General features: G+C 40.3%; 7 protein-coding genes and 3 non-coding genes across 16 annotated transcripts in view; 7 read left to right on the top strand and 3 right to left on the bottom strand.

The window, feature by feature from the left end:
* LOC111594178 (protein unzipped) overlaps positions 1–2557 on the top strand; it is a 21197-nt gene extending 18640 nt beyond the window's left edge. Inside the window, exons 2-4 of the mRNA XM_023307364.2 lie at positions 624–1412; positions 1474–1820; positions 1883–2557. Coding sequence (XP_023163132.1) covers positions 665–1412; positions 1474–1820; positions 1883–2287 — 1500 coding nt within the window. The 5' untranslated portion in view covers positions 624–664 and the 3' untranslated portion in view covers positions 2288–2557. The remainder of the gene's footprint in view (positions 1–623; positions 1413–1473; positions 1821–1882) is intronic.
* Positions 2558–9203: 6646 nt separating this feature from the next.
* On the top strand, positions 9204–24322 carry LOC111592814 (neuropeptide-like 1). 3 transcript variants are annotated; one of them, XM_023305254.2, is made up of 5 exons: positions 9204–9511; positions 19983–20102; positions 20499–21168; positions 21783–22045; positions 23915–24322. In XM_023305254.2, exons 1-5 carry the CDS (start codon positions 9440–9442, stop codon positions 24245–24247), a joined length of 1458 nt encoding a protein of 485 aa, XP_023161022.2. In that variant the 5' UTR covers positions 9204–9439; the 3' UTR covers positions 24248–24322. The 3 variants fall into 3 exon arrangements, with proteins under 3 accessions (XP_023161022.2, XP_023160997.2, XP_023161007.2); XM_023305229.2 differs by lacking the exon at positions 21783–22045 and having other exon boundaries at positions 23915–24032; XM_023305239.2 differs by lacking the exons at positions 9204–9511; positions 21783–22045 and adding an exon at positions 19626–19858 and having other exon boundaries at positions 23915–24032.
* Positions 24323–26205: 1883 nt separating this feature from the next.
* On the bottom strand, positions 26206–41719 carry LOC111594161 (protein gooseberry-neuro). Its single transcript, XM_023307348.2, has 5 exons — positions 41333–41719; positions 40580–40893; positions 35988–36099; positions 27892–28494; positions 26206–26723 (listed from the first exon to the last, which is right to left on the bottom strand). Exons 1-5 carry the CDS (start codon positions 41388–41390, stop codon positions 26416–26418), a joined length of 1395 nt encoding a protein of 464 aa, XP_023163116.1. The 5' UTR covers positions 41391–41719; the 3' UTR covers positions 26206–26415.
* A 15189-nt stretch (positions 41720–56908) lies between these two features.
* Positions 56909–59683, top strand: LOC111594133 (protein gooseberry). The gene is made up of 2 exons (XM_023307300.2): positions 56909–57178; positions 58263–59683. The coding sequence occupies exons 1-2, from the start codon at positions 57124–57126 to the stop codon at positions 59519–59521; spliced, it is 1314 nt and encodes a 437-aa protein (XP_023163068.2). The 5' UTR covers positions 56909–57123; the 3' UTR covers positions 59522–59683.
* A 3126-nt stretch (positions 59684–62809) lies between these two features.
* LOC111594141 (serine protease inhibitor 42Dd-like) lies at positions 62810–63974 on the top strand. The gene is made up of 2 exons (XM_023307311.2): positions 62810–63739; positions 63799–63974. The coding sequence occupies exons 1-2, from the start codon at positions 62956–62958 to the stop codon at positions 63906–63908; spliced, it is 894 nt and encodes a 297-aa protein (XP_023163079.1). The 5' UTR covers positions 62810–62955; the 3' UTR covers positions 63909–63974.
* A 10096-nt stretch (positions 63975–74070) lies between these two features.
* LOC111593751 (protein goliath) lies at positions 74071–107661 on the bottom strand. 5 transcript variants are annotated; one of them, XM_023306767.2, is made up of 9 exons: positions 107467–107661; positions 91172–91203; positions 78543–79240; positions 78351–78483; positions 77302–77419; positions 77089–77240; positions 76929–77025; positions 74706–75095; positions 74071–74654 (listed from the first exon to the last, which is right to left on the bottom strand). In XM_023306767.2, the coding sequence occupies exons 3-9, from the start codon at positions 79105–79107 to the stop codon at positions 74226–74228; spliced, it is 1884 nt and encodes a 627-aa protein (XP_023162535.1). In that variant the 5' UTR covers positions 79108–79240; positions 91172–91203; positions 107467–107661; the 3' UTR covers positions 74071–74225. The 5 variants fall into 5 exon arrangements, 4 of the variants coding, with proteins under 4 accessions (XP_023162535.1, XP_023162552.1, XP_023162544.1 ...); XM_023306784.2 differs by having other exon boundaries at positions 78543–79237; XM_023306776.2 differs by lacking the exons at positions 91172–91203; positions 107467–107661 and adding exons at positions 83955–84482; positions 84538–84840.
* On the top strand, positions 77546–77617 carry Trnaa-cgc. The gene has a single exon. It is a non-coding gene; the product is annotated as a tRNA-Ala (tRNA).
* Positions 77915–77986, top strand: Trnaa-cgc. The gene has a single exon. It is a non-coding gene; the product is annotated as a tRNA-Ala (tRNA).
* Positions 78229–78300, top strand: Trnaa-cgc. Its single transcript has one exon. It is a non-coding gene; the product is annotated as a tRNA-Ala (tRNA).
* A 6339-nt stretch (positions 107662–114000) lies between the features above and the next one.
* On the bottom strand, positions 114001–125420 carry LOC111593814 (protein jim lovell). Its single transcript, XM_030226137.1, is given in 4 exon segments — positions 114001–115145; positions 119012–119143; positions 122966–124091; positions 124176–125420. Coding segments are annotated over 4 exon segments (3645 nt in total). The 3' UTR covers positions 114001–114003.
* Between the last annotated feature and the right edge of the window lie 18759 nt (positions 125421–144179).

The following is a 144179-nucleotide window of genomic DNA, read 5'->3' as shown; positions in this document are numbered from 1 at the left end:
TTAACCCAACCAAGTTTACTACATGCTCTGTCAGCGACAGCGCTGTCTATTAAGGATGCTTAGTTAAGATATTTTTGTAGTCAGGTTCAATAGTATTTGCTTTGATGGAGTTCGGCAGCTGATAAAATGAAACTTTGTGCCACAAAACTTCTACTACAAGTTGAATGACAAAGTTTTCACATGCGCCCATGCGGCATAGTGACTTCGAAAAGTTTTTCTACACTTGCACTTGACAAAAGTCTAATGGAACATATTGTACTCAAACTTGGGCGTATTCTATGGGAAATCAAAGGTAGAAATTTCTAATAAAAGATATATTTATATAACAGTTGACGTGAATTATTATTTTTGTTTACAAGATGTATATTTGATAATTACTCAAGCTAAAATTCAATGGCAATTCTAATATTTCGTATATCTTTATTGCTCAGCTGATGATATTTCTTGATTGTGGAAGCCAATTTAAAGGGATTTATTATCAAAATATAATGAATCAATTATATATAAATATGTTATCAGAGATAATGATATACCTAGCCAAGAATTTGTTTCACAGTACTATTCTATTTAGCAACAATAAAATAGATTTCTAATCTCCACCAACTTTTTCCGATCTTTTCTAGAATTTTCCTCAACAATTTGGGCACAACATATAGAAAACAGTATGAGCAGACGACGAAGTACAATCATGGACAGCATAAGCTGTCGGAGCAGTTGTCAGTTGACAGGCATTGCCTGCATTTTGGCCCTGCTGCAGCTGCTGACACCCAGCCAGGCGCACACACATCCTGTGCTCACATATAAGAATGCCTCGACGCAGCTGGGCCAGCTGGTCACGTCCAGCACGCTGGTCTGGGAGACCTACGATCCAAAGGATGCCAAGCAAATGCAGTCGGCTGTCGAGGGCGGAAAATACATTACGGAGGAGGAGCACTATCCCATCTATGTGTGCCGTGTGACTATCGATGGAGTGCGCACCTCGGGTCACACTGAGAAGAAGCAGCAGAAGCACGTTTGTGTTGCAGCGCTCTTCAAGCACGCCATCAACGAGAACTTTGATGTGCTGATGAATCGCGGACATCTGGGCAAGATTGCTTGGAAGCATTGGACGAAATTCAATGCAGGTATCCCTGTGGGCGCCATACTCATTGGCGATGAATCCTTTATAGCGCGTCATCGTGCAGTGCACCCAACGAATGCAGAGGGTGTTGAATCGCATCGCGGTGCAGACTACAATTTGGGTCGATTGGAACCCCTGGGCTTGGGCAAGATCAAGGTAGCGGAGAACGAACGGGAGAAGTACTATGACGATGGCGAAGTACTCGTGGAAACGGAGCCCTTCAGCTATGAGCTGCGAGACATTAAGCTGGATCGCCTGCGCACCAGTCTGCGCGAGAATATGACAGAACTGGGTGAGTAGAGATTAACAGCTGCCAAAGCTTCACATAACTAAAAGAGACTTTCGTTTTTTAGCTAGCAGCATTCTGGAGAACCGTGGCGACACTTACGCCACAATGGAGAAGATAATTAGCTATAGCTTTGACTATCTGCAGTATTGGGGCTCGCATGAAGGCGTGGCCAAGGGTCTGCCCACCAAGATCTATGAGAAGAATTTGGCCACGCCAGCCGAAATCAATTGGGCACTGAAACGTGGTGAGAAACGGCATGAGAATAAGGCTGTCTTCAGTAAACTCTGGCCAGGCACGGCCATCAATGTGACGCTGCTCGGCAACTATGTAACCCTGGAGGCGCCCTACACCGCAAAGCTGTCCGCCTTCTACTATGACAGTGAAAGCGTTTCACGCAAAATCAGCGCCGAGGTGAGTGCCAATATGCATATACGAATTCCGTTATTCACTCAAATCCTATACTCCCTCTGCAGGTGCGCAAGAGCTATTTGAAGGATGTGAAGATGGAATTCAGTCCAGTGTATTGGATTGAGAATGGCACGTTGGTGCCAACGACCACCACCACATCAACCACATCGACGACGACACATGCAACTACAACTAGCACCAACGAGCCCACGCCCATACATGAGCCGCCAATGGTGCGGGTAGAGCATGTGGGCGACAAGCATTCCGGTCCAGATTCGTTGGAGAAAACCTTAAACGATTCAACCTCAACAAATGAGGTCAATTCCCATGAAGCACCCGAGAATATGTCATCCAAGGATGCAGCGCTCGCTGGCTTTGGAGTCGGCGGCAGCAACAGCGCGATAGCCACAATACAGGCGACAGGATATGCAGTGGTGGCGCTTATCTCGACAATGCTGTTAAATCTGTAGATGGGTTTTGGGAGGGTCTCCCTCAATTAGCATAGCGTTTAATTGTTGTTGTTGTACCTGTTGTACCCGTCTTTGAGGGCGTGTCGTGCCTCGTGAGCATATATAGAAGACACAGACCCAAAAATGGAAAGATAGGCAGACATAATTAATAATTGATATATAGAACGCCACGAACGAAAAAACGAGACGATAACCGGTTAGCTTTCTGTGTGGGTGTTCATTGGATATTAGAGGCGAACAAAAGTTGATATTTTTTATACTGTCCCCCAATGCCTGCTTTTTCTTCTATATATATATTTATATATATATATATATATATATATATATATATATATATATGAATATATATATATATATGAATATATATACCGTAGCAAAAACAAATTTTAAGAGAGAAACACAAAACATTCCTAAACTAGCCCCTCACAAAAGGAAATGAATCAAAAGTAAATTTACATATATATAGTATATATATCTTGTATACCGATAAACAATATTTAACATTTTTTAAGCTGCTTTGCATAGTTTTTTTTGTCTAATTTTGTGGCTTTTTTAGATCTTAGTTTGTTAAGCGCAAAAGCATTCACATTAAGCTGTAGTAAAAGTAAATGAATTATTTGATCTGGGCGCCTGATATAGAATTGATAAAAAATATATACGTTCTATGATATGATGTATATGTCTAAAATGTAAAATCTATGTAAAACATAAGTAATATATATATATATTAATATATATATATATATATATATATATATATATATATATATATATATATATATACATTTAAGTAAAACACTCCAAATATGTAAATTAATGACTTATTTTATTTTGTTTGTCTGTGTCCTGCGTCTATCCCAACCAGATTCTCCCAGCTATATTTTGCTCGAATTCTTTATCTTAGTTTAACATACTCATATTTCGTGTATTTTGTTTTTGCATAAGCAAAGAATCTCCCAAAATAATTTTACAATTTCGTTTAAAGTAAAATAAATAAAAACAAATAAAGCTTGTAAATTGAAATTGTTTGAAAACCAGTGTTGATTAATATACTTTTATTGATTGGCAGTTCTTAATTAGTTTTGTATTTCCACCACCTGGAAAAACTTATGTTTAGCAGTAAATTAAATCACATCATTGTTTATATATTTAATTTGAACTTAAAGACTTTTTGAAACCCGAGTTGCTTGTAAAACTATTTGTTGGCGCAATGACAAAATGTATTTTCCCAACACAATATTTCAAGTCGGCTTGAATATGATTTATATGATATTCTACTGGCATTCACTTTTACCTATTCAACACTTATTTAATTTTTTCTCGAGCTCTACACGTAATCAGCTGTCCAAACTTGTTAAATGAATTGGAATTGAAATTAATTTTAAAATATTCTGTAAACAAGTTTATCTCAAGTCAGCTGATCAAATTGCTGTCTATGCGATATAATATGATATGCTAAGATATGATATAATATGATATGATATGTTTGTATGCTGTGTAAACATTTGCTTGCCTTGTACTTCAAAATGTTTACAGAACTTGACATTCATTAGTTAAATGTAGCTGATGGATGTGTTTTGTTTTTGTTTTGGTTATGAAAATCGCCTTTAACACGATAGAGGCTGTCGGCTACATGTGACGCAAATGCTTAACCCAGGGCTGACTAATAAACTTTTAGTCTGTGGGAAAGGAAATAGCTTAAAATACAAACAAATGTTTTGGGATAGGAATGGGCTGCAGTTGAATACCTTTTGCGTCTGTTGGTAATAAACTTATTTCATTTAAATTATTTATTTTGTTGTCTTTAGGTGAGGCATTCTTAAAGCAAGTCTTTAACGAAACCTCAACACACACTTTAAATGGCTTCTTTAGACACCATATAAATCTTTCTAATTATCGCTATGATGTATGCTTGACACAACGCGCCATTAGGCACACATTTATTACCCCATTACAACACCTGCAATTCTAGATTTATTTTTCAATATACTCTGTTTGGAACTTGAATGGGGTATATGCTGGAAATTTAAAAAAGATACATAAATATTGTTTCATGTCAGAGCTTGTAAATCAAAGTAATGAAGCCTAACACCTAAGCTGCTTCTGACCTCTTGACTTTTCTTCTGCTTTTGGGAAGGGAAGTTATTCTTTATGAGGCTTCTGACCGAGCATTGCTTAATTGACCTTAACATATATTATAATAAATAATAAATATTTTCATTTATTTTTTATTAATTTCCTTCGCCAACCGTTAGAAACAGAGCATTCTGCACTCGGTTACACCCGGCCATAGATTTTTTCACTTATATTTTTCTATTGTTTATAGCTTCTGTTGGCCAATTACAGCAAACGGTTTGACAGTTAGACAACATAACAATGGGATAAAGCACGTTGATATGCTGTAGATAAACAACCAGATGTCGGCTATTAGTCATCGGCTTCTTGGCCAAGTTCGGAGACCGGGCTTTGAAAGATACTGCGAAGCGGCTTTCAAAAGCCGCTAATTAACTGCTTTTGTGAATTTAAATAACAAATTAGCGAATGGAACTGCCATGCAGTCTGGTTAGGGTCTCTCGATTATAATGCAAAGCGCGTTCCGATAATGATATATATGCTATATGTGTGTCTGCGTGTGTGCGTGCTCCTATACTTATTGTGTCTATTACCACGACTTTTTATTACACATCTGTTCAGGTGTCGGGGCTCTGCGTCGTTCTGAACACTTAACAACAAAAGGTCTACCGAAAAAGCGGTTTTATGTTTTATTCTTTTTTTTTAATTTTGTTTTAAATTGGAATTTTGCGTTAGTTATTTTTATTGTTGTTGTTGATACATATATATTTTGTTGGTGTTGTGCGATATATATTTTTAAAGCGTGACCACATGAAGTTGTCTTGCTCTAAACGGGTTCCCAGCTGATGCCAATTGAATGGCTGGCATTGTTAGCAGCAGGGCGTGGCTGCCACCCAATCTTTTGGCTATAATGGTTTGAGCCCCGGGGCACGTTTTAAGTGCGTGTTGCGCCAAATTTTTATACTTTTTTTTGTTTTTGGGGCCGCGGTTGAGTTGATTAACCCCTGAACTCGTGCTGCGAATCGAGCAGTTGCTTTTAGCTCATTATGTGGTCGATGTATGTGGCAAATTGCAATTGGAATTTGATATATTCGCAATTTGAGTTGGATCATTGATGTGCTAAATGATGATAGTAATATCAGTGGAATAGTGTGGCTCACGGATTGTTTAGAGTGGCTCCAGCTGTTAGCTAATGCTTCTGACTGGTCAATTAAATAAAATGACACGATAAGTCTTTAAGGCTAGAAGTGTTTATTGTTCAGTATTATTTGGTAAGCTTTTGTCATGGGTAATATACAGCAAGAAGGATTTTCTTAAATATTTATTTCGAGATAAATCCAGATTTGAATAATAAAATGTCTAATACATAAATACGAGAAATTTTAACTTGACTTATCTTAACTCTATCGGAATATTAAAATATTTAAATTATCTCTTACTATATTTGTCTCTCTATATACTTGATTCACATTCAAATGAATGACTCAACTTCTTTAACTTAATTCTTCTTTATTACGACATTCTACTGAAGAAATATGGTGAATCATGTTTGTATATCTTTCTTTACATTTAACTGTTTATTCCGTTCTTACATTTCCCCTAAAAATTTATTTTCTATTAAAGCCTACCCACTACATTTTATGACAATCTTAATTTGTACTCATTATCCTTGGCAAAATTCCAATCAAATTATTTTGAAATTGTTTTTATAATTTCGTTTTCCTAAACATTATTTTAATAACCCTATTAATTACTGCATATTCATATCAATTTATTTATTTTATTTTTCACGAATAGCAATATTTGAAAGCACGTCCGCTAATTAGCTGGCAAAATAAATTAAAATATGCGTTTGTTGTGGTTAAAGTTGTTCTCCCATATGTATATATTATTTGTTGTTTTTGATTATTCGCATAAATTGAAAAACATTTTCCGCGCATTTATCGCCGCGAATCAATCTGCATATATTTAGCCTGAATGAGGATGAGGTGCATCTATCCTGAATTGTTTGCCGCGCTGCTTGGCTGGTCTTGGCTCTGGTCTAACCAAATTTTATGCATCGCTACACTGAAACAAAACACCAAACTGCAACCCTTTGTTTTTTCACGGCTTTGGCTTTGGCTCTGGATATGGCTTTGACGTGTGTTAACTGAATATTTAACCGGCCGGCTTTGCAGGCCGCCAACCTGTGTCGAGGCTATCGGTGTGCAATCTGTTAACTGCATTCAGCCGTGACAATTGCCTGAGGTGAACCACTCTCCCTCTCTTTCTATCTGTGTGTGTGCACAATTGTGTGTGTGTGTGGGTGTGTATGTGTGTGCACATGAATATCAATGCGAACTGCACTTTGCACAATTTACGTGCAGCTCCGCTGACGCTGTTTACGCTTCATAATTTGTTTGATATGCCCTGGACTTGAAGCATAAAAAAGAGGTATACCACGCAGACTGTGGCATTTTCATGAAGTGAATGAAATTATGAATTTTCTGAAGTTTTCAGACTTTCATGAAATCAAAGTGTATTAATAAGAATAACTAAGAGAATCTTATTTAATTACTAATCTCACACCAGCTCGTAACTGACTACAGGGTATATGCTAGTCAATCACTCTTCTTTCCAGCAGCCTCATTATATTCGTCATTTGCATTAGCTGAAATGTTGTAGCCCTTTCGCTTACCGTAGGGGTGGCATGTGAATGGGGTATGACTTTTATTGCTGGGGATAATTAATTCGTGATATTTATTGCTTGCGGGATTACTTTGACAGTAATTGTGAGGTATGTGATACGCTCAGTGGTATTTTTTCAAAGGGTATTGTGAATGAATGCAATAATATAATACAGAATACTTGTAGACATATTTTTATTTACAAATAATTGAAGTTTTGTACTTGTTCTCAAAGACTTTACTTGGTCTCTGCTCAATTTTCGGAATTGTCGCCGGTTGTGCCGCTCGTTGTGGTGCGGATAGGTGATCTGTTGGAGTTACGTGAACCACGACCTCCTCTGTTGTAGATCAACGGACCACCGCGTTGGCCCGAATTGTAAGTGTTCTGACTGCTCGAGCTTATTTTTCCTTGGGCAGCGGCTAAGGCCAAAAAGCCAATTAGTACGACAAATATTATTGCAAAACGCATATTCCTTGCTTTGACACGTAGATGGAAACTGATTGTTACTGTACAGATTCACTGCTACTTATATGAGAGAAAGGTGGGAAATATAAAAAAAAAAGTACTCAACAGCTGCAAACGTCAAGTTCTTTTATTGACTTTGTCTGTCGCAATTTATTATTTCTATTTATATTCTGTTAATAATAAAAAAAACCCAAGTCCAACTGGTGTGCTTTTATTTACAGTTTGATGTGAAAAAGTACCCGAAGACACAAATGAGATTTAATCAAAAATTAACTAAATAAATATTTTTTATTGAAATTTGTGAATAAATGTGAAAAAATAAAGAAAATTCAAATATAATCAAAAACTTGATAATTGAATGTGATGCTAAGAATCCATTGCGAGCCCATAATTTAAACATAACAGATCTTGACAACACATAAATAAATATATAACTATGTCAAAGTAATATGATTCATATTGTATTTTATGGTAGCTGATAAATCAACTAACATTTCTAATTATACTACTTGAAAAGCTCACAAATAAATTCTATTTCAAATGTCATCATGTATTTTTATTCTTTCTTTGACGCGTTCACATTTTCGAAACTGAACCTGAAATCTAAGTCCGAACAATTTAATAAAATAATTTTAATTGCGCCTGTGTTACATTAATAAGGAATAAGTTTTCCATTGCGTTGCAGTGGCTCTGCTGCCCTTCGTGTGATTTTTTTGGCGTACCACGGTGCGTATGAGCGATTCGAATTTCGTTTATAATTGAGTGCCGAGCGTTGCGCAAGTGCTCTGACTGGATTGCCCAACTAACGGGACCTCAGAGAGTCCTATGCATATGGATAAATAAGCACGCCAGAGAATTGTAACCGCACGCTCTTCGTATGGCCGCAAAGAGTAGACCGCACAGTGGGCCGAAACGGAATGTTGTACATTGAAGTTCAATTTGAATTGTCTGGTGACGATGGTCTCATGTGAACCCAAATACATGATTTCCCTTATTTGCCTATGTAGTTTTAAAAAATAAACTCATTTAGTTGTTAACTTAAAACTAACTCAATATTTAATATTTTTATAAGTAGTCAAAGGTCTAAAAAGCCTAAAAAAATTTAAAAAGAAAATAAATTGGCTAAAGTTCTTTAAATTAAATAAATCAAAATATTTTAGGCAAGTTCTATGATCAGCTAAGACTTCATTATCGTTTATATTCTCTTGACTATGGAGTTTTCAACTGGTTATTGTTTAGCCATACAGAAGGCATGATACTTCTGAATACATTGCAAATAAATTTGTATAGATTATAAATATATTATATTTATTTATATTTTTGTTGTTTAATTATTTGCAGCGCCCCATTTTATGCTCACTTAATTTCATTGGTTCCACTGTGCTGCACGTTTGCCCTCAATATGACAACAAGTTACATTTGGCTAGCATTCTGCGATGACGTCATTCCCCACATAAGCAGCCCACAAGCAGGCCAACCACACACACACACACAGCTTTTTTAAGGAACACTCGACTGGAGGGCCTGAAAGTATGCCGCATGCAACTAGCAACAGTTGCTGCTGGAACTTTTATCCGCTGGCGCTCGGCTCACGTTACCAGACCCGAGAGAGCAATAGCGAGGCGTATGCCGAGCAATCCTAACCGAGCGTACCGTTATCCGGGCCGTATAAAAAGCCAAGTGTCCTGACTGCAGGGCACAGTCAAACGAAAGACTTGCCTGCGAACGTGTCTGGAAAAGATTTGAGGCAGAGACCAAAAAGCGGGCACAGCAGAGACTAACTTGGCCGTTAGATTTTGAAACAGTTTGAGAGTGACTGCGCACAGTGGTGCAAAGTGCTAATCCAGTTCGATTTGTGACCACGTAAAGTTCGCGTTGTGTGTGAAAGTCCAAAATCCAATTAAAAAGTTTCGATCTCAGACACAAGCTACCTTTCCATCGAGCACAATGCAGGCCGTGCACACAAATGCACAGAGGAGCAAATGGCTACTGCTGCTCTTCGCCATGATGCTGAATGCGGTAAGTACAAGGGGCGTGGCTAGGGGTGAGGGGATTTCTAAACGGCGGCGGGGATTATATTTTTTTTTAATTTTCGTTATTTTTCAACGCCTGCACCAAGCAGGCGAGTTATCAAAGCGAGCAGCTATTTACTTGTGGTTTCGCCTTTTGCCATTTTCCCGGAGTGTCCGGCCGGATAGGAGGACGTGCGTGCAGCGAGCCGTGAATTTCTGCGAAATAGCTTTCCGTATTTGGCCCTCGTCTTATTACACGTTTTATTTTCTGCGTGGCGCATTAAAATTTTTATTCAAACGGATTTGCGTCGAAACAAAACAGATTTCAATTATATCCGATTGTGCGACCGTTGGACGAAAATGAAACGTATTTTATTTCTGTTATTTCAATTGCCATTTTATTACGTGGTAAAGAGCACGGCTTTGAAATTTAATTATCCTCAGCATTGTTATATTCCTTTTTCCATTTCGTTTGTCGATAGAACAATTGTAAGAGTACAGTGCGATTTAAATTAAAAAATAGATATGCCGTTGTCCAGCAAAATATTTTTCACGTTTAAATTTTGGAAATAGATTTTAATTATAACTTTATAAATAATCTTATCTTTATAATTATCTTTCACGTAAGAAAACTTTTTAAAAATATATTTTAAGTTGGCCACGCAATATACTCTTCCATGGTCCAGTAATACTTAATTAATTTTTGAAAAACCTCAGAAGGGATTCTGCAGTAACTGAAATATCAAATTTGGATTTCTTAAATCGTTACATTTAGTATTTTTGCTATAAAACTATATATTTTCCTGGTACTTTATAAATCTGTAGTGTTCATGCGGCTAGACTTCGTGAACATCAAAATGTGTTACAAAAATTAAAATACATTAAATATTTATACCATTTTTAAATACATCAAAAATGTCTTAAAAATTTTTAATATTAATATTAATTAATATCAAAATATTAATAAAATATCAGTGTCTTCAATTTTAAATTAAATTTTATGTTTTTATACTTTTATTTTTACTATATATTATAGTATTTATAGATCACTTATGATATATATTTTAACTGTGAAATAGGGCTAATTGACTTTATTTAGTTGATGAACCGTTTTAACTTACATTAAAACTGTAAGCCAAATTTAGTGGCTGTCAAGCAGATACAGTGAAAGCTAATCAATAAGAAAATGCACACATTCGTAAAGGAGATCGTAATTAACAGAATAAAAGCTCTCAAAATAGACGTCATAAAATCATAACTTATTTAAGAATTTCCAATTGCATTTGAATTATATATATCCCCAACAAATTACCGACTGTCTCCTTCTTTAATTTGCATGCAATGTAATCTCTGTATATTTTGATAATTGATTCAAATTAGTTTAGTTTGTGCCTAAACCTTTTACGCCGACATCTTATATAATAATATAATTTATGTTAAACATGTTCGTCTCTTGTTCCACCCACACAATCAGCAAATGAGAAAGACATTAGCTCTGCTAGCTGGCTCTTGGGTGTTGCGACAATATGCAGTGGTATAGAAAGGACTTGTTCAGGCTAAATTGTCTGCAATATTTCAATTGCACTGTGCAAACGCCTTTGCTCTGCTGTAATTTATGTTGCAACCACGCCTGCCCATGGGGCAGCTGCAACAGTTGCCGTCGTGACTGCCACTGCGGGATACAGAAGGCATTTCCTGCCATGCCCTGCCTCGCCCCACTCTGCGCACATTCTTTCAGTCCAACCATTTGGCGACACGTGCGACCAGCCCAAAGTGCAATATTTTTCTCATCTTCATTATCTGTTTCCGTTTTTTTTGCTCAGCGAGAGATAGCTGAACATTGAACAAGTTATATGGAATGTGGAGCATTTTCTATTGTTGCCTGTTGACATTTGTTGACATTTGTCAACGTTTTGCCTGTGGTCGTGACCTGTCACCCCTTGCCTTTCGTTCACGAGCCGTGTCGTGACAGCTGTCCGTCATAAATGCGTGACTGAGGACGAAATTGTTGTGGCAAATTATTTTCTATATCATAAACCACGCGAGCACCCTTGGACTCTGCCTCTTTATATATCTTTTCTGGAATTTCGCATTAAAATCTTGTCAGTTTATCACGCATACGCCATGTGGTGCCTGCACTAATAAAGAGCTCTAAGAAAAGGATTAGATTACGGAAAACTCTTTTGCCTTGCTTGGCAGCACACAAAAAGGAATGTTGCAAGTGTTGTTAGCAACAGGCTCAAGTGACAGTTTGTCCTTGGCAGCAGAATGGGCAGCCAAAAGGCGTGGCCAAAGCAGCTTAATTGCGGTTTGCGCTTGAGCGTAATTAAAATCGTTGCAGAGCTTAAAACAAAGTGGTTTATAATCTGCACAAGACTGTTGTCGTCTTAGCTAGGAGTAAATCGCTTAGAAGTGTGGTAAAGCTTTGTACAATAGAACTTGATACTGACCGAGCAGATCTTTAAATACTAAAGGACTGACCGACTGATGGATGAGCTTATTTGTTAGAGCAATGATGGCAGAACATGAAAGGGTAGTAAGAATAAGCTCTAAAAAATGTGACTAGAGTCTTAGGTTCTTGTTCTGAGGGGAATTACTTATTGAAATGAATAAAAAATATATATGCGAATGTGAAAAGTCTCTATATCTGTTCGTTCGTCTGTATGCATGAATGTAAAAATCTTTACACCTTATCAGCTCAGGATAAATGCTGATAAGGTGTAAAGATTTTTCCGGTTTCTAGACTTTCGGAATATATAATCTTGTAGACTAGAAATATATAGTAAATATATCTATGCCGATTGAAAGCATAATAATTGGTGTTAAACTAAAAATTATCCCTTTTTAAAGCTGGAAACCAAACATTTTATGATTCTATAACAATTAACTTACCCGAAAAAAATGCAGTTGTTGGTCAGCGACTGTAGCATTAAATAAGAAAAATTTATTTGTCTTCATTTCACTTTCCATTCAAATCAACATCTGGTTTTAAGTTGCCTTAATACTAGTTTAAAGTTTGCTTCCTTAGCACTAATTTCTCTACATCTTCAATTCAATTTAAATTTTTTTTCAACTAAAAGCATCAACATAGTTTAACATTTGAAATTAAAACTGTTTGTTCAGTGCTTGAATCTCAGCTCTTTGACATAAATCATTGTGATTTCTATTATCCTGTTGAGTGTGTCAGTTGTAATCACTGTTGAAGACAGCTGCAACGACGTCAAATTATTTGAAATATATATATCTATATATAAACAGATTGATATATATGTTGTATAGACATGCCATGCAGCTGGGCTGACAGTTATTAGAATTGCAGCTAAGACAACAGTGAAAGCAGGCCCCATACTTAGCCCAGTCCCAAACGTATTCGCAATTGGAATCGCATACAAAACGTCAGCGTTTTATTGACATGGGCGTCATTTCGCCTGCCTTCGAGTGAGCGCGGGGGCGTGCACGTGGGTATACAGATGCACTACGTAACGTTAGCATCGCGCTATGCATGTAGGATTTATGATTCAGCGCTGACTGGCATTCACATTTCTGCTCAGCATGCGGAATGCCAATCTAATTAGACAGCAGATCGATAGATGGGTGTGTGAGTGTGGGCGTACGTTTCGTAGCTGCACTCAGATAGCAACCTCTTTTATCTCTCACAGTGCACATATTATTTAGCGCGCCTCATGAAACTCTCAAGTTGCACATACGCAACGTTGGCCACAACAAATTTATTCACCTAAAATAATCAAAGCTCAGGGAATTGTAAATTACGAGCGCTTACATAAATTCATTATCTGGCGTAAGCAACAAGCAGGCACAACCACAGACACATGAAAACTTGACTTTTACTGCTCTTATCTGGCCCCATAAATAACGAACCGAGCCGCGCTCTCTGAGTCACGCGTAATTGGGGATTCGCACCTGAAGCGAATGGCATGTGTTTTCACTCTGTCCTTCTTGCAGCTACAATTCAGATCGAGTCCTTAGCCAGACATTGCCCAAACAATTGCGGCTCGAACTTGGGCACTTTTGTCTGCAAAGTTTTTGTCCAAGTTTTTGGGTCACATTTTGTGTAAATATCTTTGATAAATATTGACACTGATTAGGCAAAGATTGAGAAACTGTTTAAGTACAATCAATTTGATTGTTTCTGCTTAATTAACTCATGAAGGAGAAGTTGAGTAAAATGAATAGAAGTTTTGGGGTTAATTTATTTCGAGTACTTTGTTGTATTTTTATTTATAATTTGTTTGATTAGAAACTTTTAATATCAAGAATATAAGTTCATATATATTAAAATCTAATGTAGAATAAAGATGTTATCGAGCTCAGCAAACGAGAATGATAAACGAATTAAAAGGATGCCCTACAGCTTCAACTAAAGAACTCAAAATGATTTTATAGTTTATTATTTTACTGTCGCGTTAATACTTTAATCCAATTTAAGCTTGGTTTTGCACGACATGAAAAGTATAAACAATGTGAATGCATTTGGCCTGCGGGGTGGTAGAAAAGCTTTTCCCATTTAAGCGACGCGAAAATGAAAATAAAAGTGCGCAAAGTTTTCCCATTCTAATGCGCTCTTATGTTTAGCTTAATCAGCTGCAGTTCGTTGGAGTTTTTCTGCTTGTCACAGTTTTTCTTTAAGCTTTAAATTAATACCAAACACGAGCGAACAACAGCTTCAGATGAAAAAGTCGAAACACAAAGTCAGCAGTTGGCAAAAGTAAATTAAAATTGCATAAGATCATGTTCGTGCAAGCTCTGCGTGGGCGGCTGTGTCTAGTGTCTAGAGAGGGAGCGTAGCTAACTGATATAATACAAGCGTTGTCAGCCGTGCGATGACATCAATAATGTGTCCACATCTCGTCATGTTTGTGTGGGTGTGAGATGCTTGCATGTTTTACATTTTTATTAAAAAGCCAGGAAATATTATTTTCGTACAGCACAACCACGCGCATTGCATAGAAAAGGCGAAGACCGGTGGCCGGGGGGCGTGGTTGAATACATCAAACAGTTGTTGCCTACATTTGAGCGCTGTAAGAATAGAAAAACCACAACAATTGCAAAAGCTACCTTGAAAGTCAGCTATATATAAATGAAAACACACGTTAAAGCTTATTCTTAAATTTATTTTCATAAAATGTATGCTTCAGGTGCCCAGTTTTGAGAAAAACATTGACTGCAGCTCCTGGCAAAAAATCCAATCGCAATAAAGAACGAAACGAAAAGGCGAAATGCTCGAGAAAACATAAAAATGATTTATTGTTGCCTTAGCAGCTCACTTTTAGCTATTACTCTGGGGATGCTTTTGGAAAAGGTCACCAGGGTTATGCAAACGCAGTTTAATTGAAACCTCTTGAGTTCATCACCTGAGCGGCACATCCTTAAGGCATGAGCATGTGTTATCGTGTGGCCAGACGTCTTGATGACTTTGTTACGAAAACAAAATCAATTTGGGCTCAAATTTTATTGATTGTTGTGCTTTGATTTAGCAGAAAGCCGAAACGTGAAAAGCCAACACAACAGCTTTGACGCACTTGGAAAAACATGTCTGGATGATAAATTCGATTTAATCGTTTCAATAGAAGTTGCATCTTAGAAAAAAAAATAAAATTCCATTTAATTTCGTCTGCAGTCCAAAGTTTCTGATTATATGTATAACCCAAGCATATTGTAATTCTTTAATTCGTGGCTTGAAACGTATTATTAAAACTTTAACAAATCGACTTAAGTTTTTTACAAATATAGCTTATATCAGCCTGCATAAGAATTTTTCTCTCAGTGTATTATTGTCAATCAATCACTTATGCGGTGCGTAGGCCTTTCGCCATATGAAGACACTCACTTAGTGACGCTAAGAAATTGCTGTCTTTTTCCACTTTGGCATTTCGAATAGTTTGTGTAATTGTCGGTACGCCCACACACAACACCTCCACAACTATAGCGTTACATATAAAGTCCGGCTACCTTAAATGGTGCTGGCCATGTAGGTATTGTGTATTCCATTATGAATTGTTGGGTTTTATGAAAGGCGCATCACAAAGCGACAGAGAGTGGCAAATAAAGCGAGAGAGAGGTAATTACAATTAAAGCTGTGTGTGTGAGCGTGTGGGCAACGGACATAGATAATGTCCTCTGGCATGTCACAAATTGTTTAATGGACGCTTTTGCTTTTTATTGTCAAGCGGACATAATGGTAAAATATTATTCTGAGGACTGCACGAAGTACATCGCCCACATTACTGTGTACTCTTTCTGAAAAATTCAAAGTGGTCTTCAAGAAGAAGACCCTTTCAGAGTCCGATGCTAATATTCTATTAGCATACGCCCAACAAGACAATCAACAAATAAAAACTTCAAAGCAAATAAGCGTAATTTAATCATTGTCATAATCAGTGGACCTTTTCATAAGACTCTTGTCCAAAACAAAAGTTCCATTAGATATATGTGGCCAACCTCAAGAACAATCCCGTGAAGGTCAAAGCACTTAAGTTTTAATGCTACGCACAATATTTACTTAAGTAAAAGAAATGCCAAGCGAAAATAGCAACAAAATGCTTCATTACATTGCGCCCAAAAAAGTGCGCAAGAACAGACAGAGGAAGTTGAGCATTTTTCTATGCCTTGCCGAGAACTAAATACCCTTACAAGAATGTTTTCCAAAACTAAAAGCTCTTTTGTCTTCTCGCCTTGCTTTTTTCCTGAATAAATCTTATTTCTTATAATACTACAAATTGGTTGTCTCCATTATTGCGTTACAAACTCTGTTACAAGGCTATCATACTCTATGCTAGAGTATAACCACAATGGCAACAGTAACAGGCACACAAAAAATAATGCTCAAGGCATGTCCCGGCTTGGGCGATAATAAAATTTGCGTGTGGCAGGACATAAGCGGCTCAACAGGCGAGGACAGAGGCTGTTGCCTACAACAGCCGAGCACCCAGGCTGTCTGTAAAGTGGGCGAACAGTTAAGCTGGGCGTGGCCAATGAATCCTTGGCCACAAAGCTGATTAAACGCTTGGATATCGCGTACCTCAGAACTGGAATAATACAATATTACGTTCAATTAGCTAAGGATACAAATCGAATTGAGACGTATCGAAGTAGTTAAAGAGCTCAATTGTTATGGGTTGTCCTGTGCGTTGGCAGGTCCTGTCAGCCATTCAGTTAACGGTTATTTTAATTGACGTTTTTCATTTTGCTGTTGTTTTATTTTGCATTTTAATTGAATTTTCATTGCGCCACCGGACGCGGTCTGCATTTGACACTTTCAATTGTGAAGGGGTTCAGCTGTTAATTACGCTCCTGCAAATTAAATAATAAAATTTGTCGCACAATCAGCATAAAACTTAAACCATAAAGTGGATAAGCGAAAATTTAATTATAGCTGCATAAAGGCTTTAGCATCAACAGCTGAAAATGTGTTGAAAATAGTTGAAATAAATTTGAAAAGCTTTGCATAAAATCATAATTCAATTTCATTATGAATTTCAGAATTGCAATATTCAATATTTGATTGAGACTTTACTAAATATATTTAACTTTTTTAATTTTTGAGAGCTATTAAATTTTAAGAATCAATTTTTCTATTTTTTTAAATTTAAGAATATAATATTTTAAATTTTGATAACTATTCATTTTAAAAATTGATTTTTCTTTTCTTTTTTAATTTAATTAAAAATATTTTTCAATTTTTAACTATATATACATATTTTCATGCTTCCAAGAATAAGTTTCGCTTTAAAGCAAATATCAGACAAAAATACTTTTATTATCTTTATCTTCACTCATAAATTTAAAATATTCCAAGCAGCAATGTCTTTACCTGCCAAATTTTCCCTTTGAGCCATCTTCGTCCGTTCTCTATGTGATATAGCTCTCGTTATGCACAAAAACTCGACAAAGTAGAGAGGCGAACAATTTTGTCAGCGCACATTTTTGGGGTCTGGAAAAGCTGCGCGCTTCATTTGCTGCGACAAGCACATGTTTGCGATAGTCGAGGAAAATAAGTAAAATATGCGACACTTGCCACGCCTCAGCGCCCTTGTTTATTTTGGGCTTGAGACTAGCTGTGACGCGCTACTATTTCTTGGCAGACAAAAAACTGAAGTGTTTTGTGGAATTTGGTTGCTTGAATTTTGAAATTAAATTTTTGTTGCATGCTTTGGGGCGCTCGTGAGTTGCTGCCATGAATTGGCAGTTTTATGTGAAAAGACAGAGACAGCGAGAGACAGGGAGAAAGGCAGCCAGTGAGAGGAAGACTGAACACGCAGTTGTTGTTATTGTTGTTGTTGTCGTTGCCGTTGTTTGTTTGCTATCGCAATCTGCGCAGCTCACATGAATAAGTACACACAAAGGGCATCCCGCTCGAAAGTATGCAACAGAGTTTTGCCCACTTTTCGCTTTGTCATGCAACGATTTATGGTATTCGCATGCATATTTAAGATTAAATACAATCGCTTAACAACATTTTCATGCATTCGCAAATGACAAAAAATCCCCAATTTCCATTGAGTGCAAAATCAACAAAAAAAAATCTCGATTGGTTTTACATTTATTTTTGTTTTGGGCTGCGTGAATATTAATTTTCAGTTAAATGAGCTTTACAAATACAATGAAAATTTATATTTGTGGCGTGCTTGGTAAATGTTTGTGAAATTACAGATAAAAATGAGTTCTTTGCCATAAATTCTTATTGAAATGAAATCGTATAGTATTCAAATTTATAGATTTATTTTAAGTCGACTCACTTTGTAATTGAATATTACTCTTACTGCTGATTAGTTGAGTAAATTTGGCTAGAGAGTAGAGAGTAGCTTGATGAGAAAAAATAAATACGAAAATTAATAATTGTTTGAGATAAATCTGATCTTATCTTTGCCGCGCTGTTTATGCTTAAATGTCAATAGTTGTTCATCTCGAGCTCTAACTAGTTGCTCTTAACTTCTCATTAGGCACAACTATATATAGCAAAACCTTGAAGCTTATCAAATAAACGAAACACCCGCAGGATATCATTCAGTTGATGTAGCAAACACCTGCAAGGCGTTATTTCTTGTGCTAATATGGGATAAGATTTGACTTCTAAGCAGGCAGCCCAATAATACAATGCAAACACATACACACACACACACACACACACACACACACACACACACACACACACACACACACACACACACACACACACAAACACACATGAGTGCCCATAAGTAGTTGTCAATTTCTGTTTGAGATTTACGGCGTTTGCACTACGGACGTTTGCGCCGTTGGCAAACACATTCTACGGCACATCCTGTTGCCGTAGAGCAGCCGCTGCTTTTGCCCCTCCACCCAGCCGTTGGTTTATTAAAAGCCAAGTGTATTGTCTCGTAGAGACAGGAAACAACACGCACACTAACCGACAGACAGCCATGCAGGAGGCGCTCTCTGTCATTTTGTTTAGCTGCTTGGTGTTATCCTTTCGCTTGAAGCACCATTCACCATTTGGTCTTGTGTCTACTGCCTTCTACCTGCTGCTGTGCTGTGTATATTAAAAGCTAAATATTATGAGTTCAGCTTAAGTTTTCCAGCATATGCGTAAAGTGTACTTTTTTGCTGTTGATGTGAGTAGACAAAAAAAAAATATGACACGTCGAGAGCGCTTATGGTATTTGCTGTCCGGTTACTAAGTCGGATTAGCTGTGAACTGAAGTTGACAATAAACACTAGTATCATATATGTATGCATGTATTCTATATAAAATTCCTATATAAAGTGAACACTTAATGTCTAAAAATGTTTTTCTTTTACACAATTTATAGCCGTGAGGCAAGGTAAGCTATAGAGTAAGCTGTGTTAAATACAAACTTCTATTTAATAAAATATTTTTCTTACTAAGGCCGTTAATAAAGTTTTTCCAAGAAAATTTCTTGACAGTAAGCGAAACTACTTCATAAGCTATATGAAATATTAAAAGCTGGTTTCAAATATAAAGTTATAAAACGGCTGTGCTGTGTTCTGGAAACTAGTTTAAAGAAATGCCGGATTGAGAAACTTGAAGTGAAAGGATTTTCTCGACATACTTCCGCATCGAAGTATGCTCTGAGCAGCTTTGCGCAACAGTTTGACAGTTATGTAAGTGGCTGGCATTAAATAAATATGCGCAAATTTGCGTTAATGTGTTGCGCCTGAGATGCTGATAAATGACGCTCGAAAGTATGCAACAAATAAAGCAATAAATTTGCCAGAGCTGCTAACTGCCAACTGGAGCCACAGGCTTTCGCAATGCTGTCGGCAGTCTGTCAGGAAGGAAGTAGAGGCGCTTGCAAAGGCGGCAAACATCGACACATTTCAAAATTAATTTACTGTAAATAATTGCGGCAATTAAGCGAGTTCGGGGCGAGCCCTGCACCGTCAGCTAATTGAAACGTCTCTCGACTTGATGCAAGCAAATTTTTCACTCGGCTCAAAAATTCTTTTCCATTTTGCAGGCCGTTCAGCCGCGTGCTTTTCCTGTGAATGCTACCGAGGATATTGGCAACGTGTCACCCTGTGAAATGGAGACCATAATAAATCAACTCATGAATCCCAGTCCGGAGTATCAGCTACACGTAAGCTACCTAAAGGATTACCTCCCCCAACTCAGTCAATGCAGGCAACCGCTGTGCGGGCTTTAAGCTGAAATTGGCATTTAAGACTCAATCTCTTTATCATCTCTTTATTCCCTTTCTGTTCTCTCATCAATCTGCCTAATGCTCTCCCTCCTCTAATAAATTCATTGTCTTCTCTTAAATCTTCTACACGTATTCACTCATTCCTTGCCTCTCCTCAAACCACTTTTCTAACCATTTTCTCCACCCTCTGTCTACTATTGCCTTATTCCATCATTTTAAATCTATTTTTACTTCGTTTTATTTTCGTTTTTCACTGTCCCCTCTACTATCTTTCTTTCTAACTCTCTGTCTCTCTCTCTCTCTCTTGACTCACTTCATGCCCTACTCGAACAGGCTTCCGCCTTGCGCAATCAGCTTAAGAATCTGTTGCGCGAACGCGAGGAGCAGCAGCAGCAGGGCGACTATGCTGACTACTTGGACGAGGACAAGCGTTCCGTAGCTGCTCTGGCAGCACAGGGACTGCTGAATGCACCCAAGCGCAGTCTGGCCACATTGGCCAAGAACGGACAACTGCCCACGGCCGAGCCCGGCGACGATTATGCTGATGCTGAGTCTGGGGAGCCCAGCGAGCAGAAGCGTTACATTGGCTCCCTTGCTCGTGCTGGTGGACTTATGAGCTTTGGCAAGCGAAATGTGGGCACCCTGGCGCGTGATTTCCAGTTGCCCAATGGCAAGCGCAACATCGCCACCATGGCCCGGCTACAGAGCGCGCCCAGCACCCATCGGGAGCAGCCTAAGCGGAATGTTGCCGCCGTGGCGCGCTACAACTCGCAGCAGCATCAGAATCAGCGCAACAGCGGCGAGAAGCGTAATCTGGGCGCTTTGAAGTCGTCTCCAGTTCATGGCGTGCAGCAGAAGCGTGAGGACGAGGAGATGCTTCTGCCCGCCGTCGCTGCTCCGGACTATGCCGACTCCATGCAAAACTATTGGTGGTATCCCAGCTATGCTGGCTATGCCGATCTCGATTGGAATGACTATCGACGTGCCGAGAAGCGTTTCCTTGGTAAGTAGTGGTCGCTTAACACTGGGATTGCTCTATCCATAGAAGTTGCTGATAAACTTGCAGAAGATGCATTTTAGTATGCAATTTGAAATGTCCGCTAAGAATGAAGAGAAACAAAGTCCAGTTCATTTTGGTTTATTGGCCGGATTCGGTTTAAAGCTGTATTACATATTTACTTATGTATCCAAAGGACTTGAATTAAATCCTTTTTGCTTTATGCTTATCAGCTCTTAATTTGTATATGCTTCCAGTATGAGCTAGAAGCATTGCAGTAAATATTTTTTTAAGATCATTCCTCTTTTCAAATATCCATTTGAGTTGAAACTGAAACGTTTTTATTTAGCTCACAAGACACAAAAGTTTAAGTATTTTGAAGCAATATCAATCATATGAAATTGATATTATTATCCCATGGCTTCTTCCTTTAGACTGATCAGTATATATTTACTTAAGTCTCATCTGCAAGATTATGAACTCGACTCTGCGGCTTGTCGCAGATAGCTTCCCCAGTCCTGTTCATTCACTAGCACAACTGCACCTAGTTAGTGGCTATGCAGTACCTTCTCAAGCACTATTTGTAAATATATATATATACCAACCTATCACTACCAAAGACACTTCCAAGGATCCCGAATTGTTTGGCATTGAGCATGGCAATGAGGCAACTGATGGCGATGCCGCTGTCTTTGCTGAGGAGCTGGAGGAGGATCAACAGCAGCAACTGCAGGCAATGCCGCAGAAGCGTCACATTGGCGCCGTCTATCGTTCCGGCTTTCTGCCCAGTTACCGTTATTTGCGCAGCCCCACCGGCAGCACCGCCAGCGGCTTTGGCGGTGCGGGCGGTCGCTTTAGTCGCTCGGGACGTGCCAGGCAACTTGTATGAGTAAATGGAGATGGTTCGATGTGTATAGCTTTTTAATTTCCATTTCTGATCGTTTTCTCAATTTTTTTTGTTTTTGATCTTCTCTTTCTCTCTCTCATATGCCTGTCTCTGTATTTATCTACAGATTAGATATTGCAGTAGAGTCGATCGTTTTAGCTATTTCTTTTGATCGAGCCGGTTATCTGTGTGATATCTTTAGTTGTAACTCTAGTGCTAGTAAATGCCTGATTCTACTATTGCTATGTTAGCAGAAGGGCTTATAATTTGTTGGTCTGCTAAAGCATCGAGACTTTTTATAATCTTTCTGTAACTTCTTTTTTAACGTTAGTAACTGTATGAAGCATGAAGAGCTTATGTTGATGCAGATTGGGTGCCTGGAAATACTTGCCTCGTTAGAAAGTTTTTCAAAGTAAGGCCTAGATAGTACTTCATGAAAAGAGGATAATAATGAGTTTTGTGTGTCTTGAACTGAGTTGAATTAAGGTTACATGGCACATAATATAACTAGACAAGGAGCTAACACAACATGGAACTACCTCACCTAACATAACCAGAACTAACTCGACAACACAATCTAATGCAATCGAAGGATACCTAAGTTAACCCCCCATAGCCTCACATGGCCTCTAATGTCTATCAATGTAAATCTAACGTAATTCTATTTGACTTATGCAAGCTAAACATAGACTAACACGACTTGCCTAAAGAAAGCTTTAGCTTGCCTCCAGTTTCTAGGTGTCAAAAGTTCTTAAAATAGTCGTTCTGCCCTTTTCTTTAGGAATGATTTGAGGAACTGAGCAGCGGCTATTCGCGCCATTGCATTAGGAATTTCCCTTCTATTGTGAATTTATATTGTATTGTCGATATTCAATTCATGTTCATGTTTCCCTTAACACATTCGTGTTCGAAATACGATTTCTGTTCATTTTCAAACGGTTTGTCCAATTGACTGCCAACCGGAAATTCAATTTTCCGTATGCTTGGCAAATCTGCGCACATATTATTGCCCAGCTCTGCACTCTGCCTATACCCTCCAACATTGCGTGTTACGGATAATCGTCTAATTTCCGGCATTTTGTTTGCCTACCACCAAGGCCATGTGCCTGCCCCTCCTTCTCCCCTCGGCAGTTGATTTTACTGCACTTTATTTGCTGTGGCAGAACTTTTCCGCTTGCTTTATTTCAATTGCCACGCATTTGGCATTTAAATGTGATAATTCAAAAAGTTTTTTAGGAGTTTTTGTTTTTATTTTGACACTTGTGAAAATGTAAGTAGCCAAACTGTTCTCAGGAACACTATGTAGCATTAAATTTGTAGCATACTTTTGAGCGGAAGGCGAAATATAAAAATAGAATTTGGGTAGCAAAACTATTGCCGACTTTTGAGCTGCTGAGAAAGGAAATTTCGTATGGAAAATTAAATAAAAATTATATATATATTTTTGAAAATTCTATGTAATCTGCTACTTATAAAAATTTAATACTTTCTATATGTTTTAATTTAATTTTTAAAAAAATTATAAGTGTTTCTTTTCTTGATTGTACTTAAGTGTGTAAAGCTTGTTTTTGGCTCATTGGCATGTTTCTAAAAGGTCAACCCATTGGCATGTTTTGACTTGGTCTATGTTTACACTGTCTTGTTTTATTTGCTTTAGTTGAATTTAGTGCTCTTGCAGTATTCTACGTGTAGGATGGTTGAAGTATCTCATATAGTTGCATGTGTTCCGGTACAACACAGCGATCCAGAGTTTTCTAATACATACATAGTTATTGTACAGCTGTTGAATTGTTTAGTGAGTGTGAAAACTAGAGAACTAATGTATGGGTGCGTGTGTGTTTTGTTTTCTTCTTTTGGTAACTGCAGGTCGAGTACTACCCCCAACACGAGCGACTGCGTCAACCAATCGCAGCCGTTTGTAAACGTTGTTTCCTACCCAATCGACCGATGATGAACTGGAGTGGTGCTGGCATACGCGGTAGTCTGTCCAAATTCTATGTGGATCCCATCGAAACAGCCAGATCTTCGGCAGCAAACGCTGCACGCATACGCAGCATTTCCACCAACTCGCTGCCGAGTGGTCCTATCAAAAGCCGGGTCTATCCCTTCCATTCGTGGGGCACACCTCCGCGTATTACAGCATTGCAACGGGGCGTCTATCGACGCAACGGTGAGTCCATGGACAATTACGAATACTAAACTCTATATAGATATCGCGACAATATAATCCTAAAAATAACAATAACAATAACAATAACAATATCGTATACATACATATATATATAAATATTTCTATATATATATATATAAATGTGTTATGCAGTATTTTCGATGTAGTAGTTCTTTAACACCGTCACACACACACCTGCAGCACACGTAGCTACGCAGCGCAAATGTATCTGTATCTCAAAGTTTGCCGTAGTTCGGTGCCACTCGAATACGTATCTGTATCAATATATATATATATATCGAATTATTTATTTATCTATGTATAATTGAGGTAACTGATGCCAGTGCAAAGCATAGAAACGTTTAATATCACAACTAAACCATATCGTCTTGAAACTTTCGATTATCTCTGAAAAGAAAAGAAAAAAAAAACAAACAAAAAACAATAACAAATTTAGTGCCAATGCCGTACCTTAGCAGAAAGTGTTGAATTTTAATGAAACCCCCGAAACAAGAAGGCCCAGCTAATCTTATTTTTTGCTAGTTCCCAAAACTCCCTACAGATTGTATTACTTCCTATACGTTTGTTATGCGTGTCGATATATAAATATATGACAATAATTATTGATAATAAAGTAAAGGAAATTCCTACCCAGTTAGTGCAATGTTCTAGCCTAAGTTGTGGCATAAATTATATATACATATATATACACATACCTATATAAATCAAGATATAAGTAATCGTATACACCGATGGAATGTTTACTGCGTCAAGGACAATAATTAAGGATACAGCAAACCCGACAATAAATGAAAGGACAATAACATGCGAACAAAATAAATATTGAAATATATTAAATATTGTATTCAATCATTTTTAAATGTTTATTTGAATACTACCCCAAGAGAAATTGATTATAAAACCCCAAATAAAAAAACATATTCAATGTGCGTAATTATAAGTCTGATGTTGTCAATAATTAACTTACATATTTATTTCCAACTTAAAGTATTCGAAATGCAAGAAAATATATTTAAATATACTAAAATATATACTTATACGATGATTATATATGTATACATACTTACTTCGATTATCTATGTATGTATTTATCTCGACGAATTGCTCAAGGCGAACAAAGGCGCTGTAAAAATAACAATACTTAACAATATGTTATATCTATATACAGAACTATTTAATTAAATATACGAAAAACTTACTTCAAACGAATAACTAGAAGAATCAAATAATACTTTCCAAAATATATATACATACAATACATACTTATTAACGGTTTGCTCCTAACCCAATGAAAGAAAATTGTTTTATTTCATAGGTCGGCCAGGTGCTTAAATGTGGGCTTATAATATTACATTTTCAGAAACTATTTTCTATACTTTATTAAAATAAATTGATTAAGTTTTTTATATTATTTAAGAGGCAAACATCATATAATATATTTTTTTTATTTATGGGGACACTGTGTAGGTGTTGGTAAGCTTAAAAGCCTGTTTTGGAGAAAGTCTGGCTACTAACAGCATTTCTAGTCATCATATTTTCGTATCATTCATCATTTATCTTTTAAATTTTGTTTGGATAAATAATAATAGTGAGTGCTCTAGTCAAGATAGCTCGACTAGGAGATAGCTGGTTCAGCCATGCCTTTTTTCTTACTTATTTTCACAAACCATTATATTAGCATTATTTTTAATGAGCCCAATTTATACGATTTTGGTACTGGAGTAAGTAAGTATTACCCTTAATCTTTTAAAGGGAATTTAAAATATTTTACAAGCTCTTATATAATAATCTTTAAAGTTTCATAAGCCTTCCTACATGTCTCTCTTTTGCCCACATAAGCCCAAATAAAACCACATTTGATATTCTTTATATTTTATAACTATATTTTTTATATATAATATCGCTTTTTCGTATCTTAGGTTAAAAAATAAATACGTACTTAATCAAAGTAGAAACACGTCGCGTCTAATAGCCGTGTAATTTATATGCAATTTAATATATTATTAAATTCTAATGCTATAGCTAAGATGTTGATTTGCATATCGCTGGAATAAATAGGTAAGTGTCTAAGATTTACATGTGCCTCTGCTGATAATTGTAATCAAGTTTTAATATTCTACAACTAACTGAAGCTCCAAACGGTTTAAGGTGTGCGAGGGGCGCTTAGTTTATTAATTCATGACCAGTACTTGGCCGTCTGGCCCTGGGCGGGCAGTGGATGGTTGTAGGCGGCAGCCACATTGCCGTGAACCGCTGCAGCCGCATAGTCAGTCAACTGATGCTGGGCGACCGCATGGTGGGCAGCCGCCGCGTTGTAATTGGCCGCCGCCACCGCCGACTGGTTGAGGTGGTAGGCAGCCTGTGACCAGTTGGAGGGCGACTCCAGCTTCGCATAATTATCGCTCAGATGCAAGGATGGCGAGATCTTTGACACACTATCCGCGGTTAGCTTCGAGAAGTCGTCAATGGTCAGCTTGGAGTAGTCTAAAATTGAAGAGAATTGGCGTAAGTTTAGAGAATTAGAACAAGATGTGAGGAAGGGAGAGATGAGATGAGGGGAAGTGAGAAATCAAATAGAGCTAAAAGAAAGCGGAGTGATAGAAATATTGAAGGACTAGATGAGGGAGTTGTATGAAAATGAAAAAGAACATCTGGCTGGGAGAAGTAGAAGGATTTTAGTTATAGTTATGAAGAATGAGATATACATAAAATAGGATATGGAAAAAAATAAAAAAAGAAAGAGTTGAATGATAAGGGACAAGGCAGAAACTAATAAAACAAGATATGATATGATGCAAGGTATTGAGTTTTATAATAATAAAAGGATGCTCAAGATGTTGAGCACGAAATAGGCAGACAAAATAGAAGAGAGTAAGAATCAGAAAGAAAGAGGGACAGAGTCAAATAATAATTGACTGAGGTTAAGGATCTATAGAGATCTACGTTTAAACGTATAAATGCTGACAAATGGATAAAGAGCTAAGAGAAAACAGATAAACAGACGGTGGAATGGAATCAAGGGAAATTAAATGTATTAAAAAAATATATATATTTTTTAATTGCCAAGTCGTTTATAGGTCTATCTGCAGAGAAGATGATTTACCTTTAAACTTAGGTAATTTCGGCTTAAAAATGCTGGAATATATAGTTTATTTCTATTTGTCTTGTATAATATTATTAAAATTTTAACTGTCAACTATGTAACTCTACCCAAAAAACTGTCGAAGATATAGTTTTTTCGATTTAATATGCCCGAAGAGGCATTCATATTTGTTAGATTAATAAATGTCAAGCTGTAGAGCGTAGTTTTTTCCATTTGCTATACTCCAAGTGGGTGTCGATATATAGTTTTTGAGTATAAGAAACAAACAAATTAACATTGACAGATGAAATAAAATGGAGGATGATCGACGAAATTCGAGAGAAATTGAATAGGTGGAGATGGGAAGCAGATGTAAAAACATGGAAAGAAAGTGACGGATCTTTGAGGTAGTAGAGCTATGATTTGAGCCAATGAAATCATTAAATAAAAACAATAATAAAAGAGAATTAAATATTGTAAATCAGTTGTTAAAGAGATTACTAAATAAAGGGAATTAGGTAGTTTCTTGAAGTTCGAATAAGGATTGCCTCTTAATTATCGTGTACCCACCTTGATGATAATAGTTCTGCCCGCCGAAGTGCCCGTGCTGTGCAAAGCTGCCCGGGAAGCCGTGCTGCGCCGCGCTCTGTACCAGATCGTATCCGCCCATTTGTGTGTGATGATGAGCCGCCGCTGCAGCTGCTGCTGCGCTGTGGGAGCTGGGAGCATGGGCGGTGCTGTGGTGGTGGTGAGAGCTGTCGGTCATGCCCGGTGCTCCGCTGGCCGTGGTGCCTGCGGCGGGACTGTAGCCAGCCATAGAGCCTACGCCCAGTGGACCAAAGCCGAGTGGTGCAGCTGCACCGCTGGGAGCGACACCCACGCCAACGCCTGCACCGCTGCCATTCATGGGCGACAGCCCAGACCCCGAGCCGCCTGAATGTTTGCGCAGACGCGCACGACGATTGGAGAACCAGACCTGGATGCGCGCCTCCGTCAAGCTGGTGGTCTGAGCGAGCTCCTCACGGGTGTACACATCCGGGTATTGGGTGCGTGAGAAGGCGCGCTCGAGAGCTTCCAGCTGCTCGGCGGTGAATGTGGTGCGGGAGCGTCGCTGTTTGCGTTTGAGAGGAATACCCGGCTCCGATTCGGTGTCACTGATGTCCGAGTCCCGGCCTGCGCAAAGAGAGACAGAGTTTATTAAAAGGCTACCAAAAATTATAAACGCCTTGTAAGAAGTCATAAAATTTTGTACGCTCAGCGCTGCTGAATGGGATATTTGGAAGAAAAGTTACTAAATCATATTCGATGGGGCCACCGACGTGGTGGTGGATCGCAGAATTGTGTGAGATCCCCTCAGCTACCGATCGCATGAGAATGGGAATTTGAATGGAAAATGGTAATGGGAAAGGAGAAAGGGGAACGGGAGTGGGAATGGGAATTCGAATGGGAGTGGGAGTGTCGACGTTCACTGCGCGCCATTGCATATTAATTGAAACGTCAGGGAGCGCAACAAATCTGTCAAAAGCAGCCGCCGACGATCGCACCACAGATGAATCGACGAAGCCGTTCGCTGAAGCTGGCGAGGAGAAGGCGTTGCCGCAGGCAGCTCGTAAAAGTCACCACAGTTGACAAGTGACACAATATATCAAATTACACAAGAAGATGACGATCGGCAAGTTGTCAGCGAGCAAGGGTGAGCCGATGTCGCGCCATGGAGGAGTGCGCCAATTAACTTCGGCATCTGTTTACGAAAGTAAATGCCGCCTTGCTCTCAAATCGGGCATGAAGCGCGGCGTGTGGCAGCGATCGCCGCGCTCGGTGGTTGGGAGTCGGTTACAGTTGGAGGGCATGCCAAATTATTTGGAGAGCTCATTACACAATAAACTGACATTAGGCTTGGCTAGGGTTCACTTCAAAGAACTTCGGAATTATTCAACAAGATCACAAGATCATTTTTCATAACGAGTTGCCTGCAGTCTCTGTTTCTTTTAAGCACACACATACAATCAATTGTTGGCTTGAGCCTGGCTTCGTCCTGGCAGCGGAAATACTTTGCCGGGTTTCCGCACCGCCTTCAATTAAATCGATCGTCCTTGATCAACCGCGAGCGATCTCATGTATGTGTGTGCGTGTGTGTGTGGCACAGGAAGAGCTCGTAGATAGAGGTGCATATTGTGGTTGCGGTCAACGTTGTAATCTTTTCCGGTCTGTTCAGTGAGAAATTATTAATTGATTTAGTGGATTAGGCCACTTTGATATAAGTTGCTTGATAAATGAGACCATTGCCTAAGGATCTAAGACAGGAAGTGAGAGTGCTTTGTAGAGCTGTTCATTGACTACAGCTGATTATGGACAGCAAAAGAAAGCTGTGGAAACAAGGATAGTTCTGGCTCGGATATCATGGGAAACAAGGAACTGGCAAGAGCTCTACTAAGTAAGATGGTATCTGTCTCTGATCAGATTAAGCTTTAAAAAATGAATATAAATATGCGTAATATACTAAAGGAAGTATTTTTCGTTCACCCCCAATATATATTTTATATTTAATAAGATCTCACACTAAATGTTAAAAAATAAAAAGAAATATTTACTGATCATTCATCATCATTTTCTTATTATTATTAAATACTTTGTCAAGTTCCAAAATATTAGATTCCTGATTTTACTGCTTTTTCTTTTGTTATAAACTATTTTAAAATGATGTCAACTTCCATTAAATATACTTTTCAATTTGCATACAATTTCATAAACCTATTATAAGATGGCTCAAGCCACACCCATGCACCTGTACAACTAATCAATGCAAATCTTTAAAATAGGATTTGCCAAAAAGGCTTAAAGTTTCAAGCACGCTTATAAAAGCCACAAAGCTCATAAGAAACACACCTAAAAATAATTATAAATGAAAAAGAAGAAAAGAAAGAAAAACAAAACCCTGCGAAAGCAAAGAAATCTTCAAGTGTGGAACGCCCACTGTTTAGTGGTTCGGGTTTCCAAAATTCACATGCGTATTAAGCAAGTGGAAACAAAAAATAATAAAAACAGAAGTCGACTATTAATCTTTCAACACACGCAACAATAAAACTTAATTATAAGAAACGGGTTCCCTTAAAAAAAACTGCAGAAGCTGTTCAATAAAAGCCGAGTGAGAAAAGCAAAAGACAGAAAGAGAGAGACAGAGACAGAGGGAAGGAGAGGGAGCTAGGGAAAAATCAATTAGTTTTGAAATGTTAAACAATTTATTAATTTGTTGCTACTACCAGTGAAACAGAGTCAGAGCTCGAACTTAAAACAATCCAGCAATGCAACAATTCAACAATTTAACAATTTAACAATCCCCAAAACGAAAAAAAAAACAAAGATCAAAGATTTGGCACCACCGTGGCTACCGGTGGTGCTGTGGTGCTATGGCTTTCTTTCTTTTCGATTGGCCCTGCGATGATAAATCGCTGTGGTTTTGTAATCCGTGCGGGGTATCGATCATTTTCAACGACGTTTCGAACTGCATTTTCCAAAAATATAAACAGCAGGTAGTAAATGGTGGAGCAATGGAGCAGGAGGCAGAGGCAGCTGCTGTGTGGCCAAGGCAGCCACTCTTGATGGACAGTCACAGGGCACACTTTTGTGTCCAAAGGGTCAAAAGATCGAGCGCAAGCAAGGCCCAGCCCCATAGACGAGATGCTATAGTCATCAATCAACACGAATCTGACACGATTTAAATTGCCTGCATCTAATATCAAATTTTGGGCTGCAATTGAAATGCCCCAGCAAGAGATCTGTATAAATATATGTATACAGATATATATATATATATACATATATATGTATCTATATTTATATATATATATATATATATTTATATAGGAGTAAACCTAAGTAAATGAAATTTGTTGTATCCAACTCATTGCCCTGGGCTTTGACACTTTTTATTAGTGGACACCACTGAGCTGAAGGCCACTGTCAGCTGTCAGCCGTAAGAGACGAGGAGAACTGTGGCGACACGCGAGGGCTCTGTCAGCAGCCAGATTTGGGATTTGGGCACTTTCGGGGTCTTCTGTCGGCGTGCGCTGTTTCGGTTATGTTTTAAGGCTTAAGATTCTTGTCAGCAAAAGGATTACAGGAGCATTAAAAATGTATATATATAAACCTTATAAATACATATATATATATATATATATATATATATATGATTTTATTTAGTTGAAACTTTTAATTGTAACTTTATGCAGGGAGCTTGAAAATCGTGTGAATGATCGAGAAAATATTTTTAACATTGAGCCAGACAAATGTATTTAATCAATAATTTACACAGCTCAAGAACAAAATTGAGAACTTTAGCTCAAAACTTCATTAACCAAAGCCTCAGTTAAATTCTATTTTTTTTTAATTCTTCAGGCTAAATTACAAGTTCTAAAAACTGACCGCCCAGCTAATCAGACAGCGGATAATTATATAACAAATATTTATTTAAATGCTTCTACCGAATATATTAAGCATAAAGTAACCAAAATTTATGCTCTATCAACGCCCTCGCAGTCTTCAGTCCGCTTATCAAATACAAATGGGAGGATGCACATTTAAACTAATTTACAAAATTGTTAACAGACAGCGGCAAAAAGATGGAGCAGAGACCAAAAATTAGTTATAATCATAATCCGGCGGCAAAAGAGACGCACCGAGCCAAGTCGAGCCGAGCCAAGCCGATTGTGCGGAGCCAGCACCCCCCGAAGATCCAGATCCAAATGCAGATGCAGTTGATCTTTCAGAATGAAATGAAACTAATTTAAATAACAATGCGAACAAGCACTTGATCAAAACAAATCCCCCAAAGATGAGCAGACAACACAGACAGCGACAGATACAGATACAAATGCAGAGAAAGATACACAGATAGCTATAGAAAGAGAGGAACAGCTACTCGGGCTCGCTTGGCTAAAGTGTGATAATACGTTAATAAAATATTTTGTAACTCATCAACACGAACGAGCCGCGCAGCGGTGCATCGAGCAAGAAAACAGAATACCGTCCCAACAATGAGATCAAACGGATCGACCCAGGACACCCTGGTGGGCATTAAAGACGCCGACGAAGATCGGTGCATTTGAAGTCGAGGCGCTGCTTTTGTTACGTTGACACTTTTTTCGGGCATGAACGATTTTAATGGGTGCCCGAACTGCTCGAACAAATGAGCCACAAGAGCCGCAGACCATATGCATGATCGAGGGCACGATCACAGCTCTCTGAGGGACCGCACACATATGCGCTCTGGAAAAGGAGCAGGATATTTTTGCGCAATCATCTCTCTTACACCCATTTGTCATGTGACACTGCAAGAATGCAGCAATCTCGCTCTCTCTCTCTTTAGCTCCCTGCACTCTCTCTCCCTCTCTCTCTCTTGTCAGTATTAGAGTAGGTGTGAACTACTCTTTGAGTCTTTGCGATCGGCGACCGTTTGTCTTCTGCGGCCATCGCCAGTTTGAGCTCTCTCTCTTTGTCTGGCTTTTATCTTCGATCTACCTTTCTCTCTTTGATTTTTTTGCAAATAATTGAACCTGTTTGTATTTGTTTCGGTGTTCTAGCTCGGCCCGAGCCTCTGCGGCACAATTGTTGCCGCATTGTCTGGCCGTCTCAAATATTTGGTAAATAGCCTTTGGCCATTCCCACGCGTGGTCCTGTCGGCCTCCTTGCTCTAGGCAATGCTCCTTTATCCTTAACACTAATTACCACAAGTGTTTTTTGTGTTCGTTTCTTGTTTTCTATTTTTTCTTTTTTGACTTTTTGAATTTTGTCGGTGTTTTGGCATTTGATTTTGTGTTTCTGTTTGTGTTTGTGTTGCTTTCCTTTGAGTGGGCCTTGATCTGACATGGGTTGGTCCATTATCACGCCAAATAATACAAATCGCACGCGTATTTTTCAGACAGAAGGTCGGCATCGTTTAGACTCCGATCTATTGTTGACCGCGTTTAGCGTGGGCGTTGCAACATTTAGCGGCAACTTTGTTGCAACTACCACACGAGGGCGTGGCAATTGGATATTTATCAAGCGGCTTAGTTCGTGGAACAGATGCCTTTGATCAAGGCAGCTACTACGAATGCCTGCAAATAGTATATATTAAATTTAATTCTATTTGATTTCCCTAGCTGTCGTGCCAAGTTCAAAACTCCAAGTCTGAAAATCGATATTTATCGATCTCACGAATATTACGGAAGATCTCGAAGAAAATAAATGCATTCTATGAAGAATTGTAAGACTCTACGCAGAGCAATACGGATTCTGATCAAGAATATATATATCTTATAGCTGCGACAATGTGTTCAGTTTTCTTTATTATTATCTACATTTGTACGCAGTTTCATTGGCTTACAAATGACGTGATTCCAATTATATATACCAAGAAACATCTTACATATATCGTAATACTTCTTCTATAAACTATTAAATAATATTGCGTCTAGTTTAATGCAATTTTAATTGGTTATCTTCAGCTGCAATGCGTGTCGGCATATACAAATGGAAACTGCTCAATAATATCTTTTGATACATTTACGGACTTCCCCCTGCCCCAAGTTTTATATATATTTTTGTTGTCACCAAGAGCTCCAGTAGCTGGCCCTTCGCCGCGGTCAGCTGCAGGCCCCACACAAATGTCTTCTGAAATGTTGTGTGTATGTGTGTGTGAGTGTTTTTATTCAGTTATTATTTGATTTTCCACATCTTTTGGCCGCTTTGGCTGTGTGTACGAAAGATCAAAGCGAACCGCCGCTAAACACAGTCAGCGACAATGTAGCATCTGGTCAACGGTTGGGGCTCTGGGACCCCGCATTGTATAAATTGTACAAAATCAAAATCAAACGAAATTATAAGTGAAATACGAGACGAAGAAATATATATTTAATAATGCATAATTTTTTGTTTGAGAGCCCCGCTTAGCCCCTGCTGCAGCCGTACCAAAGAAGGCGTTGATTACAGGCAAAGGCACCGACTCGGACTCCCGATCAGGTCGGATGCTTGGCCACAGGCTCACCACCGTGAATGGTGAATGTGTCTTTGTGAATGTTGTTCCGATTGCATTCTGATTGTGAGTCCCAGGATGAGGTCGAGCTGACCAGGTGAACATAATGACGGATGCATCATTACGAACTAAAGGGAATTGGTATGGGACTTGAAGCCTGAGCTCTGTTCGCTTGGAGTTCGGGAATGGCAATGATGATGGGAAGGCGTGTGCTTATTATACGCTTCGACAGTATAATGATAGCTCTTGCCTTGAATTTATATAGATTATGTTTAGTAATTGGCATTTGTACGATTGGAGCCACCATTTGGAGGCTGGCTAAATGGGTTAGGCATACAGGTGCTGAGAGGGCACGGATAAACGATTAAAGTGCGAGATTGTTCTGCATATAAAAATGTCGTAGGAATGAGATAAATAATTGAGCATAGAGATGCCAAAAGTTAAGAAACTGCTCCAGGTTTCAAGCTTATATCGTGATAAATCCTATTTGTAATATTTTGATATTATTTTTAACTTACATTTTAAAAAACTTGATATATCTTAGTGACATTTTTTATATGCATACATTTCATACATGACTTGTCGCACAGCATGCCAGAGGCACAAGCAGAGTAAATGTCTATTTGTTCAATGTCGACAGAGCGGAAAATAAAAACAGTTGCTTTCTTTTTGCTCAAGGTTGGGAAACTCCCAAAAGATCATAAACATTCATTCAGCAAATGCAAGCCGCAAGCATTGAAGCCATCTAATGGCATCCAAAGTCAAGGTGACAGCCCTGGCAACGTGTTCTACTGTCACCCACTGAGCCTTTGTAAGAGGTGTTTGTGTTGTGACAGAAATGGCTCGGCAAATATCAGAGAGGCCGTCGGCAAACTGGACAATTGGCAAAGAGGGAAAACATTCAAATGTCGGCTAAAGTACAGTGAAAACCTGCCTCTAATGATGCAACGGCAACAGCAACAGCAACAGTAATAGCAACAGCAACAATACAGGCAGACGAAACAGACAATTTTCTAGTCAATTTGAAGTCAGAAAGTCGTAAACCTAGAAAGGGGAACGCTTTGACCCCCGCCGATCGTTTATCGAATGACTTTGCATATTTAGCATGATTATTGGCCCCGTCCAGAGAGCGGAGTAGGAGTCAGTGTCAGAGTCAGAGTCAGAGTCGAAGTCGAAGTCGAAGTCGGTGTCGGAGTCAGAGTCGAGGTCTCACGCAAGGCAATTGGAAAACCGGGTTATTAGCTGTGCAATAGGTAGAGAGATGGAATCTGGAATCTCGTGTACTTTTGATTCTCAGGTGTCATCATCTACACCTATTTTGGGCCGTTTGTATTGCCAACACAACGAAACGAACAACCGACCGAACAAGCGATCGAACCAACGATCGTTATCGTATAGGCCAGAGATCTATTGTAATATTTTGAGCGGCTTTGATTTAAGTTTAAGTCGCTCGTTCTAAGACGATCAAAGAGCCATTGCCGACATCAACTTTGTTGATTTGAGCAACAAATGATTTGGGAATGATTTTACGAAATTACATCAAACATATCAAATAAATGATCACTAATTTTCGTAGCACGGAATGTGGCATACAACAGTATGTATATATATGAAATGGATATGCTATTCGTGTCCATTATAGCTGAACACTTACCGCCCAGTATGCCATGGATCGTATAGTCCTTGCGTCCATCTTCGCTGCTGCGATCGTTGCCCCTCAGCAGTCGACTGATCGATGAAGTCGACGGCGCATCAGCAAAGCCTTCCTGAAATAGAGAAAAGCAGACTTTATCAATGTGAAAGATCGTGTAAATGGATCGTTGATGTATTTGTATTTGATATCTGGTATCTGGTATCTAAATGAGCACTCGAAATCGTGGCAAATCAAGCACACAAATCCAATTAAGATAAGCCCAAGCCGCATAAATATTTGTGGGCTACCGGTTGGGGCCCATTAATTATACGAGCGTTAGGCACTCAGCTCGTCGAAATGGGCCGAGGATTTACGAATGCACTTGGCGCAGTGACATTAATTCCCCAGTTGCTGGGCAGCTGCCCACTTGCTGCTGTTTGGACACATTTTTTATCTCTAGTCTACTCTCTCTCTTTATCCCTCTCTTTCACTCCATCTCTTTCTCTTGGTAGCTCTCTGTGTTGTAATCCAATTAGAAGAAATGTCAAGCCGAGCAGGGCTTCAGAATTTGTCTGCGAATGTCACGTGTTTTGTTGACAATTCTGAGCTGTAAATCATAATGCACTTAGCTTTGCAGTTGATGCAACAAAATATATAGAAATATTATTTAATATTCCTATTTATTTAAGACTGTCTTGATAAGGCATAGATATTTTAAAGATTTATTTTAACAAAAGATTTATTTAAACAAAAGAAACTTTTTGTATATAAACAAACTCTAGCTAAATAAATTTATTTATTTAAAAGTTGATTTCCTTTACGTTAGAGTAATATAGAACATATGTTGTCCTATATCTTTACCGTCTTTACTATATTACTAGACTATATTATATTACTATCTTTACTATATTATTCTGCAAAGTCACAGCGTATCTATATCTCTCTCTAATCTTCGTAGCTTAAAACATAAAACTAGAAACTGTCGTAATTACATATATCTTAATGTTCAGAGCTTTTTTCAAATTGATTTGAATTTGAAACCTAATGGCGCTTAGGCAACGACAACACTTTTTCACGTAATTCCCGCGAAACTTGAAATCGAAATCAAATCATAACAGAAAACGTATAAAATCCAAACCAATTTCTCATGCAATGCAAAACGAAAACTGTCAGTTTTCATTAGAGCAACACGTCGAGAGTGCAGCTCCCAGCTAATCGCTGTCTGATCTCTGGAGCTGCAGCTGGAGTTGAAGTTGCAGTTGTAGTTGTAGTTGGAGTTGGAGTTGGAGCTGCTTAAAAAACTGACCCAGCGTCAGCGTCTCAAATGGAGTGGCATGTGCCGCAAACACTTTTTTCTCCCCCTCTCTGTCTCTCTCACTCTCTGCTTGTGATTAATAATAAGCAGTAACATGAAAATTATGAGCAGGTAATAGCTGAGGTGCCACAACTGGCACCTCATAGACATGGCCCAGACGCCGCTTAGAGCCAACTCAAAGTTGGAAACTGACATTTTGTCCAGCTGTAGGAAGGGGGAGAGCTGAGCTACACACTGCCTGCTGTCTGGTTAGCTGCTCCACTGGCTCTGGCTACTGGCTCTTATTTCTATTGAAAGTGTCATGAATATGACAACAACAACAGCAGCAGCAACACCAGCAACAGCAGCAACTGTTGCAGCAACAACAGCAACAGCAACAACGATTGAAATATGTTTTGATTTTCAACTAGACTTTTGTTGCGTTTTTTATGCCTCAAGGCACTTGGTTGGCTCCGGTCTACCCGACAGCTTCTACCAGTTGCCAGCTGGAATGTGTGACAGCTTATCTTGTAGCAACTGACAACTGGCTGCCGCGCCCCCAGCTCCAGACTCCAGCCCCCCGACTGTGCGACACCTTTTTCCTCTTCTTATATTCATATTTTATTTTGTTACCTCTTTGATTTCTGGCTACACAAATTCAATTGAAATTTAATTAATTAGTTGACAGTCGGATTGACACTTGAGTGCGCTTTAAATATATATATACATTGATATGTATATATATATATATATATATATATACATATGCGTTATTTTTCTACCTCGAAACTTCTCCTTTTATTTGAGTGACAGGTGTGATGCCCAAAGTTCCAATTGGGTATGAGTTAAGAGGCTTTATAGCTGAATTTCTCGGAAATCTTGGGTGCATATTGATAAACATGGCTTAAATATTTTGCATAGCTTGTTTTTCAGACTTAGAACTTAGTATATATTCATTTCTATGCATACTTTCTATCTGGCATCTGCTTAGAATGCATGTGGGAACACTGTTAGTTGAGTTTGCAGCATAAAAAACTTAATTGCACTGCTCAAGTGATCTTTGCGATCAGGCATTCGTTACTGGCGATTAATCAATTGATTTATGCAATAAATACCACCTGAATCAATCACGAACAGGCGGCAACCACAATTGCCTCTAACCACAAAGCAAGCGACTTAAGATCAGGCTGCGATCTTACCGACGATCATGAGGGACAGCATGAGATGCCGATGGCGTATTCTAATTAAGCGTGAAGCGCACCTGGAGGCACTTTTTACGCCTACTGCCAGCCATAGATGGAGAGAGCGATAGAGAGAGAGAGAGAGAGAGTGAGAGCTACAGATACAGATGCACAGCTAACAGATACATTCGACGAATGATGCAACTGATCGTGTGCCTTTTGCTGTTTGGCGGTTTGCAATATCTTCGACCGATCGCATCGATGGCCGCTCGAATCGGTATCCCCACATAAACTGTAACTAATTGCGGCTTCAAATAAAGAGCAAAGAGCAGCAAAGAGGGGCAATGGAAGAGTGAGGCAAGCGCAAGGGAGTCGCATCTGATCAGTAGGCAGCACGAGACACTCGGTCTGCCAGTCCCTGAGCAAACAACATTGGCGTAGGTTCAGAAATCTGTTTCGAAAACCCGCTTCAAGGCTTTTTCCACGCTTTGTTTTTATTCTGTTTCTCTTTTACTTTTTTATGTGCCAAAATTTATATTTATATTTTTCACGCTAATTTGTGCTAAAAATAATGACAACGTCTCTTTGCTTCGAATTGGACGTGTGTCTGTGAGAGAGGGAGTAAACTGACATATGGGAAAATGTCTGTTTTTGTCGCAATTTCAACTGAAATGACTTGAATTAAAGTAAGATAATACACACTGAAAGAAAATTAAGTGTGACAAGGCAAGGTGGTAAATTAACTAAATCATTAGGCAGAGGGCCTAAATATCATACTATGGTGGCCTTTGAATATTTTTTTCATTATTGAAATTCATCTGCCATGTCAGCTGGGATAAAGTAAATAATTGAATACCACATAGAAACATCAAATTCTAAATTTCAAATCAAGAGTAGAATATGGTAATAGGAATATATTCCTATTGCTCTTTTAGATATTTTTGACTTACGCTCAATTTAAGATATTGAAATCTTCACTTCAAATGTGCTTAAAATTGAAGAGAATTTACTTAGACAAAGACAGGCTGAATAGGACAGTACGCCTTGTATATAAGCTCGGAGTTGAATACAGTACGTAATCCAAGAGTACTATGACGGTCCCCTGCTCCTTTCAATGTAAACTAGATCCTTCGGCATTGAAAGTTTTAATACAGATTGAACTCTCTTTTTGAAGATATTTTATGTAGAATATCCAAGATTTTGGCTATATAATCTATATAACCCACGTATATTTAATTTTATTTGAGCTTATTAATGTTTACATATGAGAGAAGATTATAATATTAAATAATTGTATAGCTATCAATCGTACTTCCTATTTGAACTCGATACACCTACACATATCCTTTCAGCTCCAAGTTCGATCATAATATATTAACTTTCAAGTGATCTCTATTTCGCTCAGTGTTCCCTGTGCCGTTAGGTGCAACACGAACTGCTGCATTGGCCCACGCTATAACCTGGCCGTTTGCCCCATGCTAAGATGCTTGTCAAACCGGAAGTTAGAAGCGCTTGCCACAGGGCTGCATACAAAACATAAAAACAATGAAAAAAACTAAACAAACACACAAAAAAATAAACATATTGCGCTGTGTTGCAGCTTGCTGGCCTCAAGGATAAGACAGAGTCGCAGTCGCCGCACAACAACAAAAAGGCGGCCAAGATGAAGCCCGTTGGCGTTTTGCCGACTTTTATGCTTTAATCGATTTCTTAACGCTTTGGGTGGCATCTTGCTAAAATTTGTCGTCGCCGTTGTACAACAAATTTGTCAACTGGCCATCGTGTCAACTGTGCCAAATGGCCAAATGGCACACAGATAGACCGAAAGGCGGAAGGACAGGGCATATGCAAAGGGCCGAAAGAGATGGTAACGTGCCATAAACAAAGCCAGCGGGCGGGCGTGTAGGCCGGACCTGCACCCGATTCTATGATCGTCGACCCGAGTGTGCCACGTGACTTTTCGGAAAACGGAAGTAAGCCGCGTTTGTGTTAGCCGAACTGAATGGACATAATGCTATGCGGTTAGAGAGCTACTGCAAATCCGTATGCCATTTGTGTCCTCACATTTTATTGCTTCCTGCGCAGGTGCAGCAAGCCGTAGAGACAGAGCGAGCGAGGAGCACCCACTGCGCACTCACCTTCATCAGTTTCTCGCGTATCTCCCAGCTAAATATGCCGGGATTTTCCTTGCGCAGCTCATCGATTCGTCCCTCGATCTCCGGCGAAGTCACCTTCGGCTTGGAGCCGCCAATCACGCCCGGCCGAATAGAGCCCGTCTCCTGGTAGCGATTCAGTATCTTGGACACACAGCCATGCGAAACTCGTAGCTGTCGCGATATCACACAGGGCCTTACTCCGCTGGCCGCCATTTCAACTATCTTCAGGCGTATGTGGTTGGGCAGTGGGCGACCGTTGATGAAGACGCCGCCCAGCTGATTGACGCGTCCCTGGCCTGAAATGGGATGTCTTATAGTTCATTTGCACACCTCAAGCGATCAAATATTACAAAGTCAATATCAAATGTATATCGTTTTACAATGTTATTAAGGAAGTATTGAGTTTTTGATTTCTAATTCTAAAGTATGAGGGATCTTAATCAAGAATCCAGGAGTAAAATTTTATTAAATATAGATATTTTAATTATAATAATGTGCATATTGCAATATTTGATTTTATTACTCAATTTTTTAGTAGAGATTCGATTATATATAGAGGATATATATATAAAGGATTTCTTATACATTCTGAAACTAGGAAATTCTATATTAAGATCCAACTTCTTTGAAATATCCTATCAAATGTAAATTAACATCTTCAAAAAATTAGAATAGAAATTTAATATTTGAAGAGCTATATCCTTTCGACTGATGACCTTTGCGCCCCAGACTTACCCTGAAAAGGATAACCAGTAAAGAGCGGCCGCAAGGAGTTGGCGCTGGACATATCCATTTTGATTTTTACTGTGTTTTACTTATGAATTAACTTAGGAACTACGTTTGGCAGATGGCGCACAGACCAGGCGCGGAACTGGGCAGAAGCAATTGCACGCACAACACGTTGAATAAGTAGAAGAAGAAGTGGGAGCACAAGGAACAATGCACAATTCACATGACTCTATTGGTCGAAAAGCCAATCACTGCAGCTTGGCCCGCTGATAACAGTAAATAAGAGTTGCGCGCACGCGATGTCCGACGGAAGGAAGCGCGAGTTGTTTTTTTGTTTTTCGCAAAGCGAACTTCGTGACGTTTCTTGGAATTGCGCGCGCTTGGAACGATCAAACAGCACGAGACTTGCAAAGCAACTAAAGGCATAAATTAACGAAGGCGACGCCGGGCGGCGAATGCGGCCGACAATGAGATCGCGGCCATAAACTGGTTTCCCAATAGCAATACAAGCACACGAATCACACACTCACACACAAATACGCAGAGAGGGAGAGAGTGAGAGAGAGCTGCGCGCAGCTTTCGCGTCCGCCCTTTTGTTGCCTGGCGCCACAATATGGCAACGATCAAAAACGGTTGCCCGGTCTCAGCACACAACGTGAGCGAGACAGCGCGATGAGAGAGAGCGCGCGTGTGCGCGTTCTCGCTTGCTCTGCGCTTTAATCGAGGCAGGGGCGTAGGCCTGCGAGCCGGCTGCGCACGCTGATTGGCTACTCGCTGTGGGGCGGTTCGCGCTCTGCGCTTTGATATCAACAACAATCGCACAATCAAAGAAACATCCCCCCGACGCGTCCGCCCGTCTTTGCCACGCGGCGACATCATCAGCGATCTGTGCAGCTGTCACTAGTCCTGTCATGGCTGCTGCTCGCAGTGTGTGTGCGTGTGTACGTGTGTGTTGTTGTTGTTGTTGTCCTTGTGTGTGACACTTTTGTGCACAATATATGACTTTTGTCGCCGGCAGCCAATTAAAGCGTGAAGGCTGCCGACGGCACAGGACAGAGCAGAAGAGAACAGAACGGGACAGGACTCATGGCCACCGTTTTTACCTCTTGCGCATTATATTATCAATCGTTCCGGTTGGCATTTCAGCACCCACGGTCCTGGCTATGTGTGTATGTGTGTTTATTTATGCCATTTTTATACTCTTGCTAAAGGTAACATAAATTTGTCAATCTGTATGTAACGCTTAATAGAATTCGAGCTCTTGATATCTTCAATTCTAGATCAATAATTGATAAATTATTGAACTATAATTATATTAGATCCGTCTAATGCTTAAAGTTGCTTCAGAGAATTATCTGATAATTATTAATATGCTAATTAACATTCAAGCATTGAGTTATGCTATGAAAACTTGCAATTAAGTCAGCTTTACTCTTCAGATATTTTTATCATATAAATGCTCAGATATTTAGTGTAAATTATTAAAAATCATAATTGCTAGGGTATTTAATTTTCGACTTGGTCATGTAGTCTTCACTCTTCTTGGCAGTTCCTGTTGCTGTTCATTTGCGATTTTTCTGGGCTGTTAGTTGGGCAAGGTCCAAGTAGTATCATAGACGCGAGGCCTCATAGCCCGTTTTGTTGTTTGTCATCGTCAAGTTTTATGGGGGTTCCTTTGGGCTTGGCTTGACTTATCCTGCTGCACAATGGCCGTTCATGCCTATTTACGACCACCCTCCTGTGTGTGTTTGCACAGACATCATTCGGTGGAGATGCTGTTTATCTAACAAGCCAAGATAGTTTTCTGTTTGTTGTTTCGTTAGCATGTTAACTTGCCATATGAATTATGAGTGTTGAACAATTTAATGGCGTTTCAACTGAGGTCAAAATTCATTTTTACTCTCCAATTTATATGAAACTAGCTTGTAAAGCAAGATGCATAAATATTTTAAATTTGATTGTGAACAGACGTAGTAGGTGTATCTTTACAGATATAGTGGCAGTTGGGCTTAGTCTGTTATTTCTGAAGTTAATTATAGAAATCGCGCTCACTTTTAAGCACTTTCCTAAGCTAGACAACCTCCTAACGAGTTTTGCTGTACATATGTCGAGAGGGGGTTTCCATTTCAACCCTCAGCTGCAAAGTCATTTACCGATATACAAACATAAAAATCTATCAACAGACATTAATTGCAGTCGATTTCGATAAAGGATACAAAGAGGAAAGGAGAGAGAGATAGAGAGAGAGGGAGATATGCAGGCACATAGAGCTAGACACACCTGGTCTACAAAACTGCCAAATGGAGTTTTTGAAAAATTGTAAAACCAAAAACCGAAAACCGAAAATTGAAAACAAAAGCCAAAAAGCAGCGAAAGGACATCATCATAATATAAAGAATTAAGCGTGAAGTTTACGCATATTAAGGAGACGCATATGCGAACACACGCCGCCTGCATCTGGCCAAAGCAAAAACCAATACAACCAGCACACAAAAATGGCCGTTGCACGAATGTGTGTGTGTGTGTGTGTATGTGAGTAAACGTAAGTGTACGTGTGTGGCAGCAGGCCAAATGCAAATGTGCTCTATATACAAATTGAAATTCAAATTGAAATTGAAATGAAAATGGAATTGAGCGGAATGAGCCCGTCAGGCTGTAAAAATAGCCGATGCCTGGACTTACAAGCTGCAGCTGAAGTGAGTTCAGCTGAGGTCCTGCATCCTCGAAACACTCTCAGCGCTAATCAGCATAAAATTCGATGCTAATGAAGCGTTGTGCAATGCCAGGAAGAGTCGCTCGGGCACTTGAATGCAGTCGCATGCCTCATCTGCGCTCCGACTGCCAATGCAAATGAGCCACAGGACATGCCGAGCTGACTATTAATTGTGCCTGCCAGAAGCAGAAAAATATACTTGTAAAGTAGACCACAAACTTGGTCACGATAAACATGACAAATTTTCTAATTTGCCCATTGACAGTTTTCAATTATTGGAACTCCTCAAGCGTGGACGCAGGTCCCAAGGCAAGCGAAGTAGGCGATAAGTATTCTTTGAACGGAAGTTCCATTTGGGAAGGTGGGCCTTGTGGCACTCTAAACTGACGTCCTGTCGCAGTTACGTAAATTATTTGTAGCCTGGAAGTTGACTTCGGCGAGCGTTGTTTGCTTTGTCGAACTCAAATTAAAGTTGAGCACGTGCAGACGCTACATAAAAGCATAGTTATGAATCAGTCATAATCGAAGCATATTGTTCAGTGAGCTTGCGGTTATACGCCAGATGCTTAATGTTCAGCCTTATGCTATTTGGTATCCAAAATACTTCAAGTCATCCTGCAGATCAACCTAGTAGTTCGAGACCCAATATAGGTTCCCAATATAAGTATGATAGATTTTTAATATAGCTAAAAATTTCTAATAATAATCTTAACAAATATTTATTATTTGTAAATGAAACTTGAAACTTTTTGTGTTCAATTTGTTACATTAGAAACATTTAGCTTACAAATTCCACATTCGTTTAGGATCAATAAAATGTAAGCTGTTAGCTCAGATTTTTTTTTTTTTTGGCCACACGCTAAAATTAATACGATAGAAATACACAATATTTTTCGCTTGAATCTTGAATAATGTCTAGACAATCTCTTTCGACTATGTCAAAAGAAAAGCAACCGTTAGTCGTTTCTATCGGCAAATTCTATATTATAATGAAGTTCCGCTTAATGATCAATCAAAATCTGTTGGACAACTGTCAACAAAAGCCGCACTCATGTGAATATTCACAAGTATTCAAATCTCAATCGTAGCCGCAGTAGCTGCAACTGGTAAGCAAAACAAACAGATTGGGCAGACAAGTTCAATATTGAACAATCCCTAGGTGAGGCACATGACTGATTGACTGCTTCTACTGCAGCAGGTCAAGTGAAAATTAGGAAGCTAACACACACAGTCACACACACACATAGCAAGAGTATACTAGCAGGACAATTGGGAAACTGTTTTCACTCCTTCATGCTAAATTTGCGTGGCAAGCAAACAGAGTTGAGGTCCCGCAGGACGTCTTGGCATGAGGCAAATGTCCCATACAGATGCACAGCTAGCACAGTTGGTGCTCAGCAAGTGGCAAGGACATCTTGGCTACTCGTTCAACATTCGGTAGTCATAAACACTAGCAGAAGGACAATGCTTGACTGTGCAGTCCGGCTTCCTAGTATTCCAGTTAACCGAAACTTCCAGGCACGTCCTGCACCCACTCTGTTCTAGTTACAGGATTTGTTTTCATTTTACGATTTTTATGATTCTCTGTGAATGAATTCGACTGCATGCATGCACTTAAAGTTTTACAGCCTCCGATGATGATCTATACACAGATTTTATGTTCGAATCTTGACTTTCAAATGCCCGCCGAACAAATTTACAGCCCCCTAGTAAATCATTGGCTTCGATGTCCTGTCGATGTCCTGTTCGAGCACAACATGTGCTCCAGTTCACTTGAAAGGATTTGCTACCATTCAAGCATTGAGTCTTTGATTCGACTTTTAATATTCGATATTTTGTTGATGGATTTCTGAATTCCATTTATGAGACACTAATTGGGGGGCTTTGTACTTCCCATATTAACTGGAAACTGGAAACTGGAACTGGAAATTGTTCAAAAAGTGTGAAGATTCGTTTTCACACATTTTCGCCTATCTTAATTTTTGCTTTTTGGGACTTCGAGTGAATCACTTTGTTTGACTTAAAGGTCTGAGTTAGATTTTTATTGAATTTTTTATGGGATCTTTAACAGAGATTTCTTAAGCTTTGTTTGGGAGTTAGCTGTTACTACGACTATTATTATAGGTAATATATATGTAGCATGGTAGCTAATGAATAAAAAGATTTGAAATTCGAGCTCATACAGCAATTCAATTGACTTCAGAATCATTGACACTTAGAATTTTAGATTTAAAAGATTTTTTACTTTTGTTAAAGTTGGATTATGAAAAGGATAATCTTAAAAGGATTTTTTTACGTTTTTGTGTCATAAAATAAATATTTCATGATTGTACAAAGTTTGCTTTTTTATTGAGTAAAATGAATGAAAAAGCCATGGATATTTGTCTGATAAAATGTTCACGAATATTCAAAGACGATATTCGACAACTATATATAAAATTTAGTAGAGCTCATGAAAACCTTAAGATACAAATTGGCTAAAAATTTAACAGCCCAAAAGATTTTTTTTAATTAAAAAACGAAATAGCCAACAAAATCCTTTAGTCTAGGCTAGTACTTTGTCTGTAGCTGAGATCAGTTGGAGCATCGTCTAGAAGACCTAAAAAATATATTTTCAATTTCATTTGTCATTTCGTTACGTTTGCTTTTAGCAGCGACTTCGACTGAGACAACATAAAAATCGCGCAACTTTCAACTGGGCAAAAAGACGTTCCCCTGACTTTGATGGATCCGCTGGCTGGAAAGGTGTGTGTGTGTGTGTGGCTAAGTGTGTGTTAAGCGTCTCGCTTAAATGAAGTACCAAAAACTCAATTTATTTGCAATTAAATTGTGAGACTAAAGGAAAAAAACAAAAACATAATCTGCATCGGATTTAAGCGCTGGCCTTTCGCCTGCTTTGCATTGTCCGGCCAAAAACTTTGAACCCGTCGACAGCAGCAGCAGCAGCAGCGCGCACTTGGTGCCAATTCCCAGTTACCCAAAGTTGGCCCCTTTCCCAGTTACCAACTTGCTGAGCCGCATCTTAGCCCACTTACTGGCAAGTGCGTTTGCGGCTCGAGCCTTTTGATGTTACGTCCCACAGCCCCTCGAAATGCCCCTGGTCGCTCTGTGAGTGTCTCCTGGCGTGATCTTTTGGCTGAACGTATTGCATCTCATTCGAAAGTCGGGGCGCTCGACCTGGTCGGTTGGCCGGCAGCTTGGCTGGTTGGCTGGTTGGCTATATGTCATTGTAACATAAAAGTTCAATTTTAATTGCCGCGCTTGACGTGCTCAAGGTATTTGGCCTGGCATTTTTACGATCACTTTGGCAAATGTGCGCTTCAAAGCCATTTCAGTCAGCTCCAGCTGTGATCTTCAGCTACAGCAACAGCTACAGCTACAACGACAGCTACAGCTACAGCTATAGATGCAGATACATTTGCAGCTATAGCTACAGCACTACAGCAACAGATATATTTGGTGTTCTGCTCAGGTCTTTTTGGTTTTTGGCTGCGAGTGACTTTTGTCGGCCACTTTGTCCAGTCACTATTGCTTGTAGGCTTCGCTCTCACCCCGTTGCCTTTCTCCACTCTTTAGCTACTACTCCCCGTACCCCCGCCTGCAGCTCTGTGTCAAGTCGTTAAAACCGTCAGCGTTCCCGTCAGACTCTTGTCTTTTGCGGCGTTTCGAGCATGGATTTTACATATGTTCATTTGTTTATATGACTGCAGCAGCACCAACAGGAGGGGGGTACCGGATTGAGTGCCAGCGGGTCTCGTGGAGCAGATTGGCACTCAACTTAAGCGATTGCAAATCCGTAACTCATTTGCCTTCTTTTTAAATACGCGCAAAACAAATTTTTACTTCGTTTTTGTTTTCATTTTGACTTTACGTTTGCATTGGATTGTGTTGGGTCTGGGTCTGGGTCTGGAACTGGGGATTTGTTGAGCAACCTTCACCGAAATTGCCGAATTGCATCGTCTGATGTGTTGCATGCCCCGCATTTTCCCACACGCGCGCCCAGCGATCACCGCTGAGATATTGACGTTGAGGGGGCTGCAGCTTTTGAGATGTTGCCAAACTACACTTTCAAAAAGAAAAGAGTTGAAAGCTTAAGAAGATATTATTGACGTGATATAATATTAATCTCTTCAAAAAAAAAGAAATAAGAAGAGGCAGCGAAAATTAAATGACTGGAAAAATATTGAAAAATATTCAAAATTGCAAATTATGAATCTAGAGATATGTTTGAATTAAAGTAGTATAACAAAGTGAAAATAATTAACTTTTTTTAATATATACTTATAGTACAATATCTCAAACAACCTTAGAAATGATTTAACAAGTTTCCGTAAGATTATTATTTAAAAATTATTTATATAATTATATTTATTCTGAAAAAATAAGTTAAAATAAAAATTACAATTAAAATAAAATTTAAAAATATTTTGAAGTATATTTCAAACAAAGATTTTCATATTAAGAAGAAACGTAAAGATATATGGAGACAGTATTGGGAAATGATGTAGTTAATTATAATGATTTATTAGTCTAACAAAATTTTTAGATTATATAGATTATGTTCCACTTTTATGGGTTCATTATTATTCATTGTTATATTTGTGATCAATGAGTTGTTCAGTAAGCCAAATTCTTACTTTTACTTATCCAGACACGAACTTGCACACTTGACTATTCAAACGACTTTCGGAAGCTCCCAATAAACTTTATTACTTCACAAAAAGGCAACCAAATTATACTTAAGTAGCAATTCGGCTCAAAAGCTGTGCAGTCAGGGCTTTTCGCACAGTGTCTGTCATATATCTTCGCATCAATAACATAAATTAAAAACTCACTAAAGGGGCAACTCCCAGCGGCATCGCTTTGTGCAGCCTGCTGACACATGCAACACCCTTCGCCAACCACTAACCTCCCATCCATTGCTTAACCGGCCGATGCAGACTGTATGTCGTCTCCCACATGTGGAGGAGCTGCTGAGCAATTTGTTAGCCAACATATCAAAGAGTTTCCCTCAGTCACTCTCACTCTTTCTTTCTCTCTCTCTCTCTTTCTCTCTGCCTCCTTGTTGGGCGTTCTTTATAATTTATTTGATGGCAACAAAACGCGCCAAGGACTTGCAGACTGGAGGCACTGCATCATCAATGTCTGAGTTGTTGAGTAATTTGCTAAACATGGTGCCTTAGCCTCTCTTTCCATTCCTGCGCCTCGCTATTGATGAGGGGGCAGTCGGACTGCCGATCGCAAGTTTTCGCAGATTTATGATGACGGTCGGCGTTTTTGTGTTTATCACTGGCATTGGCTATAAACATGTTTAAATGCAGTCGAATGCGTTTTTAAAGAGTGCATCCTAAATCAAAGATCTGTGGGCACCGACCCCAGGCTCAAGCCCAGCCAACTGTCAATTTCCGGCGAAAATTGCGTGAGGCTTTGGTAGATAACTAAATTAACACAAAAGCGAGGCTAATAGAGAGAGAGAGAGAGTGAGAGAATTGCAGAGACAGAGGAAGTTGCAGAGGCGTCATAATTGCGGCGTATCGAGCTGCTGGCGAGGGCGTTGCAGATCGCGGACAACAGGTGATAGCTATGAGACAGACAGGCGACAAGCAGACCAGGACATGCCTAACAAACCATTAACACCCGAACCGCAGAAATGAAGAATGCAGCTAAGAATGCAAGGGAGAGGGAGAGCGTGCTACCTGTTGGGTAACTGCGCGGTAGGTCCTTGCATGCATTTCTGTCGCCTGATTAGAGGCCATTACAAATCGTGAGTGTTACGCTTCTTCGAGCCGGAACACAGGTGGTAGTCGTTTGTTTGTGTGTGTTTTGTCTCTGCAAATAGACTTGTCAAACTGTGCCAATGATCGATTTGATACGCCAACTTAGTCAAATGCTGGCCAGGATACAACTGTCCTGGCTGCGCTGCCGTTGCCAATCGCTTTAGCAGCGCTTTTTAGCCTAAGCAAATACAAAACACACAGCACATCACAGACGCATTTAGAGCTACAGATACAGCTTCGGCAGCGACTTTTAGGCATCTTTGGCTAGGCAGCTGCGGCTCGACACTGGTGGGCGTCGCCCAAAAAGGTGTTGCCAAATTATGCTAATTAAATTATACACTTCGACGCCATGCGAATGCGACTGCGCATCTTTAAGATACAAATTTCACAAATTATGTTGTTTGTCGAATGTGTTAATTGACCAAATCGCATTTGGCCGCAGATTATTGCGAATTGATTTTGAACGCCCACTAAAGAGCACATTATATAGCCATGAATTAAATATTTAAATGGAAAAGTAGCTTATAATTGATTGGGAGAGCTGGCGAAAAATATTAATATGCGAATTGATTTAGCCGATGTAACAAGTAAGACTGTCCGACTACAGGTTACCCTGTACGACACAAGGAGCTACCCTCCCCTTCCCTTCTTAGATACGCCAACAATGCATATTTCTCTCAAATCTCACATCCTCAGCTATTGGTATAAATTTGTTCCCTATTATATTTCCGATCTCTGTCAAAACTGAAATATTTTTCGAGCTGGATACTTTTTTATTGTTTGTGCCTCAGATTGATTCTTCCCTTTGAATATGTGAATATATTATTTATTATTTTTGGATTCTTCTTCTGCTTGAGTCTTTGTTGACAGTTGTATCAGAAGAATTGCTTTACATTTTATGGCTCAGTGCATTCTGTACAACTAGAAAGCTAATCTGAAGTATTACATGAGATATCAATTGACAATATTTGTAAGATTTCTCTTCAATCTTCAGAGCTATCGGCTAGATGAAAGCAGTAAATGTAGCTATAGTAATTACAGATTCTGAGAAAAGTAACAACAATTAAATGCAAAAATGGCGCAACTAATCAAAATCGAATTAAATCAACTGAAGATAACATGCAGCTTAATTATTCACAGTCGAAGAAGAGGAAACGTCGGCGGCACGAGTCTTTTTTTTTGGGCTTAACGGCAAGTTGGCTTGATGCCACATAATTGTGGCTGAAAATGTGGCAGCAATTGTTTATTAAAGTCCAAGTCGGACTTTGACATGTGCCGCCCGATACGCGCTGCACAGTGGGCTCATAATTGAAAATCACGCTGGCCAATTGCCACTTCGGAAAAGTCAACAGAAATGGAAATTGTGGCCAATCGATTTTCGGCAGAGCTGCCGACGTTGCTGGAAATGCGTCTTTAATTAGAAGAGGCAGCAGAAGTAGAAGAAGAAGTTCAGTTGCCGACTCCGCATGGCAGCCATGTAACCTTTCGATAATTATTTATTTTCCCATTTTCACATGGCACTTTCTGGCGATAATTTCATGTTCGGTGGCTGCGGTGGCGGTGGCGGTGAAAATGCCTCTCAATGCAGAACTAAAATGCATTACGAAAATCCATTTACTATGGAAAATAAATCAAAACGGGAAAAGCAACAGAGATACAGTTGCAAGGCAAGAAAAGGCTTTGAGCGCATTTAATTTTATTATTTATGTATACTTCTCTATCGGAATATGTATCTGTGTCTGTATCTGTGCAGGGAGCTCTTCTATAGGTTATAGCTGCCTGCTTTGCATCATCATCGTGAGCATCAAAGGATTGATTGCCTTTCGTGATTATTTGGTTTATGGTTGTAGTTTGGGGGTTTTTCCTCTGGACATGCTAATATTTCAATGTCAAATTAGTTGTAATCAAAATGTGATAAATATGTGAAACATGCCAGATATGTGGGGAATTTATGTGTGCGGCCATGCATAATTGAGCACGTTATCGAAATGATTCAGTGAGATCCTCGCTGCACTGAACGAATACATGATTCGTGTGCATAATGTGATTACAAGACTTGAAAATGCTACCTTAAAAATGGACTGCGACTAGGCTTGAGTGTGATGGTAGCTAACTTAAATTAAAAACATGTTCTAGTAATAATATTATATATATCTGAGGGAATCTTAATATTATTTAATTAAAAATCTTACAAAAGGCACATAATAAAAGATTTAAAAGTTGATTATATATTCTTTATATTATCTTCTGTACGACATTGTTTGCTTTAACATGTTGATGTGTGGATAATTGATCGAGGTTGAGAAACTTGAAACACTTAAGATTCTTTTGTGAAAGATGGAAATATCTAATTTCTTTCTCTGCTCCAATACTGTAACTAATGCAATGAAACCCTTTATATAACACTTTACGCATATTATCATAATATTAATTTAGCATCGACTACAGGGCTTCGCTCTGCTCTGCTCTGCTCTGCTCTTCTATCTAACCATATGCAGCGCTTTGTCCATTGGCGTAACTTGGTAGCATCTCTATTAGAGCGCACTCGACAATCAATCTGAAGCAGATTGATTTGGTCTGGTGTTGGGCGGGAACCCTTTCATTAGCTAATACTAGGTGCAGGCGTTATAATTATAATCATTGACATCACACCTCACGCTCGCCTCGGATGCAGGTGCTAAACGAATTTTATGGCTTGACGCCAGAGAGGGAAAGATGGAAACCTAAAGCAATTGGCGCAGAAAGGAGTTGCCACGCCCATGGCCATCAAGGAGTGCTAATCAAGGATCAGCGATGTCTATCATGGCCAGGAATTAGCAGGAACGCGTTAAACGTGGGCGCTACACACACTCAAGAAGGAACAAAAAGAAGAGCCCAAAGGCAATTAATGTTGAGCATAATTTTTTCAAAGAATCCGCCACATTTCAGCGCGTGAATCTTTAGAGCAGAGCTCAAATGTTTCTTTATTTACGATCGGGCAGAAGAGACCAGAGTCGAGAGGAGAGCGTTGAGAGTCGTTGCGGACTGTTAGAATTCACACTTCAACGCCGACGCCGCGACCACCGCCACCGCCGCCGGCGTTGGCAAACGGCGTGTGTGTCCTGCCAGCCCCGACTTCTCGACTTTGCCGGCTTTGTCGACTTGCCGACAAAGCGCCGCAGCAAGGCGGCAAGGCAGCAAGGCATAAAAAACCACAGATCATGCACATAATGGGCATCCTTTGTTGTGCCTCGCTGAAAGTCAGGCGCTCATATCCTTTGGCCGCTGTTATCCTTTGCCGCGTCATGCGCGTGTCCGCCCAGATCGACTCGATTGGTCAGTTTGAATTTCGACCTGGTCAATATCTCCCTTTTTGGCCAACTGTCCGGCTTGTGGGCGTTTTCGGCTCACACGTTATTAATTCATTTTTAAGCGCTGCTTCATGGAGGAGTGATATATTTGTACATATTACTCTTCTCACCTCGATCGGAGATCGCGGCTCCCAGCTGACCGGCAACTGTCTCGAGCAGAAGCCGCCCCAATTAATCATCTTCCTCTGGGATTTCATCTGGGAGACCGGCAGCAGCGGTGGCGGCGGCGGCGGCGGCGGCTTTAACGTGCCGCCCTTTTGTGGTAACATTTGCTGTGTAAACAGTTGCGGTTGAGTTTTAATTTAGTTTTCTTGTTTTTAGGCCCAACAGCTGTTGCTGCTCGCTGCTAGCTGCTTGCTTGAATTCCGGCCTAAAGGGGCTTTCATTTAAGCTGACATATGGGCGTTAGTGGTAATTTTTCAGTGGAGTTTATTGGAAACATTTTGGGTATCATTAGTGTTGCATTTAGGGCACATCTATATGCTTTTAATGAGCCGTTTTATATACTGAGCATCTTGAATAACAGATGACGACTGCCGATTTGTATTATCTTAAGCGTTTTCCCATGTGTCCCAGAAATCGCTTTTCATTATTATATTTATCTTATAAGCGTTTGTATCATTTTTAAGATAGAACGAGTCTGAGAGTTCTAGAAGTATTATTATTTATAATTTAGTTGAAAATAATCATTTACTTTTCATATTTAGATACTTTTATAATAATATATTTTCTTATTCTACCAGTCAAATTTACTCATCTATTTCTTTTATATTTATTTGTAGTCAAGCTATTGGTTCAGATACCATTTTTTCACGAGTTACTCCGAATAAGTCGTGAGATATTATAATTTTTAAAGTAACTTTTATAGGCTTAACTTTTTCGTCATAATTTAGATTATCTTTGCTTTACTTTACTTCGTTTTTTACTATTTTTTATATTATTTACCTATACTATATTATTATTCTGTAATAGTTTTACTTATTATATGTACTAAAGATTTAGTTTCAAAGCTATTTTAAAGCTGCATATTACTTTTTATGAGGTTATTACGTCACATATTTTTAAATTTTTTTATGTTTCCTTTAAGTCGAACCTTTCAAGAGTAATTAAATTAGTATCTCTTACAGCTGTTTACTTTAAAGTATGTCGAAATAAAAAAAAAATGAAATTCCTGAGTTTCTTGCGGGCCATCACTCAAGTCAATTCCTCTCCTTCTCGTTCTGTTGCCGCATGCTTCGCTTGCCAATGAATTTCCAAATTGAACTAGATACTCGACAGCTAGGCAAATTTGTTTGCCTGCTCTGCCGCCTCCCACTCAAAAGAAAAACATTAAAATTACCCAAAAAAATGCCAATGAAGGCAAAAAAAATATTGCTTATATGAGCAGAACGTTCGCAAAATATGTAACAAGTTAGAGCAGTGGCAAATGCTTCGATTTATTTATTTCAACAAATAATGTGAATTGAAAAGCGCGCACATGAGCCACAATCAATTTGATAAGGGGTAGGGAGGCAAAGTGGGGCAGCGCAATGAAAGTGTAAATATTAATAAGCGGCTGCCGACAAAGGCCGCAGACTTGAAGCTTCAGACAAAAGAGCGACCGCACACTTGCCATTCGAAAGTTCAATAGCGAGATACAGATACAGATACAGATACAGATACAGATAGCGATACGTTTGCAGATACAGATACAGATACATCAATGCCGCAGCTACAGAAACGAACAGTAGCTGTTTGGGTTGTCATAAGTTTTGAGCGATTGCCCCGCAGCGAAGCCACACACACAGCGTGGCGGCCGCCTGAACAATAGCATCACAATTATTGCCAAATGGCACACAGAGAGACTGAGAGACGTGCACCCACATCCAGGCAAATGTTTCTTACAGATACAAACACGTACGCAAGCAGAATTAACAACTTCTGCGCTCGAACAGTGGCAGCAACAACAACTTGAACAACAACTACTATTTATTGTTATTGTTGTTGTTGTCGTGTGTTAGTCAAGGCCAACTGCGCTTTTTGGATAGCCGACAAACAGTGCGGCCGCATAATTTCCATGTGCGCACACGCGGCGTATGCGCAACATGGACAAAGTTCTTTGATTTCGGCCGCCCAGCGACTGGGCCACAAATTAACCAAAAGTCATGCACTAGGAAATTAACTAGACTCTTTTTTGCTCGTGCGAAAATAGTTTGGCCAGCTTCCCATCCGACTCGAACTACGCTCTATTTGAGGCCATCTTTTTCTCATGAATATTCGTTTCATTTGGTTGGGTTTTACTTAATTAACAGAGCAGCAACTCCTTCGGGCAATTGTTGTCTAACCAAGTTTTGGGAGAGTCGAGAAGCAGCTGGCGTTCGCACTGAGAATAGACTGACTTTTGTCTTTAAGAAATTTGGTATTATTTATAATATAATGAAAGGCAAAAATGATTCTGTAGAATTTTCCTTGAATTCCGTAAATTTGTTTCAAAGAAAAACCCATTAGTGTTTTATCAGTATTTTCATCAATAATTTCAATTTTCCTATCTATTTTGTGTCTCTTATATATTCTCAAACAAAAATGTTAGTTGATGCATGCCATTGCATAGGGCTTATAGCAAAGTGGCAGCTGAAGCAGGACTCAATGAAAGTGTTTATTAAGTTCTATGCGATTGAACACACAAGGATGCAAACTATTCAAAAGCACTACCCACGTCACAGACCGGTTGGCCATATAGAATAGCAAAAGATACACTGAGTTTATTTGTTGGCATTGGCATTGAGTTTGCTTTGCAAGCGTTTCTATTGCTGCCATTGCATAATGTTCACCCATTTCCGTAGTAAAGCGTTGAAGGAGCAGAAAATGAAAACCTTTAATGGTACTGAGTGCGGCTTATTGCTATGCAACGCGATAAGATTTTCTTTTTTCTTTTCAACAACTCTCACTATTTTATGAACATTTCATATAAATTGTGCTGTGTACGAATATATTTAAAGTGTATGCAAGTTGTATGATATTTTCTTCTCAGAAATATAAGCTTTACAGAAATATTTGAATAAGTATATTTAATGCATAATGAAACTTTATATCACGCTTATCAATGTTAGTTAAGCGCTGTTATTCAAACTGACCTACGATTCAAGCAGGAAACATAAAACGCCAACAAAAGACAATCCAGCAAAATAAGTGCCTGGGAATGATAAAAGTAACAAACAACTAGCCATGTCGTGAATTTCGCATAACTTCAAATCAAGCGCAAATACGTATCATATAAATAACTGTAATGGAGTCCAAGATCCACTTAGATCCACTTAGAAGTCAGCTCTCTAATCCAGGGATCAAACGGGGCGGCGCTACGACCAATTGCAGCCATGCTATGCGCACCCATTGGTTCTCTTTGCCGCAGCTGCTCTAACAAACACACACACACACACCGATACATGTGCTCAGCGCGAGAGCAGAGAGCAGCGGATAGAAAGAGTGCTGTACTGTTCACACCCGCAGCGGCTAACGATCGCAGCACAGTGAGAGCGCTGTGCAACTGTGTCTGTCTCTTTCACGCTAGCCACCCTCGATGCGTGGGTTATGCTGTTTGTTGTTTTTGTTCTTGGTGGAAAACAAAAAAAACTTGTTTTTGTTTGTTGGTGTTCTGCATGCATGAGGCAGCGCTGCCGTCGCCGTCGCATCGTCTGAGAATCTCACAAATTCGTTTTAGTCTCGGATGCTGACCGTTTCAAAATCAGTTTCGAGCTGTCAAGCAAACGAGCAGCATCAACAAACAGCAGCGTGCGCATGCGCCTTACACAAACAACAAATAGAAAAGAAATCTGAAAATTGAAAAGAAACAAGAGAGGAAGTAACTGAACTAGAAAAAAAGATACTTGTGCTGTTTTCAGTGTTGGTGAACGTGCATAGTAACACATAAAAACATATCAAATTAATCGAAGTATTAAAACGGATTATAACAACACAGACATGGCTGTATCGGCACTTAATATGACACCCTATTATGCTGGATATCCCTTTCAAGGTAAGCATGCGACAGCGATCATCATCATCATCATCGTCAGCAAAAGCATCAACGCTCTATTACCAATTACCACAATTACGAGTACAAAACGTCGTAGAAAATAGTGCTCGATCACCATGATGATCATCATGATCAAATGGGGCAGCGCTTTCGCCGGCTACAAACGAGAGATCATTACCCGCTCGTCCGCTTGTCCGTTGTCCGCTTGTCCGCTCGTCTGCTGGTCCGCTCGTACAACAATCATGATCAGCTTTTTGACTTATTGATTGTGATCACAACTTGCAGCCACAACCTTTTCCAGCCAGTCAGCCAGGCGACGACGACTCACTGTCCAGACTTTGCAGACTTTTTGGCGCGCTCTTCTCGTCTTTTCAACAGTCTGGAGTCGGCTCCGCTGCTTTGATCTTGGCTCAGCGTCTGTTGTTTGGGTCTCTCGTGTAGCACGTAGCAGCAACGTCAGCGCCCCAAAACAACAACAACAATACCAACAGCAACTGAGCTGGAATCTTTGAGCTTTTTGGGGCTGGCCTTTTATACTCTCACACCGTACTGATATTACCTGGCACAGCTGGACGCTTGTCCGTCTCTCCGTCTGTCCGTCTCTCCATCTCTCCGTCTGGCTTATGGATTATTAGTTTGATTTGATTGCATGGGCTGCACAGCTGCACAGTGATCGGCATTTTCCATGCCTACTGCTTACTTTTTTTTGGCCCACGCAAATTGGCAATTTGCGCTTTGTTATGTTTACATGCGAATTGGCAAACGCAAAGACAAATGGCCAACGAATAGCCTTAGCCTTAGACAATAGATCGTGCGAACTGATCCGCGCTGCTTATCCTGCGAGCCAACAATGCTAACTGCATAATTGGATTACTTATTGCCGCTCAATCGAGCAGCGAAGAAAAGTTAATTGCAGATCACTTGAGGATCGCCCGAAGATCGCTTGAGCAATAGTTCAAATGGCCACACGCAGCAGAGTATTTAGAAAGGAAAACATACATTTTGAGGGATAATTTTAAGTCTCTGTGTACTGGAAGATCAGTTAACCTAATCTCGTTATTTCCATTTTTTTGTTATTCTTCAGGACAAGGACGCGTCAATCAGCTTGGCGGCGTCTTCATCAACGGTCGTCCTTTGCCCAATCACATTCGCCGCCAAATTGTAGAAATGGCCGCCGCTGGAGTGCGTCCTTGCGTCATCTCCAGGCAGTTACGCGTCTCGCATGGCTGTGTATCGAAGATCCTCAATCGTTTCCAGGAGACGGGGTCCATTCGTCCGGGCGTCATCGGCGGCAGCAAGCCACGTGTTGCCACGCCCGATATCGAGGCACGGATCGAGGAGCTGAAGCAATCACAGCCAGGCATCTTTAGCTGGGAAATCCGCGCTAAGCTCATCGAGGCTGGCGTCTGTGACAAACAGAATGCGCCTTCAGTCAGCTCCATTTCACGCTTGCTGCGCACCACCTCGGGCTCCGGCTCTGGCAACGGTACTGGCTCTCACAGCATCGATGGAATCTTGGGCGGCGGCAGTGCTTGTTCCGCTGGCAGCGAAGATGAGAGCGAGGATGACACCGAGCCCAGCGTTCAGTTGAAGCGCAAACAGCGTCGCTCCCGCACTACCTTCTCGAATGATCAAATTGATGCACTGGAACGCATCTTTGCGCGCACTCAATACCCCGACGTATACACCCGCGAGGAGCTGGCCCAGGGCACAGGTCTTACCGAGGCTCGTGTCCAGGTGTGGTTCTCTAATCGTCGTGCTCGCCTGCGCAAGCAGCTCAACACTCAGCAAGTGCCCAGCTTTGGCAGCAACTCCACAGCTGCTTCGTATGGCTCAAGTGCTGCTGCTGCCACCAACATGGGCATGGGTCTGTACAGCACCCAATCGTGGTCGGCTAGTGGAGCTAGCTATGAGACAAATGCCGGTTATGGCGGCTCGGTTGCTTCTATGTCGCCCGCCAGCAGCAGTAGCAGCTCTGCCGCCCACAGCCCAGTCCAGAGCCAGTCCCTGCCACAAACACAGACCAGCAGCGGCAACAGCTTCATGAACTCCGCCTACAACATGAGCACAGCTAGTGCGGGCTACGCAGCCACTGCTGGCGCCTCCACTTATTCTATGCCCACAACAGCCGCCAGCTCGGCTGAGCAGCTGCGCTCACAGTTTGCCTCTGCCGCTGCGTCTGGATCGCATCATCCTTCGTCCTGGGACAGTTACAACTTTGCCGGATCCTTCTTCCCCAGTGCTAATGCAAATCATATGGGAGGCTATCATCAGTCGGTCGCTCCCGAGCCCAAGAGCTCCATGATGGCAGCTGGAGCAGCCTATCCCTACTTTGGCTTTTAAGGGATCTCCCTTACCTCCAGCACTTGCTCCAGTTTCCCAGTCGAAAGCTTCACTGCTCTACTAGCTGGGTCCACTCTCTAATCAGTGCCTGTTTCTATGCTGATCCTTAACTATTTAAAGGGTTTTAGTTCAGAGCTTAAGACTGTTTATATTAAGTTTAACTGTAACCACAAGATTTTTTACATTTATTTAAGAAACTTTTAAATTTAGTGGAAATCAAAATAAATATATTTAATAATTATATAATAATAATAATTATACCACGTTTGTTTTTTATGGGGTTTGCTTTCAGCGTGTGTGCTTTGAGTGCATTTATAACCGATTAAAAAAATTTGCATAAGGCATCCGACCCTTTGTCGACATGTGATAAATATTCAAAAACAAGTCTGTCCTCGATCTGTTGATTAAAAAATAACTTAAATTGATTTACAGAGCAAGTTGCAGATCTTATGATAAATATTTTAATCATTGCTAAATACATTTGCTTACATTGATGTCCAAACTAAATTTGGATGGTTAAGATAAATCTTGATAAACAATTAATTAAATAATAAATTAATTAATAAATAAATAAAAATGCAATTTGAGATTAGCTGATGGTTTAAGGTCATAAATTTGAAATAAAATATGTGTTTAGACACATTGCAATTATACCCTGTATATATTTTATATCATATTTGAGTATTGCTCCTCAAAGTGTTTATATCCTATAGTTTTATCTAGTTTAAATACATTATATAGCTACATTTTCATAATCTTCGTATATAATATTCCTTCATCTTATTTTCTGACTATACAATTCTAAGCGCCGGTCCTGCTGCTAAGAAAACTACAAAAGATTCATACTCCATTAAACTAAGGACATTGCAAATGTCACACAAGAGCAGAAAGAAAGACAAACGTGGACCACACAGAAATGTGGACATGTCCAAGCAGCCACAACAGGTTCAAGCCCAGCCCAGCTAATCCCTCAAAATCGTACTGAAATTGTCCCCTAAATTGACAGGACAACAATAGTTCAGCTAGCGATGATTCAAGCCAGAGCTAGAGCTCTTTCTATGTGTTCCCATTGCCCGACTGGATAAGGGCACGGAGACGACAGGGCAACCGTATGACTTGACAATTAAACAATTAGAGACAACACATTTTGCGTCTCGATAATACGAAAATAATTTACAAAATTCTGTCGTCTAAAGGGAGCCGACGTCTAGCGACAAAATAGAGCAATTGACAATGGGAGATGAGCAAAATATGAGAGACCACCAACGAGAGTGCAGGCTCCTTTCAAGATGCCGCCTTGTGGGCTAGTCAAAGATGAGAGGCCCAAGCCGAGGGCCAGGCGAAGCGGGAGTGGACAAAGCCATTGACAAAATGCCACAGGATAAGGACGGAGAGAGGGAGGGAGGGGGTGTAGACCAGCTCGAATGTTGCAACTAGTTATAGTAGGTCCTGATTGTCCTAGTTACGACTTTCTTGGGTGGTTTAGGTAGCTCTACCGCTGCAAGGGTCCTCAATTATGTGTGCACAGCAGGCGTCGCACTTACCACCTAGAATGAATACATATATCTCCAAGGGAAGATGCCTGCCGGCCTGCCAGCCTGCCAGCCTGCCTGCCTGAACATCAGCGAGCGTCTAAATGAAAACATCAATTAGTTCATATCGCTTGGGTCCTCAGTGTCTGGTTGTCTGTCGCTCTGCTTGTCTAACTGCCTGGCTAGTGGTATGGCAGGTCCTGCACATACCAAGACGACGACAGGTTAGCTCTGTCTCTTTCCTTTTACAAGGGTGATAATGTGTGTCAACTGTGACAATCATAATGGATCGCTTCCTAGGGGTTTGGTATGCTCACTGGACCTGCTCTCAGTGCTACGAGCGTCACTTTGTCATACAGTAGCCCAGCGGCTTCTTCTTTAGCTTCTCTCTTATGCTAGGGCCACCAACTTGGATATTTTTATACAAATTTAATTTGTGTGGCAAGTCGAGTGCAGGAGCTGACAACAACGCTGTGCCTCTTCCTTTCTGTGGCTCTTTGAACAGACCTGTTGAAAGCCACTCCCGACCTTTGAGCGTTTCTGATTTATGCGTTTTTGATAGCTGAGTGCAAGATCGAATGCCAACCCGGACGACCCGGTAGCATGCGAAATTTATCTTTCTTCTTTTTTTTTGGATGTGAGCCTACTTCCTGTGTGGCCCAGCCCGTATGCTGAATAGCAAGCACTCGGTGTGTCCGGTAGCTGGCGGCAAAATGTAGACGCTTTGTCTCCCACTGCCGCATTTTGATTGATGATCAGCATTGCCCAAGCGCAAAGGCGTTCATAATGCGAATTGTGATCGGATTGAAATGGTAGCCAGAACCGCAATGTGGGAACTTTTTGTGTGGTTGAACTTTGGCAAAAAGTATGACAAATGCTTTAGTCGGTCTAAAAAGGACGGCTTTAAAATTGAGTAGATATATTTTATATTTATTTTTATTGGGAACAGACTATGGCAATGGGAATTGAAATATTGTTTGTGGACTGGTTAAGCCAATATTTTAATGGGAACTAAAGCTTGTGTCAATTCTGGGTTGTAAATAATATTTCTGAGTCTGAGTCCTCCAAGCCGAATCGCCTTTTGCCAGTTTTGAGAAAACAAGAGAGCACACTTACTTGTTAAATCCTTTCAAGAAGTTTCTATATGTCTGCAGTTTTTATTTGCTAGAAGTCTTGAAGAGTTGAAAAGTCGAACTAGCTTCTGCATAAGTTAATTTGTAAGTTGACTTTGAACCACTAACTTGTTGCCGATTCGTTCTAAAAGAGTATCACATATTGCATTTGTTAACTGACATTAGTAACGTGGCTATTTGTATACAGCAGATGTTAATTCTATTAGCAGCCGCAACGCTTAGCCAGTATTATATGAAGTCAAAAATTGCAAGACTAAGAAGCCAACATTTTACTCAGTAGCCAGAGGCCAAGGCCCCAACAGAATGGCTAAGCTACCGACTTATCCAGTGTGTCAGCTCCTGCACTTGAGTGTTATCAAATTAGCATTTGGATTTTGTCGATCCAAAAACTAAAATTGTATCTCTTCTTTTAACTTGACTTCTCAACTTACCTTTCCTAAAGAAGTTTCACTTAACCTATATTCGTAACGGACATATTCCAAATATGGGTCTATTTTTATATAATTGCTACTAATCATACACGCTAATCGCCGCAACTAACAGCCATTGCAGGACTAATGAATTATAATTTTATTCTCTATATAAGAGTCATGCATGTAAAGGCGAGGCAGGTCTTACCAGAATGGCTAAATTCTCTAGTTGTACAGTGTTTGTGCTCCTGTTATTCAGTATTAAATGGACTTCTGGGGTCAATGTAGTCCCGCGCCTCATTGGGCAGGTGTTCCAGCAGAGTGATAGTTCTAATATTGTTTGGTCGCCTAAATTGTTAATGGAAAACCTCTTTCTACTCTACTTGGGGTCAGATGGCGAAACAGCAGCTCAGATTGCTAACTTTCTACAACTTAAAACTGATCTAAGTAAAGGAACTCTTCAATTGTCCTTGCTTGAAGAGTCTTATAAATCGCCAATCAGTACGGCCAATCAATTCCTCCTGCCACAAGACGTCAAAATATTGGATAGCTACAGAAGCCTGGTCGATAAAGCCAACGGCATTTCTTTCGCCTCGCTTAAATCTTTGACAAGCAAAAAGATCTTTCTACTCAGCTCCACCTACTACAAGGGATTGTGGCAAAAAAAATTTAAAAATGAATTAACGAAACTCAACACATTTTATATGCCCCAAGCCGATGGAAAGTTGAAAAAAAGTACGGTTCGCCAGATGAGCGATGTGGGCTTCTATAAATACCAATATTTATCAGAAGTGGACGCACATATAGTAGAGATACCTTACAACACTAATGTATCAATGTTTGTTCTGCTGCCGGTTAATATAGCTGGTATAAATTTAATTGAAAATAACTTACATAAGCTAGCTCTGAAGGACATCTTCCCATCAAAAACTGCCTACATACAAATTAAACTGCCGATGTTTAAGTTGGAATCTCAAACGAAGCTCAAAGAAGTTATTGAAACTCTGGGCGTCACCCAACTATTCAACAATGCTAATCTAAAATCAATGACTGACTACAAAAAGACGTTGTCTCTGTCGAAAATCATACAGACAGCTACAATTGATGTGGATGAGAGCGGCTCTCAAACATTCTTATCGGATGGTTAGTTGATTTTTCCGTTAATTAGTGGTTAGGCCTCTACTAATCATTGACTTTTTCAGGTGCTGCTTTTCGAACCACTTCAGAACTTTTTAATGTCAATCATCCATTCGTATTTTTAATCAGTGACAAAAATTACGTTTATCTAGCCGGACGCGTTGCCAGTCTGTAAAATAAATAAATATGTATCTAATCTAAGTCGATGTTGCATAAGATATCAGTTTCTACACTCAATATTCATCTAATATTATAGATAGTTCTCTCAGGATCTGTCATCAGGTGCAATTTGACTTGTCTTTTCAATGCCCACTCTGAATTATCTACACCTTCAGGTTATTTGGCACCTGTGCCACAATTTCGAGCCCAAATCGTATGTGTCCAATGCGAATTGCAACCGTTAATTGCCAAACTGGAAGCTGAGCGCCAGTTAATAAACATGTATGGGCAATATGACAGGCACAGACAATTTACAAGTGCTCATGATGAACTGATGAAATTTTCCGCTAATTTTTCACGTACTCAGCCGCTCGAATCAACCACACGCCAAAAACAAAGCAGCAACGCATATATATAAATTTATCATATATTCATTATAAATTATTTACGTTTATTAACCAAAGAGAAAAGACCACAACAACAACAGCAACTCAGGTGCGACTCATGATAAAAGATATTAGCTCATGAGTATTTTTTTTGTTTTTTTTGGGAGCGTTGATAAAGCATCAAAACCAATCTGATAAGGAACGCTTTAAATTCCGTTACGTAACGCAAATTTAGAGCGTTACAATTTGCGTGACAGAGACAGCAACAAAGACCCGGTTCACACCATGTTCGCATGACTGACTGTTCTCATTTTCTGTTTTCGGGGTTGTCTCTGCTCCTCTTCCTCTTGTTCTGCCTCTTCCTCTTTGCCCAAAGGCAATTTGCGCATGAATTTTGATCGATTCATGTTGAAAATTTGATAAACTCAATGTTTGAGTTTGCCAGGCGAGCTTATATGGTAATGACCTGAGGACTCAACGCCTTCATGGGCAACATATTGCAGAGCCTTTTGCAACAGGTGGCGCAGGCTGCAAGAATTGTCGAGATAATAGGGAAGAGTTTTGATTGAGTTGTATATCACATCGCTGTTTTTTTGTGTACAGCAAAAACTAGCTTTTTTAATTTAATTATGGTATTTATATTAATTATGGTTTTAGTAAAAAATTTTTATAAAAAAATCAAATCTTATTTATTTAAATAACTCAAAAACATTTCGTATCTCTGGTAATTGCGTGCATACAAGGCCGACTCATGCAAAGTCGAATTAGCCCGTCGTCCTGGCCAAGAATATGAACAAAGTATACTTTCTAGGGTTTGTCATTCATTCTTCTGCCCAATATATGTTTTGTAATCAAATTATGATTTATATGATATGAGAATTAATATATATTTTGATGTAAGTCTGAAAGTTTTTCCCACCGCAAAACTAAACCACAAATCTTATATTATTTTGCTGATTAATTTGCATAATATTGTAATATTTATATTATTAGATTCTGCTAAACTGTCAGCAGTTCTAGCTGTTATGATTTTTAGGATTCTACAATGTCTTCATATTTTCAGCAACGGACAGGATCGGCCTTAACGAGTGGTTGAGCGCAACGCCTGGGGCAATCTGTGGTACCACAACTAGTCGAGGCTGTGACGTAGCTGCAACTTGCAACCAAATACTTGCAACGTTATAATTCAATAAGCGAACCCTAAGCCAAGAGTCGACTCTAGAAACTTGCAGCTGGCTTGACTAGAAAGCGGCAGCCAGTTTGTCTGCCACAGCAGATTGTTGCTGTTGTTGTTGTTGTTGCTGCTGTTGTTGTTGTTGTGGCCAATTGCAGAAATCATCAAAGTGGCAACATGTAATTTGTTCACCGATGGTGGCACAGCCGTCGGCGAACGGCTTTGAGCTGATATCGAGGATCACTGATCAGTGACCAGAGTGATCAGTGATCAGCGATCAGATCGGCAGTTTAAGCGAGCGTAAAATATGCCTGAGTGGAAGGGCTACGAAAAGAATGCGATTACATTATTCTTTTATTGCAACAATGATCGTACTTTGATTATTTATCAAAGCCTGCTTTTTTTGGTAGATCATTGGACGCGATCGGTTGATGCAATTGCTTGATCAGGTTGCACAAATTGAATGTTATTTTGCAAAATGCGCACACGTACCTAGCCGTGCAATATGCGATCATTCAGCAGAGACAGAGAGAGAGGCAGATGACGGCCGAGGATCCCCAGTGGGGCAGACTGTAGACTGGATGGCTGGACGGCTGGATGAGTGGTAACTGCTCTGTGGATTGGCATAGCGCGCGAAGATTCTTTGATCATTTTACGCTCATTTGCTGGCACACAGACAAGCACACACAGTCGCTGTGGCACTGACACTCGCTGATCTTTAGCATATTTTACGCTCAACTTGTGATCAAACCGTAACTTTGGTGTCGTACCTGCTCCACGTTCATATTTTGTGTTGCAGCTCGACTCAAAACTCGGCTCCGACTATGACTCATGGCCCATTCGGCTGTACCATCCATCAGGGTAACTAGCCGCTATGATATATTTGCATATGGCTTGGGAAAGTCTCAGTTGGTCTTGTTGTTGTCGTTGTTGTTGCTCAGGTTTGTTTTTGCTGTTGCTCGAGCTGCTGCTCTCTGCTTTTGCCATTTTCTGTACATTATGATTTTTTCTTTGGCTTATATTTTATTATTTTTATTTTTATTGTTATTGTTGCCAGTTAAATTTGTGTGATTTTCTTTTCACTCGCTGCTCGGCGCAGCTTTTGTGCCTCTGCTTTGATCTTTTGCCGCCTCAGCCATCTGACATTGTAATTGTAAGCATTGTGCACCCAGTACGGGCCACCTAATACCGAATACCAAATACAGAGCTACGAAGTCTGAGCCGGAGACGGGTGTTCGGGGTGTGTAGCATCTGTGCTTAAAGTTTTCTTTTGCCTTTTGATCGGAACAGACGGCGCAAAGCGCGTTTCTTATTATGTCAATTGTTTGTAATTTCTACCATCTGAAATAAAGGTAGATGCTTGCATTGTTGTTGCTGCGCCATTCAAAACTTATTTTTAACAGCGATTGCAAAAATATTTATTTGGCTATAAGTTTGGCCGATATTCTCAAAATAACTTTTGAGCCAAATTTGGTTCACATTTTCGTGAGAATTGTGGGTAAAGTTTCTCATAGGTAAATGAAAACTTATATTCATTTACTGATTTGTTTTAAGCTTGATAGAAAGTACTATTTTCATTATGAAATAAATCGCTGTCGAAAATGTATTTAAGAGAAAAATGGCATTCATCATTCGCACTTTCTCATTGACTGCGTGCCGCTCCCTCGCCATTTCATTTCACAATAGGAAAAACGCTGTGAACATTGGGAAAAACGAGTTTCCACGGCGCTCGGTCCATTCACATACAGTTCTAGTACAAACAACCCAATCATTTGAATGAATTATGCTGCGCTTCCCATAGGGAAGCGGAAGGATGCAGCGAGGGGCAACCAGCCAATTGCCAACTGAAATCTGGGCGAGCATTTGGGCAGCATGCATTGCCAAGGCAGGAGCGAGCAGGACCACCACCAACAATAACAGCACCGAGCATGAGGGCAGGGCTGAGCTGTGCTGAGGATATAGTCGATGTCGACGTTGATAGGCGCGAAAATTAGCGTGAAGCGTGCAGAAATCGTGGCTGCAAAAAGGTCCACAATGCGAGGACTAAGAGACGGGGCCACAATACAGTTCCGTGCCCGTTGGTTGCTTGGCTCTCGGTGCTCTTCCATTATTTTTCAACATATCCAAAGTGAAACATTTTTGACACTTTTTTTGACTTGCTGCAGCTGCCGCTGACCTCACTGGAAGCTGCCCTGGCCCGGGCAGGGGGAGGGGATTGAGGTAGCGTTTGCAGCTTGCTTAGTGCGAAGATGGATTATTTTTACGCTTATTTTGATCTGCTCGGTGGATGTTTGCTTTGGGCACTTATAAACGCTTGGTGTGACAGAGGTTGCAGAGGGTTGCATTGCGGCAGCCATCATGAATTGCCAGCGCCCAGACCTTCAAGTTATCCTATATATATATATAAATTCGTGGCAGCCATTGCGACATTGATGAGACATGGCTAATGAGATTTATTTAATGAAATTAAATTTTGTAATTGCAAAAATTCAATTTGATATTTCCTAAAAGCAATTCAAAGTTGGTACACAAAGGAATAAATGTAGACTCTACGTATGAGCTCAGATCTCTAAGATCTGATGCGTGGATCTTGCCATCGCACTCTTTGAAAACCAGTTGACATTAGCTTGTCAGAAGCTGATTGCAAAGTTAATCCACAAATTGTCAGAAATTCAAAAAGCAACCAAAATATTATTTCGACCAGCGACAACAGCTCGAAATTCGGCTGAAATCAATATCCGATTATGTAGATCAACCAGATCAGAGCCGGGCCAGCAAACGGCGTGTTGTCAAACGTTGTCTTAGCTGAGCCGCAGGCCAAGCTTAGCTCTGGGTGGGCGTGGCTGCATTTTGATTCAAATCAAACAGCAAAGCAGATTACAATTTATTTATTTGCATTGCCAACGAGGACGCGCTCGTGAGTTGCGCGTGCTGCGGATTATCCTTGCGTGCACTTGTTACCGTTACTCTTATACACACGAGCAGGTACTCAACAGTGCGACAGGAGCTGGTCGGGTCTTTGTGGCCGAATATATTTAAAAACGCTCAAGTTCAAGAGCAGCAGCAGCAAGATGAACTCATCAGGAGCTGCACAGCCGAGTGCGGAGCAGACGTTGATCCGATTGCGACTTCGTCTTTGTGTTATAAACCGATTCAATTTGGCTTACACTGTGAAGCCGCTGCTAAGTCGAGTAAACGCCTACGTGGCCCAAAAGTCATGTCATGTTGTGCCAGAGCCAGAAAGGGACACTGACACAATTTCTGGCACCTTTTTGTGTCAGGCATCAACCTGCTGCTCATCTCTTTCAGTTCGCCAGCTCGACTCTGATCCTGTCATCCTTGCACGCACAAAGCGCTGAGCACGCTACAGTTTTGGCAATATTTATTGGATTTACAGCTTACCCAAACCCAAAGTCCAACTCGACTTCCAATCCCCGTCTGGCTGGGTACGCAATCTTAGATACGCATCTAGCTGTTGGCTCAGCAGACACCCAGCGTCTAAATATCCTGCCAACCGGCCATCCTGTCGCCTGCGAAGGCGTAGCGAATCTCTGCTTGGTCATGGTGCATCAGACTTAGTCTCGATCTTTTAACAACTACGCACTAGCATTCGCCTCAATGTGATATTATCTATTATTATCAGCTTCATATTGCATTAGCCGGAAGAGCTGTGCGAAAATAGTGTTACGAATCGAAATGACTTGTTTCCTTGCTCTAGGTACAGCAATCGGCTTAGAGAAGAAGGTTTCAGCTAACTGACTAATTATTATCATCTAGGTAAGCAATTTCTATTTTTATAATTATTCACGACATGCATTTCAGGACAAACTTTAGAGGCTATCACTCGAAACGCAGACCTTGACTTCCAGTTCGATTTATTTCCAGATCGTATAAAATATATTCCTTTTATCAATTGTAACTATTATAAACATAATAAGCAGTAAGTTTAGCTGCCCTTTAATGTAACTTTATTGAGTTAAGCTTTAATAAAAATAATATAAAAACAGGCAGACAGTGGGACAGCTGAAAAAAGAGCCATTTGCAAGATCAAGATCGCACTCGGCTTCGATCGTGGATCAGAGATCTGCAGTGCAAGCAGCTGAAAGTTTTAGTATATTGCCGTTAGACTTTGCTTTGTTGTGGAGCCGACAAATGAGCCCGATACTCGCCCATTTTATGATATTCATATCAGCGGGCAATCGACATGATCAGCATCGACAGACAACGAACCACAACAGAAAATGGCCCTAGGAGATCATCGGCGACCAACTATGGCCTATGAATCACTTACATCAACGAGCCAGCCAAACAGATCACAAGCTAGCCGTATCCGCCAACCTACTTCTACACTTAAAGAAACCACACTGAAAAATCTAAGAATTTAGACCTCAATTTCAATTTCTTATGCCTGACCAAATTTTCCAAATGTCCCTAAAGGATTTCCGATCGAAATTGTATCTAAGACTTGAAGCTTAATATATATTGCAGTTCGATAGGATTTTCTCTGAGTGTACTCTGCACAGATGAAGTCTTTCGGCTTTTGCATCGATGCAGCTTGCCACCTCGGGCAGAAACAGGCTACCACAGCTACCCATGCACAAATTGGGGCGTTGAGCTGTCTGTCCGCAGCTCGTGCGACTGTAAACTATGCAGATGTCGGATTAGCGACGTTGATGCCCATTCCAAATAGAAGCTATGCAAGCTCTCGAATGCACCACATGCACATCAGCGGATGCACTAACTGAATTTAAAGGGCTTTAAAGCGCAAGTTCCTATCGATTTTATGTCCTGCCCAAAAATAAACAGCGAATGCTGCTGATAAGTGGAAAGAGGAAAGTGAAAAGTGAAAAAGTAGCAAAATTGAGCTCGAAATGCCAATTGCATTTTCAACTTTGTCCTGCAAAAGAGAAGTCCACATACATACGTACACGCAGAGATACAGATACAAGCTTTATTGTTGTGGGCGGAATGCTGTGGACGTGGTACATGGACTCGGAAATGTAGATGTCAGAGCTCCTAATTGATGATATATGGCTCATGCTTTTGGAACTTTCCATTACCCTCTTAATGAATGGAGGCTGTCCTGCACAGGGATGCAAGGATGCACGGATATCAAAAGCTACACGATGTGTAGGAAGCTCAGCGTAGGCGAGTTTCCATTTCGTTTATACGTGGAAGCCGCAGCTGGGGTGCCACGATGTCAGCTTGTAATTTGAGACATGCACTTGCGCCGAGTATAGTTCAGCTAAAGTTAATAAGTACAAATCAGATTGCTTTGCCATTCGCTACAGCATAAAAAGTAAAGTAAAGTTGTGACTCTCGTTCGACATATTTCAAGAGCTTGACATTGAGAAAAGCTACAAATTTAAATACACTGACTTTATAGAGGGAAAACACCATTTGTTATTCTAGTATAGCTAAATGCCTGAGACTCAAGTATACCTTATTTTCTTAGCTGGATATATTATATACTTTTAGTCTATGTATGCGATATATATAAGGATATATACGGGAATTTAGAAACACATATGAATGCATATACTTGACAAACGCTGTCAGGATCTAGTTTTCTGTTTGAAGATAGTACGCGCCAAGTCCACGTGCTCTGAGAGTATATCGGTTCGGTTCGTGCAAGTGAGAGAGCAGTTGCGCTGCCCTCGGGAAAGGGACAGCTAGCACGCATTGGCCGACACGTTGACAATGGTGACAGGAACACACCCAGGCCGCATTCAGAGCTCGGCAAACATGACAAGCCGGCGCAACGAATCGCCATTTTGCGCTGTCCTATGGTTGGTCCCTTGGCTGATCATCCTGTCACGCGTTCGACGTTTTCGTTTATGTTTGTATCTTGTGTTTGCTAAAACGTTAAAATAAATTAAATAAAATAAAATAAAAGGCGAAAATCTCTCGAAAATGACACTAAAATCTACGGCTCGCTGCCTCTCGCTCTTTCTTTCTCTCTCTGCCTCTGTCTTCCTCTTTTTCAGCTTATTGATTGGATTTAACTTCACACATCGTGTGGATCGCCTGGCTTACGAGCTGGCACTGAGCACAATTTTATTGTTGGCTTGCGATTAGTTCCGATTGGCACTGGCAGGATCGAAGATCCTTGCGATCCTCGCATGTGTTCGCTCATCAATAGCTGAGCGGCAATGAATCCGGCCTCTTGTCCATTTACTGCAGATTAGCGACGGCTCGCAGTTGCAGATGCAGTTGCTGTTGGAGTCATAGTCGAATTCGCAGCTGCCGATCGTGCAATTTGTTGCGCCTCACCATGAATGCCTCCTACTTGCCACATTGCCACATCGTGCATTGTTTTTGTCGTGCGACTAATTATTTATGGGCTTATTTATGGGTTCCAGCGTTAACCAGACACAATTTGGGGGTTACAAATCGATAAGGATCGGCTCGATCGCCGTGGCATGCAGTCAAACTTGACGACAGCTCAAAGGGTACCGGGTTACTTTAATTATGAGTAGCCAGAGGCTCACTCCTCCAGCGAGCAGTTGCAGGATTCCAAAATATTAAGAAGAAGAAAATAAGCACTCCATTGATCATCAGCATTGACTCTGCAATGCAACTCAAGGAGTTGAATACATATCTTAAGAATGTATCAATTAAACAAGGCCTTCAAACAAGGCCTTCAATCAACTTAGAACAAAATGAGGCTCAATAGCTATTTAACTTAATTGGGCTTTATGTTTAGTATCTAGGAATCAGTGGGTTGTCTTCTTAGAGCACTCACTCTCCACAGCTGGAAAGCTGTCCAATTTGTGCAATGATATATTTATGCGGCTCAATAGACATCAACACGTCGCGTCTGAGTTATATGTAGATTTGTGATACTCCTTTGCTTTATTACCCACGAGGCACTCTACGAACGACTGCGACTGCGACTGCGACGGCGACGGCGACCTGCACTTCCTACAATATAATCATTTTATCTTGAATGTGCCCTGCAACGCCCACAGCGGACACGCCCATAGCTGAACCGCAAAAGGCGAGCGGCGGCTGAGACAGAGGCTGAGGCTGAGGCTGAGGCTGCAATCGAAAAAAAATTGTACGTGCTGTCATCGATCGCGATCGTGGGATACGCGGACAGAGGAGACTCGAGCAACAGTCAGGTGATAAAGCTGCAACAGTTGGCCCCAATGTCCAGCCAGGCGGACTCTCCACTCTCTGGCTACATGGCTAATGTGATTACAGACTTTAAGTTTATAAACATGGGCCAGGCCGCTGCCTACCGAGAGTTGGCTCAGCAGCCGCCGGTCCACATCCACATCCATATCCACAGACACAGACACAGATACAGACGCAAGCTCAGCTTCAGCTTCAGCTTCAGATCCGAACGGCCCTCCTGTTGCGTTGCAATTACGGCGCGTGCAGGCGACCCTCGATCCCAGTACCTCGATGCCTCGTTGCACTCCCTTCTCGTATGCCGGTCGGCCTCTGCCTGATGAATTCTTATTAGCTGCCTTTGGTGTCGGCTGCGCAGTTATGAGCGGCAAACTTCAACCGACGCGTCGGTCGCTTCCTCATAACTTTTGCTCTATTTTTCTTGCTGCTTCGTTCTGGCCCGACTCGCGGGATCTCCCTGGAGCTGTCGATGTGTCTGGGGCCCCAGCATTGCGGATTTGTCGGATAACGCTGCTGCCTCGCTGTCTGCCGCCACAGCAACCAGCCGTCTTCGTTGTCAGCGCGAGGCACGCGCAAATCCCTAATGGAATTCAGCTCAACGTCGAGGCGTGGGCCAGAGAGGAGAGCTAAGCGGCCAGTGGAGGCCATTGGCTCGACTTGCTCAAAGCTCATATTGTGCGGTGAGTGAATCATTGGGATTAAAAACCAGAAAGATTGAATGATGAAATTAAAAATCAAAATATTCCAAAATTGTAACAACAAAAAGGCATTTCATATTGAATATACAGACAAGTATTATATATTTAATTGAATGCTTAATGTTTATCTCACTGCTTCACATGCTATTTTTATGCTACCTCATAAAAGTATGCTACGATAATTAAGCAACCACACGGCTTCATCTTTTATTTGCTGCCTAAAAGTATGCAATAGAAATTTTGCGTCAGCCAAGTTCACTTGAACGACTCCGCCATATCCTTGCACTTACAGAAAGGATATAATCTACAAGATCAGGGCCTCAAAGACTTCAATTAGAAGGCCTGCAAGAAGACGGTTTCTAAATCTTTTACACAGCTGATGGCTCGAATTAATTGCAAAATTTGAGAAATTCCTCTCAGGAGATTCAAAAATATAAGAATAAAAATATATAATCGTGGAAGTTATTGCTGCTTAGATTATCCAATAGTTTTTAATGAAAATCAAATAAGTTGGCTATTGCGATTCTTTATTAATTATTTGGCGTGTTTTGTGGGATTTCCTTGATCTCCAGCTCTTTGAGCTAAGCTCAAAATTGTACAAATTGTGGATTCAAAGTGTAGGAGTTTTTCAGTGACATTCCAACGCTCTATGTTAGGTTATTTCCAGTTGCACTTTGACAACAATTGCGATTAACAAAATACATTACCCACCCACAGATACCGTCCAGATGCTTAAGCTTATCAAATCGACAGAAGTCGCTGGAAAGTATTCAGAGGGTTGTGGCAAAGCAAAAGTATTATATTTAATTCTCGCAGGAGCGAATAATATTACAGGGTATTTTAAGCGATATAGAGATAACAGCAGTATAATTTACACTTTAAACAGAATACTTTTTACAAATCTACAGAGACGTTGCGAGCGTTGGCAGTCAACTCGACTACTCATTGAGATCGACGCCCTCTCCATTCACCTGGATGGTGATGTAATCGCTGGCCTCAGTCTCGCCACGCTCACGCTGTGGATGGGCGGGAGCGGGGGCGGGAGGTAGAGGTGCGACACGTCTAGGCAGCGATTGCAAGGATATCTCGTCGTCCTGCCGTCCCATGAAGCGGCGACGAGTGCGTGCAAAGTCGAAGGTTTCCCGCTGCTTCTGGCGCGACTGGGCATACGAGGCATCCGTCAGCTGCTGCAGCGTTTGAGTGGAGCTGGTACGTCGCAATTGCCCCACCTCAGGCTGTGGCAACGTGCTGGTTGCTGCTGCCTGCCCCACCGACTGCCGCTGACGACCAAAGCACCCGGTCGCATAGCGTCCATCAGCGGAGCGCGAGCGACGTTGCCGAGCTGAGTCCCTGGTACTTAGCAGTTGCTGAGGGAACCAATAGTTAGATGACATCTATATCCAATAACTGTAATTTACCTGCTGCATTTCATCCTTGCGCAGACGTCGCAGGCCCTGCTGCTCCTCCAGCTTGTTGCTCATCTGAGCCATCCAGTCGCGTGCCTGTCGCAACGACAACGAGCTCTGCGATCGTTCTGGCAAGCGGGTTGGGAAGAGCATCTCGCGGGCACCTACCACGCTGCCGCTGTTCAGGACAAAGACGCGCGGGAAATCTATCACAAAGTCGCGGCTGCGTATCAGATCGGCCAAGGCGCTCGACTGGATTGGAGCCTGTGTCGCTGGCGCCGCTGCCATCGCCATCGACGTCGCTGTTTCCTGAGTCACACCAATCGCAGGATTCGGGGAATTGACGTTGCGGGCGATCCGCTCCGGCTCATACTCCAAGATGCTCTCCTCACTGCCCAGAAACTGAAACGAGAGAGCTTGAAAGATAGCGCCGATCCAAGGGAACGATCGAGCAGTTCCTTTCGAGTCGGTCCATGACATCTATCTACGGATGATAGGCCAAGCGTTGGGAGCACAGCGCGGCAACTACATTGCAAACAAGCGAAAGCGTTTTTCAAGTTCAATCAATTTATTTGGTCTTAAATATGCTTGAGTCGCACGTTTGGTTTTGGTTTAAGGTCTTAGCAAAAACTATATATGTTCTATATAATATAATTCATATGTATATATGTATGCAGTACATATCTGGCAATTGTAGCCGACAACTAATTAAGGCCCTAAGTCGTCTTCATGGCTCTAACTTGCCTTAAGCTCAGCGGGCAGTTTGCGGGTTCTTGTGGAAATGAAACTGAATGGAAATATATTCGTTCTTTGTCTTTCTTAGCAATGGATCGCAGATATGTTTTGTCTTAGGTATAAAACAAGTGTCCGAAACCCTGGAACTCGTCTCTAAGTGCATACATATTTATTTATATTTTATTTATACATATGCTCGTATGGTTATTTATGCTAAGATCCGTTTGAAGAGGATCACTCGAGAAAGCGTTAACGCAGCTGTGCTTGATTCTGATTAATGTAGCCTGCCTAGAGGCCAGCTTACCGAATTATCGACTATGAATCCATTGAATGGACTTGCGAAATCAAAGAGAGAAATTAAAATAAATAATATAACTAGCGGTACATTTATTCAATTTGAACAACTAAAGCTAAAAGCAAATACTTTGGCACCTTCGACATTATCTTTAAGTGTGTGTGTGGTTGTGAGGGTGTGTGTGGGTGCGCGTAGTATTATTGACTAGCAAAACAGGCGCTGATTTTGCTACAAATGATGTTGCATTAAATATTACAGCTACTAGGGCTACACGCTTTATGATTCATAATAATACATATACATAGTTAGAAATAATTATTAGTTATAGTAGTTATTGTAGTACTCGTAAATATTTCTGTATGCGCTTCTCACGTGTAATTTGTTTTCCGTTTTTCTTTTTGTTTTTGTTTTTGTTTCTCTATCGACAATTGGTACGCTTAAATTTAGAACTTAAATATAGAACTTATAGAACTCTGCATATTTTCGTTAATCTTTTCTCTTTTTGTTTCTTTTTTTTCTTGAATGTGCGTGGGTCTTCAGTTCCGTGTCTACAGACTTGGCCGAGTAGAGCAATTTCATTGTCTAATTAGGTTCTTTGCACGCTCCAATTGGAGTTGTCACCATAGCTTAGAAGCTCCGTTCCTGCTCAGCGTTAAGTACACTGTGTGCACTGCTTCGTACTGCTTTCCACTGCTTATTCGGCAAGCAGCTACAGCACGCATATTTACATGGTAAGTACGCAGCACGTAGAATGTAGGATTTAAATATATGCATGTATATATAGGTTTATACGTAACTATATGGATACGAGGATTACTTATAGATCAGTTTGGTCAGGCGACTTAGACGTCAGTCACCTGGCGACTGGCAGTGCAAATGATTTGCGGCATTGTCGCCGGTGCAGAGTTCCGTCTGCCGCGTTCAACTGACCCACCCAGTGACTGTTGCTGCTGCTGTTGCAACTGTTGTTGCGGCTGGTAACTACTGCTAGGACTACGCTGATGATAGCTGATAGCACTAGGATTAAAGCTATTGATGTTGTGCGGTGGCAGGGCTACCACAATGACAGGCAACACCTCCTCGGCGGCACCTGGGCCAGCAGCAGCAGCAACACCTGCAGCGCCAGCTGCTGCTGCTGCGGCTGCTGCTGCTGCTGATGGCGCATTGTGCTGTGGACTGGGCGTTTGATAGATTTGATCACCCACCACATAGCCGTAGAACTTGAGCACATCCAGCTTGCACATGGGGCAGGTGCGATGCTCAATCAGCCATGGATCGATGCAGTTCTTGTGGAACTCGTGTCTGAAATAGGCGCACAGCTCAGTCAACTTACTCTACGAAGAGTGGCTCATGTCATGCACTTACTTGCAGGGCAGTATGCGTATTATATCAGCGGGCTTGTAGGACTCAATGCATATGGCACAGCAGTCACTGTCCAAGTCCTTCTCATCGGTCATCTTGCCCGTCTTAGTTGGAATTTTCATAATGGCCTTCTTTGTTACTGAGCAAAGATTGCGCTGCAACACACATAATTAATTATAACTGTTTAAGTTATTTACAAGGTCAGGTATATCTCACCGACTGCTGATCCTTTGCTTGCATATAACGGAATCTCTGTATGTAGTAAAAGATAAGCCACACCAACGAAATAATCATTAGCACAATGAACGATATCGACACAAATAGAACAGAAGTGCTGAAAAGGTAAAAACTAACTTTAGTAAAATGTTTTTACATTAAATATTATTAAATATATCTTTGGAGTTGGCTCGGATTGGAAAGCTCCTGCTGAACAGCAACATTTGTCACCATATATTAACATGGGGACGTAGCTCAGTGGTAGAGCGCTCGCTTCGCATGTGAGAAGTCCCGGGTTCAAACCCCGGCGTCTCCAGTTTGAGTTATTCTTCTATTCAATTTTATTTTAAAATTATTAACTTTTCTAAGTCAAGCTCAATATAAGGATCACATTACATTTGTAACAAATATCCTTTCATCATTAGTTTTAAACTACCGTGGAAATTATTTTTTTTCAAGTAATAAACTCTTGGTATGTTGAAAGCAGTTTTTGCTGCAGTCCAAATTAAGGAAAGCAGTGCAATCCATCCCTCAATGCGAAGTACTTTAGTATATTGTTAAGTACTATCACACAGTTGTTGTAAGTAAATCATATTGCATATACCTTCCAATCGGGGACGTAGCTCAGTGGTAGAGCGCTCGCTTCGCATGTGAGAAGTCCCGGGTTCAAACCCCGGCGTCTCCATTAAGATGTAATCTAATTTTTATTTTTTTTTAATTTTTACACATCCTTCAGTCTAACTGGCCTACTACTTTCTGGTCCTAATTTTTAAATTTCCTAATCACTCACAAGAACGTTTCATATACATTTCACAATGAGTAAATTAATGCAAAAAGAAAGCAGTGTACATTGCTTACAAAGCAGTGCAGATGCACAACTTTCTTCCACTTGGCTTAAGTACAGTATTTTTCAGAACCCGTTTTCATGGGGACGTAGCTCAGTGGTAGAGCGCTCGCTTCGCATGTGAGAAGTCCCGGGTTCAAACCCCGGCGTCTCCAATCGAGTAAAGGTTCTAACTTTTTAAAATATTTTATTTTATTTTGCTTACCGATTTAAACTACTGACAGATCTCACACCCCGTCGTCCCTCGATAATGGAAATGGTTACATTAATTCCTTTGTCAACGGTGCTGGCCAGATCGAGTCCAATCGCTTGATACGTAATCACAGCAGCAATATTGCCTGGATAATGCGAAATTAGTTAGGCTGAATACTTTTTGAATGCACAGAATGCAGCTTACGATTCTTATTCTTGATCTGCATCTTCTCCAGCTGCATAACCTGCTTATCATTGTAGATTATGACCCCGGCGGCGTTGTACTGATGCACATGCTTCACCTTATCCTCGAACGTGCAACGTCCGCGTCGCACTAACGCAATCCATGTCACGCCTTTGTCGGGCAGCGGCATGCCGAGGGTGCCGCGTATATAGGGTGTGCATGCAAAATCGTCGCTAATATCATCAGCGGTGCTAATGTGAATCAGACGTCCAGTCACATTAAGCACACGGCCCTCGCCGTAGCGGGCTTTCTCTTCGGAAAAGTCGACTTCCCTGCCAATGTTCTGGCTATCCACATAGGACCAATTGAGAAAGGCGAAGTTGTAAAAGTCCATAGTGAGGCGCTCCTCGCCTATGCTGGTATACGAGTGCGTCGCATTCGCTGGTCGAAAATATCGCTCCAGATCCTGATTCGCAATCGTCATGGCCGCCACCAAAGTGGTCGTCGTTGTGGTTGAGGTCAAGTGGGGCTGACCACCCAACAGCAGCACAAGGCATGCCAGCAGCAGCATTTCCTGGCAGTACATAGCCCGGCTGGAGATCTCTTACTCTTTTTTTATTTGCCTTACAGCTCTATCCGGTTTACAAGCGTTTCGTATGTCTAAATACTGCGCAACATTTGCTCCTACAACTGCGAGGTTTACCAGAGTCGTTTAACTACTGAAACGATTAAAAACAAAACCAATAAAGTATTTAAAAATCAAGTCGTTAAAAGCAATTTTAGGCATAGTCGAAGTCAGTGAAAACTGTGGGGCCGCTCGCTCAGCTCGCGATAAGCGGCCATATTTATAGATTCGTATTTATTGGAGCCCTTGTTAAATACTAACAGCAGTGATAAGCGCCTTATCACTTGACAAGTTCCTATTGAAAAGTCTAAACTTTCGAATGAATAAGCCTTTCACTCTTGCGACAATAAATAATATATTGAATGAATATATATTAAAGTATAATCACAGATTGTAAAAAAGGAAGTTAAAGCAGATCTAAAATTGATAAGGCCGCGAAGAAAATTGTTTTATTCTCTGCTAAAATATCTTAATTGAAAATGTTTTAAAAAAGAAATGTAGAACACGAAATTTTGAAGACAGACGTGATAAGTCTTATGGATTAATAACTTCTACCACTACAAACTATTTACATAGCCCGACAGTAATCTTATTGAGATGATATCATGCCTATTATATTTAATGATTATTTATTGTCTTTAAGTGCTATTGAGAAATGAATAAGCGATTCAATATCAAGACAATATGGATATATATATTCATTCAATTCCATAATAATGACATTTTATTTGGGAACGCGTTAGATCTTACAGCTTGCAGAAATAGATATAGCAATCTATATAGATAAACTAGAGATATTGCAGCTTATATATCATCGGATAATATTCTGACAGTTATTCATTGTATAGCCAGTAAGTAGCCATTGAAATCATGGTTGAGCTTTCGAAAAATCGTTAATACCTTATGAATTTATGAACAACAACAGTTTTGTGGGTCAGACACAAATCATATTTTGGGCTCAGCTATACATGGAACCGAACTGTTGTGCAGTTTTAAGCAGACGGCGAATTCCTTAGTTTCCTGCATTTTGGCCATTTCGTTGCGCTGAAGGCCAATGCCACTGGCAAAGGCGTTGCCATTAATAATTTGGCCGGTGCTCCACTTGCCTCGCCCCGTTGGCGGCCTTCTCTTCTCCAGCTGTGTCAGGGAAATGCAATGCATTTAAATATTTTATTTCGTGTTGCCAGGGCTAGAGCCAAATGGCAAACGGGTGGCTCGAAAGACTCGTGGGTGTGCGGCTGACACTGAAAAGTGGTTCAGCAAGCCACCAGCCACCAGCCACCAGCCACCAAGACCACCGATCCAACGACCACTGCATAAAGCCCAGAGCAGGCAACCAGTTCCAGTTTTCCTTTCTTACAAAAAGAGACACGCGGCATCTGCTTGGACACCTACTTGTTATACATAAAATTCGCTCTCCTCGCCCACCCTCTTCCTCTCCTTTCGACGCGACTTCTGGTTATAATAAATTTAATTTCTATATGCACTCAGTTTTTAGCAGTCAGCTCGGCCAGCCAAACAAGAGAGCCAGCGATTCCGCCAATTGAATACAAAACTTTATTATGACGCCTATTTATGCTCGTTTTATTCATTGTGTGGGTATGTGTGTGTGTGTGTGTGTGAGGGCGTAGGGCACTTATTTAGCCTTCTATAGCTACTGGTTATGCCTATAAGCCAACTTAGGATGCGCTGTCTGCTTGATTCGTATTGGTTAAGCAAACTTTTAACAAATTTGTGTAAACAAACTTCAAGTGGCAAGCTCAAAGAGTAGCAGTGCGAGAAGTTACTTAACAATTTATAGCTACAAGAGCAAACTTAGTACGCATTGCCTTAGGAACGTTAAATAGCGCAACTTAGAATCACGAACTAGCAGTGGCAGGTTCTGTTATCCAGTAGCAACATGAGTAAATATTATCGATACATTAACTTATTTTTTAATATTATGTCAGAAAGTTTGCTCAGCTGCACAGCTGCAGCTTTATTTGTAGTTGTAGCGCCCTTTTACGTCGCTTAGGTCTGGCCAAAATGTCTCTTCAATTGGCCCAATGCACGTTTTGCATGCATCGTTGCATTTTATTTTATTTGTTGTTGTTTGTGTTGTTGCAGTTGCTCTTGGCATGTGGATAAGCGGCCAGGACAAGGGCAGCGATCGATGGAGTGGGGCGAGAGTGGGGCAAGTGCTTAGCCTTAATGGGGACAGAGTTGGTGGGCAGCCACCGACTTGGCCAACAGTTGCGGAACGAGCTGTGCCAAAAAAAAGCGCAAACGATAACAACAACAACAACTGCAGTGAGTGAACACGCGGCCTGTTTAGGATAATGACCCTGAAAGCTTGTTGTTGTCGCTAGCAAGCAAATAAAAAAATGCAGTAAATATTTGTCCCACTGTGCGAGCTGAAAATAAGAGTGAAAAATGGCCAAAAATTGAATTTGGTATTCAATTTTTGTATCGTTTATTTATTGCTTTATTTGTTGTGCGTGCGTGTGTGAGTCTGTGTGTGTATGCACGTTAAAATTATGCAAGGAGTGGCCATAAACCGAACTGCTCTTAAAATATATTTAAAGAGTTGCTGAGTGCGATGTAGGAAAAGGTTGAAATTCCAAATATTCGATTTATAATGGAAAATATTTGCATGCTAAGAGCCGAGGTAAGCTCAGCGGTACAACTGAATTCCCACGTTAATTAATAATTGTAGTTAACACTATTTGAATTCGTCTCTTCACAGCTTGTTGTTGTTGCTATGATTGCACTTGTTATTGTTTATTTATATAAACCGATTTCACTGTTACTAAATTACGTTTCGCGCATTATTTGGCCAACTGCCAGCTGAACGAAGTGTTTCCCCTCACACATATAAATAAAGCGCTTTAATTGTTTCTTTTTCCCACTCTCTTTGCCTCTCTCTGTCTTTTATTTATTTCTTTTTATATAGAATTGTGCACTATTTTTAGTATATTTATATTGCGTATTTATGCATTTTTGATCATATCTTTGTTTACTGTTTTTTTTTCTTAACTATCAAAGTTAAGCTCTCCACAGGTGCAGCTATTTTTATTCAATTTCCCAGTTATTGTTTTACATTAAGCTTCCTTAAATAAAATAAAATGAAAGTTCAGCTCTTTTCAGCAAATACAATTTATAAAATTGCCATAAATCAACAAATATCGAGAAGTAAAAATAAAATGATTTAAGAGCAAATAAACGCAGCCTTTCATAGATTCCGTTAAATAAATAAACAAAGAGATATCTTATTTTTGAGCACAAACTCATACTCACAAGTGCACTCACATAGATACTCGTCCGTTTGTGTATCGAAACGTGATTTGCAAAAACAGAAAACGTGATACGCATGGATAATGGATTTTGCAATACGAGTCTTTTATCTAGCGGCCAGTGCTTGTCGCTTCATATCGAAAATAAATCAAATAAATAAATATTTAATTGATGTGCTTTTCGTATACCTAATGAACAGACGCTTTATTAAATTCGAATCTTCACAAGTTCATAAAAGCCAAAGGATGCTCAACTAAAGAGCTCAGCTGAGGAGGAAGTCAAACAAAGTTGGCGGCAATTAAAATGTGATTAACAATAATTCGGCATTTAAATTCAAGACATGTGCTGCACACTTAGCTCATGTGATGGCATGAGCAGCACATTCTATAAGGAAGAAGATACGTAGAGGAAGCCTTGAGTAGGTTTTCTGCTTGAAATATGTTGAACAGGTAAACGCAAGCAGCGAGCCATCGACTGACTAGAAGATACCTGCGCACGCACATACCTTAAAGCAAGCTCGATCTCTGACACACATATCTGTCTAGAATCGTATGTGTATGTAATATTGTCCTATAAACTAACTTCATAATATATAAAAAACTTACAAAATTTATTTAGATTTCTAATTCGTTAGTTTCGCAACTTTCCTCAACAAATTGCGAACACTTAAATTTATACAAATTAAATTGCTATTAACGATTTTGCAGAAAGCGCGCAGAGTTGGGCTTTTGTTAGCCGCAATTCCACTTTTCGCTGCCATTATTAAACCACAAAAGGGATGAGGGGAGTCGAGGTTTATGGAAAAGTTTTCATTTAACATTTGAGTGATTTTGATGCGTTTTATTGCGCTCCGTTGGCTTTAATGCATTTCGTTGAACTCTACACTAAACACGACCAACAACAACAACAACAACAAAAGTAACAATGAAATTTAGCGCGAAATGACAGAAAAAATTACAGGTGTAACAGGTAGCACGGAAACGTGCACTGATTACGGCTTTAATTTATGCAGTTGTTTAAGATTTCAGAGCACTAGATGTAATAGTTCATATAGTAAATAGATGTGTAAGGAATCATTTGTGTTGCTTTAGCGCTGATTACGTAAATCAGCAGCAGCAACAGCAATGATTACAAAAGCCAATGGCAGCAATTAGCGTGTTGCAAGCGCTAAAGAACTTCAACTGAACTGGCTCGCCCTTCAATTAGACTTGCGCCATTTGGTTGCCAATGGAGCCAGTTACCCCTCACCCGCTGCCCCCTGCCAGAGCACGCCTTTGGTGACCCTCTCTATGCTTGCCCCACTGCAATAGACGCATTTCAATTTGCTAAACGACGCTCGTGCCCAAAGTGTTGCCAAGTGCAGAAGGCGAATGAATGTTTGTGCGTGTGCGTGTGTGTGTGGGTGGCTGTATGACTGTGCACTTGTAAATGTCTCTAAGCTGTGCTGTCAGCTGCTCGATTGGGAAAGCAACCATCTTAAAACAGAGTCGAAAGAGTAGAGTTTCTGAATTTACGAATGATACATCATAGTATACCTTGTTAAGGCGTAGCTCTTCGTAGTATTTATCTGCATCTAAAATTTAACAATGATATTTAATCATACTGAAACAATGGACTTGAGGCCGAAAGTGAACTTAAATAGCTTAGAATAACTAGAGTTTTTTGCTTGGCGTTGTAATTTTAACCTTTTATTAATTGACAATTTTGACAAATATTTTTGTGTAACTTCTTCACATTTCGATTTCTGAATGTTTCAACTCGTTTATTTTTCGATATTAAGAAATTTGCTTTCAATTCAGTTAGTTTTTGATTCTTCCTGAACGCTGACTGAATAAGCCTGCTCTAAGTGTCCAGGGTGCTTGACCTCCCGCTGCTTGGCAATTGGGGCTCCATTAGCACATTTCGACTTGGATCATGGCTCTTGACTTGACTCAACTGTCGACTGTTGGCTGTCGACTGTCAGCTGCAGGCTGCAGAGAGCCAGCTCAAGTCGATTCATTTCGTCGAGCGGAATTGGCAAAGGAGCAAAACTTTCAAGGCTGTCATGTCGATTGCACTCGTGTCTAAGGGATTATATTGGTAATTAAATGCGAAAACAGGAAAATGGGAAATGCGAACCGCACAACACGACAGCAAAGTCGCATAAAACTTTGCCCAGTTAGCATACTATTTGTGGTGTGAAATCTGGAGCTGGCCAACTTTTTGATGGAGAGTTTTTCGTACGACGATTGGTTCTCACGCGCTTAAGTATTTCCATGCTTCCTTTCGATATAGTCTTTGGCAGAATTAGAGACTGTTGCACCTAATATATTTGTATATAAATTTCATATTTGTTCTCTTCAACACATCGCCAACCACTTTGTGGTTGGTTCGCTGGCGATATATTATCTTTCACTCAGTTGTCGTTGACGGCTGCTTCTGGCTTACTATCGACCAGTGACAATTACAAAAGCCACAAGGCAACTGAAATTAAGTAATCATAGGCCGTAAGTTATAAATCGAATTTCATATTTCGTTTCACTCTTATTGCACTTATCAGAGAACACTCTCGGCGTATTTGTTTGTTTTTCTCTATATATTTTTTTAGTATTTGCGCAGCAAGAAATGTTTTCTCTGTCGTTGCTTGGCTTATGATAGTGGCATAGTAGAGTACATATATATTGCCATCTCTCTCGCTCTCGCTCTTTCGCTCTCTTTGGTTGTCTCAGTGTGTGATGTCTCATAAGTTAACTGGCAGAATGCTTGGCACCTTGTTTCTTGTTGCTGTTTGGCGACTGCTGTTCCGCTTGTTTGCATATTGCAACATCTGTGCAAGCGAAACCAATTTAAAACATACGCCACCACATGCTCACACTCGCACACACACATGCAGCCACACCCACACTTGGCTGTTAGAGACCTTTTTCAGCATGCACATAGTGCCTGCTAAAAATAACCAACCGCAGCCACATTTGTTGTTCGCCTGTTTCGTCTCATTTCTCATCGCTCGCTTCACTTCCTTTGGAACTGCACTTCGCTCTCCGTTCTTGTAGCAATCCTTGACTTTATTTATGGGCTTTGCCTTTGAGTTCTTAATTTACAGATGAATGTCTGGTTCACTTGTAATTCCTAATTGGTCACATATTTTGCACATTAACACTTTGATCTTCGACAGTTAATTAGTTTGGCTTAGGTCACTTTCAACTTGAGCTCAGTAAACAAACTTCAGCTTCAGGATTCAAGTCACTCAGACAGCTCGCTAAGCACTATCGAGTATATTCCACTCTATGCAATTGATTTGAAGACTTAGCTGATTTTCTATTCCCAAACGCTTATCATTGGTCTTAGCGAACATAGACGAGTATTTCCGTGACCCACATAAGTTGAACAAAAAAAAAAAATCATAAGAGAAAAATGCAGTTGTAAAGTTGATCTAAATAATGCAGAGACCGACAGGAAATGTGGACTCGGCTCTTGCTGGGAGGAAGCTCTTCAAGTTGTTTGTTTTATTTTGACACAAATTGAAAAAACGCTTCGCGCTTGAGCAAAGACCAACTGAAAAGTTTAAATGAAGTTGTTGAAACTTCCGCTTGACTTTCTGCAATGCCACACTGAAAACTGTGCAGCAAGTGCTCTAGTATCTGTGGCACATAAATCATTTTACGAAATTATACACAAAATCCGATTTATTGCGAAACTTTCAGTTCAAAGCGAATAAAATACCGTATCGATAAGAAGCAGCATTGGTAAGATTTACATTCGCCAAAAACAATTCTCCACTCGCCAATGAGATGGAAACATAAAGCAGCTGGCCCTACCAGGGGTGCCAAAAAGGGGCGAGGGGAGGAGGGGCGTTGGCTGTTGGTCTTCTAAGTGAGTCTCTAATTACCGCCGGCTGCTGCAAAGATTCAAATTGCGTGCTCAGTTCTTTTTTGCTGAGTACTTTTGCTTTCGTCAGAGCTCCAATTGTTCAACTGTGAATTGGGGCTTCCAGTTGTAGATGGGCGCTAGGGTCTGGCAGACAGCCAACGCGTTTTCTTTTTATATTTGGCAAATGCATTTTAATGTCACTTTACTGCAAATTGTCAGTGCAGCGCATTCATCACGAGGATTTCCCCCACACACACACACACACACACTCATACACAATTCTGTGTCATCATTGTCATTGTTTAAGTAGCTGCAGCGGTGGCTGTGAGTGGGTATGGCGAGTTGCTGCCAGGCAGCTGACTTATTGACAATGACAAGGACATTCAATTTGACTGAGCGAATGCTAGGCAGAGCTTCAAGGACACTCACAGATGCCAGAGAGCCGACTGAGCACAATATCTGACTAAGAGTAGGCCAAAAACTAAGAAATTAAATACATCAAAATATTTCAGATGAGTTAGATCTGCCAGCTAAAGGAGAGCCTTAAGCATATGTGACAATCAACCTCTATGAAAAGTTTCTTTTATCATGCAGTAGTACCCACTTCAATCAAATTACGCAGAGTGGGACCTGTCCAGCTGGGGGACACGTCTGGGAATCATAACGGTTGTAGTTGCATATATATATAAACATTTTAGCTGATTGTTAGACGTCTGCCACATAAAAAAGAGCTCTATTGTCGGCTGGCTAATAAATGTCAGTCTGTGGCCGCTGGGCCACACCTCCAGCTCCAGCTCCAACTACAGCTCCTACCAGCAGTCGAATGCACTTGAACTGCGCCGTTAGAGAAGTTTTTGGATGGCGACTGCAGCGACGAAAACTTGTGGAAATTGTCGCCATAATGCGGTACATAAATATTTATTGTACGTGTTTGGCTGGCGGTTCTGCTTCTAGCCTTGAGTTTATGAGCCCGAACCGGACTACTGTTGGCTGTTGTCTCTTTTTGTTGCCGTTGGGTTCTGGTCGGTCTCTTAAGCTTTAAACTAATAAAACCGTCGCAATCCCATAAAATGCGCACAGAGCGCGCTCAACTTTTAAGGAAATTTTTTATGAAATAAACTGAGAACAAATAAATATGCGTATTGATTAAAATATATTTGATATGGCCAACACAGCTGGGCACTCGGGCCTATGAAAATATTAACACTCTGGCCACATGACAGCCGGCTAACGAAAATCACGTTCACACTAGTCACGTTTATTATTTAACAGCAACCAGCAATTGGTGACTTTCGAATGCCCTGCACAACTGGCAAGCTAAGACTTATACAAAACTCTAGAAAGCCTTAAAGGAGAATATTTCAGTTAATGAGTTATCTTAACTGCATATTAAAAGAAATTTGTGGTGATAATTATATTATAATATAATTATATTTATAATTCTATTTTCAGTTGAATTCTCTCTCTTCTATGATTTCTATATCTCTAATTTCTATGCTCAAATTTGCCAAAAAGCAAAAATAATAATTATTTGTAAGTACTTAAAGATATATACATAAATTCATACAAATTTCTAATCAGAAACGAATAAGTTTTACCTATGTAAATTTCTTTTACAACTTACAGGGTATACCTTAGTCTTGTCTCAGTATTACATGGTTTCTTTAGCTTATTTCTGTAGCGATCGTAAAAGATACAAGTAGACAGAGGATTGGTGAGGGGTCAGTGTAAATGGTAGAACATGTGTTAGCCAGCGCCAACAACGTCATAAATCTTGCACACCTTCTGTGCGCGCGTGTGTGTGTTGTCCACCCACAGCTGCGCGCAACCCGTTGCCAGTCGGAAGCGTAACGTCCGCGCTCCACGCTCCACACTTCAGTTCATTGCGTAGCCCCAACCCTCAGAGCCAATCCCGTCAATAGTTTTAACCTGAGCCCCCAAAGCCATTTCCCTTTTGCCCGTTCCCATATGCATGGCTCTGCAGTCACCTTTATTGGCCACTCGAACGTCGGCATTGTGAAAAACGTGATTTCCGCTATTGGCCTGCTGTAATTGTTTACATCGGGAGAGGGGGCCAGGTTAAGTCCCGCTGTCTGCTTATTCCGCTTAGTTTGGCTTCTGGCAAAAATAGACGCCAGCTGCAAACACTCAAAAATGCACAGAAATGCTTTCACTGACGTCAAATGTCATCTATACTTGAACCCAAAACATGACAGTGCTTCGGGCAGTACGTCCACGTATCTCCAGGACCAAGAAGAAGACAGGCGACAGGCAGGCAGGCAGACAGTATGGAGTATGAGCAATAAGCAGGGCTGACAGTTGCATTACCTGCGCGAATTCTGACACCTGAATGCAGCTGTTTTGAAAGGCTTTCACAAGATTGCAGCTGTAGGTGAAAGACTTTGAAAAAGTGCGTCCACTGAGCAAATGGGGCCGAATGGAGGAGACGCGAGTAACGGCATGTCATATGTTGAAGCTGATGCGCGGGAAACTTTCAACTTGGGTGTCAGTTCAAAGAGAAGTTTCAAGGGAGCATACCTATATGATTTCTAGAAGTCATGAATGCATTTAAAGGCCACATATATAAAGATAAAAGTGAAGAGCATGAGAAAGATCTGCATGAACTCCAAGTTTGTAACTGACTGACGCAAATAATGACTAAGTTTACCTTCCCAGAGATAGGGACAACACGTTCCAGTATATTGATATTTATCTTAATACTACAGGTTATCTAACTATAAGTCCCTAGCAAACTACCAAACGATACTCAAACGATACAGAGCCTTAACAAATAAAATTCATTTATTTCTTGTTTTGTAACATTTGGCCATTTTGAGACAGTTTTTCCTGGTAGTTGGTGCCGAAAATTACCTTTACAATTGGTTTTGTGCCACTGTGCTTAACGAACCGTGGCTGGCACTAGGATTGCGAGTGGCGTTGAGAGAGCGGGGTACATGGAACATGGCACATGCCATAAGGCTTCCGCCCTTTTGGCGGTCCGCTATGTCAGCTATTGATTTTTGAGAAGCAACAACAATGACAATCATTTCCTAGAATATGTAGATACTCTGTATCTCTTGGGTAGGTCTAAGCTGTGCTATCTAGCAAAAAATCAACTTGACTTTTTTGTAGAGTGCAAACTGTTATTGGTTTGGCATTTCCCAGCAGTTAATAGACAACTGACCTCAATATGATTATGAACCGAAACTAAAGCTCAGTCGCGTCCGAAGTGTGTCTAAGTTTTAGTTTTAGTTTCAGTTTCATTTGCCTTATACAGTTTGGGTTAAGGTTACCGACCCACAGAGACCCCAGCAACAGTCACAGTCGCAACTACAGTCACAGCCACAGCTTCAGCCACAGCTACAACCTCAGCTTTGGTTAGATACAGATACAATTGTATCTGTATCTTGCAAATTGTAATAGTTGCTGCTGATGTGGGCCACACAATGATGCTGGCAACAATGATGTTTCTCTCTCTCTCTCTCTCTCTATCTCTCTCTGTCTGTCTCTCTTCATCTGCAATTGCATTTTGATGATTTGTATTGTTTATTTTTTTGTTGTGCAATGAAATTGTGGCTGTTGTTGCTGTGAAATTGTGTAATGCCTGCCTGGGTAGACCCGAGCTGAGCTGAGCAGTAATTGTAAATGTAGTTTTGCCATAATTGCAACTAACACAAAAAGAAGGCAACCACAAGGCTTTAAGTTTTTTTTTTTGGGTTAGATAAATGGTAAGTTGAACCTCAAGCTGCATAGCAGATCAACAATAGTTTAAATACTTCCGAGAATTATTAACTTTCACGTTTAGTTTACTTTTATTGATATACAATGTTATCAATGGCATGGGCATTATTTTCTGTAGTTATTCGTTTTTAATTTATTATTTATTTGCTGTGATTATTACCCGGCTCCTCATGAATACCCCAGCGGATGTGTCACAAGAGACAATACACGTGGATTGCCACGCGCTCTGCTAGGTGCCCGCTCCGCCCACGACACACACGTCGCTCAATGTCAAATAACAAAATGGAAATAACACCCAAACTCTGCACGGAAGCTAAGTCTTCTGTTTTTATTGGTTGCTGGCATACACCAAGTTTGGCTATAGGACTATAAAATTGTTGGCGATGTCTTTATCTATAACTGTAAATGAAGGCCAGGAAGTCAGGCCTAGAGGTACCAAATATCTTTTTACATTTCTTCAAGTTTTACTTTAGACATGACACATAAGTATTTTCGTCTTAAGTAAGTAGCTTTTGTTTTAAGTCAGGAAGTCAGGCCTAGAGATACCAAATATCTTTTTAAATTTTCTTCAACTTTTGCTGTACACGTAGAACACAAGTATATTCTTCTTAAGTCTGTAGCTTTTGCTTTAAGTATAGACCAATGAGCCATAGATAAATAGTTAAATATTTTTATTTATTATTATTTTTATATTTTTGGCAGGAAAGCATACTCATAGATACTACTTATCTCTAACATTTATCTTATTTAATTTCTCATTGCTCTTTCCTGATAACCAAACCATTTTTATTAATTTATTTATTTAGCAATTTTTGGCTTATTGCTTATCTATCTGCATAGATAATAGAGCCGTCGACTAGTTTAATCTTTTCTTTTGCTTTAGCATGACTGTGTTCAGATTTGTCGCCTATCGTTTTCGCAATTTCTAATATGTCAGCTTTCTAATGGTCGCGACTAGAAATAATTTAATTAGGCGCCATCATTTATCATCAGATTTGACCTCAATTTTCCACAGCTGTCTGTCGAGCTTTAAATTGGCTGCCCGTCACAAGTTTTTGACATAATTAATGTGATACATGAACAGGGCTAGCATGCAGCAAACTTTTCCACTTTTCCACTTTTTCACAATGCTACACCAATGAGAGGCAGCTCCCACACTTACCACAGTTCTTTTATGTTCCTCCGCTCGTTAAACTGAAAAAAAAAGAATAGATATAATGCGAGTTCAATTACGGAAAATCAATTTAAGCAAATAAATTATTTAAATTGTTTTGTGAATATGAAAAAATAAACACAAATTACAGTCGAATTGTTAAACGAGTGCAATAAATACGTAATTATGGCCCACACGTAGGGCAAATTACGCATACGTAACGTTGGACCCAAGTGACCTTGACTTGGGCTTGGCCAATAATTTAATTGCCAGTTACACGTATTCATATGCATATATATATAAATGCATAGTTGTGTATGTATGTACCTATATATTAGTGTGTGCTTTTCTATAGAGCTTCGTTAGCCCTTAAATTTCGGCAGCTGTAATTAAGTAATTATTTATATTTGTTTGATTTGTTTGCTCAGTTAAGAGACAATTTGGAATTCGCAGCTTGCCTGAAATGAACTTCTAATTGGCTACCAAACAGTTTTTAAGCAGCTCTTAATTAGAGCCCATCAAGGCTGGCCAGAAATAGATATTCAAGCGTTTAAAATGCTCAGCGTGCAAATTGTTTGAGTATTTATGTTGTATTTACGTAGGTCAATTAACACTTGACTGATTAATCGCATAGATTTGTTAGCATCCGCCACGCTGTTGCGATTGCAAACACCCACACACACACATTAACACACACACGCATACGCACGCACACTCACGTTTCCCGCGTGATTTGTGGTCATGTGCAGCAAAAACGTGCCACGGACAACAACCCGCTAATATAGATAGACATTCATATAGACGTAACGCGTGGCAAAGTCAGCGAAATGTGCGTCAAAATATTTAGCACTTGGTAATTAGCGAAGAGGCCGCCCCTCCCTGTCCCTTCTTCAATTCTCATACATACCTCTCTCTGTCTCTCTCTCTTTCTCCCTCTTTCATTCATTTTTTTGTTAGCCATGGCAACATTTCGTCTTGCCATTCGCATTGCTGCTTTTGATTTGCGTTAAACAATATTGATTTTTCTGGTATGCAAAGGTATTTAATCATGCCTCCCATACCCACCCCAAGCGTGCCCAGCTCTGCCCCGCCGTCACATTACATTACGTATTTGGTATCCAATTAAGGAGCGCAGCTTTGTTTTCATTTGTCAACATATTTCTTACTTTTCATCAATATATCAAATATGAAATTCCACGCACAGTGCGTCGCATGCAAAGTTGATTCCTGATTCCTGATTCCGTGATTTTTGCAATTAACAACATCAATTATTTACAATCATTTTTTTCTTTACTTAGACTTTCCAATGCGGAAAATGTCTGCCTGCCTATCAAACTATAAACAAATCAGCATACGCTTTTGCTCAGTCTCTGTGCATATGTATCTGTGCACATGTATGTGTATTGGCTGTATATTAATGAATATATCTTGTGAGCAAGGTTAAACAGTCTTTAGATTGTGTCTATAGCTACAATCTGCTCACAGTTTCAGTCTTTCGTCTTTGGTATAGACAGTTTTAGACAAGTCGAACTGGTTCCACTTTAGATGCTTCCTAGTTCTCTTCAGTATTGTATCTGCATCTGTATCTATGTTTTTTTGGATTGTCATATAACTTAATTGCCTTAAGAAAAGCGTGTCATATTGCTTATTATTTTTAATACCAACCAATAATATTTCTTAATGATAGTCAGTTTTTGTTATTTACTAAACATTCCCATATTTAATTAGTTTACAATTTATCGCCATATTAGTGACATCTGCGTATATTTAGCAATTTTGTAATTTGTCTCATTAACTTCTAATAAAATATGAATTACACAGCCAACAAGCAGCCCAGCCAACTAACACTAGCTGTCACATTATCCAATCTGATGCTCATTATCTATTATATTATAATCTGTCTGTGACTGTCATAACCCGAAAGCAATTGGGGTAGTTTATGGAATTATATTTTCATGAGACTTTCACTTTTGCAGTCGAATCGATAACAAAACAAAAACACAGCCAGCGACAATCTGTCGTATCGAGGGCAATTGTCGTAAATTACGAATAGTTTAGACAGTCTATATATTTATAAATAATAATGACATTTATTCGATGTCATTAGTTAGTTGCTTTGATTTCGACTAACCAGCTGGACAAGCCAGTCACATGACGCATGCCTTACTCTCCATTATTCTCAACTCGTGGGTATCTATACCATTTATAGATCGGCTATATGTATAGATATATATAGATATATATGTATGGCTATGTTTTCGCGTGCCATCCAATTGCGTAAATTGTTTTAATTTAGACTCAAGTCTCGGTGATAATGCGATATATGACGTACCCAAGCAACAGCCAAGCGTGTTGAGAATAACAGATTGAATTTGATTTCAGATTGTTTTCAATTCAATTTATAGAGATTCTATCTACTTATAATATATTGTTTGTCTATGAACTTAGAATAATACTTTTGATATTTATTTAAGCTATAGAATGGGTGTTCATTGTTAGGCTCTAAGTACGATAGAGTATATTGTTATATTGAATAAATAAATAAGTAAGAATTATACATATAACTATAAAGATGATGAAGATAAACCTAAAAACCTTTCTAACTCCTGAGCTGCTCTAGAAGTAAACGTCAGCACGCATTAATCTGCAGGTGGAGCACTTTTGTCCCCGCGTTGCTCAATCTTTGAGCATAAGGGCTCTACTTTGACTACATCGATAGTGTCTGCCAGGTCGGTGTTCATCATAGTGAAAAAGATTATTGGTTTGGGCATTGATATTTATAGATATTTATTTTCTTTCTTTAACTTCTATTTGTTCTAGCTCGGGTATGCATATCAGACGACGCCTGCAATTAGAAATACATGCTAAGTAGTTCTCCAGTCTATATTTATTTATTTAAATGCATTATGCTTTTAGGCATACACACACCATGAGGTGTAACAGAAGTTCGAAATACATTTATGTCTGAGTGCTCAATTGAATTGAGTGCCAGGTTTAAGGAAATGATCTTAAAATGTTTGAATTTCGATTCGGATTTGGCTTGGGATCTATGCAGCTGAAGTGGCCGCATTTAGATGCGCTCGTGGGAACCTTCTATTGGGGAGGATGCGCGCACTTGCCAGCCACTTAAAAGTCGTGTGGAATGGGCTGGTACGTTGGAATAGTTTGTTGGAGGCGCAACATTGTCCACAATAAATTTGTTCACACAATCAATACCAATTAACCTCCTTGGCGCGCACTTAATTATCACGCGCATCGAGCCAAAGAGCAAATAAAATAAATATTTTCTTAAGCTTGGCGAGCCGGGAGCCAAAAGACAAAATAAAACGCGCCTGGATGTGAAAGCAGCCCCTTCTCTCCCTCCCCCTCTCCCTCTCCCCTCTCTCTCTCCCTCTCTCTCTGTGTCTTCATCTACCCGCCACGGCGACGCGCCTACGTATGCTGCTCATTTTCCACTTCAGCACGCAGCTGGCTTTGGAAAAGCAATGTGAAAAATTTAAGAAAACACAGCACAGTGAGGAGCCTCAACTATATAAGAACTGCATTCAGTTGGGGAGGTCCCTAGCCAAAAGAGCCCCATCCCCATCCCAGCATCAGTCTCTACCCCTCCGTTCCGGCATTTGTCGCTTTAATTAACGCGGCGTCGCGGAGTTAATCCGATTGCTATCGGTAGCTGACAACAACGATGAGTCACAATCTGCTAGTTGTTGTTCTTGTTCTTGTTCTTGTTCTTGTTGTTGTTGCTGCTGTTTTACATGCAAATGCGTCTCCTGCAGCGCCAGGAGCCGAAAATCCGATTCGAAGTCCGTTGGTGGTTGCTTCGCCGTCTCCCCTGCTCTCCTGTCACTAGCTCTGTGGGCGTTTTATTTATATTTTATATCTTTTCTTTTCGTCTTTTTTCGGAACGTGACTCATTTGTCTAGGCGCCCGGGTTGACCATGTAATTATAATGCAATTTGCCTTTAACACCAAGCGTTCCAGACGCTTAATTCAGTCAACAGACTTGTTAACTTAAATTAACTTGTATTCTTACATGTTTACAAATCGAGCTATATGCTTTATTGATTTTCTTTCGTCGGCTGGTATCTTTAGTTTCTACTATGGATATTTATGGAAGTCTCTGTCCTGTTTGTGGCTGCACAATCAAGTTTTCAATTCAGTTAGTTTCGCTTTAATTAAATAATTTATGAAGCTCTAAAGAAATCAACTTTGATGCAATCTAATCAAATATTTGTGTGTCTCTACCCAAGAGCTGTTCAAATATTAAATATTTGCATAGTTTCTTGGGTCTTTTTTGGGTTTGCGGCATATCACCTTGCAATAAATAATACAATTGACTTATACAAATGATTGAGTTTATTTCCGAACTGTCTGACAGGCAGTCCCAAGGCAGGGTCTCATTCTGTGGTTCTCTGGCTCTGGTTACACTGGTGTCACTGGCCAATTCCCAATGCCGAGCTCTTGGCCAAACAATATTTGCTTTACCTTTATCAGACGTTGTGCGTTTGTGTCTGTGCGTGTGTTTGTTCGTGTGTGAAAAAGCAAATAGGATGCTTATCAGAGGCTACACAGTCAACTGTTTGACTAGCTAAATAATCTGACTGAATGACAACAACAACACAAACATCAACAAGAACAGCAACAAATATAAACATTAATCATTAATATGCGAAAATGCATTTAACAATTTATTTGTTTTGCGGCACACGCTTCATGCTGTTTGCATTTAATTAAAGAACTCAAATCGCTATTTAATTGCATGCATAAACATTTAAAAACTGATTAAAAGCTTAAGGTCTGACAATCAGCATGCAGAAGTTTCATTTACTATACCTAACTTATTTGCCCAATTGATCAAAGTGTGAGCATAGCATACCAAATATCAAATAATTCGTAATTGCAAAATAATATAATCAAATTCAATTATTAGTTCTAATTGGTTTCAAATTCTTTACATATTTGGGCTTGTCATGAAGTGATACGATAGACTAAGCTAAGCTAACATGTCAGTAGCAAATAAAAATTGTAAAAACTTAATTAAATGAAGTGCATCACGAGCGAGATATAATAATTAACAACTTAACGCAATGATTCAATAAAATTAAGTTAAGTTTAGTTCCTTAAATTAAGTTGTGGCTGTACTTAGCGGGCGTCTTGAATAGCATTTAACATCTATTCTATTCGATACCAAAAAGTTGACAAGAAGCCACAGTTAGCAGACGCTATAGGCAGGCGAATATCAGTCCAAATCTATTACACAGAGTTACTTTGATATATTTATTATTTATTTAATATCAAGTCGCTGTCAGCTCACATGATGCGAAGTAGTCGGGCGCTTTCGTCACTTCTCAACCAAAACCAAAAACGTCTCACATCAAAGTCGTTTCTTATGGCACTCAACTGACATCAAAACAAACGCCAAGCAATTAAATCAGCCCACAAAATCCCAGACGTACGGCAAAAACATTGGAAATTTTACGATTATTTTGCTGAGCAGCGTTTCAATGCCCTAACTGAGAGTCTGGCTGGAGCCCGAGTAGGGGACTGCACAAAAGTAACAGTAAAAATGTTATGAGAATTATGAGACTTTATATAGACATAATCGGAATGTCTCTGTTGCAATATAGATATATATAGTTGGTAAAGCAAAGTAAGATCTAAGTATTAAAATTTCCACTATTTGAGAGGCTCTTTATAAAGGGGAGCAAGTGGGGCGACGTAAGAACTAATTAAATTAAAATGAATTAATTAAAACCTCAAGTGGCAAGTGATAGCACTCTAACAGATACATATAGGATACACTAAGAGAACAACTGAAGAGCGATGCATTAAAAAATTATGATACTAAGCTTAAACTAAACTAACTTAAAGAAATCATATAAATATAGTTGGCAAAAGAAACTAAAGCCTTTACCATATAAAAATCTAAGCCAATTCGATATTTTAAACAATCAGAACTCAATTTTAGAAAATGCAAATAATATAGTAAGCAATCAACAAACAATTTTATATTCATTTATTTGAAGTATTTTTGTGCTTAATACTAGAATAAATCTTAGTTTTTTCTAGGCAAACTCGAAGATCGAAAATGAGAATAATTATTGAATTTCTAATAATTATTATACATAATTAATAATAGAAGTTTTTTCGCCAAGTGTATTTCACTTTTATTTATTTACTGATGCAAACCAGAGAAAACTTCCAAACAGCTGCGTGCAGGCAATGCCAACTGGTTTCAGCCACATCTTACTTATGTTCTAAGTGCTCAGCGCAGGGGGCAACGGACAAAATGAAGCTAGCCAAAATGATTGCGGGCGAACACATGGTAGCGCCTGCTTCATTGTCATGGTCATGGGCACACGCACTTGTAGATACTTTTTAAGCATAGATACAAGTCCGCTCGCTGACGAATTGCCTGACGTGCGTTGCTAATTTGTCTGGCGCGGATGTCTCGCCGTTTATATTCACTATGAGTAATAGGGGGGTATACACATTTCTATTGAGGGGGTAGTGGGTGTGGTTGATTCGGTTTATAGCCCTAGCTGGCTGGGTTGTTAGCTCTGATGGAGGCGTTTGAACTTTTAACGGTTTCGCATTTTCATTTCGTTGTTTGCGTCTAAAGTTCATTGTTAAATGACTTTTCCCAGCTGCGAGTGTGTGAGTGTGTAGCTACATTTATTTGCTTTGTTTTGTTGTTGCATATGCTTCGATGTGATTTCAGTTGCTTTATTTTGTTAGTTTTTATAGTCGCCTACTCGGTATAGTTTTGCAAACAAAGGTACACAAAAATCGATTTGTCATGCGATTCGCTATGCCCTTAGAGCAAAACGAAGCAACACAACCACACTATATATAAATGACATTGTACAAAGTTAATATCTGATTATAATACCAAATGATATGTGCTTTCATTCACAGAACTCCGTCGGATAGGGTAAATGAGGTTGTGGCTGTGAACAAGTTGGAATAGAATGATTGAGAATGTTCAATTATGAGAGAAATCATATTTCATTCCAGAAACTGTTTCTTTGTTGTTGAGTTTTCATTTTCAAATAAATTCATTTTAGCCCTAGATATATCACGACTTTAAGTTCTTTTATCTGTCAGCCAGCTAAATATTTGATATATGGTATCTACCTTATGCTTCCTCAAGGCCTTCAACGTATATCGTGCTCGTCAAACATAACACTTAAAACAAAAATATTAACAGCTCTGCTGTAATCTCATGAATATGCAGCTAAAGCTCAACTGTGGTAAGCCAATGTCTAGCTTTTCCAGCTCACAATATGATCATAAATCACATGTAAAACATTAGAATAGTTTTAGTAGCTAGTTTTTGGTCGAATGGATTGAAGGGCAGGAGGCAAGACAATGGCAGAGGAAACCAGTTTCAACAGTTCACAGCGAGTTCCCAGTTCAGGCAAGGGCAACAATTAAAAACAAATTAGCGATTATAAGCATTCAAAAAGCTGATTACAAATCATACTATAAAGACGTCAAGTCACTCTCTCTCTCTCTCTCTCTGTCTGTCCCTCTCTTTTTCTTATGTTTAGACAGTTGAATAAACCCCATTGCTCGATAAGCTTATCAGCAAGAATTCGAAAACAAAGTGTAAATTCTTTTGTTGTGCAACAAGTTGAACATAGCAGACAATTATAAAGCTCTTAAAAATCAAACTAGTAGAGTATGCACGACTATTAGATGTCAAGTAGTTAAATACAAAATATACCAAGCTCCAATTGGTTTAAAAATTTTCCTTTAAGACTCAACGTGCAGATACCCTGCTTATCTAGCTTTGCTTTTTGTGTCTGGAGCAATAGTCTTTCGGGTATTAGATGTCAACTTTCAATGCTGTTCAAGAAGACTCTTCCGATTGCCTGTTACAAATTTCTTCTCAATGTTTATACACCCAGTTTCTCATTGCCCCTCCAATGGATAAAATGAATTGAAAACTTTTTACAACTGTTAACGATTTAATGTAATAAGCAATTTATATTCGTTAAGCAATTTTATTAGATTGAACCGGTCGCCGCTTGATTTTTGTTTTGCTTGAGCAAGATTTTCACACCCGCCTGCGTCATTAGATCTCATGTGGTTGCATCTGCCACGCGCTATTCAATAATCATGCTGAACAGAAGCAAATCAATATCTAACAAACAAGATCGTGACGTTGAGGCTGGGCAATTATGCTTGCTGACCGGCCTAAGCAGGTTTTCGCCAGGCGATGCCACGAGGAAATATTAAGGCAGATCGTTCTATAATTCTCTATCTCTCTCACTCTCTATTAGCTGGTCAGCTGGTTAAACGAGCTGCCCCTAACGCCGGTTTTGGGTCCGGGTCAATCATGTGCCGCGTGTCGTACGCCTTTCACCGACAACGACGACGACATTTTGACGTCAGCCTCTGTTTGAAAAACTAGAACCAAATGAAACTGGACAATCAGCTATAGCAATTAAAGACTGCTAGGAACATTAATAGAGGAACTGCTTGGGAAGGAAGTAAAATGTAGCTGCGTAGTAAATGTCTCAATTACCACAGCCGATCATTGTTAACAAATACAGGAAATAAACGAAAAGCAAAGGTCTTTTGTAAGCTTTATATATATCGAATGATATATACTCCCGTTCAACTCTTTCAAGAAAACTTTTAAACTGTTTCACTATCTTCAGAGCTTGGGAATTTCCTTCCAGCTCATGCGATAATAGTATTTACTTAGCTGTTGCTTATTTTCAATGTAGTATATTATGTATTTTTATCTTAGCTGCAAAGCTTATATACTCAGACACTATATGTCATACTTCTGACTATACTTATGGAATATGTCGTCATAGAAAAACTGATCCAATACGATCCAATCGGAGCGCAAGTTCTGTTTACGTTTAGCCTCAAAAAGATCGCTTAGATTTGATTTACTTTTAGTGTTCGCTGCACGTCTTTGACCCGACTGCGCTTGTTGGCAATTTGTATCTATAAATATTTAACTATTACCAGGCCACGTACTTAACTCTTCCAGCGAAAACAGAAAGCAAATCACCTAGTCTCTCGCCCGTTCGCTCTGTGAAGTGGCTTTCCAACTATTACTGCTGAATGACACGAAACTGGGCAGTTGAGGCGCTATAGCTTCTGATATTATTATTGTGATGATGATGATAATGATTATAGCTTAGGTGGGCGGGCTACTTCTGCTTCCATAGAGTAATGTGTGCCAGTCGCCAGAGTCATTGGCAGTTAACGGTTAAGCAAAGCATTTGCCATCACAATTACATTTACAAATCTCATTTAACGGTTCAGCGCAATGCCCATAAATTGGGGTCAGATGCAAATTTCGAGATTTATTTTTAGGGCTTACACGACGCGAAGCAAATTGACAACAATTAAAACACACACAAAATTAACATTCGACAAAGATTTTGCAAATGAGTCACTTTCTTCAAGAAGACACCCACGACAGAGCGTGTGTGCGTGAGTGCAAGTGTGAGTGTGTGTGTGTGTGAAGTGTAAATTATGTTAATTGGAAAGCAATTTATGGCATACATTGAGTAATTACGTAGCGGTAGCAACTCATTAAATAACAGTTAAGTCCACACGCGGCAAATGAAAGTGAAATTGCTTCAAGTGGTGAAAAGAATCGATTCCCAATCGAATCAAAATCGATTGAGTGAAAGCGCACGCCCACTTGTCCAATTCAATTAAGTTTCCCCTGGGTCTTAATTGAAAATCATCTCAAGAGCTGAGCATGCAAATCAAATCCCAATTGCTATATATTAGTTTTAAGGGGAGGCTAAGCCCTTTAAAATCCCACTCGAACGACCGCAGCTGGGCGCCATTCTGTGCTGCCCCATGCCATGAGAGAGAGGGGAGAGAAGGGAAATGGCAAAATAAAGTTGGCAGCCAATTGCACTGACCGAAAATGTCAAATCGATTGTTTATAGCCTTTGTGCACATGTCATAAGTGTTATATGGGGGCCACCCTCGTACCCCACACCTCAATCGCAGCCCCAGCTCCTGATGTCCACGTAGTTATCTATCGTCCCACCCGTTTTTAGTTGCACGTGTTGTATTTGTTATTGACTCGATTTATGTGACTTTTTTTATATTCTCCATTTGAACGTTTCATTCACGATCTCTCGTAAAACACGTAATTTCTGTTCGCTTATAGAGATCGAGCTCGTATTTGATTTTCAGCAAATATTGTCAATAGTTAATTGAACGAGTCGATTGAACTTTGAAGCTGTTCTAGTCGTGATGTTTACTGTATAATTCAATCTGGCAACAGATTCGCAGTAAACACATTAAGTTTTCTATAGCTGTTCAGCTTTGTTGACCTGATTGATTGAGGGGCTGACTGACTGGTTGGCGACCAGTGAATAACTTAGCTGACTTGTGGACAGATCGATTGACTGATTGCCGATGAACACACAGATCGAAGTATTAATTAGAATTATGAATAATATATTAGACACTGAATAAGCCCAGCGTTTACTTCACTGACTAATATTGATTGACTGACTGATTGATGACTGATTCATAGCCCGCAAATATGTTTCGCAGTGTAAACATAATGTTAGGCTAGTTAGGTAACAATATATACGCGGATTTTCTCTAAAATCAATATTTGTTTAGTAGTCCGTCTACGTCGTCGGCTTTTTAATAATTCAAAAGCTAAAAACCCATTGAAGCTTTAAGCGCCCGATCGCTGCAATGGCAGCAGAGGCGAATACTGACCTATCGCAATCAGCTTTGCGCTCGACTTGAGCATATAAAATGCAGTTTTTATAATACATGCATGTATATATTTTGCTCGTATGACATGGAAATGCATTTATCCGGCATATCTCGACCTGGGGCCAGCCAGTACACGCACATGAGTAAAGCCCAGCGACAAGGCGATTAATGTAATTGAGTAAATACACTCAGATATGTGTGTGTGATGTAATGCGAATTACTGCAGGCACGAAACTGCAAACCAAAGTACAACTGCACAATAGATTTACACCCAGATACAACCACCTACACACACACACACGCTCACACACACGCAAGAGCAGTGTGAAAGTCTACGTAACTTGGCATATTAAGCCCGTCTCCAGGCAAGACATGGCCCGTGCGATAACACAAACATTTCATGCGATTAAAAATTTAAAGCAGATTTGCCTGACAGACACGGACCGAGATGCACAGAGACGGCGACAAGGATAGACGAATAGCCAGCGAGTTGCTTTTTAGAGGAGCTTCTGCAGCTTAGCGACTTGGCATCGCATGCTCAGCGCAGATAATGTAGGGGCTCAGCTGCTAACTAATTGACTTTTGAGGGTGGAGCTACAGTGGGAAGGACTGAATGAAATGCAAGTTGACTGTTTTAATTTTGAAGAGAAAAGATGGATGTGAGCTTACTAAAGCAAAAATATATCTAATACAGCTTTCGATAAGTTATCGATAAATCAGTTTTCTATATCAACTATCTATAAATATTCTTTAGTATAAAACGAACTTGTAATTGAGTATTGTTACACATAGTTATCGATAAGTTATCGATAGATAATTGTATTTGTATAGAACTAGAGCAATTATTATCGTTGAGCTATAAAGAAATGTAAGGTTAAGTTAAACGTAATAATATAATAAAATATTATTATAATACTGATGAAACAATAAATAAGTCTATTTATTTATAAAAGAAATAAATTGTTAATCTAAATTAAAATTTTTTTTAACTTTGTAAAATAATAATGAAGGAACATTCTATTCACTTTATTTGGATTTTTGTTCCACTGTATGTTGGCTGACTGACTGTTTTACTAGTTCGGACTACTGCCAGGCTACAAACATTACTCTATGCTGACTAAACATCAGGTATAATATGCATGCAACGATTTCTCTATCTCCTTCTCTGACTCTGTCTCTCTCTCGTTTGCTATTTCTTTCTCGCTGTGAAAAACTGTTAAATGTTTTTAAATGTGAGAAAATAAAAGTGGAAAACTGGCTGCACTGGCTACCAGCTAACAGCCAGCAGCAACTACTGTGGCATTTTCATAGTTGGACTCCCTGGCACAATTTGCAGTTGCTCCACGCTCCACACTTCTTTCTCTATCTCACTCTCCTTTCTCCCTCTCTCTCTGTTAGTTAGTTTGGATTTGGGTCTAGTTAAAAGTTTTGCAGAGAAACATGGGAGTGATTAAATACTCGTACATATACCCCTCGTAATACTCGTGTGAATTGCATTGCCACAGCTGCAGTTCAATGCCCCTGCCTATGGAGAACAGCGTCGCGCGAAAAACATTGAACATGAAGAGATATATCGCAAGTTCAAGCGAACATATATGCGCAGCTAGTCCCTATTGTATACACGAGAGATTGTATACTTAAACAAAACAGAACGACATATTGGCTATGGGTTTATTGAGACAAAAGCCGTGTAAAATTACAGATTAATTGTTATTATCGTGGCATATGCTAAAATAAAAAAACGAGGAACAAAAGGGAAAAAACCGACACAGAGAGTGAGAGAGAGAGCGAGAGAGATAATGGAAAACAATGCGGAAAATTTGCTTAAGCCACAGGCCATTGCATTGCACAGCATTTTCACTTTCCTGCTTTATGGCCAACCATAAGGTTGTGACTGCTTTTTATTTCCCACACGCTTTCCTCACTGCAATCTCAACCTTTTTCCCCCTTGCCAATGTAAAGCTGACCATGTGCATTTGTTGATATTCAGCCAAGGCTCATGGTCTTTGTAGCATTTGTGGACTTTTGCTGTTTGAGGCTGAGCATTAAGCAGAGAAGAGGACAGAGGAGTTTGCCAAGTGCATGAGCAAATGCTTCGTTCTATGATACACACATCCGCTCTAGATATTAGCCGAGAATATTATTATTTCAATGTGACCCACTTGTGATACATTGAATGGAAGAGCCAACCCCACTTCAGATATGGAAGCCCACTCCACAGCAGCCACTTGTTCGCCGAGAGAGGATGTTTGAGCAAGTGCTCTCAATAGTTGTGCATTACTTATAGGCGGTATCTCTCAGTCGAGTTAGATTCGGCTATATTTCTACACTAAATGACCCAATTAACTGGATAGTGTCCGATAATGCAGGCAAGCACTGCGTTTACGACTGTAGGACGCATATCTCGTACAGGAAATGCATAAGCAAATACATACAGATTTCAAAACAAACAATTGAGCTGCAGTTACTTCTCTATCCAAGCGCTGCTCTTTTAAGAGAAACTTTTCAACCTATCGCTAGAGTGATGAATAAACTATAAATACAGTAAACACCTTGCTGATAAAACTGTCAAACCTGCACAAGCTCAGAGATAATCCCCATTTAAGATTAGCTCCTATTAACTTATCCAGTGTCATATGAAATGAATAAATACAAATATTAATTAACTTATCTAGTGTAATTTGAAATGAATAAATATCAATATTATTAATAGTTAATTTGGAGTCAATTTGGAATAGTTTTCTCCATCATAAACAGAGTAATTTGCATTGAGTGTGAATGAAAACCGTTTGATTATGCTAATAAATGACTTCCATTTGGAAACCTGGCAAATAGCTATAAAAACTATAGAAACTGGTGCTGTAAAGTGAAACCCATCTACATACAATCAAATTAATCAGCCTCTTAATCTACATTTGCTGATGGCGCAGAAAAAACTGCGAACACATTTGAGTTATCGATGAAAACTTTCACTTTTTGCCAAACAAAATAAAAACGTTGCACTAAGTGGTTCAATGCTAAGAGTTTGCCTGTCAATTACAATTAAAATGAACACATGCCACGCCCCCCAAATAATATATATGCAGATTGATGCCATTGCCAGACTAAAGCTGAATGCGAATTGCAAATGCCATTTGCCAGTTGTTGAATGAAAAACTCGTTTTCCATGTCAATTTTCATTTCGCTTTTAGCAAACGCTACCCCCTGCCCCTTGGTCCCCTCTGAAGGAAAACCCTTCGCCTACAAAATGACTGCAATTGCAATTGCTATTACTTAGTGGGAGGGTTTCTGGAAGGGGTTGGGTACGCTAAAGATACATACGAACGACACAATTCGCTTGCCAAAAATCAGGACAACAATAACAATGGAACAGGAACCAAGCTGCAGCAGCAGCCAGTGGGCTGTTTGGGGACTGGGGCGCAGTGAGCTTGGGACGACAGGCACTGAAAGCCTAAAATGTTGGAGAGCAAATGAAAAGGCTGAGAGAGAGACAAAATCTGCAAAGCGCCTGCGCCAGTTTCTTCTCTCGAGACTCGTGAGTTACTGTTGAGAGCCAAGCGCCAAAATGCCCTACCAAAGGGGTATTTCAGCTAAAGGGCAGTGCATCTAAAGCATGAAAGAATATTTTGAAAATTTTGTATCAAGATAAGTAAAATATAAAGGCAAAACAAATTGATCTGTAACTAGTACCTCTTCGTCTATACATTCTCATCGTCAGCTTTCCATCTTTCATCCATACAACTTCTTATACATCTAGCTCCTCAACGATTTATATATATATATGTATATGTATGTATCCACAGAAATAGATAAATTTGTAAAGTAGGTAAATATATGGATTGATCTCATTGGAGCCCAAGCCATCCGGTTATGTAATATTATATTTAAAAAAAAATATATATATATATTTATAACCTCATCTATTCCTCTTTTCATCCGTCCAAAGACTCGCTTATTCAGTTCCTGATTTAGCAATATCCTTTGAAAGTATGAAATGAAAGCTTTATCTAACTGAGCTATATCTTAACTATAACAGATTACAAAATTATCTACTGCCACAACAATGTCTATATCTGTATAATATCTCTTTTAAGCATAGTCAGAGTATTTAAGCTTCGACAACTCACATTTATTCGAAATCTTTCAGTCTTTCTGTTTAATTTTTCTTAGTGCCCGCGCCTTTTGTTGTTGCTAGCTGAATTTTGCTTTTCGCTGATGGCAATGACTCCTCAATGCAGTCAACGAGGTGCCAAGGGGTTTGCCAGTAGAAGCACAGGAAAGAAGCTTTTGGCGCCGGCTTGCATTAACTGCACTTGATAAACGCGATTTGTGAGGCGCGCGCGTTAATTTGTCTTCAGTTGCTGTTCTGTGATTCGCTTAATTAAAAGCCAAATCCCAATCTACCAACTGCTGCTGCTGCTGCTGATGCAGCTGCTGCATCCTTCAGGACCTGGACTAACTCGAGTGGCGCAGAGTGGGCGCAAAGTGGAAGAGGCGGAAGGGTCGCTTCGTTTGCCGTTAGTCGCGTGCGTTTTTATTGATTTTTCCCGCAATGCGATGAGAAATGGTCTCTTGTTGTTTGCCGTTTCGTTGTTGTTGTTGCTGGTAAACTAAAATGTGTGCATGTTGTGTATTCATAAAGTTCCTGTTCCCGTTACTGCAGAGTGAGAGCGAGAGGCAGCGAGGCAGACGGCGCGAGAGAGGGTTACAGGGAAGACCCTCCAAGCTGCCAACTTAGTTAGTTATGTGGGTTAGTCACAGGCTCTTGAACTGCACCAATTACTCGATGCCAGCCACAGGATTTCGAACTTCATTGTTATGCGCCTTTAAAAGCTGGCATGCCCCCATGCAGAGGCTTAAAACCGAACAAAGGAATAGATTTTTATGGGCATACGAAATGAAAGTGAATCGGAAAGGGTTCAGGCAATGACACTGGCTTAAGCAATGCAAATATTTGATTCAAAGATTACAAGAACTTAATGAAAAAGTAAAGGAAGCATAAATAAATGCATATTTCGAATATAATGATCATGATTGATTGTGGTGATAATTATCATTAATTAGATACGAAACTTAAGATCCAATTGGATCAAGGACAAAACTTATTTCATTAAAACCTTTGAATTTCACACTTCCTTGTGGAATTAATCTTTAATCATTACCATTTCAATAAGTTGATCAATTAAATAAGAGTTTTGACCGTACTCTATGCGTCAATCAATCAGTCAGTTCATCATCAATTATCAATTATCAATTCCCTTCAAATCAAGACATAACTTTTCGATAGAAAGCGCTTGATTTATCTCTAACGTCGCTCTCTTTCTCGTTGTGTCTCCCTCATTATTTTTTGCTGCTCTTTAGACCTTCATTAACACCAATTCGAAATGCCGCTGAGTGGCACAAATACAAAACAGTTCCGTCTTATCAACCTGCTTCCCTTCGAACACAGCCGGCGTAATTATCAACTCGTATTTGTAAACATATTTATATTTGGTACGATCTTTCCTGCTATCGATGTAAAAGTTGTTTCGGAAACTCTGGTATAACGGTACATGTGATGAAGGTCAGTTATAACTCACCTTAGAACAGCATCTGCTCGTTAGCATAAAATTTGATTTTAAATTGAACTTATATCAAATTTGTATTGTTGTTTTTTCGTGTTGGCGTCTGCTTGCAAGATTTTGTTGTTGGTGTTGTTGCACCAACAGCTGTTTTGTGCCACACACAGATACACAGTCACACGCACACACACACGCTGGGCGAGCGAGAGAGAGAGAGACAGACGGAGAGAGAGAGACAAGCGCGCTACCGAGCACAAAACATAAATAAACAACAAATATATTTTTATTTTATTTTATTTATTTTGTATGGTAAAAAACGTCGCGTATTTTCTTGAGTATTTTAATAATTTTACCTATTCTTAAATTTATATATTTTTTGCGAAGCTGTTTCTTAATTTTCTTGGCGCATTTTTGCAATCATTTTTTTGTACATATTTATTCTGTTGTTGTTTTTGTTGTGCACACGCGCTTGGAATTTTTATATTTGTGTTTGAAGTGCGTTGCTAGAATCTGAGTATCTAGTAGATACTTTATGTTCGACTATTTCGTAGCAGTTGGTTTTAGTTGTTCGTCATAGGAAAACTCAACGCAACTGCCTTAGCGCATTTTCAACATTTGTTACTTTTCGATTCAACAGAAAGATACAAAGATTCACAGTCCAAAATACAGACACGCAGCGACAGAACGACGGAGCGAAGCGGCAGCAGCGCCAACCGAATTGTTATCCAACTCGTTGCAGATACGAAAAGCAACTGAATCCACGGCCCACACAACACAAACTGAGAGCTCGACGGACTCGAAGCGAACCCAAACGTCGCGACTCGCGACGTCTCGTACTTCGAATGTCGAATGCCGAACGTCGAACGTGGAACGCAGGCGCCGCACATATACTGCGAGAGCAGTACAGTAGTCTTTTACTAAGTGCGTCGGCAATGTTTGGCTTAAGGCCATGAAATGCAAGTGAAGAACAAATTGTTTTGAAGCTCGTAAATGCATCTCAGATATATGTGAAACAATGGAGTCGTAAATAAATATATTGTAAAATATCTAGATATATAGAAATATATTGATAAAATACTTGTTCTGCATAGATCCGTCAGTTTGATTTGCTAAGTTGAAGATCTTAAGTTCAAATGGTAGAACTACGTTCATTCCGGTTCTTAAAAACTTTATTCTTTATAAGGAGTATAGGAATTTCTTTTTCCTAAACAGATTAAAACAACATCCAAATAATCGGAATCAATGAAAAATTACTACGTGTATCACAACATATATGAAGCTTAAAAAAACAATACATAATTACAAAATTTGATTAGTTTTTAGTTTTGAATGGAAAATATTTTGTCCATAATAAAATAACTTGTAAATAAAATAATAAAAGGCAAGAATTAACTAAAAACATTTTCGTTAATACCAATCAAAGCAAACATAAATATATCAAATGCCATGTCTATGAAGCTTAACTGTAGTGCGTTTGCGAGAGTGAGAAAGTGCTTGTAACATAGATAGACGGTGAGAGAAAGAGAGAATGAGAGAAAGAGAGAGGCAGCGAGTTTAAAACAGAGAGACGATTTCGTTTGGTAGGCTGAATGCGGCTTGTTTTAATTTTAGTTTCCATTTCTGTTTCAATTTGCATCTGTTTCAGTTTCTGTTTCAGTTTCTATTTCAGTTTCTGTTTCTGTTTCTGTTTCAGTGCTTGGACCTCGGTTCGGTCTGGGTTTCGGCTTCGGTTTCGGCTTCTGTATGCCATTCTTTGGCAGTGTCTGCATTTGGGGCTTAGGCTTTTGTTATTTTTAGCGCCACTCGATTTTGTCTTTTGGAAGGTGGTGCGGTGTGGTGCAATGCGTGTGGTGGCCGCGTGTCACATGCCGGCGCGCATTGTCCACATTTTACTGTTGCTGCTGACGCCAAAGTCGTGCAATGTGACTGTCTCTCTCTCTCTCGCTCGCTCACTTTCTGTCTCTTTCTGTGCAAAGGCTGCTAATTGCAGGTGCCACTCAACAGGCAGGTGCAACAATGAGGGGCAGGAGTGCCACGGTTGCAATTAGTGCAACTAATTAATAATATTGCTTGCCAAGTAGGGGCAGCCACCACTTGCACCCACCCACCTATTGATCAATGCAAGACACCTGTGCATATCTGTGCATGTGTGTGTGTCTGCCCTGATTGGATATTAATTTATGCATATGGATACGTGAACCAGTTGCTTGGCAATAGGTCAGCAGCCAAAGCCTAATCAGACAAAAGCCCTATTTGCATGCAGTAGAGAATCTCAGCAGGTTTCTTAATGAAAATAATCCATAATTCAATTAAATTCTATTAATAAACCAGTCTAATTATAATAAATATGAACGTCAACAGCTTTTGAATACTAAAAGCACAAAGCAGTGCTCTGAACAACACTTAATTAAGGTTAAAATTCCATTTTAACAAAGAAACAACTTTAAGTTTTTCTGAAAATATTTGTATGTAGTCAAAGCCAAAAACAAAACATTTATATAAAAAAAAAAACAGTTAAAAGAGTTAGAATTATATTTAAAAATAAATGTAAAAACAGTGAATAAATATTTGAATATTTGAAATAAATGAAATCAAAGCAGAATTATTATTGAGCTGATTGCAAATGACATTGATTTCGTTAGATATATATTTCCAAAAATATATCAGCTGAAAACGATATAGTACAAAATAATTTATTTATAAAAACTTAAATAAATATCGGTTCAGTTTTGACTTAGTCATGAAAGCTAACACTCATAGTGAATTGTGTGTGTAAAGGCCAGATAAGAGATGGCTTATGTCTGAGATGATATTTGATATCTTTTATCTTATTTAGTCAGAGCTAAGCTCATTTTATAGTGCTTGTCTTTAGCTAAAGTTCACACTCTTTGAAATCCCCTTGATATTTGGCAATCAAAATAACGGTACACTTGGCTAAAGCTCGCACCAGCAGCTGACTTCTCTCTCGCTCAATGGAACACACGTGCTTAGTATTTACCTTTATATATAAATAGATAACACATGATACTGTCCCAGAGGCAACAGCGCACAACAGCGCATCATCGAACTCTGAAGCTGAACGAAGCTGCGAGGGAGCACAGCGTGACGCAATTGCCAGACGGATTTCTCAATCATAAAGTATTGTCTATATTTTCTGCCAAAAATAAAGCAAAAGAAAAAACAACAAATGCAAAAACATATAATATAATATGTATGCTAATGCAAATGAGAATGCGACTGCAAATATGCAGCTGATATGATACGGCGTTTGAGTTAATGAGCCGTTGACTGGCTGCGAGGCGAGTTCAATGCCCACAACTGAGTCAAAAATATGCATAGAATAGCGCCGAGCGGTAGGTAGAGCATTCCGTAGCCAAACAGTAGCATGCAAATGCTGTTCAAATGCCTAATGACTGACTAGCAAATACCCTGTACACAAGTACTTAAGAATTTTAATAATTTTATTTCTTGAATTTTATTAAGCTTAGTCAACGTAGTAAGTCAGAGGTTACCAAACTGTTATGAACTTTCGTCCCAAAATTGACATATTCAATTCTTTTTATCCGCAAAAAACTATTTTCGATAATTATCGATCGTACGAACATTTTGGATCCAAGGTATCTACAATCGGCGCAAAAGAATTGTAACAAAAATTAATTTTCGACTATTTTTTTAGAGAAATTTATCCAAATTTTAATCTTTAAATCTGGATAAACAAATGATAATTATCGACTAAATTCGTCTCTTTTTAATGTTTAGTGGAAATCGATATTTATCAGTTTTAAGAATCTAGAAGTCATAGATGTAATCTATACTAAAGTATTGAGAGCTTCTGTAGTATGTAGACATACCCTACTTCAAACCTCTATGCACAGGGTATGCGAAGCGACAGGCAGCCGACGACAACAAAGGCGAAAGGCCAGGCAACTGTCCATGACTGACACCCTGGCAAGAGGTAGCCAATGATCCTGAGGCTGATGCTTTTGCTGATGATGATGAGGCCAACAGAGAATCCGGCAGACTGACGCTTGCCTGTGCGTCCGTCTGTCTATCAGTCTGTCTGTCTGCAGGTCTAAGCGTGGCATGAGAAATCACATGCGAAACAAATTAAGCAAATGTTTGATGAAATTTGACTACTGGCAATTGGAATTGAAGCTGGTGTAGGAATTGGAGATGGTGGCCTGCACCTGTGGCAACTGGCAACAGGCAACTGGCAACTGGCAACTGACAGAAGGCAACCACAGCAACCAGATAAACTCTTGGCCGTACAGATGCAGATATGTTTGCGGCATCTGCAGCTACCAGCATGAATGTTGCTGTCGCTTGGTCAAACCAGATGCAGTAGAAAGGCAGATAGAGAGGGGAGGACAGAGAGAGTGTGCTATGCAAATACAAATGCAGTTATGTACATACCCCATATGGATGGTTCGGCCAGTTGAGCTGCTCTGTTGTGCATTTTCCACGTTTGCAGCAGAGGTCGATATGGCATAGGTCAAATCCGTTTCATCGGCTACCCACACCCACTTGGCTGTCAGGCTTTCCACAATTTGGACAATTGCTACGAACGGGCATGCATGGTGAGCTATAACTGTTCTTACAAAGGACTGTTTAGTTCCTCGATTGCTGCAACGCAAATAAAGGTGTCAACGTTGTACTTTAAAGGCATTTCGAGGGTTTGCCACATTTTTAAATTGCGACTTTTACAATTTACCACTTATATTTATTGACAGCTTAGCTAAGCGCAAAGCGTGGCAGACACATAATTGGTTTATTTTTATTGAAATTGAGTTAAATTTACTTTTAGCAAAAATTATTTAAGCAACTGAAAATTTGAAATTAACCCGCCAAAATTAACAACGTAGCTCACTGCTACAACACCGATTCTGAATTCGCTTCAAAATACCACTCTTAACGAATAATCTGTTTAACGCAATTTTAGTCAGTTCACGAACCAACCACTTAACGAAATGTTCACTTGACACACCCTATTTTCTACGCTTAACGAATCGACGCGATAAGCAAATTTTTACACCAAAAACATATGTTATTCCCAGAATACTTAACCCACATATGATCTGCGCACTTCATAAGCTAAGAATTACACATATTTACACATTAGTACAATTAGCACATTTGGATTTTGTAATTAAATATTTTGTGCCGAGCGTTGTGGTCTGTGTGACTGAACTGATGGACTTAGATTGTTTATCTCATAAATCGCTTACTTGAAGAGCTGCAGCAAATGTTTTAGCAGAGTAATACACCCGCGCATTCAAGACACAAACCAATGCTCGCATATCGACTGCCGCCACAACTTATCGAAACAAACGATAACATCAAAAATATATATGTCAAATTCGAATACGTTATTTAACGTATTTAAAATTGACTGCATAATTCTGCTGCATATTTAGTTTTGCTTAACATGAAAAGACTGGCAATCACTATTTAATGAATGAATGAATTAATGAATCTCATTTAACTTTTTATTTAATAACCTTTACTAATTATATGCATAACTTAGTCAATATTTTTTGTTCTGTTTCTTCTCGTGTTTATAATTATAATTTAAAATATTTGTTGAGCTTATAAATTATTAAAAACTATGCGCGGATAAATGAGTCACTTGCCAATACGAGCATCGTCGTTTGGTTCATTTACAAATTCAATTACAAAAAACTGAATAAATTTCAGGGCATTCCCCATTACATTATGTTTACCGTTATGTTTGCACTACACTTACACAGCGAACTCTAGAAATATATATATATAATTGTATGTATTTATGTATATATTTGTGTGTGTATTTGTGATACAACTACTCGTACTCGATTTGGATATACGATTTATACAGTTACGAATTGCCTAGGGGATTACGCTTACACTATATAACTAAATAATTGCCGCTGGTTCATAGAATAACATTAAAAATTTTGGTACAGTCGTCGTCGTCATAAATATACATATATAAATATGCGTAGATCAATATTAAATTAAGTTCTTGCGTTACAAATGTTTTTTTTCTTTTCATTTCTGTTTGATTTTCAAATATTTTATTTTTCCAACGCGGAATGCCCCTAATGCTGATTGGTTTGGTTAGATTTGCTTTCGTATTTACAGATTTTCCACTTAAAACTACAGCTAGCCATAAATTTCGTTTTGATTATATTCTTACTTACATACGTACAATCATAATTAATGCAAATAATTAATAATAATTAAAGTTGGTTAAACTATATTAAATTAGATTAAGTGCTCAATGTATTGCCTCAAATGCTTTGTAAGCTTTGTCATATTCAGTTACTTAGCTTAAAATTAACAATAATTAATAATAATTAAACACAAACTAAAGCACACGAAATTATAAATGGGAATAGGAACTAAAAGCACCAGCAAAATATACAAAATACAAAATTATTGAATTATTGAATTATCATTTAAAATATAGACTTAATGTTAAATTAAATATTGTCGAATGGAAATTTTAAATTAGACTCTTAATTAATTGAAGTTATTCAAACATATTGCATGCCATTTTCACAGTTGGGCCCCTGTTCAGGTGCGCAGCGGGGGCGGCAGCGCGGCGGGGTGTGGCGGCGGCAGACTGCCAGCTCCGGCTCCTCCACCTACTCCTACTCCTGCACCTGCTCCGACTCCTGCTCCTGCACCTGGCGCATGCATCGGCACGCGCTTCGTCCTGTAGCGCTTCAGCTTCCGACGCGCCATGAAGATGCTCGGATTGAAGTTAAAGTCGCGACAGCCGTGCGGCGGTGGTGGCGGAGGCGGTGCAGGAGGCGAGAGGGTGGTGGGTGCAGCGGCGTCCAGCTCGTAGGGCGGGAAGAACATTGGGTTGGCAGCCCAATCCCGCCACATATTTCAATCCTGCGCCGCCCCATTCGCCTGCGCCAGCGTCGCTTCGCCATGTCGTCGCTGCTCCATTGCAGCGGCGGCCGCAGCCATGGCGAAGTCATCGTCCAGCGAGGAGGATTGCTTGGAGCCCACCGACTTGCAGTCCTCGTCCATGCTAACGCCCAGGTTGTGCATGGCCACCGCTGCATGATGCCGCTCCGCTGGCGGCAGCAGATTGAGCATGCTGAGCGGAAGGCCGGGGAAGCCGCCGGCAAAGTCCGGATAGAAGCCTTGCGGATTGAACGGATTGAACAGAGCATTGGGGCCGCCCAGCAGATCCGGCTCCGAGCTGCCGCTGCGTGGACCAGCGGGCGGACCCAGCGGCAGGCCCAGCTCCAAGTCGAGCGGACCCAGGCCACCCAGTTCGCTAGGATGTGGCATGGGTGGTGGACCACCACTGGAGCCGCTGCCATTGCCGCTGCCATTGGCATTGCTATTGTTGCTGCTCGAATTGCCATGGGCGTTCTTCTCCTTGTCCTTGTCCTTGCGCTCCTTTTTCTCGCTCTTCGAGCCGCCGCCTCCACCGCCGCTGATGCCCATCTGCAGCATCTCAATGGGCGGCCCACTAATGCAGTCCTTGCGCAGCTGTTCCAGCTTCAAGCTCTTGCCGTACTTGCCCCTCACATACATCAGCAGCGAGTTGTAGGGTATGCCAAAGATGCGCGATGCCTGCGACGTGGTCATCTTCTTGTTCCACACGTGCTGCAGTGCCTCCGTTAGCTCTGTGTTGGTCCAGGAACGTGGCGGCCCGCCGCGTGGCGCTGAATGCTGTCCCTTAGGGCGTGGCACTACAAATAGCGAGAGAAAGAGAGGGAGATTGATTAGTACTTGTATACGAAGCTTTACTGTAGTCTTAAGTCTTAGTCGGGTTATCTTGCGGCGACCATCTGCTAATGTTTCAATCTACGTGCCCCATATGCGGCCTAGACAATTTTGTTGAAAGATTCGCCCATTGTCTGCAGTTGCCTACAGCTCATACACACCCTGTTGCTGTTTCAATACCCTGTAGAAATTGGTAGTGTAAAGGAGGAGTATATTTGTGGCCAATAATAACTCAATGGATTTCAAATTTAACTAAAGCGAATTGAGGCTACTGCACTGAAGGCTTAAGACATTCATCAAAGCCGTTTTGATATATATATATCAGTGTCATGCCTTAAAATCGATATTTATCGATTATCAGTTTCACTCACATAAGCATAACTCACATAGCTTAACAGCCAAAAGGCGTAGGTTTGGCACGTAGGTTCTTCTATAGTCACTCGCTTGCCCCACATGGGATCCCTTTTATAGAAAAAGTAGTGAACGTATAGCATAACTGCTAGCCTGGTACTATCTAGTTGTTGTTGCTGTTGCATGTGGCACCTACAAAAAAGCGAACGCTGTGGTGGTTCCCATACCCGCAGCCTGCGCTTGAGCCAGTGCCTCGCCCGACCTTCCATATGCAAATTACGAGCATGGAGCCTCGTCACATGCGCCGCCAAAACTCAATTTAGATCCACAGATATCGACCTGCCCCACAACGAGAGAGTTGCTGCCACAGGTTCAGCTGGTCCGATCGACAACAACTTCGGCTTGGAGACAACATCGAGCATGAAGCTGTACCTGAAGCTGAGGCTGATGCCGGAGCTGCAGTTGGAGTTTGGAGCTTCAAGCTGGCTAAGTCGAATATGTAGCCAAAATTTGCAGGCTGCGATAATTTACAGTTTATTGCAGCTTTTCTTTCGCCTCCCTGGCCTGGTTGATGGTGCCGATAGCTAGATTTTAGCAAAGTGAAAATAAATGTGGGACTCACAAAATGATATGAGAGCATTTGATGATTGAAGCTTTTAGCAGAAAGAAGGTAAAATACAAAATTCGCCTCTTGAGTAGAGCTTCTTATAAGCTTGAAGTATTTGGGGCCTCGTTATTAGTTCGAATTTCTTATGTAATGCAGTTGTTATTTGGTTTTCTTCTTTTGCTCGGGTTCAAATGATAGGTCAGACCTCTTTTCCACTGAACTGCGACAAGAACAAGCGGGCAGAACCCCAATGCAATTGTTGTGGCTCTTCGAGCTGTTGTTGGCTTCTAATAAGGCAGCGCTGCCCCTAGACGTCCTCTCAGCTAGCCAAATGAAATTTGAATTTGTTACAAATCGCAAATCACGTTTTCAGACATAAACAACTGACTGGAGAGGGAGACAGCTAGACAGAAAGCAAGCGAGACAGAGCGACAGAGGGAGAGAAAACAATCAGAAAATGAACAAATGAATGTGAACAAATCAGTTAATCACACCCACACGAAGACAATAGCAGCAACGGCCCTAGAAATATGTTAGTCTCCCTCCCACCCTGGGGCCCGTTCGAGCCAAGTGCTTGATTCTTATCAATGTTGGCCGAAAAAGTAAGGAAAACCCGTTTGCCCGATTCGCAATAAAGAATATCGTGCTATACGCCAGATTTGCGCTTTTTAGCACAGTTTTATTTACTGTTTCACATTGTTCGCAATTTAAGCAGCGATTGTCATGGTCGGGATGAGTAGGAGTCCCTGTACCTCTCCCGTTCATTCTCTCTCTCTTTCTATATCTCTGTGTGTGATGAGCAGACAGAAGATCAATTCAGATACGAGCTTTGTTGTGGCATTTCGCTTTTGGCATGCCAAGCATCTGATCACGACTTTCTGTAACTGTGGCTATTGATCACAAAATTAAGCAATTAAATGTGATCCGAGTTGAAAGTGTGTACGAAACGAAGTGGAAAGATCGTCGATCAGATTTCAGCATACAGGCAGAATACTCCCATGCTCATGCATGTAAAGAGATGAGTTTATGAAAACGTAAACGACTCAAATCAAACCAATATTAGATAAACAGATCTTGCTTTTTGATAAATGATAAATAAATAGAGATCAAATACTATGTGAATCTAATCAACATTTTGCCTTTGATTGATATGGTTAGTAGATCATAATGCTAGTAATCTGCTCGTATCTGAGCTGCCAAACAGGGATCAAGGCTCGCACAAGATATGAATCGAAACTGTTTTACAATAGAGACAGAACTTAAATCTTAAAACACTCAGATTTTAGGCAAATCGTAATCAAATGTCTTATAGTGGCGTCTTAAGACTTTGCCAGAAAGCCCTCATAACTTTTCCTCATTTCACTTAACTGCTCAGCGTGGCGCCAGAAACATGTAAGAGATCATTCACAAAATCATTTATGATCTTAGCTTTATCTTCCATTCATAAAAAGCGCTCGCCAAGCACTTAAGCCATCAACGCCAGCCCAGCTGTCAAATTAGCTGTCAAAACTTGTAGCTCACATGGCTCAAGCCGTAAGCCAACAATCAACGAGCCGCTCGACCCCTCCAGCTCCCGCGTTTGTCAATCACATGACAATCAAGAGAGATAGATAATTGATTTCTGAACCACATTTTGTACATATTATAGAAATATTATTTCCCCACACACAGACACACACATACACTTATAAAAAATTCATTAACTTTCTGAGGTTTCACTTGCATTTCAAATAAAGAAATAAAAATAAACGACTACGTTTATGGAGCTGACTATTTGTCAATCAAGAGTTGAGAAAAAACACGACGTTTACGATATGCATAGGTGCACATGTTGATCCATTGAAGAAACAAACAAACCCAACTGCAGCGCAGGCCTGGCCAGGCCAGTGGAGCTACACAGGAAAACCACAAAAACAAATTTGCCGCCTCACATGATCGCACGAGTGATCGCGTCTAAACTGATCAAGGGGTAAAGGGGCAGATAGAATGCCAAAAGGAAATGAGCACGCATTGAATTCAGAGCGTATTGTTTTTTCTTGTGTCTTTGAATGTGGCAAAAGGGCAAGAACAGCGATCAGTGATCAGTGATCAGTTAAGTTTTTGCTGCCCATATTGATATATATTGAAAATCATTTACGGAAGTGTAAAAAACTTTAAAGGCAAAGAATCTGTTTGAAATATTTTTCGCTGAAATTTACTTAACGATCATCACTGCTGAACACCTCAAGACGATCAGTGATAGGCATTTGTCAATGCTGCTACAAAATATAGAATTGGACTCTTTATAAATATATTTTCAAATCCATTCTCATATATCTAAAAATTTTTGATTTTGGGTATCAGATCATATAAGCGGCGATCCGTAGCTTTCTCATTTGCTTTCCCTGTTCAACGACCTACGGCTCATAGAGTAAGTGTAAACTTCAAGCTATATAAGCTCACAGCAATATCGATTTTCAGATAATATCCGTAATATTATTCATTTTAACAAAACTGTCCGCTGATATTTACTGATCAACGATCTAAGGCTAAAGACCAGACACCTACTGAAGTGATTTCTAGTTATTGCACAAGCCAGCGACGTGATCAAAAGTGCAGCAACTTTTTTTCGACTGAGCTCAGCCAGAGAGATCAATCAGTCAGGTGTGAAGTAAGGCACGAAACGGCATAAGGTAAAGGGAGACTTCAGCAGCAGCGATGGCAAAGTGATCGACATGGCAATCATGTTGAATGGATTTTCAACCTTTCTCGCGCAGTACGTTTTCTGTCTGGTCTCGTTTTATTGGGTTCGAAGTTAATGCTCAGAGGTTAATTAGCTGTTTGTTTTTCACGTAGACTGAGCTAAAGGTGACGGGGCTTTTGATGACTACTCACTTTTCTTTTTGAGAAACGGCGGCGGACCGCCGGGCATATCGCGTGGATCACTCATTTCCATTAGCGGGTTGTAGAGCTTGCCAGGATCAATGCCGGGCGGAAACAGGCCGAGCGGTGAGTCCAGGCCAAACACTGTAAGTTAGACAGAATTAGATATTAAATTAGTGGAAAATTACTTAAATAACAAAACTTATGCCTTTAGCTAATCAGCTGTGATATTTGTTCTATTTTATACTTGACTATTTATAAGTTGGCTTTATTTAAAAACTGCTTTCCATTGCAAATGTTTCCATAAGCGACTCATTTTCCAGCTCAGTGAATGGCCAATCTAACAATGGGAGTCAAAGCGAACGCGAACTTCCGAGACAGACCCCGAAGACTATGGCAATTGAGTGCAACTGGCTGTAGAAGTGGATGTCGACAATGTAAACAATGGAACGTCATTATTCTATTAATAATTTGCGCTACGAGTGCACTTCTACACATGAGTGAAACAATTGAAGCGCTGATGAGGCAGCCAAGACGAGCCGAAGAAGCTGGAAAGACGGTGAAAGGCGAGCCAAAGGATACGCAGGGAGGAGAACTGCGCAGAGCAACGTGTGTCAGGGATAACGCATAACACTGACATTCTGCTCAATGATTTCATAAGTACGCGAATGCGAAGCCAAGGCACAACACACTCCCTCACACACACAGACACACATATGAATAAATGCGAATATTTGTATCCATATCTTAAGACTTTTGTATCTGCTGCATAATGACACAAATAACGAGCGCGCATTGTTTGCGACGCGCTCTGCAAGCCAAGTATTCAAGACATAACAACACGCTGCGTATACGTAATATGCGTTTCTTCTCTGCCTGCCTCGCTCCCTTACTCCGTAGCTCCATCTCCGCAGTCAAAGCAAGTCTGGCTTGGCGAAATTAGTGCGGATTTCTTTTCACGTTTATTCTCAAGGGTTCTAGAACAAGACAGCCATTGAGTTGTCTACACACACCCACACAGTCACCCACACACTCCCATGTCACATGCTATTAGTTCAATGATTTTCACGCCGAAATGCCGTTTGCTAGAAGAAAAAATAAATCACATTCTTCATACGGCACACAGTTGGCAAATCTTTTTCTGCGGCTGTCTGCAACGCTTCTGTTTGGCCAGAGAGTGAGTGTAGTGTAAACAAAGCAGGGTATAATGACTTTCTGAGCATCTATGTAATACATAGTTAAGAGACGAGAAATGAGAGTCAGAGAGGACATGCAACATCAGAAAGTTTTTGGCAAACTGGGAAGTTATTACCGATCCTCCTGAATTACTTTTAAATTACTTTTCGAAGTAAAACATTTTGGCTACTTTAACAAATCTTAAATTTGACTTGAGTATACAAATGTCTAAGAAATAGTAATGAATATGTTATCCATAAATGAGATAAATGTTTAGTTTATATTATCGCACCAAAGAGCTATGTAAACAAGCCGATGATATGTTCCTTATAATTTTACTCCCTTATGATCCCAATCTTCTTCTTCAAATCTTGTCAAACACAACTTTCCGTTGATGTGTAGTTCTTAGAGCAACCTTCTTCTCTACGTTCCTTGTGATCTCCTCATATACACATTTCATATGTTAGTTATTATCATCCTATGATCTTATCAAAAATAACTTCCTCTAGCTCTTATGTTCTTATCACACACAACTTCCCAAGATAGAGTATATGCTTCCTTTTGCATTTCTTTGCCAAGTCGCGGCTTCTTTCTTGTATCCTTAGCTGGCATTCATTGCCTGCAGCCTGTTTATGCAGTAGTTAGCGAGCTGCTTGTACGCCCCACTCGCCTCGGATGGTGCACAGCGCTCGGAGCTCGCCCCTAACCCTATTGCCAACACTGCTCTGATATGTTGGTTGAAATTTTTGTCGCATTAAAAGGTATTGCGCTTCCTGCGACTCGGCATTTTCGTACAATTTTTCATATTTTTGTGCCTTAATTTATTTTATATCCTGTGTGCGCGTCGCGCCTGGCAGAGAAACTGGCTTGAGTTGGATAGGGGGCTGGACTCCCCAAACGGATATTATTAATATGAATATCGCGCGACTTATATGCAAAGTTTTATACGAAAAGGGAAGCGACAAGCAGCTGCAGCAGAGAGGGAATGAAGGACTACGAGGACTATCAGAAGTATAAGGAATCAGAACTCAGTCAGGTCTCTGCACAGCACACAGGACTCTGACTTTTTATTTATGCTGCCAAAGTTGTTTGCCAAAAGGTTTAAGCGCCGCTGCAGCACCGTGTGGCATACTTTAAACACAACACTCAGTGTGAGTGTGGGCGCGGCAGTTGTCTGTGTGTGTCTGTCTGTTTGGGCAACTTAAAAGTCATTTGACTAAACGTCTGCCGACAGTTTGAACTCGCGACTAAAAAACATACACACACACACCAACACACATGTTGTTTCGCCTGCTTCACATGTTGCCAAGACACAACATAAATTTCAAACGACCTGCACGCAACATTCAACCAGCTTCTCACGCCCCTTTGCCGCCTCCGCCTCTGTCTCTCTGCCTCGGGTGACATAAATATATATATGGAAACAAAATCATATATAAACCGCAATTGAATTTATTTCGACTGCAACTCCAACGTGCAACTTTGCAACGACCGCAAATGCAGCTCCAAGGGACCGAGTCCGCTTACCTCCGCCTCGACCTCCACCTATGCTGAGACAAATTTGTTGAGTCTATGCTACGCCACACAGAGGCGTCAGCAGGGCAGAGGGAGCAATAACTAAACTGTCAAATTATTAGAGGCGCACTTGCAGCTATTGCCATATTTTAGTATTTTCAGTTCATTTCAATATTTTTATGAGCTGTCAACGGGCAAAAATTGTTTATGACTTAATTAGGACTGAAAATGAATATTGCTCATAAGGGGTTGTAGAGGAGCTAAGAGTGAAGGGGAAGCTCTGCAATAGGCTAAAAAGGTAGCGCATATGTTCGTGACTTGAGCAAAATAGCTTTTAAATTGCTGATAGGACTGGGAAAAATGTGGGGAAAGTTAGCATGAGGAGCGCATAGAAGGGTCGTAAAATGAGGAAAGCAAGAATTCAAAGGGTAAGCGCCCCTAAGAATGTTATGAGTAGCATATGTAAAGGAACCAACTGCTGACAATTGTTAAAGGAATGTGCGCGGCAAAGATCTGCATACAGGAAATTTTGATTGCTATACATAGAGAACGTGCAGTAAAGATCTTCCAAGAGTTAAAAAAAAACGGTGAACTCTATGCAAACTCTCAAACAGAATAGTTGCCAAAGATAAACAAGTATTTTATATATTTAGCTTTCTTGACAACTTGTTGCAGCAGAATATTAAAAAAAAGATGACTAAAGCGTATAAAATGACAGAGAAAAAATACGTATAAAGCTGTTGGAGAGTGTGAATACCCACACGGAGGGCCAACCTAATGCGTTTAAGGGCTTTGCGACAGCTTTGGCCCTGGCAACGAGCGCATGAGTTGAGCAAAGGATGCTTATGCAATTGGAGCCGCTTTGATGTTTGTGGCAGACAGAGAGTAAGGGAGTGACAGTGGCCACATGTTGCATGCTGCAAAGCAGGCAAGGGACATGCCAGCTTATTAAAAGTGAAGTCAGTGGGGCGTACGTGCGAGAAGAAGTCGCAGCGTCAAGGAGTCCTCAAGCGAGAGGGCGATATGAAGAGGGGACATGAGAGAGTAGGAGCTGCCCATAAGGACTACCAGCAGCAGAATGAAAAAATGCTGCCAATAAGGATTGCAAAGAGAGACTAAAGGCAGCAGCGCTTATTAGGACTTCCGCTTATGGCAAGACCAAATGTGTTTAGACAGGCAACAGCAACAGCAACAGGATGTGAAGCAACTGCAGAATCCAGATGTGTCTAACCCAGTGACCCCGCATGAATCGAAAAATTAAAGGTTGCTACTTACTGTGCGGCGGCGTTAGCGTCAACGCCGAGGACATGCCGGGAAAGGGCAGCGGCGACGGCGGATGCGGCTGTCCATCCTGCGGATTATAGTGGCCGGGCAGGCTCATTGGCGAGGTGGGCGCAAACTCTTTGCAAAAGTCCTTGCCAAAGTCTTTGCCAAACTCTTTGCCGAACTCCTTGCCGAACTCCTTGCCAAACTCCTTGCTCAGCCGATTCATACTCTCCTCGAGCCGCTCGTGCGGCGCTTGACCTCCGCAGCCCGGCCCCGTTACCCCATTGTGCGAACCAAAGGGCGGCAGCCCCATCGGCCCCAACAGATTGCTGGCGAATGCATTGTGCTCGCGCTGCAGCGCCTGTTCGCGACTCTCGCGCGGATCACGTGACTCGCGCTGATGCATGGCTGCTGCTGCAGCCGCCGCGGCCAGGGACATTTCCATCTGATGCTCCATGTGGTGGAACGGATTTTCACCGGCAGCGCCTGCAGCCGCAACGGCGGCAGCGGCTGCCGCATGCATTTGTGCCTCCAGTGCCTCCATGTGGCAGGGCGGACTATCGGGCAGACCGGGTGGCCGCAGGCCTGGGGGAGGAAAGGGCAACAGTCCATTGTTGCCGGGCGTACAGCTGTTGGGCGTGTGGCTGGGCGTGGAGCTGGCGCTGGGCTTGGCATTGAGCTGCCTGATATCCTTCAAGGATAACATAATGCGTTGATTGTTGTCCTGCAGCTTGCTGCTGTTGTTGTTGTTGTTGGTGCTGCTTTCATTATCGGAGGAATGGCAGTTGCTGGTGTCCTTGTCCTTCTTGGTGGTGCACAGATCCTCGGGCCCGTCGCTGGGGCACGGTGACATTGCTGCGGCATTTGCAGCAGCCACAGCTGCTTGCCTGCGCAGTTCGTTGGTCGTGTGTATAAGCTCTTCGATGTCCTGCTCGTCCTCGTCCGGATCGTGTTCGTGATCGTGATCATTGTCTCGATCGTGATCGTGATCATGCTCGTGCTCGTTCTCAGCCTCCTCCTGCTCCAGATCCTGCTCCTGTTCTTGATCTTCGTCCTCATCTTCATCTAGCTCCGGTTCGGCCTGCTGATTGGACGTGATGAGTGGCATTGCCCGCTCCTGCTCTGGCTCCATATTCTCCCTCGGCTGCTGCTGCTGCTGTTGCTCCGGCTCAGCAGTGGGGTGATTTGTCTGCTCCTCATCTTGCTCCATGGGACTCACGTCGTCTGTTGTGGAACGCTTCTCGTTTTGCTCCCGCTCTAGATCCTGGTCCTGATCGTCTCGCAGTTCGTGTTTGATCACAGTTTGCAGCGCCGACTCCGACGTCTCCGGCTTGTTGAGCGCAAAATCGTGTGGCACATCGCCGGATCGTCGACGTGGCCGCGCCTGCTTGCGACGTGGCATGGGCGAACTGCCGCCCAGCTCCTGGTCGCTCTCCGGCTCCCGCTCGCACTCCTGCTCCCGCTTGCGACGCATACTAAGCGCCGCCATAGTGCTAGCCGGACTGCCAAAGAGGCGACTGGGCATGATCAGCTTGCCACTCGTCGGCCTCACCATCGAAGGTGACTCGTCCTCGTAGCTGGATGAGAGTAGTGAGGCGTCCAACAGATTAAAGTCGTCCGGCGAGGCGGCCGGCGTGGGCGTATGCTCCGGTACAGAGCTCTCGACCAAGCCGCGCACCTGCAGCGATTCACCTGCCTGTATGAGCGTCTGCAAGCGCTGTTGGGGCACACTGATCTCCCCTCGATACATGAAGTCCACAATAGCCTGAACGACCCAGCCGCGGAAGTCCTTCAGCACTATGACTGGATGCTTGCAGGGCGTCTCCGCAAAGACGCGCTGAAAGAAGGGCGAGCAGGCGGACAAAACCATTTTGTGAGCACGTATCGAGGTCTCTGCACAGACGAGGGTCACATCCACCAGCGTCTTGGTCTGCAGCAGAGCGTCGAAGGCGCGCAAGATGTGATTCTGATGGTTGTTCCAGCGCAGGCTGTAATGATCCTGTGTGGCCGCCAGGGCGGCGCTCACTGCTGTGGGCGTGGCAGGTGGACTGTGCGTTGTTGTGGGCGTGGCAGCTACGGCAGTTGCTGCTGCTGCACTTGCCGCTTGGCTCATGTTGAGCGGCAGAGCTGGCGGCGTGGGCGGCGTTGTGGGTGGCGTCGTATGCATCGAGGCATGGGCGTGGCTGTGCGTCGATGTCACCGGCATAGGCAGCGCCAAAGACACCGGCAGCGGCAGCTGATGATGCGTGTGTAGATGATGATGATCAGAGATGGCGCTCGCTCCCGCTCCCGCTCCCGAAGTCACGCTCCCACCCACTGGCGTCGTGTTGGTGGGCTTGGCCAGCAGCGGCAGCGCAGCAAGTGGCGCTGGCGCCACCTGGCGGCCGTATTCGTTCATATGCAGCGCCAGCGGCAGCGACGTCAGTTTGCAGCGTTTTATCAGCTCCTCGGCGTCCTTTAACATGCCCCACTTCCGCCTTAGCTCACGTGTCGCACCTTAAAGCTTCCAGTTGCTGCAATACCACCAGATAGCTGCAAAGAGAATAAGAAGAAGAGCAGAAAAACATAGGTTAGAGGCGAATGTACAAAAAGAGCTTAGGCATGCTTTGCATAATGTATTCATATATAATACACTGAAAGAAAAGCTTCATTCGAAGTCAGAGGACTGATTAAGTTTATGAGATAGAATTAAGGTTAATTGATAAAAATCAGCAATGATATCTGGTCTGGGACCTTTCGACCTATTCATCTAGGTATCTTCATGTTGAACTCACTGAAGAATTAATTCATTCATAATTCATCGAATTAAAGAGGAGTTTAAGTGTCTACAGCGGTCTATGGTATATAACTAAAAAGGTGTTTTGATCTTCAAAAATATGTAAAAATATTAAACCTTACTTAATTCATAAAAACTATCATTGAGTAACTCTTGATTATCTATAGATTTACAATCTAAGCAACTAAGTCTTGTTTCTCTCAGTGTATTCAATGCTCGTTACTCATGACATATGCCATGTCGTGTATGTGTTGTGATAATATGTTAATGAGTCGCGGCATATATCATCTCTTCTGCCTACCCTCCACTCATCCCTATGCGTACCATTTTCACCAAATCCCAAGCACAACAAAAGCCAAAACAATGCAAAAGCTAAACAAAAAAGACAAACAGGAGTGGAAACTGTGCAAACGCACATGAAGCAATCACAGTCGGCTACGTGTCGTGTCGCATATCCTTGAGGATATCACATGCAGATGTGTGATGTGTGATAATGGCTCACTCGTCGGGCCCCTTTCCCTGGCCCCGCCTCACTCTGGCTGCCTGCCCGCCTGCAGCTTTCTCTATCTGTCCGACTGTCTATAGCGTTTTTTTGTTTGTTTATCTTAGCCCCATACAAACGTGTAGACAGTGGAAATTATTTAGAAAATAAACATTACAATTAAGTGCAATCTTATTAAGAACAAATGGAAAAAAATAAAAAAGGTATATATCTTAATTTGAATAATAATAATAATTTAATTAAAATTATTTTTTTAATTCTTAATCTATAAATATGATTTGAATTTTTGAAAAATATAGGCTGTGGTCGTTTTTAGGTCTCGATATAAATGGTATTCGGCTAGTTTGAGGCTGCAATTGTCCCTTAATACAATTTTAAAATAAATTAAAGAAATTCATAATAAAATATATTTCTTTTAAAAATCACAAAATATATTTAAGTACTGAGAGAAAAGTCTTATTATAATTAAAAGTGCCTGTGGCATAATGCTTAGGGTACGATAGATTCATAAGTAACACTTATTTAAGATCAAATTTCTACTTTATAATATGAACAATATTGACATGAAGTTGTCTTTCTTTATATATATACATAAAGTCTTTTGCTGGAAGTTCAAAATAGCTTAATTAATAGTAGCCTGTATTTATTATTTTTACTATTCTAAACAATTTGTTAGTTTATTTAAAAAGTGTAAAATATTTGCTCATTAAATGTGATCACTAATATTTGTTGTGCAGCCCACTGTGCGCTGGCTGCTGAGCTTTTTTTTCACGCATCTCAGTGCGTGGCATCTAATTAATTCAGCAACTGTCTGGCGTGCCGTACCTCCACACACACACACCTAGGTATCTCCCACTCTCGCTGGAGGGCGCTGCATGCTGCGTGTGTGAATTTTAAAAAGAGTCGGCAGCTGCCTGACAACGCGCATCCCGTCACCTAGTCAAGCTGAGTCCTTGCCAAAACCAAAGCCGAAGCCAAAGCCTGGCACCTTCTTCAATGCCAGCGAATGCAAAATTAAAAAACTTTACATTTGCCCGGCGTAAATAAACATTTTTATTTGGCGTTAGCTGTGGCTCCAGCTGATGCTGCAACCGCATTTGCGACTGCCACTGCCACTGCCACTGCGACTGCGTCTTCGCCTTGCAAGTCCTGGCGGCAACCGCATATTAACACATGCCACCAGGAGAGAGCCACCGGGGCACCCACGCCTCTGTGCAACAATGTGCAATTAGCAGGCATGCGGCATGTGGCATGCGGCGTGCGGCGTGCGGCTTGCAACTCATTTGCAATGCAGCTGCAGCAACTAAGGCAACATTTTTATTTATTTATTCGCGTATTTTACTTTCGAGCGTTGCTAAAAGCGACACAGTTCAGAAAACAGTTAATGCCACTTGCTACCTGGAGCTGCCCGTGAGGTGGATGTCAGAGGCAGCAGAGGAAGACTTGCTCGAGTTTTTAATTAATGTCGCAGTAAGTCAGTCAGATTTACTAGTAAGCAGTCACATTTGGATTTAAGGCGGTCACGGGTCTTAGCCAAGCATAGCTGATATCGAGTGTGGGAGAGAGAATGGGGGAGTTGTCTATGTGGCATGCCACACAAATTGAAAACTTTCAAAATATTTAAAGTAATTTAAAGGAGAGTTCTTAATTTTGAATAATGATGATACATTGATAAAGTCCAAGTTAGTCTGTTTAAGAGATTCCACTTATTAGAATCATAAGAATGATATATAATACTTAAATGTAAGCTCGGTAAAAGATGTGAGACAAGATCAAAAGTGTTTAGACAGCTACCAATATAGCGCTGTCAAATTAATTCGCTTTGCCTATTTTAAGTATTATTAAAAGTTGATCTATGATAAAACCTAAACATAAATTTGTGACATCAATTGCCTATGTGACTATTATAATGATCATCTTAAAATGTACTTTTTTATTGAGTTGAAGACTGAAGTCTAAGCCCATAAAATATTGTATTTGTGATCACGATCAACAACCAAGTGGATCTTAATTTTCCATCCATCTATTCATTTGTCCGTATCTATGTATTTATTAGTTTGTTGATTGTGAAAAGTAAAATATATATTATTAGTTTCAGCCGTTCATCCTGCCACGGTACTGATTAAATTCATTTCGAATTATCGAATAAATTAGAGAATGAAATTAATTGAAACCTTTATCAATTATTAATTATTTAAACATATCTTGATACATAAATTTATTTATATATAGCATAAGTATACGTATAAGTATTAGTTTATATAGTATATAAAGTAAGCTTTTTTGATTCACAATAAATTCCTAAAAAACAGCTGCACGGTACGGGTATCTACTAGTCGGGCGCGCCCACCAAGAGAACACTTTCTTTCTTATTCAAAATTATACTCCAAATATTAATATATTTGTTTTTATAGTTGTAATTAATAATCTGTATATTAGTATATATTAATAATCTGTATTAATATCTGTATTTATAAAAAATTTTTCTCATTCAAGATAAACTTTTATCTCTTTTTATCTGCTCTTTACGTACCATTCAAATATCTCTTTACTTGAGTTCCTCTCTCGACAATATCCTTTAAAACTCTTTCTCGATCAGATCAGGGCAGTTTTGTATTATATATATGCATATATTTGCATTTCACTTGCTATAGTTTTTTGTTAATATTTTATATTAACACAATTTTTTTGTTAGTCGATTACATTTCGCTTTCTTTTAGCTGTAAACACAACAAACGAAGTTGAAATTAGATATGAATTTTTATTATTGTATTTCACATATGTTTTCTGTTTTCTTTTATTATTTTGATAAACGTTCCTCAGGTGTGCGAACAAAAGACACGCGCACACATACACATACACGGACACACACGAGAGCTCTACGTTCTGGTTTCCACTGCGTTCACCTCGAGGGTTTGCCACAAACTGATTCAAAGCAATGCAAATAAATGCGCAGCACATGTGAATATGGATATGGATATGGGGTGTACACACGTACATATATACATATATGTAGTACATACAGCCACAGATCTCTCACCCTCTACACGCAACATGCACTTCGCACCCTCAAATGGCAACACACTATGTGTATATATGTACAGATGTGCTATATATTGAAGTGGGCAGGATCAGCTCTCAGCTCTCAGCTTTGCTCTTCAGCTCTCCCGAAGCGAAATTTCCACACTGCTGCAGGTGATAATCAGGTGTGTGTGTGTGTGTTGACAGGCACAACAAACAGAGAACAACACGCAAGTAAATAAATACTGTCCAGGCAAACAGGTAACACAGGAAAAGGTCCACGCACAGGTATTTTGTTCAATTAAATGGACGCTGACAGATCAATTTGTGGGCCTATTTACAACACTCATAAAACTCTCACTGTGTGTATGTATGTGTGTGAGTGTATGTTGCACTCGATCCTTCAGCTTGTTTAGCAAATTTCACAGAATTTGTGTTGGGTTTCATTTGAAAAATCCGCGTTTTATGATAGGCGCGACAACCAAAACACAAATTTTGGTTTTCGAAATATAAATAAAGTTCGGTACCCTTTGTGAGATAAACGGTTCCAATTAACATTATTATTTTGTTATTGCTTTAATCAAATTATAATTTAGTTTAGTAAATATTTTTTTGATTTTGATAAAATATTGAGTTATTTTTAAAATTCGATTTAGTTTTAAAACAATACAAAAAAATTTAATCAAATTGAATTTTTTTTAAATTAAAAACAAAAATATTTTTAAATTATTTTAAACATAGTTGATTTTCTTATTTGAAATGTACTCTTCTTTGTAAATAAAGTTAACTCAATAATATTTTATTCAAGTTTTTACATTGTTAACACTGAAACAAGCTCAAGTTATTTATAACTTTACTATATATTTTATGATTTATTGTGAATGCGTTAATTTTGAAGCTTCAAAAATGTATTTCAAAAAATAATTTATATGTATTATTTACTTTTCTTGACTTTTTCAACGCTTTCGATTACCATTTAATGGTCTCTAACAATTGGCCGAAATCGTATTCAGTTCTGCTAAAAATTCAATCCCGTTAAGTCTTTGTTTCTATTCAAAACACGTCCATCTTCTAACAGCGCACACAGACAACTGCCTGTGGAAGTGTCTTCAGAAGAGTTTTTGCCATTCACATGTGAGCGCACGAATTTTATCACATACTTTTGCTCTAAAAAGAGTTAACGGTATTTTTGGCGTCGGCACGAGCTTGTAACGGTTAACGGTAAAGCCTCGCTCTGCGCGCGAGTGTGTGTGCGTGTGTGCGTGTGTCCTGTGGTCGCGTGTATGTTTCGAACCGTTCAAACGTCACGAAGCGACTAATTCAAATGATGTCGGCCCGAAAAAACAGATATGCGAGCCAATGGCAGCGACGGCAACGGCGTTGGCGACAGCGGCGTCGGCAGCAGCGTCACACACACGCGACCCTCACAACCGTTGCCGCCCCCGCTCCCGGTTCGGTCCACCCTTGCCGCCCGCCCACGTGCGCGCACACGTATGAGCAGGCGAGGCACAAACAACAAACAGCATGCGAAACACATGAGGATGCTCGCAGCACGAGGCGAGCGACGAGCTCGATGTACGAGTAACGGTAACGGCGACGACGACGACGATGGCGCTGGCGCTAGCAGCGACGCTGCCGTTTTTACTCCTTCGTCATATAAAATATATTTTTTGCCTTATCACAACAACAACACGAGCAGCAGCAGTCGACGTCCTCGCACGTCACGTACACCGAAAAAAATTTATTATATGTATACGTGTGTGTCTGTGTGTGTATACGAAATACATTTGCATACACATGCGTAGCACAGCCGAAGCTCAGACAGCAGCCGAACCAACACGAAGAGCGCCAACAAAACCAACAAAAAGAGCGACACGAAAGAGCGACGCACCCACACACATACATATATACATACGTGGCATGTGGAGCTTTGAACGCTCGTAAAGAGTAATAGCCACCACCAACAGCAGCAGCAGCAGCAACAGCAACAGCAACAGCAACAACAACAAACGAGTCACCCACCCCCGTTAGACGTCGCCTCGTTGGCTCACATGGAGTTTACACACACAGACACATACATATACACAGTTGTCACACGTTGGCAGCGACGCCGGCGCCAGCTGCGCGTGAGTGTAACATTTTTCATAAAAAGGGGCGCTGGCAGAGCAGCTAGCGCCAGCGTCGACATATCCTTTTTGGGCAGCTTATGGAAAACGAAAACTGCGAAGCCAGCGAGTTGAGTTTTTGCTTTCCAGAGAGCGAGCCAGCGAGCGAGTGAGAGAGATTGTGCAGCACACGATATGTGTGTGAGCGAGAGAAAGTGTATGTATGTAACGTACGTGGCGCTCTGTCTGTCTGCCTATGTGTGTGTTTGTGTATGTGTTGTGGCGCTCACATGCAAAGCTCTTTGCTACACAACTCTTCTGCTCAACTGCTAGCGACTGTGGCTGCGACGCTGGCAGCGCTGCCTTGCACTTGCCTTGCCTTGCCTTACTGTTGTTGGTGTTATTGTTATTGTTATGACCAAAGCTTTTTGTCGCTGCTTCCAGCTGCTGCCGCTGCCGGTGCTAGCGCTGGTGCTGTTCTTGCTATCTCTTTCGCATGTGCTCGCCTTTTAGTATGTTATCTATTTCTCGTATTCCATACATGCGAGCTGCGTTTTACATAAGCTCAGCTCGACGCCAGCGTCAGCGGCGACGTCGGTTCACAAAAAAGACAGAAAAGAAAATGAGAAAAGTAAAATAAAATCATATACACAACATATTACAGTCATACACATACATACATATGCATATGTGTGTCTCGCTCTGGCATGTGTGCTAAAGAGAAATGCGCAAAAAATATAACGACGCGTTGGTTGGAAAAACCAACCCCTAACCTCGCCGATTTTGACCAAAAAAGAGCACAAGAAAAACTCGCAGGAAAATGACAAACATATGTATGTACACACACACGCAAGGGGAGGGTTAGCATGCGTGTGCGAATGTGTGCGTGTGTGTGTGGTGTATGGGACATATGAGCACTTTTTGCAACATTTCGATTTGTTGGCGCATTCTCTCACTCACACACACATACACATATACATAGGTGAGTATATAGAGCATGGATATGTGCGGTTACATACGCCCACATATGTGCATGGGCGGATTAGGAGAGGCTTCCAGATTGGCTGAGGGCAAAGTGGTTGAGCACCTCGACGAACTAAGGTTCGTCGTGAGGGGAGAGAGAGAGAAAATCTATTACTGCAGTTCAATATGCAGCAACGTTATGTTAGATGTTATATGATTCATATGCATCTCCAGTTATGTCATAATTATATCTATTTTATTGTAAGTCTTAGGTATTAGACATATTTGTACTAAGAATTCTATAATTTTTAAGTCTAATAATCGATCTTCTCTAAAATATTTTTTATACATATTTTTTTATTTTATATTTTATATGGTGTATCAAACATATGTAGTAAGCAACCAATCAGGCCGTAAGTCTGTCATAGATCTATGAGGGTCTATTTGTATATATATATCAATAAATATTAGAAGCGGAATTTGTGTGCCAATTTCATCGTCTTTTACCTATTTTATTTCTCCATTTTCCTTTTATTTTCTACCGTCTAATTGTATTTTGCTCTTTATCCTGCTTTCCTAGCCTGTGCTTTTCTCATTTTGATTTCGTCTCTCTTTTCTCGTGGTTCATTTGCATTTTATGATTTGTTTGCCAGCGCTTTGTTTTTCACGTTTTCCGCCATAAATTTTAATTGTTTTTCTTCGATTTTTATTTTGCGTCATTCTTTCGGAGCCAGCTGGTCAAAGGAGGGTACTGGAGAGGGCTGGGTGGGGCGCTGCAGAGGCTGCCTATTATATTAGTGTGGCGCCTCGGCCCTCGTCTAGGCGCAGGCGGGTCGCACCTTTCATTGTTGGCGTCTCGCCTGATGCCTGTTTTTTTTTATTTTTTTTGCTTTTGTTTTGGGGCCGAAAGTGGAACTGGAGCTGAACTTGTTCTTGTCGAGAAAATAAAGCAAATTTTTTTCTTTATTTTCTTTGCCTTTGCCAAAAGTTTTGCTGGATTTAATAAATTGGATTTATGTTTAAGTTGGCTTTGGTCTTTTTTGCTAAATTGAAATAAATCGAATTTCTATGTGCATTGCTGCAAGTCTCATTCTGAGTAGAAAAATACGCAAGGAATTGCAATAGCAATCAATTACGTAGGAGATAGAGACAAAGAACTTACAGCAAATAATTTTGTGGAAGATTGAGGGAATTTTATTGCAGTCTGCTTAGAGTTCATAACTAAAGCTAGAACTCATAATGAAGACATTTTTTATCATTATCATAAAATCTCTGTAATTCATATAAAACCATTTAAATTTCATTTCTTTGAAGGCTTTACATTAGGTTTAAAAATATATTCCTTTCAGTAGATTGAAAACTTTTGGTAACCATTTAAGCATCTTTCAAATGTTAAATCTAGTTGTTAGTGACGAGATCAACAAAATGTTCTAAACTATTTAAAGTATAATGCAGAATAGCTTTGAAAAATTTACTCGATACTCGAGTGTTGAATTTAACTCGAAATGTTTTGAAAAAGGATCAATAAATTTCATGAGAAGCAATATATAATATATAATATACAATCCTATTTATTAAATATAAATTATTTTTGTGTTCCATTCCATTAGAAAATATTTTTCATACAAATCAATATAATCAAAAATAATCATATAAACCCTTGAAACCCTAGTTTCATTTCTTTCTTATTGAGCAGCTGGTTAAAACTGAAAATCTTTTTAATAACTTTGTAAATACTTCTCCAAATGTTATTCCAATTATCGAAAACTGCAAGCTGTGCAAAATCTCAGTTCAGTGGGGCGCACTAAGCTGGCAAATCAGCTGCTGCATATGGCAAATTGTTAAGCAGAAGTTATCGCAAATCAGGACTCGTTCGCTGCAAGGATCAATCCATTTGTCATAAGGGAGAGACAAACTGCACGCATGCGCGCGCCGATTATGCAAATGAGAAGTCTTGCCGCGACACCCCCTCTACAACTCTCTACCCCTCTCTTCCCCTTGCCCATGGCCCTATGCCCTTTGCCCTTTGCCGTGCCTAGTGTTGTGTTTCATATGCAAATCAGTTGACACAAAGGTCTCTGAGTATAGGTTTACGCACATATATATTTTTTTACACCTTTGGCGACAGTTGGTTATGTGGAAGAAGGAGCAGCGCATTGCCAGGGTGGCTGCACTTCCCGTCGCATGTGTGTGTGTGTGCGTGTGTGTGCAGCCTTTATGGCCAAATTATGCAAATTTGTTGAAGCAATGCAACTGTTTTTTTTTTAAATTTTTTTTTTTGGATTGGAGTTTTGGTGTCGCGCGTGTCTGCTCGCGACAGCGGCTGCTGCGTATCTGTGGCCTGGAAAAATCGAATGGAAATTTTCAGAAACAACAATTTTCCCCTGCTCTGTGCACACGTGCGCATGTCCCGTGCCCTGGACCAGAGACCGAGCACATCTCTGCTCCATTTTTTATATACATATATACAGATATTTTTCTTGTTCGCTTTTCTCAATTTTCCACGCTCGCGAAAATGAGCGCGCGCTCAACGGTCGCCCGAGGGATTGGGTTTAAGAAGGATGCAGTCGGTAGCTCTCACTCTCACTGACTCTTTCTATCTCTCTCTCCCTCTCGCTTACTCTCTCATTCTACGTTGCCTTAACGCTCGTATTTGAAATGGTTATGGAGCTTCACTTGAACTGTATGTTTGTCAAAGGGGAGGGCCTGCACGAGCGTAGGGGCTGTGGGTGGGCTCTGTTGTAGGTGCGCTGTCCATGACGAAGGGTTTCGGGTTCTTGACTTGCCAGAGATAATTATGAAATGCATGAAACGTTCTATGTATGAGTTATATACGAATGGGGGCTAGCGAAAGGATTGTGCAAAGGAGTGGGGGCAGGTTGGGCCCTGCACAGGCGCCGCCATAATGGCCAGCATTTACTAATTAAGAGCTCACAAGTTGCCCGACTAAGCGTGCTGAAGAGCCACTACCGAGGTAGGGGAGCCCGGCAGGCAGGGGAGCTAGCGGCATCTTGTTGCAGCTTACTTGAGCATAATGTGAAAGCCGCGTTGGCGGAGGGCAAGGGCTGCTCTCGGCTTAGCTGTTTCGTTAGTAATGCATGCTAACGAGATATCAGGTGGCTGCGTTAAGGATGCGGCACTAATTTACGCTCCAAGCAACCCTTTTAAATGATTGAGGGTTCGTAAGTTATAAGCTAAGCCAAAAATATATGAGAGCAGCTAACTATAATCCTTAATTAGTAACTTCCCACAGTTGTGGGCCTCTAGCAATCAACTTAATTCCTATTGAATTTATACAAAATTGACTTCTTCAGCCCTCTAAACTTTTCTTTCCCGATGTTGTCGCATATTCAAGTTCCGTCTTCATTGCTAATTAAAGTAAATCATAGGTGTTTATAAGGTTTCATTTGCTGACTAGCTCATGTGTGTATAACTGCTGCAGCTCGTGTTGGACACAGTGTTCTGGACTCAGTTGGTTCTTAAATTTTTGTCAGCCAACAGAAGTTTGTGCTCTTTAAACACTTCCTTCTACAAGTTCTCATACTTCAAGCTCACTTATGAAAAATCTTCTAAAACTTTGCTTAAAGTCAAATAGTCAAAATTAAACCGCAGCATTTTAAACAATTACAAAAGAGAGAGAAATAGTCTTCCACTTGCTCAGACGCTTTGTGCCTCCCGCAGCCCACAAGCAGCTGCTGACCAGCTCGCAAGTCTGGCCAAAAGTTGACAAGGCGCAGACAATGCAAAAACATAAAAAATTTCTACAAAAAAAAAAAACGAAAACAAAACTCATAAAGAAGAGCGAGTGAAAAAAGTCGAAAGAAAAGCAGAAGAAAATCAATGCGCCACAAGTGTAAATATAAAAGTTGACCACCAGTCGAGGCGACTCGGGGCGACTCGCGGCGGTGCCACCAAAACCCAGAAAGGCCGGCAAAGTCCAGCCGAGGAACAGGCGCCCAGAAGCCAGCAGCAACCGCCTCGACAGAAACTCGCGGGCGAAAAGCTGCGAGAGCAAGAATGGAAAAGGCAAAAAAAAAATTAAATATGATTAAAAGAAAATAAAAAAAAATAAACAAAAAAACCGGAGAAAAGCGCGAGGAAAATTTAAATAAAGCAAAAAACGAGAAAAAGAAAAAAAACTTTTACGCCGGGGAGCGGCTGCCAGAGCCACCAAGTCAAAAGCAACAAGCGCGCCATGGGGTGGCAGCTGAATAGGAGGGGGACAAAGAGGAGGATGAGGAGCAAGGACGGATGCGGGGGCAGGCGCAACTCGAGCTGCAGCCAGGCGGACAGATGATGCAACGCAGGCACGTAAAGGCAGGCAACAGCCAGGCTGAAGAGCACTTGCTCCTACGTTGAGAGGAACAAAGAGAGAGAGAGAAAAGAGGAAAAAACGACGACAAGAAAAAACTTTTGGCCTACGACGAAGGAGCGGGTGGAGGCAGCGTTGTGGGAGCTGGACACAGTACTTTTTATGCCCTTTGTTTTAGCTACGCGCTGCGAGACAGTCAGACAGCTGAGCGGCCCAAAACGGAACGGAAGGTAATATTAACAGGGACATGCATAACAAATAACAGCAATAGAGTGGGAAAGAAGAGGGAGAGCGAGGTGGGGGAGAGGGCCTCAGAGAGGGTAAGAGGGCGTGTGACAGTGGCCACTGTAACGGCGACAGCTATCAACGCCATTTTCATTTTGTAACTGTTGACAGGAGCCGCCTTACGTAGCGGAGCCTGATTCTGAACAGGAGTCAGAGATGGAGTCGCAGTCGCAGTGCGGGTCCTGCGGACCGAAGGCTGAAATTGAAAATGACAAAAACAGCAGCAAATGGCGATTGTTCCGTTGCGGCATGTAATAACTAATTGTATAAAATGTAAGAAGTATAGCAAGTAAGCAGCTTTAAACTATTATTGAAATATAAGAGAAGGTCTGAGGGAGACAGAGAGAGAGAGAGATAGAGATTCAAGCCCTGAGACGCTTATCAAGCTGTTAGATGGACTTGCTAATATGTTTAGAGAGATTCTGTAATGTTTAGAAATAACTTCATTAATGATATGGAAATAGATTTTAAGGATTATTCACAATTTAAATAAGTTTAGTAACTTGTTAAATAATTCTTTACATATATGTTTATAGAAGCTCAGTATATTTCAGTAAAACATTCAGTTTACTCTTCGGAATAAGCCTTTAGCTTGTATTAGTTTGATAATTGATTAGTTTGATAATTATAATAATAAATAAAGTAAAAGGCTTAAGTGTTCATCCAAGAAAGAGTGGTGAAAGGTTCAGTTCTAGAATATAAAGTTTGAGAATTACTTTAGAGAGAACTGGATTTAAAATAAGCTATCATTAATTAGAAATGCTTCAAGTAGTCGTAGAAGCAATAAGCTTACCTATAGAAAACCCCTTCACAACACTAAGCAATATTCTTCAGGAAAACTTCTTTATGCAAGGAATGCAAGAAATACTTCCTTCTTGCTTTATAAATAAATAAATATATATATATATAAATATATATATATATAAATATATATATTGTTTTTAATAATTTAAGCTTAGATGTTTTTAGACTCAAATTCAAATTTATATATATAGTATTAACCTAGATTTAGCCTATTTTCACTTTGATTTAACACAAATTCTAACCGAATTCTTATAATTAATACTTTTAAGGGCTTTATTTAGTTACATTCCTAATACTTTCATAACCTATGTGCCTAAGCTTTACAATACGTCTTTAACTGTCTTCGAATACACTCTTATGAAGCTAGCCAAATGTTCGACCCTCAATATGGACAGTTAGATCAAAGGAATTGCAGCCAACGCAGCTTGCACAGCAGTAGCTGCCAGCTTCAGCGGATTGACAATGTATACAAAATAGAAGCCAGCTCATTAATGAAGATGGACAGACGTGTAGACAGACAATGAGGCAGTAAAAGAAACGGGGCAACAGACAGCCAAAAAAAAAAAAACCTGCTCAGACAGCAGCTAATAAGAAGTAGCATAAAAGTCGAATGTCTTGAGCTAACGGAATTAATTGAAGAAAAGGAATAGAGAAAATGGGGAAAAGTCAAAGAAAGTGCCAGGCTTGGGGCACATTTGCTTAAGCTGCAAAGCAACCACCGGCTAATGGAGCTGGTAGCCAAGCCAAAATGTCCACATATCTCTTGCTGGCAATAGTCAAGGGTATGTCCTCCAACTTGCCATCGCAGTTATTTGTTTTTGTTGGCGTTGTTATTTAAAAAGCAAAATAAAAAACGCCTCTATTGTCTTTTGAGCTCAAATTTCAACTTAAGACAACAAGGAAACGGACATGACAGCCATGGCAACGGGGCTAGTTGACGTCGCGTCGTCCAGGGATAAGGCCAGGACATGGGACAGCAGCATGGAAGAACGGCTGAACAGCAGTTGGCAACCGGCAACTGGCAACTGGCAACTGAGAGCCAAGTGGCATAGAAAAATGAATGAAAAATGCTTTGGCAACAATATTAATGAATAAACGGTAAGCAAAAAGAGCGGGAGCAAAAGAATTCCTCGCTTGCACAACTGTCTAGTGAGCTGCTCTTGACTTGACATTCCTGGCCAAAAGCATAAGAGCGGAGTACCTCCTGCTCGGACTCATATATCCTGTAATGAAAAGTAGACAGAGAGTAATTGCAATTCCTTGCTTAAGGACATGCAAAACGAATCGCATTGCGCTGACTAGTTGATGTATATGGCAATGTAATTGGTGCGAGGGAGTGTTATGTGCAATATCTTATAGAAAACGATATCAGACAAAGGACAGCGGCAGACTGGCAGAGGGAGTGGAGCTGGTAGATAGAAAAATAAAGTCAGATGGGTTTATTTTGAGTTAGGTTTATGCCAACAAGACAAGGCTTAATGAACAAAGAAAAACTGTGCGAAAAATATGAAGTGTTAAAGCAAACTAAATGGAGAGCAACAGCGCAAGTGTGTCTGCCTTCATAAGTCACTTTTATCTGGTCCCTAAAATATTCATTATATGTTGCTAGAGTCTTCTTATCCATGCTCTAATGTTCCATCTAGTCAATATTTTTGCCTAGGCCGCCCTTCTGCCTCGCTCTGCTTCATACCCCATTTTCGAGTTTCCTTTTCAGTGGCTCTCACCCTTTCGCAGGTCCTTTCCTCTGCGCCATTATCAGTCGCCTAATGGACTGCAGAGAAAACAAACTTCCTGTGCCGACCGTATAATGTGAATCCTATCCACGACCCCTGCCGCCCCTCAGCCAACTCATTATAATTCGACAAGCCGGCCACGAAAAGTGAAAGTCCTGCAAAGTGCCTACATCGAAGCAGACCCTAAAAATGCGCGCACGTTGCTTCGAGAAGTTTTGTGCCATGTCCAAGGGAATTGGCTACACCATATACCCCACCTTCTGAGACACCCACACAGCAGCCGCCAATACAATCGCCAGGCACCGGCACCACAAGTGCTTTGTATGGCTGTCAGAACGGGGCAGAGGATGAGGGCTTACTCCTTGTGTGGGCGCGTTTTCAACTCTGCAACGCATTTTCTTACACATTTTTCCAACCATTTTCTGGGACTTCATTGCTGCGCACTCGCACACACACTCATACACACCCGCTTACCCACTCTCTGTATATGTGTGTGCGCGTGTGTGTGCTGTCGTGGTTCGTCGTCTTCGTTGTCGTCATCTATCTCGTTCGCGCGTGTGTGCAAAAGTTTTTCCACGAGTTGGATGTTGATTTTTCTTTATTTTTCTTTCTTCTCTCTTCTGCTTGTTTTTCTACCCACGAGAAAACTTTGTCGTTGCTGTAGCTGCTGCTGCTACTGCTGTTGAGTTTTCCGAGCTTTATATATGTAAACATTTACGCCAGTGTGTGTGCGCGTGTATGCGTGAGTGTGTTTGTTTACTTGTGAGCCGTTATATACTAGCGTGCTCATATAAGAGTTATGCGCGCATTCATACGTTCCCCCAATGGGGGGACGACTCGCTTTAAGCCCTTCCCAGTTGCTAAAGAAACACTCCCTATTCCCTACGCTGCCGACTCGTTTGCTGTGTTTGGCTTGTCATTGTCTATGTACACAGCCACACACATGCATACACACATACACCCAGGCACACATTCATGCACGTAGACAAACGCCATGCCATTTAGCATGTGTCCGTGTCCATGTGGCGTATACGCAATGTACCTTGCCTCGGAGTTATTCTAGGAACCAGCTGCCTCTGGTTAGTTGTTTGTGTGTGGGTGTTTGTGTGTGTGGGTGTTGCATTAAATAATTTAAGGTGTCACCTTGGACTGGCAGTCGCGTCGATTTGATGGAGTCATCGACTATTTAAGTTTCATAACTAGATAGAAGTCACAGTCACACATTCAAGAACCTATGTAAAATATTAAAGTATTTTGAAGAAAGTTTTAAATGGGCATCAGCTTAGCCCTTATAAGCTCAAATGAAAGTTTGTAAGACAAACAGTCTCCAGAACACATCTCATAAATAATATTTTTTATCAAATAAAACAGTAAACAATCAGACTTCTTTATGGCTTTTAAAGTCTTTAATCTAAGCTCTTGCTCAATCGCTGCAAGGGATTAAAACAACTTACTTATTATAAACATTGAGGAACCCAAGATTACACCAATGTATTCCCAGTAACTATCTTAGCCTGAAACATCTCTCACTTAAGCAGTCGATAAACCGAACACATGAACAGCCTTCAGTGTAGTCTTCTTCTTCTGTTAATATCTTCCAATTTATCTATCTTTAACTCATATAAAATATTTAGAAATTGGATTTTTTAATTTAAGTTTTTGTTATGTCTTTACTAGTTCTTTTAATAAGTTCTTATTTAATTTAATTCTTTTTTTTTTTTTTAATAAGAAAGGCATTTTCTTATCGTGTTTTTTACTATTTAGAATGTACCCTTTAGTCCTTAACATTCTGAAATTCCTGTTATTAATATTACAACGTATAAAATAAATGGAAATCAATCAACAATCGAATTTCCTTTCTATATTAAATGCCACAGCTGATTCAAACAGCACACGACATTTTTCTGAATTATTTCTCAAACTCTCTGCCAATATCTTTGCCTCAAAATCAAATGAATCAAAACCAGCAATTGGTTGAGTGTCTAAAATGAAAGTCCCACAATTTCCTTGGACTTAATATTAAGATCTTAAGCAGCGTAGTTCCGAACACAGGAAAACTCTGTGACTATTGTGCATCAGCTCCAGATACAAATGACTAAGTTTTTTCGGTTCCCATTGGACATTCGCATAGTCCGCTTCAGATTACACGCCCGATCATTACTTATACAGTTAGACCACATGAAACCGTAACTAGATAGTAACTACACACACACACACACATACAGTGAAGACTCCCACACTTCGGAACTGCTTCCAGCTGCTCAAATGTGAACACATTCTGCAATTACATACAAAAGAAAACTTTATTCAGTTTTTTTTTTCACACAATTGAATGCGTTTTTCACACGCTTAAATTATAATTTCAGTTATTTTTATACATCATTTTTTTTATTTCGGTGGTGCTTAGTATGTGGACACATATATACAGACTATAGCTATAGCTATATAGCCATACTGTGGACTGATCACATGAGCATACAAAACTCTTTGCCCTGCAGGGCTGGCTAATTTAAATTTTATTTCGTTGTCTTAAGGCGCTTTAAGAAAGTTGACCGGGCCGCAACTTGATTCACTGCCTCATTAACTTTCGGTCTCCCCCTCAATCTCTCGCTCTCTATCTTCTTCCCTCTCTCTCTTTCTCTCCCTCTCGAGTTGTGTTAGATAAAAATCGATTCGCGCGGTCGTTGGCCAAGTGTCCAAGCGGTCAGTCCAACAACAACTTTCCTAACTTAACCTTTATTGTCCGAAAGTTGTTCTTATTACGCTCTCGCGTTTTCCTTACTTTTCTTTTATTTTCTCTTCTTTTCTTTAGCCTTGTGGCAGACACATAGAAGACTTTTTTTGTACAAAATTTACATTTTCCGCGGCCTTTAAGCGCACTTGGGTTTTTCTTTTTTCACTCATTTTTTGTATTTTTTTGTCTGCTTTAAGCGATGCTTATCTTTTGTCATAATATGCACTGGGAATCACCTTCAGTTGATATTATCGCAGGCGCCTCGACTCGAGTTTCTGTGCATCGGGGGGTTGGCCTACTAAATACATATGTCTGCTCTGTCTCTCTCTATCACTCCCTATCTTTCTCTCTCTTTCCCATTTATATTTCTATTTCCATATCTATTATTGCCAGCTACTGCTAGCCGCTTATTGTAGTGTCTACGACGACTTGTGATTTTCTTTTTATAGTTTATGATATGTCCAGCTGCTGCCGAGAGGTTTCTTTTCTTTATAATACATAAGGTATTCTGTAGTATAGGGCACCTGCCCTTTGGGCAGCAATGCTGGTTGCCTTCTTTTATTACTATTCAAATATCTTTATTTATTTCCATTTTCAAGTAATTAAGATTTTACATTACTTTTCTGATAGAGTTTATGAAAATTTTGCAAATTTATCTGATCCACTTGAGATATCATATTCTTGTATTCAATGTTATTGCCTTTCAATAGTATTTTCTTCTAATATCTTTATTATAAGCCTAATAAAGTAATTTTTTTTTTAAAGAAATTTCTATTTGTATAAATATTTTAATGATTTTTGCATAAATTTAAAACTGTTTTAGATTTAGATTCAGTTTTGGTTTTTGTCTAAATTTCAGAACATGAAAAATCTTTAGTGCAAATTTATTATACATATTATGTTATTATGTTATTATATTAGTTTAAAATATAAAACTGATTTTCTAAAAGTTAAATAAAATAATTTGATATAATATCTCAAATATTTGTTTATTTATTTTTGTCACAAGCCAAAACTAAGTCAAGAGCTACGCTGAGCAGCTTCTCAGCTAATTTGGGGATTGAGGGAAACTTTTAATTGAGGTTTGTTTGCAATTCGAAAATGCAATTAAAATTGCTTCAGAACTTTGATAAGTTTTGTCTGCCAGCTTCTAAGTGTTTTTTATTTTTGCCAACTTCTAACGAACTGAAATAAAGTTTAGGCTGGGCCAGAAATTAAGCTACAATTTATTATATTTGATTGCCTCGAACTAAGTTAATATTAAGTACTATATTTATTTATAACTTTTCAATGGAAAACAAGAAAAACACGAAAAATCAAATGCCAAGCTGCCAATTTGTAGCTTATGGCCAAGGCGATTGCGATTGTATTATATTATATTCATTTATTTTCATGCCAAGGCTATGTCGAGGGGGCGCCACACCCAGCTGCAGCCACACATGAGCCAGACCCCTTCCCAGCCACGCCCCCTCTCTGTGGAACAATGGGAATTGAGCTGTAGACAGACAATCGATGCCACGAAGCCACAAAGAAGATCTATGCAAATCTTGCCAAAGAAACGTATGGAAAATAAATGAAAATAAATGAATTCCAAAACGAAATAAATAAATGTGAATACTATTTTTTGTTATTTATAGAGCCGCATCCCAAATGGCTTTATTGTTATTGATTCTGGCACACAGCTGCGATTCTGGCAGCCAGCGCCGCGGGCGTCAGATTCTATTAGAGGCAACCGCAACTACTGCACCACGGAGCCACCGAAACATCGAACCAACGAACCACTAACTGTGGCGCCAGCGAACTCTTTTAGCCATTGTTCGAGGTCTTTGTCTGCGCGTGTCTATATGGGCGGCCTTTGTTGACCCAGAATTTGGTGGCTCTAGGGATATTGATTTGTGGTGCATCATTTGTCAAGGGTTCGCATTGCATCATGATCACTGTGATCAACATGTTCATGTGGCTGATCAAGCGAATGATCATCAAAATTG

Source organism: Drosophila hydei, unplaced genomic scaffold (genome assembly GCF_003285905.1).
Source record: "Drosophila hydei strain 15085-1641.00,03,60 unplaced genomic scaffold, DhydRS2 tig00000060-arrow-pilon, whole genome shotgun sequence".
NCBI classification, from domain to species: Eukaryota; Metazoa; Arthropoda; class Insecta; order Diptera; family Drosophilidae; genus Drosophila; species Drosophila hydei.
This window is presented reverse-complemented; position numbering and strand designations above follow the sequence as displayed.

What these genes read in the sequence shown, in the direction of transcription:
- LOC111594141 (XM_023307311.2), top strand. Translation starts at nt 62,956, where the DNA reads ATGGAAAACCTCTTTCTACTCTACTTGGGGTCAGATGGCGAAACAGCA. An exon ending in TCAAACATTCTTATCGGATG is followed by an intron (nt 63,740 to 63,798) that starts GTTAGTTGATTT and finishes TGACTTTTTCAG; the next exon opens with GTGCTGCTTTTCGAACCACT.
- LOC111593751 (XM_023306767.2), bottom strand. Translation starts at nt 79,107, where the DNA reads ATGTACTGCCAGGAAATGCTGCTGCTGGCATGCCTTGTGCTGCTGTTG. An exon ending in GCAGATCAAGAATAAGAATC is followed by an intron (nt 78,484 to 78,542) that starts GTAAGCTGCATT and finishes CGCATTATCCAG; the next exon opens with GCAATATTGCTGCTGTGATT. An exon ending in TCTGTCAGTAGTTTAAATCG is followed by an intron (nt 77,420 to 78,350) that starts GTAAGCAAAATA and finishes TTACCTTTTCAG; the next exon opens with CACTTCTGTTCTATTTGTGT.
- LOC111594133 (XM_023307300.2), top strand. Translation starts at nt 57,124, where the DNA reads ATGGCTGTATCGGCACTTAATATGACACCCTATTATGCTGGATATCCC. An exon ending in TGCTGGATATCCCTTTCAAG is followed by an intron (nt 57,179 to 58,262) that starts GTAAGCATGCGA and finishes GTTATTCTTCAG; the next exon opens with GACAAGGACGCGTCAATCAG.
- LOC111592814 (XM_023305254.2), top strand. Translation starts at nt 9,440, where the DNA reads ATGCAGGCCGTGCACACAAATGCACAGAGGAGCAAATGGCTACTGCTG. An exon ending in TCGCCATGATGCTGAATGCG is followed by an intron (nt 9,512 to 19,982) that starts GTAAGTACAAGG and finishes TCCATTTTGCAG; the next exon opens with GCCGTTCAGCCGCGTGCTTT. An exon ending in CGGGACGTGCCAGGCAACTT is followed by an intron (nt 22,046 to 23,914) that starts GTATGAGTAAAT and finishes TGGTAACTGCAG; the next exon opens with GTCGAGTACTACCCCCAACA.
- LOC111594161 (XM_023307348.2), bottom strand. Translation starts at nt 41,390, where the DNA reads ATGGATATGTCCAGCGCCAACTCCTTGCGGCCGCTCTTTACTGGTTAT. An exon ending in TACTGGTTATCCTTTTCAGG is followed by an intron (nt 40,894 to 41,332) that starts GTAAGTCTGGGG and finishes ATCCCATTTCAG; the next exon opens with GCCAGGGACGCGTCAATCAG. An exon ending in GCAGAACTATTATCATCAAG is followed by an intron (nt 26,724 to 27,891) that starts GTGGGTACACGA and finishes CTTCAATTTTAG; the next exon opens with ACTACTCCAAGCTGACCATT.